The following is a 130,901-nucleotide window of genomic DNA, read 5'->3' as shown; positions in this document are numbered from 1 at the left end:
CAGTTCTTTCTTACTAGCATAGCATGTGAAGGATAGACTCTCACCATCCACTTTCGTCCCCCCATCTTGAGGCTCCTCAGCCAGCCCCACTGAATCCCACCATATCCTCAGGACTCCAGCAGCTCCATGCTAGTGCTCCAAGAGAAGGATGATGCCCTCTGCCACTACCTCCTTAGGGTGGCTCAACTTCTGCCACCTCCCTTGGAGCAGGTTTCCTTAATCCTGCTGTCTCCATCATCACCCAGGCAGGGAGCCAGGACTGCACCCCAGAAGGATGACGCTGAAACCATGACCCATCCCAGGGGTGGAGAGTCAGGCTGTGCTGGGGAGCTTGTGCCAGAGAGCAACTTCCAATACTATCCCCATCCTTGGCCTTGTCCCCATCCCATGTCCCAGTCCTGCAATGTCACAGCACAGAAGGACCTCACAGGAGCCACCAAAGGAGGGAAGAGTCTTTTCTAATCTAGGCAATTTTGTGATTCTGTAAAAAGCTCTGGTGAGGTGCAGTTGTTTCTGCCTGCTGTGGAGCTTTGCAGAAAGGAGAGCCAGGCCCAGAGCAGGTATTCAAATCAGCATTGTCAGCCCTGAGAAAACAAACCTGTGGGACCACAAAGGGATGGGGAAGAGCTGGAAAGAAGGATGGGAAGAGCCTATCCTGCATCAGCCGTGGCTCTAGCCCTCACACGGTCAAGGACTCATGTGATGGACCCACAGCACAGCATGGCTGGGGACTGGTATGGAGCAGGGTCTGTCCCTGATAGCATGACAGTGGCTGCGCTACTGTCCCTACTCACATCCCCTTGTCCCCAGGCAGAGGGCAGGGGACATGGTGTGCAGGGCCAGGGGGTTGGGTTCCTGTTCACACGCTCCCTGTGAGCAGGCAGTGGGTGATGGACAAGGCATGTCCCAGCCTCCACATGACAATAATCCCATCCTGCCAGCACTGCCGGCCCACCGATGGCATTTATCTCACTCCAGGGCTGACGTCACCTTCCAAGACCCCAGCCAAGGAGGCCTCGCTGCTCCTCATGGCTTTTCCCAGGGACAGGGGGCTTTGGGCCCCTCACCCCAGGCTGTAATCAGGTGGATTTATGGCCACAGCCGTGCTCCAGCATCCAGGGTACAGGAGAGCCAACGGGCCTTTATGGCTTTAATACACCTTTCTGACAGTGAAGTTTAAATGGCCTCATAAACCTCCCCGTCGCCCACCCCCAGCAGAAGGCAGTGGTTTATTAGGGCTGTAATTCTTCTGCTGGCATTTCATCAGTGTCCTTTTAATCTGCGCTTGGGGTTTTTATTTCTGTTTAATACCAGCAGCTGTAAATGCTGTCAGGGATGGTGTTGTGCAGGGATCCTCCAGAGGGAGACTGGGCACTAGGAGAGGGATAAAACGGAGCCAGGGTAGCTAGCTGGTGTCTGGGACCCATCGAGGGCTCACACCAGTGAAGAAGAGCCAAACTTTGCTGCTCCTGGGCCAAGCAGGCCCAGGCAGGATGCAGCCATAGTGCTAGGAAAACCTTTCCAGGGAACCTTGGGATTTCAGCAGTGGAGCTGGCCGGGAGCTAATCCTTTGTGCCAGGCTTTCCACTTTCATCTCATTAACTCCCGCTCTCTGTGCCGCTGCCCTCTTGGTTTTTCTGGCAGGGAGATAAGTCTCCGTGCTTGGTGCAGTGAAGCCTTCGCGCCTGCTCACCCCGATGCTCCTGGTCGCGCTGACGCTGGCAGGCAGCTTCCATCCAATTACAGTGGGGTGAAGCTCATTTTAATTGCATAGAGCAACTGGGATTACGCAGACTTTATCTCCTAATTCCCTCTTTATCTCTTAACTTCACACTCGCTGCTTGCATTGAAGGCAGGACAGCTTGTGCCAGCGTTTGCAATTTCTGAAGTAGCCTTTCCCTCCGTGCCACCTCCTCACCTAGCTGAGATTGGCCCCTAAGTGCCCCAAAATTCCAGATGTGGGGAACCCAATTTGTTCCTGAGAGCTGCGATGAGCTGTACTCCCAGAACATTGCCACAGCACCAGCTGAGCCTTCTGGGGCACCCATTGTGCCAGCTGCTTTGGGAGTAGGCAGACTGAAGCTCTCTGGGAGCAGCTGGGCTGGGCACAGCATGGGAAAAGGGCTTTTCCCCTTAACACCCCACAAGCTCCCAAGCAGCCTAGTGGGTGCTCAGCATCACTTCTGAGGCGGCCTCGGTGCTCAGGAGGTCCCTACAAGGGATGGAGAGGGTGTTTGCCCCCCCCAAAACACACTCTGGAGTGCAAGTCTCTCAGCCAGCTCCTTGAGGACTGTGCACTTAATTGGGATCAGTGCTGCCGTGGAGTTCTGGGGACTTGTCAGTGGAACCAAAAGATGTTTTGTAAGTTCTCCAGGTACAAATGGCACCCATGCATGCCTGTTTACCCTTACAAAGGCAGTACCATTGTCCATCCCTACAGCAGGAGCAGCACAGTGCCATGGTGCTCTGTCCTTCCCACCTTAATTTGCTCCCTCCCCTGAGACATCCCTTGGTGCCCAGGGCAAGGAGGTTTGGGCACCCAGCAACAGCCACTTCTGTGTGAGGACATGTCCACCCCGACCCAGAACAAGCTCTTGAGATAAGAAAATAGCCGGAGGCTGCCCCGGCCAGAGGCACTTGGTGGGGCCAGCCTGATAAGAAGCTGGCAGCTAGGCCCCCCCCTCTTCTTGCATAAATTTTTCCCTAGTGATTTGGTGTCCTCTGGCATCATGGAGAGCCAGGTGCCTGGCTCACCCATGCTGCAGGTGGGAAAACTGAGGCATCAGGGCAGGGGTCAGGTGCCTGGCTTAGCAAGCTCTGCATCAGCACAGCCGGGTGCTAATTAGCCACCATTAGCACACGCTAATTAATCTCATTCTGATGACCTACAATTCTGGAGTGTGAGAGCTGCTCCTCACCCTCTGTCATCGTTGTGTACAGCTCTGCCCATGCCATGGACAGTGGCAGCAGGGAGGAGGCAGACTGGGGAGCTACTGATGCCAGTGCCACCCAGCAGACGTGCTGCAGCTCTGCCCTGCACAGCAGCACGCTCCCAGCCTCCCCTCCCTGGGCATTGCCAACACAAGCCAGATACGGCAGATCAGGCATTTTAGGTACCTGGAGAGCCGTGCTAAACCTGTCAGATTTTACTGCAGGAGTGCCACAGCAGCCATCCCCTTGACCCCCAGATGGCTGCCCCCTACTCCCCCTCCACCCCGGGTGCTTCGGTGCAGAGGCTACAGTAGTGAAAGGGTGTCTCTTAATCCGGCAGCAGCTGCGGGCCCTGGCTTGCTTGTTCAAGGGATATGGCAGCTCGGTCAACAATTCCCCAGCCCGTTTTGGGGGGATTAGCAGCCCCCCGGGGAGGGAAGGGGCCCACATGAATATTGGAAGGGTGGGAACACAGACCCTTGGAAACAAAGCTGGCTGGGGAGGCAGTGGGAAACAGGCTCCCACTGTCCCAAACCGTCCACGAGGCAGGGGATGGGGGAGTTGGGGACCATCCCTGTCCCCATCCTGCTCTCACACCCCACAGTGTTGACAGGAGGGAGCTCTGGTTATCATCCCACACTGCCCCGGTGTGATAACCTTCTGCCAGTGCCAGGGCAGACAGCAGCCCCAGCCCACTCCCCCCTTGACCCCTCCCCCCATCCATCCCCATGTCCCTCCACCTGAAGCCATGAAGGGAGGTGAAACAGAAGTACCCAAATGCCCACAGCTGGGAGCTCACAGTAAACCATGGCAATTGTCTAATTAGTCCTCGTTTGTCACAGGGTGGCCAGCTGGGAGGAAATTTGGGCTGAAGTAGGCCGTGGGGTGCAAGGTCAGCCTGCCATGAGGGACGGAGGGAGATTTTTTTTTCAGCCTTTGCTGCCCTGGCCCCTGCAAAACACCCCGGAGTTCAAACTGGGAGAACCTGTCTTCTGTTCAAGCATCAGCTAGGGTCCCATGGGAAAGGTTTGCTTCGGTGGTCTCACATCCCATATTTCTTGTGTGCTCAGCACCCCTCCGTCCCCTTCTGTGCCCCTTTCTGGGCTCTGGTGTGAGAACCCTCCAGCTTGTCTTTGCTTAACATTTGAGGTTACCAGTGTGCATGGACCCAGTGAGCAGCCCCACAGTCCTCGGTGTTTGGTGAGCACCTTAGAGCCAAGCCCCAGGGGCCGAGCCTGCCCTGATCTTATCATCCCGGGAAACAGAACCCCTCTTCCAGGGCAGCTTCCCTCAAGAGCAGCGGGGTTCCCCGGGGTGGGTGTGTGCCCCTTGGGCCATGAAGGCAGGAAAAAACCAGGGCATGCACCCAGGGAGGCGTTCTCAGTGTTTGTGGTGCTAGGGGAACAAGTTCTCACGGGGGGGGCGTGTGTTCGGGTGTGTGTGTATGCGTAGCTGGGTGCTCCCGCGGGTTTCCCCCAGGGCCCCCTCACCCTGTTCCCTGCGGGTGCTGAGCAGGGGCCGCTTTTCTGCTCGGTTAGCCATGGCTGTGCCGGCACATAATGACATGGTAATTGCGAGCGGAGGCCTGGCCACACGCACTGCCCGGCTCACCGGCCAGCCCTTACCGCACCCGGGTTAGGCACTGCCCGGGGGGTCCCACTGTCTGCTCCCCTCACCCACCCGGGAGACCCCCGCATCCGACTCCATCGGGGGTATGCCTCAGTGGCAATGTAGGAGGGAAGCCCGCCCAGCAGGCTGCAGTCACCTCCTCGCCTGGGAGCTGGGAAACCTGTCCTTCCCTATGGTGTTTACATGGGTAAGAGGGGTCCTCCGCTGCTGCACATCGCATTTTCTGCTTGGTCACTTCCATCTGTGTCCCCGCATAATGATTTTTTCTGCTACATTAATTTAACACACTGCGGCGAGCCGAGGCGCTGGGACCCCGGGCTGCTTAATTGTGTCAAAGGAAACGAAAGGCTCCCGGCTCCCGCTTTCATCAGCGGACGGGGCTGCTGCGGGGTAGGTGTCCCTGCAGGGGGGTGGGAAGGGACTCAGGGTGGTCGTGGGGTCTGCAGGGAGGCGGTGGTTGAAGGGTGTGGGCTGTCACAGGGCTTAGCATGAGCCGCCCATCCCGAGGCAGGCAGCAGGTCCTGGCACGGGGCATCCATTGAGGGCTGCTGGGTGGGGGGTTCTGGGGATTCTGAAATACCCCTTCCAGAAAACCTCGGCACTACGGGGCATCCCACTTCATCCCTATGGATGCTGCAGAAGGATGGCAGTGGCATGTCCAGGTGGGGGCCCGATGAGTTGCCTGGAGCCAGCAGCCCCTGCACCCCAGGATGGTGGGAGCCAAAGGGTTAAGTGCTGTGTTTGTGTTCGCTGAATGCAGCAGGAGCCTAACAAGGCCCCCACAAATAGAGGTGAAGGGCTGCCCAGACGGGATGTGACAGCCCGATTTCAGGGCTGTCAGACCCGGCATGGTGGGCATTGAGCAGGGACATTCCTCCTCTATGCTCCCTGCTCCCCTGGCTCCCACGCTGGAGCTGCAGACAAAGGCAATGGGCAGCCCTTGCCTGCTGCGGTTCCACCATCTGGGGTGCCATGGGGCATCTGTGGGGCACTGCCAGACCCAGGGCTGGGCTCCGTGCCTGGCTTTGTCCCCCCTGCTCCCAGCTGAAGGGAAATGCCAGGAGTCCCCCTCACTCTCCTCACCAGTGGCCCCCACCATAAGTGGCCTCCAGTATTTGCAAACATTGTGGCTAGGGGCTGGGAAGGTCTCAGCCCACCCCAGCGGGTGCCTTTGTGCCGCACAGATCCCTGGGGACTCATTTCCATCCTGCCCGGGTGCTCGCCCTGCTCCTTTCAGCCCTGCTCCTTGCTTTGCCGGCGTGCTGGATGCCAGCAGAAGCAATGTCAAGCCCACAGCTGTGCCCCATCCCAGCACCTTTCTCATCCCTGGGGCTCACACCTGCATCAACGTGATGCTGTGCATGCTGCTGCTGAGCTGTCCTGGTCCCTCAAAACCCACCCAGGGTCTCTGTGTCCATGCATGCTTGCACAGGCGTGTGTGCACCGCTGTACATGAGCTGCCACGCTTACAGGCATAGATGCACCCACTCATGTACACCCACCACAGCTCCCTCGTCCCTTGCACACCCACCTGCCCCAAATCCAGCCATGCACACCCCACCCTGCACACTCACTGCCCTATCCTCAGGCTCCCACGGATTCCCCCCACCCCAGCTGAGCAGGGTACACTGGGCGAGCAGGTGGCTCTGCCCTGCTTGGCACAGCCAGTCCTCACAGCTCAAGGATGCCATGAGCAGCTCTGGCCTCCCCACAGCTCCCAGGCTCTCCCAGTGTACCCAGCTGTGGGATCACCCCATCCCCTCTGACACACATTGAGAGGCCACCGCAGCCACATCCCCCATCCAGTCACAAGGACTCAGCCCAGGGCAGCACGGCCGGATCTCAGGCAGCGTCGGTTGGCCATCACCGGTGGTTTATGGCTGTGCTCAACGCCCACAGATCGATGCCAAGCCCCATTTTATTTGCTTTTGGAGCGATAAAGGTGAATTAACCCAGCTGCACCTTTGCAACCGCTCTCCTTTGCTGCCAAGTGCAGGTTGGAGGGATGGGCAGGGGATACCAGGACCCTAAAATACAGTGCCTGCTCCTAACCATGAGGGGAGTGCCCGAGAGAGCTGGGGTTGCTCTTTTCTCGCGCTTTTTGTGGATGGTAAATCTCCTCGGGGGCCCCCGGCGGTGACCTCTTCCTGGGCGCAGCCGCTAAACCCTTTGTAATGGGATTTTGTGGCAGAACCGGCAAATTAGGGGCAAAGTGAATATGTTAAGCTGCTGGTTTCTTTCTGGTGAATTCCTCCTCCCTGGCCCACGCCAGCCAGAGCCCAAACAAAAGCGAGGAGCTCTGCTTTTATCTCCATCTCTTAGAAGTTGGAGCTGTACAGGACTGTGTCCTCTCCTCCAAAACGGACAAGCTGGGACAGGGATGGGGAGAGGGACAGGCAGAGCCTGGGGCTTTGGGAAAGGAGTGTGGAGGAAGTAGCTGGGAGTGAGTTGTGCCAAATGGATTGACTGTGGGGACAAATTTGGGGAAGGTGGGGGGAAAAAGGGCCCATCTCCAGGCCGGGGAGTTGTGGCACCGAGGGGTCTCCCTAGCATGGGACCCCTCAGCATTCAAGCCAGGGCACACCTCTGGGAGAGCAACTAAGATAGGGCAACAGCTGAGGCTGCCTTGGTATGGGGACAGTCCCCAGGTGATGCTGGGAGATGCAGTGGGAGAACCCTCCTCTGCTTCAGAGTTAATATTGTTCCAGTGCAAAGACTTCATTAACACGGGCAAATACAAGCCATAAATACTCATTAATTTCCCGTATCACTGATGACTTGAGAGCTGATGTGTCCCCACTCTACCTCATGTTCCCCAGCCATCCAGAGACCCTTTGCCAGCCCCATCCCTGGGGAGGGCAGGGGGTACTGGCTGCCCCTCAGCAGAGAGGAGAGGGCAGCACTCAGCTTGGGGCACCTCCCCTAGGCATAACTGTTCTGCCCAGCAGGTCTCCTTTTAGGAGGCTCTTGGCATCCACAAGCAGGAGAGAAACACATTGGGGCTGGGTAGGGATGGGAGGGAACTACTTCAGCACCCCAAAACTCCCCAGCTGCAGGCAGGGGACAGTGTGCTGCCCCCATAGCCCCCATAAGGGCCTGATTTATTGCTGTGAAGGACACCATTAAGGGAGCAGCTAGAATGGGGAGCACAGCTGCTGGAGCAGATCAGTGCCTGATTAATGTTGGGCAACTTGTTATATTGTCAGATAATTATCCCCAAACTGTATGACTTTTCTGCTAAGTGGCAGCGCCTAATTGCGTTTTTAATTACACCGCCATCACCACAGCCCCTCCATGCAGGAGGCAGGGATGCCAGGAGTAGGCCACGAGCTGGGCAGGGGGCCCAGGATGCCTTGCAAAGGGCATTTCGGGGGCATCCCACTCCCACAGAGCCCCCAAGGTGTGAGGCACCAGCTGCAGCATCACCAAGCCATGGCTGCTGCAGGCAGCATGGTTTAGGCATGACCCTGTTAGTGCTCACTAAGGTGGGAGGCACATGGGGTGCAGGAAAAGGGCAGTGAGGCAGGGTGTTCCTCCTTGCCTGCTGTGGTCTTTGAGGGCTTACCATTGCCTGTGGCCCCCTGGCCCCATCCGGCTGGGGCAGACCGGGCTCTGGCTTCCCCTGACAGGCAGGAGCAGGTCAGGGGTCAATGCATTTAAAATTCCTCCTAGCTCTTAAACTCTGGAGAGTGGCTAGGGAGGTGGGTGGGGGGCCATGGCTGCGTGGGGAGCACCCGCTGGCACCCCGGGCAGGCAGCACACGTGTGCAGGCAGGAATGTCTGTACACACACACGTGTGTGTGTGTGTCCTTATGTGTGTGCTTAGAGGGGGGTATGCGCTTGGAGGACCTTACATGAGTACACACAGGTGTATGCAGGAATGTACGTGCACATGGGTGAGTGTGGAACCTGTGTGCATGGCTGTGCACTTATGTGTATGCACTCACAGGGGACTGCAGGCCTGTCTGCAAGTGCACAAGTGTGTGCACACTTACACTCCTGCTAGTGTGTCCATCCCCACGTTTGTGTGCACACAGAGGTGTGTGCAGGTGTGTGCACACAGAGGTGCCCGTGGGCTGCCTGTGTGCCCAAGCACACAGACAAGCCTGTGTTTGTGCCTGTGAGTGCCTGTGGACGTCAGCACTGCATTTCAGGGTCTGTACATGAAGTGTGTCTCCGTGTGCAAATGTGCATGTATGGCTGCACACCCACGTGGGGTGTGGGGATGCCCCTGTGCACCCACCCAGTCAGATCTGGCACCTGGAGCGGTCGAGGTGGGTCCTGGCTCTAACCCCTCTGCCACCTCCCAGGAAGCCCTCCCTGGATGACCCTGAGTGAGGGGTGGACAATGGGGACAGGATCCCTGGGGATTCAGGTGCAGGAAGCACCTGTCAGTCATAGCATCCCTCTTCCCTGTCTTTTCCTGGGACAGTGATTGTGAGAGGGGGACAGCCTGGGACCCTCCCACCCTGTCACACACTGCAGTACCCCCTAGGGCCATGGGGACAGGGTACTGTGGCTGGGCAGCCCCTGACACCAAAGCCCTCCCCACCAGCAGGATGCTGGGCAGTACTAGGAGGAAATCCAGGCGTTATCGGGTGGCTGGCTGCATCCCTTGTCCCTATTGTGGCCTCTGGCCTGAAATTTCCTGGCATAGCTATCCCAAAAGTGTTATCCTGGGCTTTGCTTTCTCCACTAAGGAGTGGGGCCCAAGCCAGCAGGAGACACAGCTTCTCCATGACCTGCAGGAGTAAGGGAAGGGTGTGGATCAGGCCTCCCAGGTTCCCATCACACCAGCTGCGAAGAAGAATATTGAATTTTGATGGGAAAGGAGCCAGTCCTCAGTTTCCCACTTGGTGAAGGTCTGTGCCTCTTGCCAGCACAGGGTGCATGGAGTAGGGCGAGGATGGGGGCTTGAGGGGAAATAAGCCCCCTGAAAACATGTCCTGACCCCCGCCAGCCCCCTCGCCAGCCCCCTCACCAGCCCCTCTTATCTTCTTGGCATCCGGATGGGGTGTCACCAGAGAGGCCGAAATTTCAAGGAAAAAAAAATGTAAATAAAATCTGTGTCCCGCCTGTCACCGTTATCTCAGGAATCCGGAGCGCCTCGGCCCCTTCTCCCAGCCGTATTTCATCTCAGCCATCGCCGCTGGCCACAGACCAAAGTGTGACAATAGAGATGGAGAGAGGCTGTGACTCAGAGCCCGCCAGGACCCTGGGCTGCAGCCACCTTCCTACCCATGGTGCCCAGGGGGTCGTGGGATGGACAGTGGGGCTTGGTGCTTTGGACCCAGCCACTGGGACACCATGATGGGAACGCTTTTGGTCCCTGTTGCCCACCTGGTGTCCCTGTGGGCAGCAGGATGGTGGCTAGACCACTTCCCCTCCTTGCTCCAAGATCAGCTGCTAATGATGTCTCAGGACCTGCTCAAAAAGAGTGTAAATTATTCAGCTCCTCATCAGGGCAATTAAATTAACTCATCATTGTGGGCCATGAATATTTCAGGGGAGCAGAGACCAGGGGGGCAGGAGCCAGGAGGTGCAGCGAGCTTGTCCATTCTCAGCCTATGGGGGCCAGAGCAGGCAGAGAGAAGTGGCTGCGGATCTCCAAGCAGGGGGCTTGCAGATGGGTGCCTGGTAATCTGGGTCCCACACAGGCCCACCACCACCCTGTCTTCTGCAGTTATGTCCACTGGCCATGGAGGGAGGCCGGGTGCTGGCAGTCCCCAGGCAGCCCCTCCCTGCCCTGCTCACGGAGCACTTCATGCACCTCGTATCACCCCTTTTGTCGGGGGGAGGATCTGAGTGTTCATGGCAGTGCAAGGGGCTGCCTCCACCCCCGGGACCTCAAATCCCCCCTGCCCTCCCCTTGCCCTGGGCTGTGCAAGCCCCTGCCCGCTGCCCTCCCCAGGGCCTGCAGGGTATCCGTCAGGATTTCTCTTTCCTTTCTTCCTCGCACTGAACAATTAATAATTTATCCCGTAATAAAAGAGGAAACAGTTAATGAGATGAAAACAAGCCAGAAACATCTGCTGGGGCTGCTTTCATCGCCTCCCTGGGCCGCCTGCACAGGAAGCAGTGGGAGGGGGCCAGGGGCGCCAGCGGGGGCTGCAGCAGGAGGCCATCCCCCGCACCCAGCCTTCCTCACCTTGGCCCTGTCCTCTTCGGGGACCCCCTGGCTGCCCTGGCTTGGCACCCTCTTCCTGCTGCACCATCAAAGCCTGGCTGAGATGTGCTGGTCTTGGATCACAAGTAGTGCTCGGGTTCCTGCTGGGAGGATATCACCCCAAAATGGGCAGTGAAGCCCATTGACCTGGCACTGCATGGTGTCCCCAGAGATGTGTCTGGCTGCTAGAGGGGACAGGGTTGTTCCATCAATTCCCTTTGTCCCCAGCCCCCAGCCCCAGATGTTGTTCATTACTGGTGATTCAATTTCCAGCGAGTGGGGCTGCCCCAGGGTCCCAATGCTATCAGGGTGGCAATGCAACCCCAAACCCCCCTGAAGGGATGTGGGGGCACATGGGGACTGGACATGGCACCCTGCCAGCAAAGGGGGCTGCAGCACTGCCCCCTGGCTTGGTGCTTTGCTGGGATTTACAGGGCCCCAGAAAGAAGCTTGTTTTGAGACCATTTATTTCAGCAGCATGAGAGGAGAGGTGCGAGGGGATGCAGCCAGGATGTGTGTGGGGATGTGGGGTGCTGGGGAAGGGGTGGATGGGATGCGGGTGGGGATGAGAAGTGCTGGGGAAGGGGAGGGCAAGAGGAGGGAGAACAGAGACGTGGAAAGGGACAGGTAGTGAATGTGAAGGGGAAGGCAACAACACACAGCCAAGACCCAGCCTGGAGGGAAGAGCCTGCCCTGACCACTGGCTTGGACACAGACGACAACCATGGGGACCCCAAGAATGCTGGCAGGGTGTGGACAGGCCAGAATGCTGCAGGGATGGGGATGGGGTGAGGGTTTGGGCAAGGGAGAGCAGGGCTTGGGCAGGATGCTGCTGCTCACCTCTGCTTCCAATTTAGCTGATCCTTGCCCCAATCCCCACAGCTCTCTAATCTGTTTGTCTTCCAAAGCCATTAAGTTAATTCAGAGCCTGGAAAAATCTCTCAGCTCTAATCCCAGCCCACCCTCCAGCTCAGCTGGGTTCAGCTCAATGGGTCTGGCCAGAGTATGGCCAGGGGACAGCAGGCAGCTGCCAGATGCTGGCCATGCCCGGTGCAGAGCCCCTCATCATTGCAAAAGAGGAGGGACCAGGTCCTGCAGGCTCCCAGCCCCAACTCTGTCAGCCCCCACGTCCCTCCTGGGTGCCACTAAGGGCCCTTGTGGGGACAGACAGGTGTGATGACAGCTGGGAAGATGACCTATCCTTCCCACAGCCCGGAAAGGCACCTGGCCCAGCTCCAGAGAGGTGGCGTGGAAAAAACAACGTCAGCATCAGCCCAGAGGAATGTGGCTATCCCAGCCCATCCCAGCACAGGACAGGACTGGGACAGGGACAAGGCCCTTTGCTATGCATCACAACAGTATCGAGCAGGGTGATGGTGGGGGGTCTAAAAGCCCCCTTCCTTGCTCTACCCCTCCACAGGGCTGGTAGCAGCATCCCTAGGGTACAGCCATCTCCAGTCCCTGTGGGCAGGTGCCCCTTCATGCTCTGAGTGCAGAGAACATGACACTGGTGGCATCCCCTGTGCCAGCCACGGACACTAGTTGTGGTTTATTTCCCCAGAAGCTCATTTTTTCCACCTAGGGCCTCAGTAGAGGGGGAAGGGGCTAACCCCTTCCTGAGTCCCCCCAAGGCTCCTGCCATGGCTGTAGCCCCCATCTCTTGTCCCCTCCATCCTCCACCCTGCAGGGTATTGCTGGCAGCCCCTCAGAAGGACAGTGGTGGAAGGTGATGGGGAAGCTATCCAGACACGATGACACCCGCAGCTGCCCCCATGCTGGGGACCCTGGCATCCTGCTCCCCTCCCCCAGCCCCATCACCCTCCAACATCTCCTCAATCCTAGCCTGGGTAATTGGTGGCCTGGTGACAGACAGGCTCATTAACAGCTTAATTTCAGCTTTGTCTCTGCCTGCCCGACTCCCAGCCCAGGTGGGGACCAACTCAGCAGGGTGCAGGGATGGGCACCCCGAGGCCACCGCATCCCATTGCTGCACCCCAGAGGGGCACCTGCAGGGAGCTGAGGTATGCACGGGTCTGCAACAATGCCCAAATGGGCAGCACTGCCCTGGGTGGCCCAAGGCACCCCAACACCGAGGTGTATTGTGGGGACCCCATCCCTGGCCATGGGGGTGGTGCCAACTTGCCCCACAGCCTGGTGGGGAACTGCCACCGGGGCAATGCCACTGGGGCAATGCTACCAGGCCAGGTGCCCACAGGTGCCGGCGGCTGCCCACCCTCCTGGCCTCACCCCGCCTGTGTTTGCTCCCGTAACGGTGGCGGCGTTTCGGCTCTTTTGTGCCGGCACATAACAGGGGCAGCCGCCTCTGAAGCACCAGCCAGCGCCACGGACATGCCAAAACGGGCAGCGGGCAGGAGTACACGCGAGGGGGGTGGGCAAGGGGTGCAGGCAAGACGTATGGGTGGGAACGCAGGTAAGGGTGGGTGGCAAAGCAGGCAGTGTGTATGGACACGAGGTGCAGGCAGGTTTCCCAGCTGCATGGCTCCTCGTGTCCACACGGCAGCCCAGACGCCAGTCACCAGCAGCCCCTCACCAGGGCAATGCCCACAACAATGTCTCTGTTCCCCCTCTCCAACAGAGGCAGCCCACAAATGGCTGATGTTTGGCCCTCGAAGGCCATCCCGCTGGACGGAGGCCTGGCTGCCTTTCAAAGGAGCTTGTGTTGTATAATTTATCATCAGAAGATAACAGCCTTTGGGGGGGGGGGGGGGGGGGGAGAGGCTGCACCCTCACTCTGGGAGCCTGGCACTGTGGGTATCAGAGCTGCCAGGATCTACCGTGCTTAGGGTGTGGCACCTCCCCAGCCATGGTGGGACAGGGGTACCTTCCCCCAGGGGGCCTCATTTTGCACTGTGATGTTTTGTGGGGGTGTCCCAAGGTGGGGACAGAGATGGTGACACATCTTGCCATGCTTAAGGGGTACCATCTCCCCCTGACTCCAGGTATGCCTGCCCCAGTCACCCTAATGTGCAGAGACCTGAGGGGCTATGCCGTGACCAGAGTGAGGGGAGCCTGGGGTCAGCTTTTGGAGGGCTCTTCACGCCAGGAACTTTCTCCAGGAACCCACTCCAGGGTGACCCCCACAGCCTAGTGTGGCGGAGGTGGTCAGTGGGCATGAAGTGGCTCTGGGGAGGGCTGGTCTTGTGTGCACAGGGGCAGTGCCTGGCATCAGATCTGGGGAGGATTTGTTTAATCCCAGATAAAGAGGTGACACCAGGCACCTGGCTGGCAAACAGGCACTACCCCAGCAATGGCACCAACGGCAGTGCCAACCCCCCAGCACCTGCCAACGCTCCAACACCCACCCCAGGACCATCTGCTCACTGCCTGGCAGGACAAGGTTGGCATTAGCCAAGCATATATGTCCGTCTGGCTACCCACACACCCGTGGCACAGCATGGCATGGGGTCAGTAAGGCAGAGGGCACATGGGCAAAGCCAGGGCATATGGGGATGTAGTGCAGGGAAAAGCAAGGTGCCACATCCTCTGCCAAACTCAGGTGGATTTATGCCAGAGCCATCTCCCCCAACCTATCCTGGCCCATGGACTGCCTGGGTACAGAGCCAAGGAGGGGGCTTGGAGCCAAGGAGGAGGTTTGGCACTATGGCCTTGCCACACAGGCAGCGCTCAGGGCTTTGGGGCAAGCCAGGTTCCTGCTGCTACCCTGGCCCTGTGGCATCTGGGGTGCAGCTGGAAACCTGCCCTCCCCCTTCCCCACCAGTTGGCCCTACGGGTGGCTGTGTGCCCATGACCCCCGGGTGGGGCCGTGCCCGCCTGCACCCAGGGTCGGGGCTCAGGTGTGTCCTAGTCCCGCAAGGGCTGGGAGACAGACGGCATGGCTGGCTGGCAGGGCCATGGGCAGCAGCATCTCTGGGGGGCTGTCTCAACGGCTGGTGAGCACAGTTCTGACTGCCTGCTGGCCTGCATTAAGTGTGCCAGGTCTCAGCAGGAGGGGAAGGGAACAGTCGGGTGGGATAAGCCTTTTGTGTCACCCTGCAGTGGCCCTGAGAGCATCCAAGCAGGGGACACAGCCATGCCAAGGCCCCCAGCCTTAATTGTGCCATACCCATGAGCACAGTGTGGAGTGTGAGGGTGTGGGGAGGTGAGCTGCCAAAAGAGCCCCCCTCCAAAATACAGCCCTGGGCCCCACACCATCCTGGCCCAACCAGCCAGCCCCAGCCTGGTGGGTCACATCCATCCAGGATGGTATCCTGAGGATGCTGCAGAAGGCAACTGGTCATACTCCTGAGGCTGGCTGGGATAGGGGGTCCCCACTTACGGAACACCCCCGAGGTGCTCTGTCATGCTCAGTGTGCTGCTGCCACCCCCTGGCAATGTGCAGAGCCCTGGGTGCCTCATACACAGGGGTGCCCAGCCCCACACCTTCCACAGCAGGCAGGGGCATCCTGGAGTGCAGGACGCCAGGGAGGGTGCTGGGAGCTCATGATGGGGCTCCACACCAGGAGAGGGGCCTGGTCATGGCCCCTACACTTGAATCTCCTCCCCACGTCTGGGTAGGCAAAGTAGGGAGTGGGCACAGGGCTAGGCAGGGGGAGGGGTAGTCCACTCATATGATGATGATGAGCCAGAGTTATGTCCCAGCACATTAATGCTGTCTCCTCTGAGTGCCACCACTGCGAGATGACCCTGCCGTGAACTGCCTGCATGCTCACCTTCGTGGGCCACCAGCCCACCCCATCACAGGGGACACACGCTGCGGACAGGTCACACCTGCCTGGCTCCGGGTACCACAGACAACTCGTGACAGGCAGCTCAGTGCAGGCGCTGGGGGCACCTGGGCTCTAGATACCACCCGGGGCCACATCCTGCAGATCTCCAGGGATATCTTCAGGGTCGGCGCCTCAACTGAGCTGTCAGGCTCTCGGAGACAGCAGGGGCTATGTTCTCTCACAGCCACCTCACTACAGGCACAGATGTCCCTGCTTTGTGGTCCCCAGCGGGCTGCTGGCACATGCCAAACACATGGCCCACGCCACTCATCCTCCTCAGTCCCCATCAAACCTGTCGCTGCCATCTACCTCCATTCCAGTCCTCTCGGTGCCACGTCTAGGTAGGCACTCTCTGCCCAGGCAGTGCACAGGCTCCCCATTGCCACAGCTCGCACAAGCCAGGGAAAAATCGCTTACGGCAGGCTCGCGGTGGCATTCGGGGGCCGAGGAGGGGGTCAGTGCTGAACTCTCGACCCCGAGCCGGTAGCTCCCGACCAGATGCCAGGCGTGCGGGCACCCTGTGGCGCCCCAGTGTGTGAGCCGGTCCCTGCTGTGCCAGACTACCCACCCCCCCGCCATGCGCTCCCCTCACGGTTCATCGGCAGGCCACAGGTGATGGCCGTCGCGTGTCCCTCCCCCACGTCGTTGGCGTGGGAGGGGGAGAGCCGGCTTGGAAGGGGAGAGCCGGCGGGGGCTGCAGTTCCTCGGCCTTGGCTGAGTCTGGCAGCTCATCACACTAATGCCCAGCTGCAGCCGGAGGCCGGATGAAGCCCCTCTGCCTCACTCCTCGGGGCTGTCGGGGAGCCACAAAGCTCCCGTGGGGCAGCTCGGCCTTTCCTACGTGGGAGCCGGTGCCCGAAACAGCCCCGATGAGGGTACAGTCAACAGCCCTCTGCTGCGCGACCCCGCGCAGTGCCATCCGCGGCCTCGCAGCTCCCCCTGGCGGCAACTGTGGCTGGTGGGCACTAGGGCCGCGCGGAGTCCAGCCGACGGTCAGCAGCGGTGCGCAGGCGCCGGAGTAGCCCCGCCCAGCCCCCGGAGATACTTCCGTCCTGTGGCGGAAGTCACTGAACGTCATCGGTGGGCGCCAGGGCCGGAGCTGGACGCATAGCTGCCGCCATGGCGGGGATCCTCTTCGAGGATATCTTCGATGTGAAGGATATCGACCCCGAGGGCAAGAAGTTCGACCGTGGTGAGTGGAGCCCCGCGCCGCCTCTTCACTGGGCCTCAGCCCGGGCCTGCGCTACCCTTCCTCGGCGTCCGGTAGCTTTCCTCAGAGTGGCCTGTTCACCTCTGCCTCTCCCAGTTCCCTGTCTGCCCGTCCCCCTGGCGATGGTCCCAAGTGCCCCCTTTCTCTAGCCGTCATCTAGCACCGGCCTCGCCATATGTTGCCGCACCTGGTGCCCCCTACACACTCCCAAACGTTGTGCACCCCTTCCTCCCAAATAGCTCTGGTGCAAGCCTGCGGTGGGGTGGGGATAGTGGCCTGGCCTGGGACCCTGCTCCTGCCAAGCTCCTGGAACGGTTTCTCTGTCTTTGTCACGCATTCTGTTGCTCTTTGTAGTGTCCCGTCTGCATTGTGAGAGTGAGTCCTTCAAGATGGACCTTATCTTGGATGTGAATATCCAGATCTATCCCGTGGACCTTGGTAAGTTATTGGGCTGCTAATCTAGAGCATGCCGGGATGGAGTGAGGCTAGAGGGGTCCTTGGAGAAGGAAGACCAAGTTTGCTGCAAGCAAGGATTGAGCAGTCTCAGACTTTCTTGGGTGTCTATGCTGTCCCTAAGTTCAAAGAGGTAGTGGGCACTGTGTGCTGGGGCTGAGTTGAATTCTGGTCCACCTTGCTGTATTTATGCTTGTTTCCTGACACCCAGAGGTGCTGTCTAGTGCAACTGCCTCAGCTGGTGGCAACCAAGCTTTAAGGACCTTTTGAGGTGAAAGTTTATGGACTAAATATACTAACAAGATGAAAAAGAGACTTTTACCTTCAGAGAAGTGTAGAAGGGCTGGAACTGGTGCTGCAGAGTCTTGTGTACCTGCCCAGGGTTCAGACCTGGGTTCAGACCCAGAGTTCTGGGACTCTCCCTGCAAATCTTTTGCTGTATCCTATGAAAACAGCAGCAGTAGTGTCCTGGTGACTCTGGTCTCCAGCATTGATCATCCTGATGATCAGTGTCTTATGGTGAGACAGAGGATCCAGTGTCATCTGTTCCTCATTCCTTGCAATCCTGTTGGAGAACTAAGGAGGGGTAGGGTAGTTCTTGACCACTACCCCAGAATCTGTTGGGGCCACTGCTGCTCTGTCTGTGTGCCTTGCCTTCTGACTGCTCTTCTGCCCTCTCCTTCCAGGGGACAAGTTCCGCCTGGTCATTGCAAGCACCTTGTACGAAGATGGCACCTTAGATGATGGTGAATATAACCCCACAGATGACAGGCCATCCAGGTACAGGGGTCCACATGGGGTGGATGAGGAAAAAAGTGAAGTGCTGAGGGGTTGTGAGGTACCTTCTGCCAAAGGGTGCTCAGCTCCTGGAGGAGCACCCAGGTTTGGTGCTTCTTTGAACTCTTGGCATCCCATCGCAGGGCAGACCAATTCGAGTACGTGATGTATGGCAAAGTATACAGGATTGAAGGGGATGAGACTTCCACAGAGGCAGCCACGCGCCTGTGAGTGCCTGTCAGCAGGAGGGGGAGGCTCTCTGGCATGGGGGAGGCACCAGTATCTCATCCTGGGCCTCCCATGGGATTCCCCCCACTCACTGCTTCTCTCCTTCTGCTCCAGCTCTGCTTACGCATCCTACGGAGGGCTGCTCATGCGGCTGCAGGGAGATGCAAACAACCTGCATGGGTTTGAAGTGGACTCTCGAGTTTACTTGCTGATGAAGAAGCTGGCCTTCTAGGACACCGGCCCCTGTGGGCTGCCCCAGAGATGTTCTGCTGGCACAGAAAGGAGTAATCAGGAGCCCTGTGACCACAGATCCTGTTCCAGCACTCTTGCTTTCTGGCCTCTTCAGAGCTGGGAGAGGAAGGTGCAACCCCCCTCCTCATCCTGGCCTGTTCTGACTCCTGCTGGGATCTGCAGTCCCATCTCCTGCATGGAGAGAGCTGCCTGACAGCTGAGTGAACACCATGCTGGATGCTCTGTGGTCCTGCGTGCTGGGCATCTCCTCAGCCCTGCCTTCTGTGCTTCAAAAGCATGTGCAATCCCAGCTATGGTCCAGGACAGCTGTCTGCCTCAGGAATAGGAACCACTTTGTAAGGAACCATCCTGGGCTAGGTTTTGATTAAACTGGGATGTTTTTTCTATATCTGGCTCCACTGGCTGAGAGATGAGGTTGGCAGGGAGTGAGTACACCTGCGTGGGAGGCAAAGGGGGCTCACACCACTTCCCAAAGAACAGGCATTCCAAACTTGCTCTGGGTTTTCTCACGGTAGCTCCCATGCCTGGCAGCAGCCACCTGGCCTGCAGAGCTGGCGACTGCCGCAGGAGGGAGCTAGGTGCTAGGCAGAGACCTGCAGCAGGTCCCCAAGGGCCTGCCTCTTAGCGAGGCCCCTGAAGGTGTTCGGTTGCCCTGCTAGGGGCACAACAAGGGGGGAAGGATAATGCAAACAACCCTCTAGAAAAATACCTCTTTAATTGTAAAGCATTCACAGTAGAGGGGCCTGCCTGGGTGGGAGCAGGACTTGTGCCCCCTGGTACATGAGTGTTGCTGCTCTCTGCCTTCATGGCCTGCCCAGCTGTCAAAGGCTTGAGGAGAAGGAGCCAACCCTTTCCCTGCAGGCACTTTCCTGGGCACCAGAGCACAGCTCAGTGTCTGGCAGGGTTGCTCTGACCTGGGACCAGGGGTGAAGACTGTGCACAGCCTCACCTGGCCCCACAGTGGGGGTCTCTGCCACCCCCCTGGCCTTGCTTGCACAAGTCTTTGGCCAGGTCATAGAAGAAGAAGCGCAGCTTGCCCTGCACCAGCTTCCGGTAGGTGAGGAAGATGCTGGGGACGTGGGTCTGCTCCATGGTGCGTGGGGAGCAGCCTGGCTCTTGGGACCCTACCTGAAGGGCAAGAGTGGGACAAGGGGAGGTAACAAAGCTGTTGTGCCCAGCACACCTGGCACCTGTGCCACAGTGGCTTGGCTTATGAGGCAGTCTCACCTCCCAGCTGAAGGTCTGCAGGAGTAGGAAGAAGAAGTTGGCATGTTGGTAAAGCTGGTTCAGCTGCCTGGCCCCACATTCCTGTGTCACATGGCCCTGGGCCTCCACCACAGCGCCCACCACCAGTGCCAGGTCACAGAGGATCTCCTGCCGCTTGGTCTCGTTCTAGGGGAGCAGCCAGTGAGTGGGCTGACTCTCAAGTCCTGATTCATTCCTCTGCCCACCCTAGGTCTGGACAGGGTCCTCCAACCCCTGTGCCACCAGATGTGCCCTATCCACAGGTATCTCATTCAGTACTTTAGGTGCCTGTGCCAGCCCAAGCCTTCCCAGTCCTGCGGGCATCCTACTGCCCGCATTCTCCTCCCAGCCCCTCTCACCGATTTGGATTTCCACTGCTGGAGGCTGATGTCCACAGAAGGCAGCACTGCAGGACAGCTAAGTGTAGGCAGTGCCTGGCACTGGCCCTGGTGGGGAGGAAAGATAGTGAGGTGAGGGACTAGGAGCTGTGCCTATCCCTGGCCTTAGGTTTTGGCAGGGATTGTATGCTCACCATTCTTTTCTCCATGTCCTTGGCCTCCACGATGTACTTGTGGATGAGTCTGTTGTCACAGACCAGCCGTGTTGGGCTGGCATGGCTGTCTTCCACATGCAGGAGGAAGGATGTGAGGAGGAGCAGTCCTGGGGAACATGGGGTTACTTTGGGCAGCTCCAGCCCAGAGCCACACCTGTAGTAACGATCACTCAACCCAACCTGATGCTAGCCTTGCTAACTGCAGGAGGGGTACAGAGGGAGGTCTAGGGGGGCTGAGGAGGGCATGGTGCTGCCTTCCAGTCAGCCACCACAGGTGCTCTGTGCTCCCTAGGGGGAGCCAGGGTTTCTGTGCTGGTGGTGTGTGCTGAGGGGCCACATAGCCACATCTGTGCCAGGTTTTACAGCTCCACTGCAGGCAGGGAGCAGAGCAGGGCCAGCGCTCCCGATCTGTGCCAGGAGCAGCTCCGGCTGTCACGTGTGCTTTGGGGAATCCCTGCCTGGAGCATCCCGCAGCGGGAGTCTGCTCTGGCCAAAGGGCTTGCCTGGCGGCATTGCCGCTGCCCTTCCTGGCAACAGACATCTCCTCTGCAAAGGCCCTCTGTGCATCCTCCTGCCTTGCTGCCTGCCGTGGCGCTACACCTGATCCCCAAACCCTTTGGTGCAGCCTCTTTCCCTAGGCTGGGCATGGAGAGATGCTCAGCTGCTCTCGTTGTGTGCTGGTCGTGGCTAGGTCCAACCAAACCAGAGCCACCCCTGGGGTTTGCTGCCCACCTGTGGGGCTCATCTCTTGACGTGCCCATGTGGGGGGCCCTCTGGCTTTGTGGACGCAGTGCTTGCTGCCGACGCCGTGCCCCTTCCTGTGCACTCCCGTCCCCCCTTTTAGCCGTGCACTCACTGGTTAGCTCCATGCTCAGCTGGGGGCTTCGGCCCTGCATCTTCCACCCTGGGGCCAGCGGCTGCTCCCCGGCTCCCGTCCCCCTTCCATGGAGGGTAGCGGTGATGTGGGCTCCCCGTGAGCCCCCAGCCGGGACAGAGGGCCGGGAGCACCCCCGGGGCGGCACGGCGCGGCTCTCTGGCTCCGGCCCGGCTGCCCGGCCGAGGCAGCGCCGATTTCCTGTTGTGTCGCCGCTGACCTTCGAGCGAAATCGCAGCGGGGGCCCCGGGCCCGGGGGAGGCTTCCTGCCTCCGGCCGCTTCCTCCCTTGGCTCAGGGCGCGGGAAGGGCGTCCCCGGTCTGCTCACCTGCCCCCTGGCCTGAGCTCTCAGCTGCTGGGACCTGAGCGGTTAGCTCCTCGGCTGTGCCTGTCTAGGGGGTGACAGCGGCTCTGGAACCTGCAGAAGAGATGGCATTGGTGACTCTGACCATCAGCCCTGGCGGGGTCCTGCTTCTAGCTGTGACAGTCAGGCATGAAAGCTACCAAAAACCTTCACCTAGAGGTAGGCTCCAACCCCTGTGACCCTCATTCACAGGTGGACCTCATCCCTGGTCAACTTTACCCAGAACTGGAACCCAAGCACTATTACCCTCACCCAGTCTGGCTGGCATATGGTGCCCAGGGCTGCTTCACTGGTGTATTGGTTGGGAATGGCACAGATGAAGCACCCACAAACACCTCCTCCTTCCCCGGGATAGGAGAAGTACCAAGTGTCTCTCCAGCACCAGGCCCTGGCATGACCATCACACACCCCAGCAAAGTCAGCCTCCCCAGGGCACTCTGGCTGCTGAGGTAAGGCGTGCACACACCCACACCTGTGTATATATGCACGTGTGCCCTCCCCACGTGCACACACCTCCCATGTGCACCTCAGAGCGACGTGTGCACGCGCATGCTTCCTGCAGCACACATCAGGGTGCACGCTCAGATAACCCCTGGGGCTGAGCAGCCCCCCACACGCTTCCTCCTCACGCCCCTGTTCTTGCACGTTCTGGCACACTCCCTCCCCTGTCCCTGCGGCCGGCAGTTCCCGGCAGCGCCTGGCTGAGTGACAACAGTCAGAGTAAACACCTCAGGCCTGCTCAGCCTGCCCCGTGCCCTGTTCAGCCCCTGGCAGCCCACCTTGCAGGTCACAGGGTGCCTGGACATAGGGTCCAGCGGGTGTCACAGCTCAGGGGATGAAGCTGGCAGCCTGGCAGCTGATGAGGTTGGAGGCAGCAGGAGCTGTGAGCACTGGGGTCAAACACCACCAGTCTTCCTCTGCGTGGCTGTGTCCCGTCTCTGCGGACGTGACAAGCTGCAAATGCACCCACAAGCACCCTTGGCCCCTCTGCCAGCACTGGCCCCGTTCCCACCACCGGCCCCTTGCCAATGCCTGCTATGCTCCCACCATGCCTGGATCCTTTTTACTTCCTGGGTGCAAAACCATTGAAGATGTCAGGCTGGAGACCTCTGGTGCCCTGCACTCCCTTATTGACTTCATAATTAGGCAAAAGAACCTATCAGGTGAAAGCAGAGGGCAGCTGGAAGTTGGAGGTCTACTGGACCCCGCTGGGCACCAAGGCACCCCAAGGTACCTACAATAGTCCCTTCACTCCAAAATGCTCCTTTTCAGCTGTGTCAGAAAGTGGTGAGAAGAGCCTGTGATGGTGAGCAGCCAGGTATTACTCAACTGAAAAGGGCCATGGTTGGGGAGGCATAAGGGGGCATGATGTTTCCCCCAGCCCAAATCCGGGGATGCTGCATGCTGTGAAGGAAGAGGGTATGGGGGCAGTAAGGGAGTCTCAGGGACCCTGGAGGGGCTTGGGGCTCTGGCTGAGATGAGCAGGGCTCTGGCAGGAAGGGGGGGAGCATTGGGGCTGCACAGCTGGCCGGATCCTGGTGACAAGTTTCCCACCTTTCCTTACAGGGTGCAAAGTGCCAGGAATCCCACTGCGGGGGGCAGCCGTTCACACCCACTTCACCAAGGTGCTGAGGGCAGCTGGAGGTGCCAGGCAGTGGGGAGGGGAAGGGGGATAAGCGCGTGGATGGGTGGTACAGCTGTTGTCCCCATAGGCCACCCAGATGTGCTCAGTGGGCACCCCCAGGATGTCAGTGCAAGGCAGGGGGGCATGGGAAGCAAACCTGGGCTTCCAGGGACAGGGAGGGGGATCCCAGCCCCCTTTGAAGCCCCCATAAAAGGGTCCGGCATAAAGGGTGGAGAAAGTCAAAGGAACAAAGAGAGAGAGCAGCTAATCCTGGCGTGAGCAAACACCCGCGTTTGCTTAGGGCCCAGCTGGCTCCGGGGCCAGGGAAAGCAGAACAGCAGGGTTCTGGGGGTGCCAGGCAGCAGGGAATCCTCTGCCCAGGCTTGTCCCTGCCCCAAGCACAGGCAGCCTCTGGGAGCTGGATGGTCCCGGCCCCCTCTGGGCCTCTTTTTACATTTGCAAATTTCCAATAAACATCTGTGGGCAAATCCTGCTCCCCACATCCTCTGCACCCTGCACAGCTGCCCACAGCCTGACCCAGAAAAGCACCGTGCTGCTGCTGGGCAAAGGGGCTTGCAAGAGGCACCTTGGCTTGGATGCTGCGGTTTGGGCGGTGAAGGCTGGCAGGATTTTCACCACTGTTTCTGATTCCCAGCAGGCCACACTGTCCAGCACCCCAGCATAAAACCCTGGGTGCTGCCCAGAGGATGCCCAAGGGCAAACCCTCCAGCCTTGCACCAGGACACCTTATGCCAGTGATCCCACTGACATCTGAGGTCATCCCACCTCTTTCTCCATCCTGCTCTTTGGCCCAGCTCCCCACACCAAAAGCAGGGGCATGGGATATACCAAGAAGGGCATCTCATCCCTCTCTCTCCATCTGGCAGGGCGGTGAAAGGGTTAATGCCAGGCAGCCGAGCCGCAGGTGGGCGCAAGAATGAAATTCCTTCTCGCTGTCCTGCGAAGTCTGGGCACAAATATTTGCCTGCATGTCCGGTGTTGGGGAGGGGGGAGACCACCATCACTCTGGGAGCTTGCTAATCCCCATACCAAACACAGCCTCCCCATGTCCCACATGCCCCATGCCTTCCTCTTGCCAGGGTCACCCCACAAAGTCTTTAAGAAGGGGACATTTGGGGTCAGGGGACAACACCACCTTTGGGTGCTCCTATAAGCAGGGAGTTCTATGGAGTTGACAGGGCACTGAGAGCTGGCACAGTGATCCAGAGCATGGCCAGGAACTACTTGTCATGGTGAACAAGGCTGCTTTTGGGTCTCCATCCTGGTCCCTGAGCTGTGCCAGCCACAGCGGTCTGGGATGAAGGCAGGAGCCTCAGTCATCCTGCTACGCCAGCAATGAGTCCTCCATAATAAACTCCATGTGTCTGCAGATGGAAAGCAGCCACTTTTCCCCCGCTCCGTCACCCCACCAAGTCACATCCCCCTCTCTTACCTGTCACCCCCAAAACGCCCTCCATCCCCAGACCTCCCTGGCCTTTGTCTGGGGCTGCTCAGCCCTGCAAGCCGCCTACCAGTTGTGCAAATATTGCCGGAACGGCTGTAATCCCCGTGTCCAACGTGAATTATGAGATATTTCCACCCATTACGACAGCCCCCCCCCTCCCTGCCGCATGTGTGCGGGACCAGGGGGATTAGTCACAGGGCAAGCCGCACTCGGCACAAAGCTTCAGGGAGGCTGGTGGCTCCCCCTGTCCCCTGCCCCGTGCCAAGGCAGGGTGGTCAAGAGGGGCTTTTTTTTTGAAGAGAGGGTGTTCCTCCTGCACCTTCCCGGCTTTGGGCTCATGCCTGGCATGGGGGCAAGGAGGGGTTGTGGGGGCACCCAGGAGGCAGTGGGAGGCCATGGGAAGGGAGGCTACGGCATGCGGTTTTGCCTCAACCTCATCCCTGGGGAGTGAAGTCTCCTTTCTGTCGCCCCAGGCCTGACTCATTTTCAAAGCCAGGAACAGGCAGCAGTTAATGAGGCCAGACAATAGGGAGCTGTGTGGGGCAAGAGCGCTGGCATCAGTCAGTGCCTGCCACAACGCCTTCATGCCAGGCATGTCATGACCCTGATACCACGGTCCACCAGGACCCTCAGTGGGACCGTCACTGCCTGGCAGGGCATGTGCCCACAGAGCCACAGCAGCACTGCAGGCTGTTCTGGGTCATCCCACCCACGTTGCACCAGGACAGCACCCCACAGGGCCACCACCTCCCTGCCTAGGGATGAGCTGGGCAACCACTCCTGGTAGAGGTGCTGGAGGGGTGCAGATGTCAGACAGGGTGGCTGGGGATGCTGATGGACAGCTGACTCCATCCCAGTGCAGATCAAGCTGTGTGCAGTGGGCAGCCCCACTGGGGCTGTGCCTATACCAGACCTAGCTCCAGAGTGCCTCCGAACCACCTTTGTGCCGGGTGATGCCAGCACACATGTACAGGTGCTGGGAAATAGCTAGTGGGACTGGGACACTTTCCCAGCACAGACCCCAGCTGGCACCACCCCTTCTCCGTGAGCACAGGGACTCCTGAGGCTCTGGTAAGCTGTCTCCCTCACCTGGGGGTAACCCCTGGCATTTTCAGGGACAGCCAGGGTGGTGGATGGGGGATGCCCAGGCACAGCTGGGGCATTCCTTTCCTCCCTACTCATGTGTTTCCCCATCTCTCCTTCCTTTCCCTGGGAAAGGGGAAGGCGCTTCCCTCTTTGCTTCCCTGCTCCCACAGCCAAGCCAGGAGACTGTGACGAGCTCTGGGTTCCCAGAGCCAGCGCTGGATTCCTGGCACCAGCGGGGCGGCTGGGAGCCATTGCCTGCCTCCTCCCTGCTCAGCTCTGCTCGCATCCCACTGTCCTTCAGGGCCCCTGCTGTGCTACAGCAGGCATCACACCACGACACTGGCACAGCCACGTGAACTCCAGCTCTTCTCTGCCCGCCACACTGCTGGATCCTGGACCAGCAGGGACATCGGAGCAGAAGAGAGAGGACAGGTCAGTGGCAAGGGACATTGGGACAGAAGAGAGGGGACAGATCAGATCTGGGAACAGTGAGGAGGACAATGGGACTGGGGATGCCATGCTGCTGGGCATAGTCCCTGCTTAGAGAAATCCCTGTCAAGCAGCAGGCCGTAAGCACAGCCATGCCCAGGGATGCCAAGGGCCCTGGCAGTGTCCAAGCCGTGGTGATGTCAGCAGGCCATCCCTCCAGGGGAAGCCCAGCTGTTCCTTGCTGCCTTGCAACAGAGCCAGTTCCTGCCACAAGGCTAGACCCCAGCATGGCCATGCCCCTGATCTCACTGCCCTCCCTGGGAGAGCTGGCCACCAAGAACGGGATGAAGCAGCTGCAGGCAAGGCTGGGGATGGGTAGCTCCATGCAGTCTGACATTGGGGGCAAGGGGCAGTGGACTGCAGCCCCCCCCCCCCCCCCCAGCTGCTCACTGGGCTGCAGGGCAGCCCAAGAGGAGCTTTCTGGGGAGGTCGGGGCCTGTTGTGTTCCAGCTGTGCCGTGTTTCCCTAGCTACACCGCACAGCTGGCCGGGTGTTTGTACCGCCCGGAGTTGATTTTGGCAGCCCTGTGCTTCCCCCTCCTCTCCCCTCCCCACCCTCCTTCCCCTGTCCGGGCGCCTGCCGGCCACACACCCACTATCTGCCCCCCCATCGCCACCCTCGGTGGGAATGGCAAGACAGGGACATGGGTGGCACATGCTGATCCCCCTTCCCCCCCAGCCCCATCCCACAGTGCGTGCCTCAGTTTCCCCAGCTGGATGATGCTCTCCGCAGGCTTTTCTATGGTATCTGCTCACTGCCCACCGCTGCCATTCACTATCCCAGGCACATGCAGGTGAAGAGTGGGACCAGTGCTGGGTGCTGCTCTCTCAACCTCTTCCATAGCTGCCCACTCCCTTCCCCGGATAATGGAACCCAGCCATCCAGGATCCTGTACCACCACAGCCACTGTCTGGTGCGGGGCTGGGGTCCTGTTCATTAGCTTTTCTCTGCCCAGGGAGGGCAGTGGCTGGAGGGATTTGGGGATGTTAAGGGCACAAGTTGTGGGGTACATGTGATTTTGCAGTGTTCAGTGTAGATCTGGAGGGCTGCACATGTTTTGGGGGGCCATGTTCAGGGCTGCTGAGTGGATGGAGGATCTGTATGTGCTAAGAAGTAGGTCCATGGGATACAGGAGTCTGTGTGGATGGACAATGCCCTGCAGTGTCCTATGTCCTGGGGTGCCAAGTGACCTGGAAGGGGACTGAGTGAACAGTGAACTGAGTGAAGCCCAGGGCTGAAAATGGGCTGTGTGGATGGAGAGCCACCAGTATGCCTCATACCCTCGAGGTGCCCCATGCCAGTGAAGAGTATATGGATTAAGGAAGGAGGTATTTAAATGGGGTGCCCCACAAATGCCTTATTCCTAAGGACCTTATGGGGGGCAGACTTATTCCATGGGGCAAGCGTAGATGGGAGCATACCCAGGATGTCCAGTGCCCAAAACCACTCCAAGTTCTGTGGAGGAGCTGTGGATAGTGGTGGTGATGTCTCCACGGTGTTCTGTGTCCCAGTGGGTCTTGTGTGAATTGGGAGAGGTGAAGTCCCCAAAATGCCCAGCCTCTGGCTGTGCTCCATGCTCTGAGGAAGGGTATGTGGATGAAGGCTTCCCTCAGCTACCCTGTGTCCCGGGGCTGGAATGTCAGCGGGGATGGTCTGCATCCGGAGGTGCCCCGTGCCCAGGGGAAGAGGGGACAGTTGATGGGGGTGGTGTCCCGGGACACCTCAAGTCCGGGAATACCTTATGCCCAGCGGGGCAGCTGCGTGCCCCGGGAGTGCCTCAGGGACGGCCCGTGCCCGGTGGGACCGGAGCACCGGGGCGGGAGGCATCGGAGCGCGCCTGGCGAGCGTCCCGTGTCTGTGTCCCCGTCTCTCCCGACGTCCCGTTCCCCCCCCCACCCCCAGGCCGGCCGCTGCCTGCGCCTCATTAGCAGGGCCTTTGTTTGCACAGGGCTCACAGCTCCCGCTTGCCCATGCCGCCGCCTATAAAGCGGAGCCGGAGCCGACGGCCGGGCAGAGGCGGCGGCAGCGGCAGGCAGCAGCGGCCGGCCCCCCCTCCCCGCCCCCAGCCGCGGACGTCTGCCCGCCCCGGCCGGCCGGCACCATGCGCACCGCCCAGCTCCTGCTCCTCGCCCAGCTCCTGCTCCTCACCCAGCTCCTGCCCGGCCGCGCTGCCCGCCCCAAGCTGACCCTGCCCATCCGGCCCGACACGGACCCGCTGCCACCCGGGGGAGCGGCAGGTAGGAGACACCCACCCCTCTTCCTTCCCTTACGTTCCGGGCACCCCCTGTCCTATACAAGCCGCACCCTCACTTCGTGCATCCCGCTCTGTGCGCTGCCCTCCCTGCCGCCTGCAGCCCCGTCCTTGCACAGTACCCCTGCACCCCTTTTTTGTTGCCATCCGTCCCGGGATGACCGAGAGCGGGACTGGCAGCGGGAGGGGAGCGGCCGCTGTCCGGGTGTTCCTGTCCCGGCGGTGACCGGTGGTGGGTGGGGTTTGGGGGGGGGTCTCCACAGGCTGTGCCTTCGGGGGTCGCTTCTATGCCGTGGACGAGACTTGGCACCCGGACCTGGGGGAGCCCTTCGGGGTGATGCGCTGTGTTATCTGCCACTGCGAGCCCGTGAGTGTCCCCGCACTTCCCAGCCCCGAAACCCCTCCTTCCCTCGGGATCGCCCCTAGGATCCGGCCCTGCCAGGGAGAGGGTAGGCGGCGGCCCCTTAATTCCATAAACCCCCACTCGCGGCAAAGGGAAGCGGGATCTCTCCAGCCAGCCGGACACCTGGATGTCGTCCCCCTCCCCGCAGCAGTGGGGAGGAGAAGGGGGGTTTAAAGGATCAGGCTTCATTCCTCTTCCCCCTCCTCAGGGATGGCCCCCGGCTCTCTCCCTCCCTCCAAGCAGCCCCCCGAGGCCGGGGCTGGCGGAGCTGTGCACAGCTGGGCAGGGGGCTGGGGGGGGGGGGGGGGGGAATGGGGGGCTGGGCTTGGCAGCTGTACAGGCAGCTGGGGGCTGTGCAAGGTGTCTGGGGGGCTCTGGATGGGCTGGGATGGGGGCAGCCAGACCATGTCGGGGGAGCACACCTTAGCACGGTTTGGCACACCTTGGCATGGCTGTTCCGGGCTCTTTCCACCCTCCCACCCCACCCACCCCCGCAGCAGAGGAACCGCCGAGGCAAGCCAGCAGGGAAAGTGAACTGCAAGAACATGAAGCAGGACTGCCCTGTGCCCACCTGCCCCCGGCCCACACTGCTGCCTGGGCACTGCTGCCACACCTGCCCTAAAGGTGAGGTCCGTGGGTACCTCACTGCAGGGAGCCCCTCTGCACCCAGAGGGTCCCCCATGAGCACGGGAAAGGGAGCACTGTGCACACACCCTCCAAAACAGCTGCTAGCTTTCTTACAGAGATTGTTTGTGCCCTCTGGATACCTGGGAGGTGCTGGAAAGGAGAAAGCCCTGATGGGCAGAGCTGTCCCCAAATCACCCTGGGAGGGGTGCAGAGAGGGTGCACAGGGCTAAACACCCTGCCTGTCCATCTCCTGCTCCCAGAATGTTCCCCCCCATCCCGAGTGCAGAGCTCCACAATGATTCACAGGGCACATCTCACTTTGTCTAGGGAGATTTATTATTATTGCCCCCCACTCCAAGCTCTTGGGCACAAACAACCTGGTGCAATGCTCTTCCCCTATGCCCACCCCATTACCAGCTTTGCCAGGTCCCCCAGAGAAGAGCCTTGCACCCCCCTTCGACACCTTCGAGTACTTCCAGGACAAGGAGGACAACTTGGACAAGCCCTACAATGATCGCTCCTACCTCAGCTCTGAGGGGCTGGCCCGTGACGATGCCCGCACAGGTAAGCCATCCGTGTGGGCGGGCAGCAGTGCTGTGGGGTACCCCTGCATTCTCCCACCTCCACTGTCATCCCCTCCCCAGAGTTTGTGGCCTTGCTGACGAGTGGCCCAGAGCCGTGGCACCCTACATCCAGTGCTGTGGCCAAGGCTCGCTTCACCCTGCTGCGCTCCTACCTGCTCTTCTCCATCAGCTACGAGCAGTGAGTCCTATCCCCTGTCCTTTGCCCAGGCTGGCACAGCGGGCACCCTCTGGAAAATGGAAGGATGCAGGGGTGCTTGTTGCTTGGTTTCCCTTTCAACCTCTGCCCATAGCATCATAGCCTTGCATTGGGCAAGGCAAGAGTTTTAGGGGGGGTGGACAGTGTGCTGGGGGTCCAGCCCAGGCGAGCAGCCGGAATTTCGGCACACCCATGGTGACAGGCCAGCCTCACCCCTTCGCCTCTAGCTCTGGAGTGGGAACAAACGGGAACGACTCCAGGGCTCGACAGAGGACGTGGGCCCAGCAGGACAGAGGTGCCATGCTGCCTTGCAGATGCTGCCAGCAAGCACCACTGCCAGGGTCCCCCGTCCTCGCTCTGCACTTTCCAGATGCTCACCAGCGGCACAGCCTCTCCTCTCCCTTCTTTCTTCCCACTCCAGTTTCTTCTGTTCTTCCTTGCTTCCAGGCCCCTTTGCATAGTAAAGTGGTGACTAATTTCCAGCTCCGACCGGGAGAGCCAAACAGAGCCGAAAATGCTCCTAATTTACAGCTAGGCTCGAGAGCTCGTCCCAGCTGCCTTTCCCGGCAGGGATCCCCCTCCTGCTTGCTGCCAGTTTGGCACCACTCTGGGGCAGGAGAGCCCAAGGTACCTATGCCAAGCTGGCACCCAGCAGGATGGCAAAATTGGGCCAGCCCCAGCATGGGTGAGCAGAGCATGGTGCTTGACACCCAGGGGAGGGCATCATCCTTCTCTTTCCCACGCCAAATCGCTGGATGACCCTCCCTGTGCCCTCCTCAATGCACCCGTGTGCCCGGTGCTGAGCAAGGGTGTTACCAGGGCAGGAAGGTCTGGGCAGGGGCTCCTTTCTCACTTTCTGGGTGCCTGCAGGCTGGGACGGCCGAGCCGAGTGCGTTTCAGTGATCCTGAGGGCAATGTGCTGTTTGAACACCCCGTGCAGAAGAGTGCTGCCTCTGCAGATGGCATGGTGAGAGGGGCCCGGAGGGCAGGGGGACATAGCATCCCTTCTCTGCCTGCCTGGGTACATGGTGCTCCCAGCCCCTGCCCAGCCTTGTGCTTGCCTGCAGCTCTGTGGGATGTGGAGGACAGTGTCCAAGGCCAATGTCCAGCTGCTGCGGGGGGAGCAGCTCCGTGTGTCCCTTATCACCCGGGCGCAACCCTCTGGAGAGGTTCATGGGCACATCCTCAAGCACCGGGCACTCTTTGCAGGTAGGTCCAGCTTCTGCATGCCCACCCAGTTGGTGCCCACCAAGATGCCCCCTCATGCCCTCTCTCCCTGCACAGAGACATTTGGTGCCATCCTGACCTCATCGGACCCCACACACCTGGGTGCTGGGGGTATGGCCATGTTGACCCTGAGCGACACTGAGAACAACCTGCACTTCATTCTCATGGCCCGTGGGCTGCTGGAGCCTGGTGCTGAGGGTGAGGGGCCTGACGCTGCCCAGGGAGGCAGTGTGGGGCTGGGGCAGAGGGTTTAAGCACCTATGTGGCTTCTGATGTGTAGGGGTCAGCATGGATGGAGTCAGGGTGGGTGCATGGGCTGGGGTGCAGGGCTCAGAGTAGGTACAGGGGCTGTGTGTGGAATGAGTGGGGGTTCAGGCATGCATAGAGGTTGCTGCATAATCTGGAGTGTGCATGGGTTGGGTGATATGTGGTACCATGTGGGGGAATGTGGGGCCATATGCTGCTGGAGGCCATATGGGTTGTGAGGGTCGCTGCAGAAAGATGTGTTTGGAATGTGGGTTGTGTGAGGATTTGTGGGAATACATTGGAAACAGAGAGAGTCACAGTGTGTGCAGGAGTCCTGGCATGTAGCACAGGACAGGCAGGTGTTGAGAAAGTGGGAAATAAGGTGCAGGGGTGTGGGGGCATTGGGCACAGAGGGGTGGGTTTAGGAGAAAGAAGGACAGTGGTTACAAGCTCCCAGTTCTGCGGGTCCAACCCCCTCTGCCATCCCCAGAATCCCCCTGGGTCCCTCTGCGGGTCCGCATCCTGCACCAGGGCCAGACACTGCGGGAGGTCCATGCCAACATCACTGCAGAGGTAAAGCCAATTTCTTCCCCCCAGTGCCCCAGCAGCCACGGTGCCCGCCTCGCCAGGGCTGATCTGTGGCACCTTGCCCTCCTTGGCAGGACCCAGACTTTGCAGAGGTGCTGAGCGAGTTGTCTGTCCAGGAGCTGCAGTGGTTGGTGCAGGGGCAGCTCCGCATCGTGGCTGAGACGGAGGGCCGGCACGCGCGGCAGCTGGCAGGCACCATCACCACCCGCCGCAGCTGTGACAGTGAGCACAGGGCGGGCACCCCAGGGCACAGGGGCTATGCCTTCTCCTATGCCAACCTCATCCCTCCTCTGTGCTTTTCTCTCTGGGCTGAAGCCATCCAAAGCGTGCTGTGTGGAGCGGACGCCTTGCTGCCAACCAAGACGGGGGCTGTGGGCTCAGCCAAGCTGGCACTGCATGAAAATGGCACTCTGGAGTACCAGGTAAGCAGGGGACACCGCCCTTCCTTTGGGGGTCCCAGAAGGGTCTCTCCCCCTGGCACTGCCCCTTGGCATCTTCCTCACAGGTGCAAGTGGTGGGCACTGCCAGTGAGGTGGTGGGCATTACACTGGAGACCAAACCCCGACGGAAGAGCAAGAGGAATGTCCTGTTTGATATGACACCCAGCTACAAAGATGGGCTGGTGAGTGCCAGGTTACACTGGGAGGGAGTGGCAAAGGGATTTGGGGCATGTCCCCATCCCAACCTATGCAATCTCCTGCTGTTGGCAGGCCCAGGGCACCTGGCAGAGCCCCAGCGCCCGTGATGCCCATATGCTGCTGCAGAACGAGCTTTTCCTCAATGTGGCCACCAAGGACTGGGCAGAGGGGGAGCTGCGGGGTCAGGTTATCTCCCTGCCCTACAGCGGGCTGCTCACTCGCTACACAGGTACTTGGGGGGCACCAGGGGTGATGGCAGGAGTGATGTGGCAGCCCCCTGCCCACCACCTCCTGTGGCATCTTTCTGCGTGCAGAGATGCCTGTGGTGCTGGCGGGGCAGCTGGTGTCCCCTCCTGTGGGCAGCGGGGCTGGAGGGCACGCTTGGCTCTCACTGGATGAGCACTGCCACCTGCACTACGAGATCACAGTGGCAGGGCTGGGTCGCCCATCTGATGGCACTGTCAGTGCCCACCTCCACGGAGTGGCTGAGCTGGGCGAGATGGGTGCCCATCCCCACCAGCACAAGCGCCTGCTCAAGGGTTTCTACAGCACTGAGGTGAGATTGTCACCTACTTGGGGCACTGCACAGTGGGGAGCAGACCAGCCCTCATGCCCACCCTGGTGCCCCTCTCACCTTGGCAGGCTCAGGGAGTGGTGAAGGACCTGGATGCCGACCTGCTGCAGCACCTGGCCCAAGGCACTGCTTTCCTGCAAGTCAGCACCAAAGCTCACCCCCACGGGGAGATGCGGGGATGGGTAGGTCTCTGCCTGGGCAAGGCACCCCTACCCATCTGCAGTACTGCCTGGGGTCTCCAGCTGGGTTGCCCTGCCCAGAGTTGGGTGGGAAGGGGCACGGCACGGCATGGCATAGTCCTGGCAGTGAAACATGGTTTGTGCTGTGGTCATCAGTGGTTCCTTCATCAGTCCTGACCATGCAGGGCAGCTGATCATTGGCACGGGAAGTGGGGTATGCCAGTGGTGCCAACCCACCCGCTCTGTGCGCACATCCAGGTGCACATCCCCAACCGGTGCCACGCAGGAGGGACTCGCCTGTCTCCGGGGGAGGCCGAAGTCTCTGAGGGCACCAAGAGCAGGGATCTGGAGCAACTGAAGAAGGACCCAAACTCCTGCTTCTTTGAAGGCCAGCACCGGGCACATGGCACTCGCTGGGCACCTGACTATGACAAGAAATGCTCCATCTGCAGCTGCCAGGTACGGGCCAGGGGGGAAGAAGCTGGGGGGCAACACCTCTCATGGCAACCCCTTGTAACGAGCTCCTGTACATCCTGCCCCCAGAAGCGCACAGTGATCTGTGACCCCATCCTGTGCCAGCCCCTCAACTGTACCCACCAGGTGCATCCTGAGGATTTGTGCTGCCCCATCTGTGAAGGTATCTGGGAGCTGGGGAGGTCTTGGGTGGGGGGCTGGGCAGCAGCTGGGTTTCCCATGGATTAAAGGTGGCAGGTCCCTCTCTGAGCCTCTGCCCTGCTCCATGCCCTCCTTCTTCCCTGCAGAGAAGAAGACAGGGCAGGAGGATGTAAAGCTGGAGCGGGCACGGGACAGTAGCGAGGGTGAGTCTCAGTGAGCACAGGCTGAGGGGGTAGCTCTGCCTCTCTGGCCTCCCTGGCACCCTCTGGGGGCTGTGTCCACCTCTTCCTCCTCTCCCAGGCTGCTACTTTGATGGGGACAAGACCTGGCGAGGCTCTGGAACCCGCTGGCATCCTGTTGTGCCCCCATTTGGCCTCATCAAATGTGCCATTTGCACCTGCAAGGTAAGTGTGGGTCCTAGTCCCCTCCAGACCCCGGCCAGGCCTGTTGGCAGAGCTGCCCCTGCACCCATGGACACCCCCAAGATAATGGTCACTGTAGAAGAGGCTCAAACCAAGATGGGGGTCATATGCCTTGTGCTGACTGCTCCATGCCCCACATGAGCCCCCAATGCTCTCCACAGGGCACCACAGGTGAAGTGCACTGTGAGAAGGTGCAGTGCCCACGCCTCACCTGTGCCAACCCTGTGCGTGCCAGCCCCTCTGACTGCTGCAAAAAATGCCCAGGTACCTGAACCTACCCTCCTACCCTCCACTCTCCTAGCATCCCTGCCAAAGTCCTTGTACCTCCCCGTGCCACCGTCAGTGGGGTGCCCTTGCCCAGTGCATGCTTCCTCCCAGTGCCCTTTCCTGTAGCCCCAGAGAAGAGTGTCCCTGAGCTGGCCGACAGCATGCAGGCAGATGGGCCGCGAGCCTGCCGCTTCGGGCGCCGCTGGTACCTCAACAACGAGAGCTGGCACCCCTCTGTGCCACCCTTTGGAGAAATGAAGTGTATCCTGTGCTGGTGTGTGGTGAGTGTGACAGGCTGTGGGCAGGGGAGGCAAAAGAAAGCCCTGTGCCTGTTCTCAGTGCTTGGAGGGCAGCCCAGGGTACCATCCTGGGGACCCACTGCACCCTGAGGAGTACCCTCCAAACCCTCTTTCTGCCCTGTAGTCAGGGGAGACACACTGCCAGCGCCAGGAGTGCCCGCCAGCAGCTTGTGACAGCCCTACCAGGAAGGACAACCCCTGCTGTGCCAAGTGCCACTGTGAGTGCCAGTGCTCGTCTGTGGGCACTGCTCCCCCAGAATTGCCTCTGTGGCCCCTGAACCTCCCCATCTCTCCTGGGTGCTGAACCAGAGCAGCAACAAACCCAAGCACCTTCCTGACACCCACTATGTCCATCTCTCATCCCCACTTTCCCCTACCCTGCAGCCCCAGATGCCTCCTCAGATGTGCAGGAGAAGGTCCATGACAGCAGGGCGGAAGTGTGGAGCCGCTGAGCAGTGACCACTGCCTGGAGTGGTGTGAGACCAGGCAGACATAAGCAGGTCCTTGCCACTCATCGCCCCCATGCAGGGCTCGGGGCACAGAGGAGCATGGCAGGGTGCATGCAGCCAGGCATCCAGCCTGGGCACAGCCATGATGATGGAGCTGCCCTGCCCACTCATGCCAGTGAGCAGCAGCCAGGCTAACAGAGGCTGGAGCACCAACTGCCCTTCCTCTCTGCGTTCCCCCAGCTGGCAGGCACAGTGGGCATCATGGCCACCTTGTACATAGTGTAAAATCCCTCTGGCCCTCGTCTTGGCCAAGCTTGTCAAATAATTTATGGTGCCCACTGACAGGGGTCCCGATGTATTTATTAAAACCAGAGATATTGTCCACCCTGACGCCCTCCTCTTCCTAGCAGCAGCAGGCACAGGGCTGTGCCCCTGCATCCCACATCAGGCTCCCATGGGATTTGTGGAACCTGACCTTGCTGGATTTAGGGATGTGTGTGCTGGGGGGGTTGGGGCACACGAGGTCTGGGAGCCAGTGCTAGGCTGGAGGCACCCCAAGTGGGCTATGGGGTGGGGCTTGTAGGTTAGCAGTGTACAAGACTAGGGCAGAACCCGGTACCCGTGGCTGGGGCTACAATGCTAGCCTTGCCTGTGCCCATGGCAGGGGCTAAGGATGCAAAGCCTGGTGATAGTGCCCTCTGGCACAAGGACAGCAAGGCTCTGTCCCCAACACCTCTGCAGTGGCACAAAAAGCCCAGTCCAGGGCCACAAGCCAGCTGATACCCATGGAATTTCCTACCCACAGCAAGCTGAGTGCCTGTATCTGGGTGTGCCACCTGGCAACTCACACCAGTGCCAGTGCAGACCACAGCACACGCTTTGGGGCAGCACTCCCCCAGTCACTCCAGTACAGCCACCCTGGACTAAAACCTCACATGGCTCATGGGGCCCATGGAAGCTCCAGTGCTGCCACTTGATTTTTTTGTCCCCTACTATGAGGGACTGAGGCACCTCTGGAGACATCACTGTACTGTGCTAGGACAGCCACACTGGACTCTGTGGGGAGAGAACTGAGGCATGGTGGCACAACACCGCCAAAGTGGGACAGTGTTAGTCTATACTGAGGCTGCACCAGAGGCAGCACTGGACTACAGGAGGTCAGGGTAGGACAACAGGAAAATGGCACTGTGCCATCCCACACTGGTACAGAACCCTGAATGCTGAGCCAGGTGTCTTGCCCCACGTGTGCCCGTGGCCACATGAGTGTCTGCGCCAGCAGGGTAGCAGCACCCGCGGTGGCCTTGCAGTGTGCTGGTGGCCCAGAGCTGGGCACGCTGGTGGCAGCAGGCAGAGCGTGCGTCCTGGCACGGGGATGCCCCTCCGGATGAGTGTCCTGGCTACTGTGGGGGAGTGCCAGGAGCTTACAAGTGAGGAGGGAGCTCCGTGCCCAGGGACACAATGAGCAGGCAGCTTATTTTATCACTGCCCTGCCTCAAACCAGTTTCTGTCCGGCAATGAACCCTCCCAGCCTGGCACAGGGCATATCCCAGCCCCTAGTTTGGCCATCATCACCCACCATTGGAGGTGGTGCCCTCAAAGCAGAGGGTGGCACCCAGGCAGTGAGAACTAGCCCATTCCCCATCCCGCAACACCAGCCCGACAGTGGCACAGCTCCGTGTCTCCCTGCACCCTGTTCTTGCCACTAAGGTGCCCTGCAGTGCCCCAGGGAGAAGGGCGAGCTCAGCCCTGCCAGCTGCTCCTGAGCCAGACGGCCTGCCATGCTGGAGCACCTTGCCCAAGGATTGCTGGTGCCATGCTTTGCTCCTGTGCCCCTCTGAAGAGGGCTGAGCCACAGCTGCCCAGCAGGTTTGGCAGCGAAGAGCAGAACCCAGCTTCCTTCCCTGGGGCTGGCAGTCCAGGGATGCTGAGCAGCACCACGGTAAGGACCAAATCCCTGCCATCTTTGAGGTACCCCTGGCGAGTCCCCACTCTGCCGAGGTTCCCAGCCATCCATGGGCATCTGCAAATCTTGTGCCATCAATGCCAAGACCTCAGGCACTCTGGCTCCCCAGATCTGAACCCTAGCCTGTGGGCTTCTCGCCTGCGGTACTCTCATCGTCCTACTGCCCACTTCCCACCGGGGTGAAACCACGAGGAAACAGCGATCGGTGGCAGTGCCAGCTCCTTGTGCCCGTGGGAAGAAACAATGTGTCCTAATGGGAATTGTACCCGCGGGCACCCCGCGCCGGCTTTTACCCCCCCACGCTCGCACACACCGGCTGTCCACGGGTGCCGTCCTCAGCTGGGAAACGTAGGCGCAAAGCCCATGGGTGGGCAGAGCAGAGTTCCCCCAGCCCATCCGGGCACCCCCTTGCCCCTGCCCGGTGCTGGATGCTCGGCGCTGCCGGCAGAGGCGGAGCACGACCGGTCCCTCCCCTGGGCAGTGCCCCGGGCCCGCCCTGTACGGCCCGGGAGGAGCCGCCGCAGGCACCGGCACCGGCACGGCCAGGAGCGGCGGCACCGGCGGCACCATGGCCTCCGAGAGCGAGGCGCAGCGGGCGCTGCAGTATGAGCAGACCCTGGTGAGTGCGGCCGGTACCGGGCACCGGGGGGCACCGTGCACCGGAGGGACTCGGCTCACGGCGGGGCGCCTGGGGCAGATGGGCTGTTGTGGAGGGCTGCCTCGTTCAGGGTGGCGGTGCTGGTGAGCTCTGCGATGTCCAGTTTGGGGTGCCCATCTTCGGGCTGTGGCTGGGGATAACTCCCAGGACAGGCGTGTCATCCCATAGCGCCACCACCAGTGGAAGCGCTCAGCTGAGCCCCCGACTCCCTAGGGCAGTACTTTTGACCGTACGCCATTCCCCCCCAAACTCCTCACTACTTGGGCAATGATGCCCACACTGTGTGGGCTCCCAGAGGCACCGCATGGGCACCCGTCACGCCCTAGCCCTCTGCCCCCAAGATAGTGTATCTCCTCCGCCCGCAACCTTAGCCCCACGTTTACAGCTCCTTCCCTTCTGGGGCCTCCCCAGTGACACCTGGATGCCTGTCTGTTCCCTATGTCCTCCCTCCCCTATGCTGCCTAAGGCACTCAGACGTCCGGGCAAAGGTGCTTCCCCCTGGTTCCTGCCTGGGACGGTGCCTGGGGCAGTTCAGCAAGTGGGTACTTTGCCCTGGCATTCTAACAGGCAGTGCCGAGAAGGTGGGCAGGGAAGCAGGGGCTGATCCACTGCAGGTTACCCGTGCCCACGGCACCCCAAGTCTGCCAAGAGCTTGAGCTAGTTGCTGCAAGTGATGCCTGCCTGGCAGGGCTGAGCCGAGGAGCAGCTGGGGCCACAAGCAGGCGCCGTCAAATGTGAGCCGTGGGGGTGCTACTCCTCCCCTGCCCTGGCACTGGACTGCCCTCCTGGGTGCCGTATCCATGGTGGGTGGGTACAGAGGCCGGTCTGGCCAGGCACCACGGGGCGGAGGAGCCTGCGGGCAGTGCGTGAGGGGAAAGGCACGTTGGGCTGGCATCAGGGCAGCCTTGCATGGCGCCAGCAGACTTTGCCCTCCTTTCCTCCGGGCGGGGTAGCACCCATGCCCTGGGTGCCCTAAGGAACCCATCCCCATGGCCTCTGGCTGCAGCAAGGCTTGTGAAACCACCTGAGACTCCTGGGTGAGGCTGGGTGCGGGCTCCTGTCCCACAGCTTTACACCTGGCTTTTGGAAGCTGCCTGGGCACATGCTGGGCAGGAGGGGTGCCCAGCCCTCCACAGTGCATCCAAGCTACCACCAGCTCCTGCTACCACCTGCCAGGAGACTCAGGATCCAGCCAGAGCCTGTCACAGGCTGGTCTGAGCTAGACTGCCCTGAGGACAGCCCAAGGAACAGTTCTTCTTGCCCATGCCCACAACCAGGGCATCACAGCTGGGCTGCAGGGCTGTGCCTAGTTGTGCCCAAAGAGCCCTGTTTCCACCCTATGTCCTTAACCTCCCCGATAGATTTCACCAGTCCTGGGATGTCATAGCCATGGTACCACTGGGTGCTGGCACAACCCCACCCCTAAATATCTCCCCAGACAATGACATCCCTCCCTGTGGACCCCATGCTGTGCAAGTGCCCATGAAAAACCCCAGCCATGCTACCTGTACCAGGATGTATGCCAGCCCAGGTGCCCCCTGCATGCTAGGCTGCTGTGATGGGGAGCAAGGGGCCTTCAGGGGGCGGGAGTGGGATTAAGCTTGACAAACTTCCCTTGTTCCCTGCAGAGCCGCTCAGGGTGATTAGAGCCCAGCTAAGACGGGCAGCGTGACACACTCCACAGCCTCTGCTCTGCCTGCTGCCACCCCAGAGGAACCCCTGCCTTTAAACAACTGTGCCCTAAAATCATGGGTTTTGGGGAGAAGGTTGACTGGCATGGGCCATGTGGAGGTGGGCTCTGCTGCCAGGCAAGCTCAATGCAATGGGACAAGGTGGCACAGGGACAAGCAATGCCAGATGCCAGTACCCGCCCTAGGCACAACACCACCCGGGTGCAGCGGACATCATGGGCTGGCACTGCCCAGGGAGCTGTGGCACGGCCAGTGCCCTCAGTGCAGGAGCCCAGGACCAACATAGCAGCCTTGGCCCATGCCTGTGTCCCCGGCTGCCCCCCATCAGGCTCTTCCCCCATGCCCGCTCCCTGCCTGCCCAGCACTGTGATTGTTCAGCTGTTTTGTGGCGGAGGCCGGAGTCCCGGGGCTGTTTGTGTTTCAAAAGGCCTTTGTGGAAAAATAACCCGAGCGGGAGGAGGAGGAGGAGGAGAAGGAGGAGGAGGAGAAAGAGGAGGAGGAAGGAGAGCCCACCACTGGCCTTCACTGTGTCCTCACAGCCGTGCCAGGGCTGCAGACACACTGGCTGCACATCATGGGGCACCCCTGGGGTCCCATGTCCTGCCTGCAAGGTCGTGGCACGGGGCAGAGTGGTGACATAGGGTAGCACTGGGTGGCAGGTGGCAGTGGGCTGGCACCATCCCTTCACTCACATCACTGTTGTTGCAAGTGGGGCTGGCTAAAAACAAAGGGAGAGGGAACAAAATCCCACCCCACCCCCTCCTCTGCAAGCAGGCTGGACCTCCTGAAGCTGGACATCCCACTGGGTGTCCCAACAAACAGAGGGCAGCATGACAGCCCCTGGCACAGTCCCATGAGTTGGGTATGAAGCTGCTTCAGGTGGCTTTCAACCTGAGGGTGCTCTGATCCCAGCCAGGCTTGACCACAGGGCAACAGTGAGGCTGGGGGAGGAGGGGACTTGGCAGGTGGCCAGCACTCCCTGGGGTGCCGGCCAGTTTCGTCTTCCAGAGGAAACAAGCTTCACCCGAAGGGAGCCTTTGAACTCAGGGACCCATGCAGGGCCAGGGTCCTCCTCTGGCAGATGCCAGATCTGACCACCTGAGGTGGATGTGTCAGCTCCCTTCCTGCCCCCCAGCACACTTCCACAGGCCAAGGGGTTTCTGAGCCCACACTGAGCAGGAGTCTGGGGGGAAATCCATGCCAGGAGGGGCACCAGCAATGGAAATGAATGTGTCCCCCACTCCCTGCCTGCTTCTCCACCCTTCCTCCCACCACTGAACACAACCTGGTTATCAGACAGTGGAGAATCCACTCGGCGCCACTCTGGCTGCTTTCTACTCCCTGCCAAAGGGACCTGGGCAGGACTGATGCCCTGTGTGAAATGTACCTTCACACTGTGCCCATGGGGGACTAGCACATGCCACCAGGCTGAGGGGTGCATGCAGGACTCAGGTGTCCAGGGTGGGAATCTCTGCCAGCAGCCAGGGCTGGGCTGCCCACGTGCCATGCATGGTGCCCACCCATGGTGTTGCCCCTCCATCAAGCATCAACACAGACCGTGCTGAAGAGGGTGACTGTGCCCCAGCCACGTGCTGCATTGGCATGGCATGGCGGGTGGGCACTCCATTGGCATGGGGCTCACGTCGCTCCGACGTGGGAGCCTGGCAGGGCCCCTGCAGCCCTGAAGCCTCCCTTTGTGCCGGGCCAACCCCTGGCACTTGGCATTCAGGTCGTGCCGGAGGGAGTGAGGCGGAAACCAAGCAACCAAGTCCTTGGCAGTGCCCGCCAGCATGGGACAAATGCCCCCAGCTTGGTGGGGAGGACGGGCACAAAGAGCTCCTGGCCAGCACTAGGGGCACTGCAAGGGCCACCCCCCCACACCCAGGCCAGGCCACATGCCACATTCAGGCAGGAGGCACCCGAGGAAGAGGGGATGCCTCCTATGTGGGCACAAAGCCACTCACCACCTTGCTCCCCAGATTTCCTCCTCACAGCTCTGTGCCTGATGCTATGCCCCCTCTCCCCCGGACTGGGGATGTGCCCTGACCCTCATTGACCTCCTGCCTCCCTGCTGCTGGCAGAGACTGGCCAGCTCATGTCACTTGTAGCCTGCCAAGGCTACCTCCCGTGGGTCACCCCAGCCCTGCTCTTAGTGATGCTGAAGGGAGCTGCCTGCAGAGCACCAGCTCAACCCCAGTACCAGCCCTCAGAATCTGCTGGCCAGGCTGGCTGTGTTCCCAACTCCGGAGTTCCTTCCCCACCTTTTGCCAGCCTAACACAGTGCCTGGAGCACCTGGGCAGGGCCGGTGACTGGTACCACGCAGAGCTGGCTGCCTGTGCTTGGGTATTGGGTGAAACAATTGCCATTGATCCCCATGCACCTTTTCTGCCCAACCCCTTCCCATGTCCTGGATGGCAGCCAGGGACCCACAGAGCCATCAGGCATTCTTCCCCTGGGGGTGCCTGACACCGCCCAGTACCGGGAGGCCATGCCAGCATGCCCACTGCTCCCCTGCCTCAGTTTCCCCACTCGAGCTGGTGTGCCAGCCGGCCATGACAGCCCTGCCCACTCCTTTTCCCCCAGATGTATGGCCGCTACACGCAGGACCTGGGCACCTTCGCCAAGGATGAGGCAGCCCGGCTGCGGCTGCAGCAGAGACACGGAGAAGAGGACACCCCCCGGCCCCGCCGGCCCTCTGAGCTGCTGGAGTACACCCAGGGTCGCTGTGCCCCCTGCCGTGGTAAGGGCCACCAGGGATGGGGATGCTGGTGGGTGCAGCCTCACAGCAGCACCCAGTCTGGGCAAGGCTGCCCACCCTGCTACAGTGGCAGCGGGTAGGGTTTCTCTGGCTGTCATGGGACACTGGCGCCGAAGACAATGCCACCTGCCCGCCGGGCAGCAGGGACACAATGGCCCAAAATAGCCAGGCACGCCGTGGGGACTTGGGGCCCCCAGCCCCTCTGCCTGGGGCCGTGCCAGGGGGGCCGTGCTGGAGGGAGGTGCATGCCCAGTGGTGTCTTGTGCGGATTTGCACGGCTGGAGCCCACCATTCCTGCCCACTCGTGGCTATGGCATGGCTGTGAGGGTGCTCCTGCACTGGACGGTGGCCACAGGGCTGGGTCAGCGAGGCTGGTTGTGAGCACTTGCGTCCCTACCAGCCTGGCCCTGCTGCCTGAGTAGCCCATCCTTGGGGTGCCTGGCACTGAGCCTGCCCTTGTGCCTGCAGTCTGCGCCTTGCAGTGCCAGCGGTTCCTCATCTCCAAGGTGGGTGAGGACTGGGTCTTTCTCATCCTTCTGGGGCTGGTCATGGCACTGGTCAGCTGGGCCATGGACTTCGCCATTGCCACCTGTCTCCAAGGTAAGCGGGCACCAGTGGGGTCCCGGGGCCATGGCATGCCAGCATGGGGTGGTCATGCCACAGGGCCATGCCATGGTCCTCACTACCTGTGACCCATCTGGCTGGCTTTGCCCACAGCACAGAAATGGATGTATGGGGGCCTGGACACCAACGTGCTGCTGCAGTACCTGGCTTGGGTCACCTACCCCACTGTTCTCATCACCTTCTCAGCTGGCTTCACTCAGATCCTTGCCCCTCAGGCCGTGGGTAGGGCACTGGAGGGGCTGGCTACATCCTAATAGAGTGTTCCCTACCTGGGGCTGTGGGCTGGGAGTTGTCTGGATGTCCTCCGGAGCTATGGGGTCGGGGGTCCTGAAGGTCTTCCATGGGCTGTGGTCTGGTCTTCAGAGGGTCTCCTATGAGGTATGGGGTGGACAGCCGCCTAGGCTATAAGGTTGAGGGTCCTGCGGATCTTCCTAGAGATAAGAGTTTGTCTTCAGAGGATCTCCTAGGGGCTGTTGAATTGGAGTCTCACAAGGGGTATGAGCTGAGCTGTTCCTGCGTGGCCACGGGGCTGTTCCTGCTGACTGTGCTGTGGGCAGGGATGTTTCTGGGGGTCACATTGAGATGTAGAAGAGTCAAGGATTTCCCCCCAGAACTAAGGGGGGGGACTCCCCAGTGTATTCCCTCCGTGGCCTTGGGTCAAGACTGTCTCCTTGGTGTCAGGCTCAGGAATCCCCGAGATGAAGACCATCCTGAGGGGTGTTGTGCTGAAGGAGTACCTCACCTTCAAGACCTTTGTGGCCAAGGTCATCGGGCTGACATGCGCCCTGGGCAGTGGCATGCCCCTGGGCAAAGAGGTGAGAGCACTGCCTCGGGCAGGACAGACAGAAGGCCAAGGAGGGCACCATCCTCATCCCCACTATCCCCCCAGGGTCCCTTTGTCCACATCGCCAGCATGTGTGCAGCCCTGCTCAGCCGCTTCCTCTCCCTCTTTGGAGGCATCTATGAGGTGAGCAGGGCAGGCTGGCCCAGGGCTGGGGCTCTGCTTGTGCCCCCCAGCAGGTTTGGCAGTGCCTACGGGGAAGGGGGCAGTGCCCACTCACCCCCGGCTCGCCCACAGAACGAGGCGAGGAACATTGAAATGCTGGCGGCTGCCTGCGCCGTTGGTGTCGGCTGCTGCTTCGCTGCCCCAATTGGAGGTAGGGTCACCCTGGGCCCCCCAGCCTCCATAAACCTTCCACGTGGGCACTGGGGTCTGCCTGGTGGGGCAAGGAGGACCCCAGGTCAGCTGGCATGGGAGGAGGAAGGGAGGAGCGGGCACCTTCCCCCCCCCCAGGAGGTGTAACCTCTGCTTTCATCCTCTTCCCTGTCGCCTTGCACTCCAGGGAGCTCCTTGCTCCGGCCCCACTGAGCCCTTCCCGTAGGTTGGTGATGTGTCTAATTGCCTCGCTGCCCTCTGCCTGCTGCTCTGCCCCATCTGCCCATCCATACATCTGTGTGCACCCCACCCCAGTGCCACCCACCATGTTGTTGCTCATGTCCCTGTGCGACCCTCTTGCTCCCACTGACCATTTCTCCGCAGTGCCCGCTGCGGCCAGCTGGGAACCAGCCATGTGCTTTGAAAGGGAAGCCCTTGAACCATCCCATAGAGTGTCCTTGGGGCTGTCCAGAGTCTGCAGGCCATGCATGAGGGTGGGCTTGGGGCAAGAAGCATGCCAGGTGCCGGGGGCCCACCTGGGTTTTGCCGCCTCCCTCGTGCACTTCCCCCCCGGTGCCAGGCGTCCTCTTCAGCATTGAGGTCACCTCTACCTTCTTCGCTGTCCGCAACTACTGGCGTGGCTTCTTCGCTGCCACCTTCAGTGCCTTCATCTTCCGTGTCCTCGCCGTCTGGAACAAGGATGAAGGTACTTCTGGCAGGGTGGGAGGCCTGGGGACCCTTCTGCCCAGCCCTGCTGATCTCTACCACCCCCAGAGACGATCACTGCACTGTTCAAAACTCGCTTCCGCCTCGACTTCCCCTTCGACCTACAGGAGCTGCCCGCCTTTGCTGTCATTGGGTGAGTGCAGCCACCCCAGTGCCCATCCCATGACCCCAGGGGTGAAGCAGAGGTGCTGGTGGTGGCGGTGGCAGTGGTGGAAGCAGGACGTGTGTATGGTCACCCTTTGCCTCTGCCCAGGATCGCAAGTGGCTTCGGGGGTGCACTCTTCGTCTACCTCAACCGCAAGATCGTGCAGTTCATGCGCCGCCAGAAGACCATCAATCGCTTCCTCATGAAGAAGTAGGTATCCAGTGGTTCCCAGCAGTGGGGCTGTGGAGTCAGAGCTGCACCAGTCACCTGCTGCCCTGTGCCACCCCCAGGCGTCTGCTCTTTCCTGCCCTGGTGACACTGCTCATCTCCACGCTGACCTTCCCACCTGGCTTCGGACAGTTCATGGCTGGCCAGGTACCCACCGTGGGGTGGCACAATGGTCCCCACCCCAGCACCACCACCAACTCCACCTGACTCCTGTTCATCACCAGCTCACCCAGAAGGACACTCTGGTGACACTGTTCGACAATCAGACATGGGCCAAGCAGGGGCTCAGTGACGAGTTTGAATATTTGGGCATCCTGGAAGCCTGGCGTCACCCTCGCTCTAACGTCTTTGTCACCCTCGTTGTCTTCATCCTCATGAAGGTGAGTATCTCCTGCCTCCCCTAGCCCTGGAGTGCCACCAGACAATTCTGGGAAGGCGCTCCTGGATGCCACTGGATATGTGTTGGATGGTTGCTAGCAAGGTGGTACTGAGTGGCACTGTGTGGCTGCTCCCAGAGGCCACCAAGGCATTGGCTGATATTGCCAGCATGCCATCAAAGAGATCTTGGCTGGGATCCACCAAGGTGCTAGCAGGAGGTACTGGAGAGGTACCCCCAGGTGTCACCAGGGAGGTCTTGGCCAGGTGCCCTCAAGTACTACCAGGGAGGTCCTGGCTGGATGCCATCAGGCACCGCCAGGGAAGTTCTGGCAAGGTGCCCCCTGGGAAGAGTAGAGTGCCCATTTCTGCTCCACACAGCCAGCTGTGGGGCATAGCAGGGTTAGGAGGCAGGGCTGGGCCAGGGGTGGGTAATTAACAGGTGTCTGTGTCCCCTGTGCAGTTCTGGATGTCAGCCCTGGCCACCACCATCCCAGTGCCTTGTGGAGCCTTCATGCCTGTCTTTGTCATTGGTGAGTGTCTGTACCCTGCCTAGGCATGGTGGGAGAAGGGAGATGCTTGCCAGTGTACGCTCTCGTGAGTGTCCCCAGCTGTCCCCTTCCCTGGCAGTATTAGGGCAGAGGGGAGGGTGCAAGGCTGGGTCAGGTTCTGGGAAAGCCCCTACACCCAGTCTCAGCCCCTCTCTGTGGACAGGGGCAGCTTTTGGACGCCTGGTTGGAGAGAGCATGGCAGCCTGGTTCCCTGATGGCATCCACACCAACAGCAACACGTACCGCATAGTGCCAGGTGGCTACGCTGTGGTGGGTAAGCACCGAGCCAGCACAGACACACCATGGTGGGCATCGCTTGGAGATGCTCCAAAGGAGCTGGCAGGCTCCCCAGGGCTGAAGTGGTGTCACCAGGAACTTGAGGTGACACCACCAATGGGGATGTCCCCAGGAGGCCCCAAGGGTTCTGGGTGTAGTGAATGCCCTAGGGGTGGGGACCCAGCCCAGTGGGTAGCAGCTGACATATTTTCCATGGATTGGCACAGGGGCAGCCGCGCTGTCAGGAGCCGTCACCCACACAGTGTCCACAGCTGTGATCGTCTTCGAGCTGACAGGGCAGATCTCTCACATCCTGCCCGTCATGATCGCTGTGATCCTGGCCAACGCCGTGGCCCAGAGCCTCCAGCCATCCCTCTATGACAGCATCATCCGTATCAAGAAGCTGCCCTACCTCCCTGAGCTGGGCTGGGGCCACCACGAGTGAGTCTGTGTCCCCTGCTGTAACCCCAAATCCCCTGCATGCAGAAGGGGAGGGCTGGCATCACCATTTCCCTCCCGGCACAGGAAATACAACGTGCGGGTGGAGGACATCATGCTGCAGGACATCCACTACGTCACCCTCAACTGCAAATACCGGGACCTGCAGCACGTTCTGCAGAGCACCAAGATGAAAAGCCTGCCGCTGGTGGAGTCTGCTGGTGAGACGTGGGCAGGGGCTCTGCCGGCACCCATCCCAGCTGTGGCTGTGCCAGGGTGGCAAGGGTGGGATGGAGAAAGGGGTGTCAGGAGCCAACATGCCTCCCTGCCACCGGCAGAGTCCATGATCCTGCTGGGCTCCATCGAGCGGGCACAGGTAGGGGCTCTGCTCGGCCAGCAGCTCAGCCCCCAGCGCCGGCTCCTGGCCTTGCGGCACAAGGTGCTGGCTGAGGATGGACACCGGCCTTCCGACGCCAGCATTCGCTTCCAGGTGAGTGAGATGGCTGCCTCGGGGGATACCTGGCCATGCTGCCCCCCACCACCATCCCACCACTCCCCCTCCCCCCCGCTGCAGATCAGCACAGAGACCTCCTCGGGTGCCCCCACCCGTGTCTCCCCTCGCAAGCCCCTGAAGCCAGCACTGAAGCGGGTGCCCAGTGGCCCAGTCGAGAGCCTCACAAGTGAGTATGCACCCAGCCTCTCGGACCCCACTTGTGCCCCTCTGCTGACACTTACTCCCCATCTGCAGCTGGCACCACCGACCATGCTGGCATTGCCCTCAAGAACCTCTTCTGTGCCAACACCACCACAGAGCCCACCGAGGTGAGTGCCTGGCCCTACCTAGCCCTGCCCATCCCCACCTAGCCCATTCTGACATCCTTTCTCATCACTCCCATCCCTTTTCATCTCTTCACACTCCTTGCCCACTCCTGCTCACCTTTTCTCATTCCTGCCTATTCCTTTCCATTCTTTCTCATCCATGCCTCATCCTGCCCAGCCTTGCTCATACTTATCCCATCCTTTTCCATTCCTCCTCAACCATGCTTGCCTTGCCCTTCCCTTCCCTTCCCTTCCCTTCCCTTCCCTTCCCTTCCCTTCCCTTCCCTTCCCTTCCCTTCCCTTCCCTTCCCTCCCTTCCCTTCCCTTCCCTTCCCTTCCCTTCCCTTCCCTTCCCTTCCCTTCCCTTCCCTTCCCTTCCCTTCCCTTCCCTTCCCTTCCCTTCCCTTCCCTTCCCCTTCCCTTCCCCTTCCCTTCCCTTTCCCTTCCCTTCCCTTCCCTTCCCTTCCCTTCCCTTCCCTTCCCTTCCCTTCCCTTCCCTTCCCTTCCCTTCCCTTCCCTTCCCTTCCCTTCCCTTCCCCTTCCCCTTCCCCTTCCTTTCCCTTTCCCTTTCCCTTTCCCTTTCCCTTTCCCTTTCCCTTTCCCTTTCCCTTTCCCTTCCCCTGACATCACTGCCATGCCCTAACACCACTGTCTCTCCCCATGTGGTGCTAGGCCCAGGGCATGGCCTATCGCAAGGCCAAACGCGTCCGTATTTCCATTGTGGTAAGCTGCAGCCAATCACAGGCTGGGCACAGCCCCTCTCAGCTAATTGGAGCCCAGCATGGATTTTCTGCACCAATCAGGGGCCTGGCAAGATTCCCCTTGGCCACTCATGTTCAGCCTATGTGTGTGTGGCCAACCTCAGACTTCCTGATTCTGCTCAGCCAATCACTGTGTGCGTTCTCCCAATCTCAGTCTTTGGTGGCCAATCATACTGTGACCTGGAGGGCCTTGGCCAGCCACAGCCATGGGATTTTCCCCACTTTTCTCAGCCAATCATAGCACAAGCTGCATTCTGTCCAGCAATTACAAGCTGGGCTTGTCCAATCTTGGCCAATCACAGTGTGGCCTTTGTCCTCTCAACCAATCTTGTTACCTGACTGGTGCTCTACCCACGTTCTGCCTGCTCCCTGCCTGCATGTGCTGCCTTCACCCCTTCCAGGTGCTGCTGCCTGCCCCTCGCTGAACCCTGCACACTCCCTGCCCCTCTCTGCCACCAACCTGCCTGCCCTGCCAGCCTGCTCAAGTTCATGCATCTTTTGCAGGAGGAGATGGATCCAGGTGACAGGATGACCCCAGCAGAGGTGAGGATTGAGCAGGAGCAGGCAGGACTCTCCTGCCCACAGGGACCTGGAAGATCCCAAGAGGGTGCTGATGGATGACCTTAATGTACCCATAACAGTGGGTGTAGGGGTAGTGGTTTTCTTCCATCTTGTGAGGCACACACCCCCTCACCCTGCCCCATGGCATTCCCCCCATCAGATCCTGGAGTGGGAGGAACAGCAGCTGGACCAGCTGGTAGACTTCAGCAGCGCCAAGATTGACCCTGCACCCTTTCAGCTTGTGGAGCACACCTCGCTGCACAAGGTGAGACCTTGCTTCTTTGGACCTCAGACCAGTTTCCCCTCCAGGCCTCCAACTCAGCCTTTTCTCCCCACAGACCCACACTATCTTCTCGCTGCTGGGCCTGGATCACGCATACGTCACCAGCATCGGGCGCCTGGTGGGCATGGTGTCCCTCAAGGAGGTGAGAGGGGGCAGTGAGGTCAGAGGGCATGGTCCAGAGCCCCAGAGCCCCCAGTATATGGGTTTGGGGTTCCTGCAGCTGCGCAAGGCCATCGAGGGCTCGCTGACAGCCAAGGGGGTGAAGGTTCGCCCACCACTCGCCAGCTTCCGAGACAGCACCGCCAGCACCAGCGAGCCTGACACCACAGCCCTGCGCCAGCTCTGGGACCGCCACCAGCACCACGCCATGCCCCGCGAGGCCGGTCCCAGGGGTGATGAAGACAACAACACTCCCAAGGGCTAATGGGACAGGATGCCCCCCCCAGGTGCCACAGGGACCCTTGGCAGGTGACAGGGGATACTTGCTCTGTGCCCACCCATACCGGGCTCGGCTTAAGGGTGGGAACTCTCAATCCAGTGCCTCTGCCCCCTCCCTCTTCCAGGGGCTGGCCAGGTGTGCCCCAGCCTACCCTGACTTCCCTGTCAGCTCTTGGGGCTTCCCACTTCACTACCTCTTCCCACCTCGGCCCCTAGTGCCCTCTAGCACAGCCACCACCCTCACACCTGCTGCCTACAGGTGCCACAATGTCCCTGCTCAGGGTGGTATGAGCACATGGGTGGGCACTGCACTCCTCCTCAGCACCTTGTGGCTGGGAAGGGGGGGAGGGTGTCCTTCTGTCTCTCCATTTCACACCCCTCTCCATGTAAATACAGAGATTTTTATATTAATTTAATAAAAGGACTTTATAAACAGAGCAGGCACAGAGGGGCTGGAGGTGGGCAGAGGGCACAGCCAGCAGACACCAGCCAAGCCTCCACATAATGCTGGGGTTGGCATCGCTTGAGGCAAAAAGCCTTTTTTACCCAGTGCCAGCTCACAGCGTGGCCTCACTGCGGTACAGCAGCTGTGGGGACTCGCCAGGGCGAGAACCAACACGGCGCCGGGCAGTGATCACCAGTGTGCCACCCTCCGTGAGGGCACAGCTCACCGACAGCGGGTCCATGTCCTCAGGCAGCTGGCATTTGTGGGTGAAGGTGTCACAGATGGTGCCATCCTCAGCCACCTATCGGGAGGCAGCACATTCTGTTACCCCGGTGTTAGCAACGGGGCAGCTCCCAGCCACCACAGCTCCAGCAAGGGAAATCAAGAGGGCAGTGACTCAAAGGCCATTCCCAGCTTCCCTGCCAGCAGGGAGCAGCTTAAAGTTACCTCAGTCTTCCAGGGTGGGATAATTTCCAGCTAGCTCTGTGCCAGCCTGTTCCAAATTGCCTCACACCACAATGGGGCAGGAGTTCCCAATTACCCCATTCTCAGTGAGCACAGCTCCCAGTTACCCCGGTGCCATCAAGGGCAATTCCCAGTTACTATGGGGCAGGACTCCTATTACTCTATGATGTCTGGGGCAGGGGATTCTGCCTCCCTAGGGGGCCTCACCTTCTCAGCCCGGATGGCGACGTGGCAGTTGGAGGTGGTCACTACGATATCAGGGGGCTCGAACTGGCTGACGTCAGCTACCACCTGGTAGGTGTCACCCTGAGCACGCACCCAGGTGCCCAGGCTGCAGGGGTACATGGCACCTGGAGACCCTGCAACCATTGGGGGAATGATGGGAACAGGGGCATGGGGGCATGGCAGTCAGGGGCTAGGGCACTGAAGGGGGTGTGGAAAAGACTGGTGACACCAAGGAGGGCAGTTCAGGGTAGCAGTGGCTGTGGTGGATTGCAGGGAGAACTGGGAGCCCTAGGAATATGGGGGTTACTGAGTGGTCTGAGGTGGGAATCTAGGGGTAGCAGGAAGCACTGGGAGGTCTGGGGGCACTAGACAATTTGGGAACAGCAGAGAAATGGTGCAGGAGGCTGGAGACACAGGGGACAGCCAGAGAAGTCTATGGGGAGTGGGGTGGGCATTGGGATTACTGGAAGGTTCTTTGGGTGTACAAGGAAAGTGGCAGGCTGGCAGAGTACACTAAGGGATCTGGGGCACAGGGGATGCTGAGGACATAAGGGCAGCTAGAAAGATTTGGGGAGGTGGGAAAGAACATGGAGGGGTCTGGGACCACGAGGCTGAGAAGGGTTTGGAGAGAGGGAAGATGGAGGGACAGTGGGCCTGGGGAAGGCAGGGACACTGGGAGTACTGGGGAATTTTGGGGGAGGGCAGCCAAGAGGCACCACAGGCATAGTTGGGGCTCCCCTCCCAGCCCCCCCACTCTGCGTTGAGGGGATGCCATGCTGCACCCAGGCACAGGGCAGCTGGATAACCCTTGGTGGAACACCCTCTGGGGTAGCAGGGATCCCCCACCCCCTCCAGTCCCCAGTACCTGGGTACCCAAAGGCCTCGTGCGCCCGTGCCCCGAAGGGCCCACGCCGCAGGTCACCCTCGAAGCAAGGCTCTCCGTGCCCTTGGCCGTAGGCACGGTACGTGGAGGCTGAGCCAAGAGAGGCCATGGTGCCTGCTGCTCGTGCTCCCCAAAGACTCAGCCGCGGGCAGGGGGCCGGCCGACTGTCACCACTGCCACCACGATGCCCATAATTAGGCACCCCGGCCCCAGGAATGTGAGATAAGGGTTGAAGCCTCACCGTCACCCTGCGGGGCCATGAAAGGGGACGTGCTGCTGCGACCCACCTCAGCTCTCCAAGGAGGAGGAGGAGGTGCCCCCACCTGCAAGAAGAGGGGCCCCGCATAGTGCTCACACAATGGACTTTATTGGAGACCTGGCAGGATGGAGGAGCAGGGGTGCCAGGGTGTGGGCACCCCATGGGTACCCCACTGCAGCGGGGTGGGGGAGCTCAGGCACATGCATACCCACTCCCAGGTGTGCTCTCACACACACACACGCAGAGCAAAGCTCCCCCCACCCCTCCGCGGGCACCTCGGGTTCCCCAGCCCATCCCAGTGCCATGGGGAGAGTCCACTGTCCCCAGAAAGGTATTGGTGGTGAGTGGCAGGGAGCCTATCAGGGGTGGCCTGATGCCCCCTGAATCCCCCTCACAGCTTAGCCATGCAGGGAGATGGGATCCAGCCCCACACCAGGCACCCTACAGCAGAGAAAGGGGAACAGATCCTGTACTCAGTGGGGGTTGATGGGGGGTACTGGAGCAGTGCAGGAGCACGGGTTTAGAGGGTGCTGTGGGCACCTCGAGGGGTGGGGTCTGGCAGGCTGTGGCTGGGCTGGGCAAGGAGCAGCATGCAGCTGGCAAGTAGCCCCAAGAGAACACATGCCATGCAGGAAGGGGGGGCATAAGCATTGGCAAAAACTGGCATTCCTCCCACAAACGACGTGCCCAGAACTCTGGCACAGCCCTATGGAGCCCCCGAGCCAGGGTGCTACTCCCAGCCAGGATGGGGGGCTGGTCGCCCTTCATGTAGGCACTTGGTTCCCTGCTAGGGGTGAGTGACTCAGGGACAGAGGCATCAGTTCCGCCACCTCTCCCCTCTCTCCACCCCGTGTTGCCCAGCGGCAGACTTGGGGGACCCTGGTTGGACTTAGTCCCCTGACACAGGGCTGGCTTGGGACTGTTGTTGCTGGTGGCCCAAAGTCCCCAGTCTGGGGGCCTGTGGCCACTCGGCCCCCACTCCACAGTCCCCCTGTATCAGCCCCACACAAGTACAAAAGTATAGAAAGCCCTGGCACCATGGCACATCCACAGCGCCCCCCTCCCACCCCCAAACCCCCTGGCACCCCCAACTGCCCCATGCCCTGAGGCAGCAGTTCACAGTTTAAAACTCGGTCCAATAAAAGCCATCTGGGGAAAGAGGAGAAAAGCCCCCCTGCTCCCCTAATGCCCCCCACCCTGAGCAGAGGGTGCTGGGCATGGGGTGGGGGCACCCACAAGATGCTCAGAGAGGTTTAGCCATGCCAATGGCAGGGGGGGGGACACACACCCATGCCCAGAAGGGGAGCCCAGGGCAGTTTGAGGGGGGAACATGCGAAAAACCAGCCCCATAGATTCAGTCCCATTGATTTTAGGGGGCACATCTGGGCATCAGGGTGGGGGTCAGACCCCCCCAAGCCCTTCCCTATGCCCCTTCCCCGCTTTCATGCAAAAATCCAGGAGGGCAACAATGTGGCCAAGCGGGGCTTGAGCATGGTGGGGGCATACTGGCTGGGGGGGCTGTATTGGCCTCCCCAGCCCCCACCCCGTGCCCAGATAATGAGGGGGAGCAGCGGCAGCGCCCATCCCTTGCCCAGCAGGGAATCCAGCCGGAGGGCAGCAGTGGCAGGGCTGGACCCCTGTCAGGAGATGCAGGGCACCCCAGTGGGGCATCAGGGCTCTTCGGCCTCCTCCTCTTCCTCCAGCGATGCCACCCCAGAAGACGCAACATCAGAGACTTTCCGTCGGAGTGGGAAGTCCTTGCTCAGCACCACCTCATCCTCAGCGGGTGAGAGGCAGGCTTCGGCATAGGACACGGAGTAGAGGGAGTCCTGGCACCGGAGCCGTGCCAGGCCCCGCAAGGCACTTTGGCTGGCCGGGGGGGGCAACTTGGGCAACAGCAGGTCCTCGCCCCCAAAGGTGCCCAGCAGTTTGGCAGTGAGTTCAGAGGGGGACACCATCTCCAGGCTGCAGAGGCTGGAGCAGAGGGTTTCAGGAGAGAGGGTGTGCGAGGAGTCACTCTCGGGTTCACAGGAACCATGCCGCACACCCAGCTGGCACAGGTGGCCCTGCAGCAGGTCTCGGAGCAGTGCGCTGGCAGGCACCGTGCTGGGCAGCTCTGCAGGAAAATGGGATGCCTGGTGTCAGTCCAAGGCTGATGGCATTGGGGCTTGCCAGCTGCCCCTCACTCTGTATGCCCCAGGTTGGGAGCAGTGGGATGGGAGCAGCACTGTGCTCCCTTTGCCCAAAGTGCTGCGTGTGTGGCACTGGTGATCATCAAAGGAAAAGTAAAATGCACTCTGGCACCAGAGACGGTGTCATACCGAAGCTCTTTCCCATCTCTGACACAGGCATTGCTTGCCATAGTGTCAGGCATGGGCACCCTCCCATAAAGGGGTGACCAAGCACCAGGCAGCCTGCTCCGTCAAATCTTGGCACCAGCAAGAGGATTCTGACACCAGGGCAGGTGCCCGATCCCTGTGGCACTCACCAGTGGGCTGGGAGCTCTCCGTGGAGGGCATGAAGTCCTCGTCGTAAGACTCATCATTTGAATCGTCCCCATCCACTGAGGACCAGGCTCTCAGCTTGGCCTCGGCGATGGCAAACTGCTCTGCCACTCCTGGCGTGGGACAGGCGTGGGTCACTAGCGCACTGAAAGGTGTCCCCAGAATCCCCCTGCCCAGCACCTCTGTACCCATGGTGATGTAGCATGCATGCATGCATGGATGGATGGCCAAATCATAGAATCATAGGGTTGGGGTTGGAAGGGACCTGAAGGATCACCTAGTTCCAACCCCCCTGTCGTGGGCAGGGAAACCTCACACTAGATCAGGTTGCTCAAAGCCACATCCAGCCTGGCCTTAAAAACCTCTAGGGATGAGACTTCCACCACCTCCCTGGGTAACCTCTTCCAGTGCCTCACCACCCTCATGGTGAAGAACATCCAATCTGAATCTATCCATTTCTATTTTTGTTCCATTCCCCCTAGTCCTATCATTGCCTGACACCCCAAATAGTCCCTCACCAGCTTTCTTATAGGCCCCCTTAAGATACTGGAAGGCCACAGTAAGGTCTCCTCCTCTTCTCCAGACTGGATGAATGAATGGATAAATGGATGGAAACAACCTTCTCTGCCACCCCTGCCCTCAGTCATAGCGGAGGAGTGTGGCTGCCAGCCATGAACCACAGAGTGCCCACCAGCAGCAAAGCGTGCCTCCTGCTCGCCCTCACTCAGGTGGCAGTAGGAGCTGAAGGCGCTCTCCAGGGCAGTGGGCGACTCCACTGGTTTGCACCAGCCCTTCCACTCGATGAGGTGGGCGACCCGGCCCTGTGCCATGGCTGTCGGCTTTGTCACATGCTCCTTCACCACCTGTGAGATGCCTGCAAAACACACCCCCGCCATGAGCACCCCCTGGGCAGCCTAAGACCCCTCCACAGAGCCCACACACCCCCACCCACACACTCCCATGCCCTCCTCTCAGGTGCCACCACGAACTCCATGGGACATCTTGAGCATCCAAAACCCCAGAGTGCCCTCCCCACAATGCCCAGCTCCCTCACCCAGAGGAGAGTTCCCCCCCACACACTTCCCTGATTGCCTCTGCCAGGCTCCCCCACACCGAGCGGTTACCGTGCAGCGAGGAGCGGGCCAGGGCAGCAATCTCCTGGATTGTCAGCGCGCGCCGCGATTTGGGCAGCATCTCGACAGTGTCCTCAACATTGACCTGCAGGAGCAGGCAGAGGCATCACAGCCTTCAGCCCCCCTGTCCATCCCCTGCCACGCCCCCACACCCCATGCCCCAGGAGGGATCTTAGGGCATCTGTGCACACTCACACATTACAGGCACACATGTGTGCGGAGAGATGGCAACAGCCATTCCGCCATACAGGGCGCTGGGCAGGCACACAGCCATGCCCACGTGCACTCTGCCTCGCTGGCAGAACAGGTGCACACACCTGCACACAGAGCTGCTCAGCACACACTCACCTGCCCACATAACAACATGCACACACACACAGGTGCTCGTGCACACACACCGGCCATACACACACGTACTGCAGGCAGGGTCTTCCTGACACCCATACTGCAGGCAGAGTCTTCCTCACACATGCTGCAGGCAAGGTCTTCCTCACACACATGTTGTAAGCAGGGTCTTCCTCACACACATGCTGCAAGCAGAGTCTTCCTCACACATGCTGCAGGCAAGGTCTTCCTCACACATGCTGAAGGCAAGGTCTTCCTCACACACGTGTTGTAGGTAGGGTCTTCCTCACACACATGCTGCAGGCAAGGTCTTCCTCACACATGCTGAAGGCAAGGTCTTCCTCACACACGTTGCAGGTAGGGTCTTCCTCACACACATGCTTCAGGCAGAGTCTTCCTTACATACATGCTGCAGGAGGAGTCTTCCTCACCGTGTACACACAGGATACTCCTACACACGTGCACACTTGCTGTACACACTCCGTGTGTGCACACACACTCACCACACACCTGCAACGGTCACAAACCTGCATGCATACCCTGTGCTAGTTGGTGGCACCAAGTGTATTGTCCCCCAGCTTGTGTGCACGCACACGTGCATGCAAGGCCACCACAGCTGGGCTCCAGAACCTGCCGTGCCATAACACTCTGCAGCGTGCCCCCATTGCCCATCTGGGCTACACCAGGCCCGAAGCCCACGGCCACGGGGGAAGTGATGTGGGATTTGGAGACGCGCAACAAATTGCATTGCCATGGCAACGAGGCACCGTGGACTGATTTCTCCCAGGATACAGCCCTGCTCATGGCTGACGTCAGAGCAGCCCCAGAGCTGGCTGCGAGCTGGCAGGACCAGGCGGGCAGCAGAGCCCTGCACAGCCCCAGCCAACGCTGGTGCCCCACTATGGAGGGTGGGCACATGGGCACAGCGGTACCTGGAGGAAGTCCTGGCTGTCGAAGGAGGCCTGGTGCACCAAGCGGGGCAGCGGGCGGGCAGCACTCAGCGGTGACAGAGCTTTCACCTCCTTCCACTCCACGCACAGCGTCGTGTCCACAGCCACTGTAGGAAGAGCCTAGGAGATGTCAGCACTCTCATCCCCCTGGCAGCCCCCTCAGCTCCCCCCCACCCGGGGGTAGCAGCTTCTTGCCCTGTCTGAGATTAGACACAACTCATCGTGGGGACACTCTGGAGCAGCCGGGTGCTGCGGCATGGGTGACTCACGCCTGGGCAACTCTTCCACCTGTGTCAGCGGTAACGCACAGCCCCAGCCTGGCACCAGGGACTGGGTGCCCATCCTGGCTTGGCAGCTATTTTGAGAGTGGTGGGGGCAGGTGGACTAGGTTAGTGGGGAGTAGACTGGGACAGGCACTGCCTGCATGTAGGTATGTGGCGCTGGGCCATGCTCTGGGGGACTGGCACTCCTTCACCATCTCAAAAACCTCCCTCCCCACTTCTCCATCTCTGGGGCAGGAAGAAAATAAGTAAAAAAGGATAGGGGCAATAAAAGCACCAGCAGCCATCCTCCACCCCAGCAGCCTGACCTGCTAGCACATCCCAAACAGATGACTCCCCACCCCCTTGGACTCTGACTCCCAAGCACTCTGGCCGGTGAGGGTCCTCTCCACTGCAGCTCCCAAGCCATGCCAGCCCCTGAGGTGCCAGGGCAGGATGTCCCCAAGAAGCCTTACTCCCTAGGCACCAAGGTGGGCCCAGCTGACATGGTAAAGTGAGATATGGGGCAGCCAAGCACTGATTCCCCAAACCTCTCTCTGGGGGTAGCCTCTGACTCCTCAAGAAACTGCTAATAGCATCACCCCTAGCTGTGGACAGGCACACCCCATAGTGACATCCTGGCATTGACATCCCCACCCCTGTAGCAACAACATCCCCAGAGCACCCCCATCGTATCTGCACCACCCCCAGCGTATCTGCACCACCCCCAGCACTGCCTGAGCCCTCACCAGGCCCAGCCCCCAAAACAGCCCTGGATCATAGCTGCAGCCCCCCCCATCATCCTCATCCCTCCTGCAGCACCCTCAAGGCATATGCAGCACCCCCACGGCACCTAATTGGCACCTTCAACACCCTCCTACAAGCCTCCATAGCTCCTCCAACAACCCCTCAAGCACTTCTACCTCGTTTCACAGCATCCCCATACCCTCCCACAGCTCTCTGACCAGCACCCCAGTCCCACACCACCTTCCCAGTCCCCTGCACCACCCACCTACTCTTCCAAAGCTGCACCCCCAGCCCCTCCCACCCCCTGCCCATCTTCACTTCCCATATCTTCCCCATACCTCTTGGGCCATGCAGCTGCCCCAGCATAGCACCCACAAGCCCCAAACCCCCACCTGCCTATAGCCCCCATTCCTCTATACATGCCTGAGCCTCCAGAGCTCCTCAAGCTCCCTGTATTCTCCTTTGCTATCTTTAGGCACCTTAACCCTCTGTGCCCACCTTCCTATTTCCATACTTCACCATATCCCCAGCCCCCATAGCCTCAGTAAACACCCCTATACACACAGCCCCAAGACCTCCTCAGCTCCCCCATAGCCGCCCCCATCTTCCACAGCCCTCAAAGTCCCCAATACCTTAATTGCACCACCCATCTCCCCCTCCAGCAGCCTCCCCACAGCCCCCACATCCCCCGTTCCCAGAACCCTCTACTGCCCCCGAGCCTAAACCCCTCTACGGACCCCAAACCCCCCAAGACCGCCCTTCCCCGGCCGCTCACCCACCGATGGTGGTTTTGGAGCCGATGCAGCCCATGCTCCCGGGGGGGGCCCGGTGCGGGCACTACCGTCGGCTCCGCGCAGCCCCCATCGCCCCCCGACCGCATGGGCGGCCCCAGGCAGCGGCCGCGCACCACCGGAGGCTGTTACCGGGTCGGGCCGCGATACCGGAGCCCCGAGTGGTGCCTGCGTCGGGCCGGAGACCAGCACGTCCAGAGACGTCACTGCTGAAGGAGGAAGAGGAGGGAGAGGGGAAGGCGGGAGAGGGGAGGGAGATGGGGAGGAAGAGGAGGAGGATGGAGAGACCGAGGGAGGAGAAGGAAAGCTGGGGAAGAGGAGGGCATGGGGAATGAAGGATGAGGGAGGAAGGAAGAGGAGGCTGGGTGAGAGGGAGGCTAGGAGGAAGGAGACAGAAGGGGGGTGAAGGCAGATGGGGAGGATGAAGAAAGAGGGGGACTGAAGGAAAAGGGAGATGGAGAAGGGGCGGGGGGATGTGTGAAGAGAGGAAGGTTGGAGGCAGAGGAGGGGGCTGAAGAGCAGAGGAAGGCCGGTCACCGCGGAGAGCGCCGTGCCAGCACCGCGGACAGCGCCGCCCCGCCCCGCCCCGCCCGGCCAGGGCCCCCCAACTGCGAGCCCCGGTCGAGACAAGGAACCCTCAGCTGCGTGGCAACCCTAGCACTGCCCACGAAAGGGGATCCATTCCGCCCTGCACCGAGGGGCTGCTGGTATGAACGGGGCACATAGTCCCTGGCAGAGGGCTGGGGGTCCTGCCTCGCTGTGGCTGGGTTTGGGGCAGGGGGGTGCAGGCTTTGGGACATCACATCTGACAGCACCACAGCGACCTCCGCTGCAGGAGATACAGCCCAGCAGTGATGCCAGGCTGCTGGGTTAACTCGCAGCCAGAGCTCTGTTCATTCTGAAACCTAATGATGGCAATTAATGCTGCAGCACCCTTCCCTAGCACAAAGGAGCACAGGAGGGCACTGTCAGGGTGCCACCCCACTCCTGGGCAAGCAGAGCACCCCAGGGGCCTCCCTCTTTACTCACTCACTCCCAGGCAGGGGTGGGGGAGAGCCCTGGCCTGTATCCCACACAAACATACACAGGCCCTGCCGGCCTTTCCCTGCCAACCACTTCCCAGCATTAGTGGTGTCAGGGCTGCAGCTCAGACAGATCAGCCTCTAATCTAAGGAACAGCCTCCAGTTAATTATTCTATACCCTCTGGGCCATGGCCAGGGTGACTCAGCATGAGGCAGCCCAACACAAAGACCAGTCCCCCTTGATGTGGTCCAGCCTCTCTTCTCAGATAAGACACCCCACCAGAGACCCCCACGTAGGGCCATAGGCAGCCTAAGGTGGGCACAGATCCAGCCCTCGTCCCAGCCCCAGGGTGGGCAAGGGGGCACGTACCAACTTGCCTTGAGGTACCAGGGCAGGCTGGCCCCCTGCCCGGGCTCAAGGCTGGCACACCCCCATGCCAGCCCAGGCACAAGAGACATGGGACAGGGTGGGCGGCAACAGCGGCACACGGGGGCGTTATTTAGCAATGTTCTTTTATTTCCAGTTTTAAGGTGAAAAGATGCCTTTAAATCTTCAATTAAATACTCCATAAAGAAAAAAAAAAAAAAAGGCAAAAAAAATTATTTACAAATTCACGTGACCAGTAATTGAATCCTTGCTTTAATAATTACACGTGCGGCTCGTCACATCCGGCGCTCTATAAATACAGGGGACGCGGATGGGGGGGGGGCCGCCCCGTTGCTTGCCCAATTGTGGCCTTAAACATTTGGAAAGGAGGATGGGAGGGGACCTTTGGGAGGGGATTGGTGGTGGGGACAGCCTGGCCCAGAGAGAAGGGGTCACCCCTCCTCTCCTCCCCTCCTCTCTTCCCCAGCATCCTCTCCCCAGGTGTCAAGAGCAGGAGCTGGGGTGGGAAAAGATTTATATTTAAAATAAAAAACCAGGGGGGGAAAGGGGGGTAAGGGGGGTGTCCAGGCAGTGATGGAGGAACAGAGAGGACAGGGGAGAGGAAGAAATCACGCTCCTGACCCCAAACCAAATTTAATAAGTTTATATATATATAATCTCTCTATATTTCAACAAGAAGTGGGGAGGAGGAAGAAGAGGGGGGGAAAGGGGGAGATAACATCCCCATCCTGTCCCCTCTCCCCATGACATGAGTCTGGGGGTGCTCTGACCCACTCCTGAAGACCTGGTGTGCCTGCGCTGGGAGGGAGGGGAAGACGGCAACAGCCGTCTCCATCAGCATCCATTTATTATCATCATGACAAACTATTACAGGCCTCTCAAACAGAACCGGGACAGAAAAGAGAGAGAGTGGAAGAGAACCGAAAAGAGGGAGGCCTGTGGCGGGCACAGAAGTCCCTTGGCCCTAGCATCAGCAAGTCCGGAAGGGGGGCCAGGAGTGGGAGAGGATGGAGTCACTCCCCCGGGTGCCTCGCTCTCTCTCTCCCCACTTCCTCCTCCTCCTCACAGCTGTTCAGTTGTTGTCCGACTCATCCTCTGCTTCCCGAAGCCAGGTGAAAAAGGCTGTCACTGATTTGAGAGCCACCCCTTTGCCCTGCTGCTCAGATGGGTCCTTGCTGGACTCCCACTTGTAGAAAGCCTCTTCCTTGATGACGTCCTCATCATAAAGGGCATCAAAGAACATCCGCAGCAGGTCTAGGTAAGGGGGAACAAAGGGGTACTCTGCTAATCCCCAGCCACCAGCCACCCTGGCTCAGGTGGGGATGCACCTGCCACCCCCTCTTCAGCCTACCCATCCCACAACACTCACTGGGAGGCTGGTCCAACTTCAACACCAATGCTTGCAGGGCATAGAGTGCTTGGAGCTCCTTCTGTTCGTCCCGCAGGTACTTCTGCAGCAGCTTGGCCTGGTTGCGGATGACCATGGCATCCACGCGGTACGGGTTCTCAACTGTGGGAGATGGGATGTAAGAGGGGAGGCACCGTGAGCTGGGGGACCCCTTCCCATCTCACCCTGGTACTCACAGATGATGGCTGAGTGGCACACAGATGTCATCAGGGCCCTGATAAACGTGTTGGATGAGACCTGCTGCTCACTCAGGTTGGCCTAGAGGAGGGAAGGTTGAGCGGTTGTGAAGTCAGGAGGACGCTGAGGAGTTCCTGGGCCCACAGGTGCTGTGCCCACACACTCACCTCAATCCAGTCATGTATTCTTTGGTTGTTTGGGTTCTCCTTCAGCAGTTTATCCATTTGCTTGCACAGCTCCTCTGAGGTTAGCTCCTTGTGGCTCGGCATGTCCGAGCTGTCCCCCATTGTGTACTCCAATTTCTGGGAGGAGTGGGCAGAGACGTTAAAAGCAGCACAGGGGAACGCCATGCTCCTGGCAGCAGGACCCCCCCTAGGTCCACCTGCTACAGCTTGGCTCTGCCTTGCTACCACTGGGCTCCCACCTGGTCTGTGACAAATTTGTTGACATCCTGGTCTTCGGGCAGGAATTCCTTCCAGCTCAGACCTCCGTCCCGCCACAGCTTGCCTACGGTCTTCTGGCTCTGCAGGACAGACAGACAGCATCAGCACTGCATGCCTTCTATCTCCAGAGACAGGGATACTGTGGCTTGGCCATGCCATCTCCACAACCCAGGCACTGCTAGAGATCATAGAATCACAGCATGTTTTGCACTGGAAGGAACCTTAAGTAACATCTGGTTCCAATCCCCCTGCCATGGGCAGGGACATCTTCCACCAGCTCCATCCAATTTGGTCTTGAATATTTCCAAGGAATGGGCATCCACAACTTTCCTGGGCAACCCATTCCAGTGTCTCATCACCATCACAGTAAAGAATTTCTTCCTTATCTTTAATCTAAATCTACTCTCTTTTTAGTTTAAAACCATTACATTGTGTCCTGTTGCAACAAGCCCTTGGTTAAGAAATCTGTTGCCATCTTTCCTGTAGGCTCCCTTTAAGTACTGGAAAGCTGCTATAAAGTCTCCCTGGAAACTTTGCTTCTCTGTGCTAAACAACCCCAACTCTTCCACAGCCTGTTCTCATAGGGAAGGTGCTCCAGCCTCCTGACCATCTTTTACAGCCCTCCTCTGGTGCTGCTTGAGCAGTTCCATGCCCTTACACTGGGACCCCAGTACTGAACACAGTAATCCAGGTGGGGCCCCACCAGAGCAGAGAAGGATGTCCCCTGCCACCCCCTCTGGTGGCAGAAGGGTTCAATCCCTGCATTGTCCCAAACAAGTTGCCAGTTCCCCAAGGCAGCAGCCAGCAGCTATGCATGCCCCATGCACTTACCATGCTCTTGCACAGCAAGCCCAGCACCTCAACCAGCAGCGTGGTGGCCTTCCCAATGGGCACCAGAGGCTTTGTTATCTCTCTGTGGGGCACAACAGCACTGGTTGAACTATCTGCCCCCAGGAACCTCCCTGGGACTCCACAGCAGCCCCACAGAGGGGCATAGCCCCCACCTGAACAGCTCCTCCATGGGGATGCCTTCCTCTTGCAGAATGGGGGTGATGAGCTCAGCCAGGTACAGCCATATGTGCGGGATGTCGATTTCCATGTCTTCTGCAATCTCCAGGATCTCCCTCAGCCTGCAGAGCAGAGTAGGGCCATTGGGATCCAGCAGCTCCCATGCTCTCAGTGGCAAGGGACCTCAGGAAGTCTCAGTGATAAGCCCTGGTGTCAAGGCAGCTCAGGGACCAGGTGGCCCCAGCCCCTCACCCTTTGTAGTACTGCTCCTTGGAGAGCGTGCCTGCCTTCACCAGCTGGCATAGCAAGATCCCCATGTGCTCACGGGTGATGGTGCTCCTCTCCAGCGTGGACTCAATGCCATTCTGCACGAAGATGTAGAGCAACGAGGGGCTGCCCAGCTCCTGCACACACTGCAGGGCCTCCTGCAGCGAAAAGAGGAGGTCAGTACAGTCCCACGGCCAGCCCCACTTCTTCATCCAGGCACTATTAACACCCTGCCCAACTGCCCAGGGAAGCGGATGGTGTGTTACAGGGGACATATGGTGCTGTGCCCGGCTGGCTCCCTCCTCTCACCTTCATGTCATTGATATGCAGATACTCCTCTATGATGGCCTTGGATTTCTTCTCCAGCTCCTCTTCTGACAGTGCAGGCTTGGGGGATGCTGTGGGAGCTGCTGGCTCTTGCTTAACTGCAAGAGAGAGCAAGGGTGAGGCACTGCCTGGGAGAGGCAGAGCCCCAGGCTGCAGCCAGACCCCCAGGACACCACTCCTCCCCAGCTCACCGGTATCTCGGCTCCTGTCGCGTTCCTCTGTCATACTAGCAGCCTTGCGCACGGCCTCAGGGCCACTCTGCTTCTCTCGTTCTCGGCTCCTGTCTTCCGTCTCTTTGCTGAAGCTCCTCTTGGTGAGGGCAGACCTGTTCCTGTCTGCTCGCTCCCCCCGGTCAGGGCGCTCCAAGCGGTCACTGCCCTTCTCTAAACGTGATTCCCGGTCTCCTCTGTCCCCAGCCTTCTCTGATCTGTCACGGCTGGAGCTGCTCCTGGGTGGGAGGAGGACAGACACGAAGTCAAGAACCCATCACCACTCTCCCTGACCACAGATGGCAGAGCTCTGTAAGGCAAAGCTGTCCCACTCTCCAGTGATCTCTTCTTGCATGTGACCATCCTCAGAGGAAAACACTTAACCCTGTTTCTCCCCTGTTCCAGCTCGTGCCCTTTACTTTCACTCTGTGTCTTGGCATGGCTCAGCAGACTCCGGCCAAGCACAGCCTGCTGCAGACTGTAGTGAGATCACACTTTGATTCCCACTTCTCCTCAGCAAACCCAATTGGACTTGGTGCTCCAATATCCAAAGAACTCCCTCCAGTCCATCAAATGTCCATCTGGTCTTGGAACCTTCTTTAATGCAAGGACTCAGACAACGAGGTCCCCTGAAATCCAGTCTTGCCACAGGGCAATTATTCCAGCCCAGGTGCCATAGGTTTGCCTATGCACTGACTGACCACTGCCCATTTCAGGGCGTTCCTCCCTCAACTGCAGACCCACACACCAAAGCAGGGATGGCCTCTCACCTCTGCACCACACGGCGGGACTCCATGCTCTCAGCTGGCGTCGACTGCTGGAGTGCTGAGAAGCGATTCAAGGTGCTTGTGGCTGGTCGCCCTGAATCAGATGCTGGGTGTGAAAAGAGGCGAGTCTCAGTGTTCAGCACCTCCCCGGTACATGACTCAGCAGGGAAATGGTCCCCTGCTCCCATCCTGTCCAACAGCACCTGGCCAGTCTGACCCTGCCTACCTGAATCTGCAGGCTTTGTGCCAGATCCTCCACTGCTACCTTTTCCCCAGCTCAGTCGCCCGCCTGGTGCAAAAAGCTGGTTGTTGGAGTCAATGGATCCAGGCTGCAGGTGGAGAGACAGAGTCAGTGCTGAACCCTACACCAAGGTGGAATCCAGGCCAGGCAGCCAGCTCAGCCACCCACACTGTATCCTCAGCCTCACCTTGGTGATCTTTGTTAACCGGCTCGTGTCAATGGGTCGGTTGCCCTTACTGATGGGCACTGTGTTCCAGCCATCATCTGCAACTAGGCTCCCACGTCCACCTGGACATGATGGGGAGAGACAAGGTGCAGTTTGGCTTCAGTGCCCAGCAGTAGCAACCCACCCCTAGCAGCCTCAGGTGCCCCCAAGCTCAAGGACTCACTGCTGGAGGATGGCCCAGGGGGTCCTCTCCTTTTGTCCTTTGACATGAGCTGCTGCACTTTAATGTGTTCCCGATGCTCCTCCATTTCTGCTTCCTTGTGGATCTGGTCGATGGTTTTGGGGCCCTGGTCTCCTCGCCGTGGTACCCAACTATTCTGCAGTGGGCAAGAAAGAAAAAAGGGCACTGAGCTGGCTGGAGAGCTGAAGCAGAGACATTCACCTTTCCCAGCCAACCCACCCTCAAAGCCTCAGGCCAGCCTCCTGCCTTGGCCATCACAGCTCCCTGTGTGCTGTGGCAGCTTTTGGCACAAAAGGACTCAGTTTCCAGAGCCCTCCTGCATTAAACAGCTGCCAGTTACTGTGTGCCCACTACCACTACCATTGCTAGCCAAGGGTTGGGAGCTAGCATGGTGTCTCTGGGGCTGGCCATATCTCACATCGAAACCTCTACCTTTCGGGAAATTAATATACTGTTAGCACTCAGAGGACACAGCCAGCAACTCCATGGGACCAAGCAGGGGACAGATGACAATGCCCAGGCACTAGCAGGCCACGTGACTTACCCGTCTGAGGTCAATCACATCCTGCAGCATGAAACGGATTCGGGATGATGTCTTCTTCTCTTTGATGATCTTCTCCATCTGATTGAAGTACTGGTCCATTCTAGGCTACAGAGGAACAGAGTCACAGTCACATCCCTCCCAAAAGGCAAGGGCAGGGCAAGGCAAGGCAGAGCAGAGCAAGGAGTACCTTGGCCTTCTCGAAATCCAAGTCTTTGCCAATGGTGGTAAGCAGGCGGCAAAGGCACTCAAGAGACTCCTCATCGTGGTTTTTGAGCAGCTTCACCACACAGTCATGCATGATGGCTTCTGTCAGCATCTTCAGTTTGAAGAGTTCTCCAATGAACTTGATGTTGCCCAGGGATCGCCGGCGGGCCTTGTCCCGCGCCTCCTCCAGCTCATCCTTCATGCGCGCCTTCTCCTCGGGCTATGGAGGGGGTGAGGGGCACAGCAGGGCAGCTCAGAGCCTAAAGCTGCTCTAAAGACACCCACACCAGCCCTCAGTAACAGCCTCCCACCCCAACTTACGGCACTAGCATCATCCATCTCCTTCTGCCGCTTCTCAAAGATCTCATCATCGTCCTTGTCCTTCTCAAACTCCTTCTGGCAGCGGTTGAGCAGCAGTTTGCGGAAGTTCACAGTCACTGTGGGCTTGTCTGTTGTGGGCACTTTGAGCTGCAGGGTGAGCAAGAAGCATGAGTCATGTCTCTCCCAAAATCTGGTCAGCTAAGATCCAGGCACTCCTCAAAACAGGGAAACACCGCCCTACACCCTTGCGATGCCCTGCTCTGGACTTGGATCTCCAATCCATACAGCCCAGTTTCCACACCATGTACAGAAGGGCCTGCACCCTGCTGAGCTCAGTCAAGGCCCCCAAGTAGATTCCTGCCAACTCAGCAGGAGACTTCCCCAGGTCCTGCTCACCCCCATAAGGCAACGGCACATGTTAGCATAGGCAACAGAGAAGTTTGGCTCCGAGATGGCCTTCTCAAAGACGAGGTCGATGACACCCTTGAGCCGCTCCTCCGTGTCAATGGACAGCTCCATCACCTGCTTCATCAGCTGCTGGAACATCTGGGGTGTCAGCTTGTTGAGGATGCTGCGGACACGGCGGAGCAGTTCCTGAGAGGATAGCAGAGTCAGCAGGAGCCAAGCACATACTCCCCTGCCCTCATACCACCCACCTGTCCCAGCTCTAACCTGTGTCTTAATGTTCTCAGGATCCTCCTCCTCGGAGGCACGCTTGCTGCTGGGTTTCCAGGCCTTCTCGGCCTTGTTTAGCTTGACATCCTCATTGAGGGACACAGCAGCAATGATTTTGCGGGGTTCCTTCCTCTGGCTCTGCTGGGAGCGGCGGGGACCCAACCCTGAGGGCTGACATGGTGAGAAAAAGACTCAACTCTTCGCTCTGTGACCAGCCAGGCCAGTTCCCAGAGTGTTTCCAACCGCCTGCTCAGATCCTCAGCTCCATCACAGACATCAGTGGCCCAGACACAGCAGCTCAAAAGCTTGATCATCACAGAGGCGGAGGGGTACGGCATGGGTGGAGTAACCAGATACTCACCAGGCCCCGGTTGCCCATGACAGGCCGGCCAAGGTTGGCAAAGGAAGGAGTGAAGTCAGGACTGCAGTTCATGCCACTGAGGCGGATGGGGTCTAGTGCCCGCAGTGGGGTCTTGTTGGCCTGCAAAGGTACACAGGGCTGAGGATGCCCGGGGGCAGAGGAGCGGGACGGATCCATCCCCCAGCCTCAGTGCCGGGACAAGGAACTGGAAAGAAGGCCCAGAGGTGCTTCCATACACCAACCCCAGACTCAAGGCTCATTGCAGATGCTGCAACAGAACCCTAAGAACCAGCAGATGAATTCCTGCCCTGCCTTGACATGGCACAGAGAAGCCAGATTCCCACCTGGGTACCACCCATGCTCCCCCAATTTCCAGGGTCGCACCGACCTTGTCCAACACCACATCTGTGATCTGGGGCAGCCCCTCAGGTTTCTGCATGCTTGCAAAAATGAACTGGAAGCCCAGCAGGAACTCCCGATCATATCGTTTCTTCTCCTCAGGGTTCAGTGGCTTCCATTGCTCTGAAGTGGAGAGGAAGAGAGAGATCCTGATGTGGCCTGTCCAATAGCCTCCAACGCAAGCTATAGCAGGTCTGGACCCACCCAGGCACTAGCAAGGTGGAATGTAGAAAATCACAGTGCTTGTTCCAGCTCGGTACACCACAATCATGGTTCTGCTTGGTTAGACAGAAAGCCCAATGTCACCCTGCCTCCTGCCAAGGCCCTTGGCCCTGAGGCCTCTATCCCCCATCCCACGCCAGACTTAGGGACAAAATGGGAGGGCAGTGTGAGGTTTAGGACAGCTGGACCATACCACCTCCACCCTTCCTACCACCCAGGTCTGGAGGCAGTGTGGCTCCCAGTAGAGACCTGAGCCAAGGCATGGCTAACCTTCCTTGTAACGGTACTTCTGGTCAGCAGTCTTGCCCTTCTCTGGGGCCAGCTTGTCCTCCTTCTCCTCCCACGTCTCCTCTGACTCCTCCTGTGGATGGGCAGGGGCCACATCCTCCACTTCACAAGCAGGGGCAGACGCTGGAGGCTTGTTCTCCACCTCTGAGGCACTGTCGCTGATCTGAGACTGCATCAGGAAGGACAGGGACAGCAGTCACCCCTCAAGCCAAGTCCTGCCCCCTCCACCTCAGACCCAGGTGTCCACCTGCTTCCTCAGATCCTCATTACCATCATGGAGCATCAGTGGCGCAGACACAATGTCATAAAGCAGAATACATCACAGGAGGAGACGGGACACAGGGTGACCCCCAGACACCCTTGGACACTCACCTCTTTAAAGGCATCCAGCAAATCGCCTACTGCCTCTTTCTTGTTCAGCTCCTTCATCCTTCGTTTCTTCTTTGGCACCGACACAGCGACTGGGAGGACAGGCAGTGAAGTGAAATGAAAGAACCCTCCCAGTCCCCAACACACCTCAGCATCAGCTCAGGGGCCACCAGCAATACCCCAGTAACACCAGGCAAGCTTCACGATGGGGCCACAAGAAACCATAGAGATGTGCCATGCCAGCACAGCCCTTGTCCCCAAACACACTGCGTACCCACCCAGGCATCTGCAGCCCTGCAGATCATACACACAGCCTACCAAAGCTGCCCCTGCCCCCCAAGCATACACCCCAGAATACATCCCATATAGACACACCTCACACCTCTCCCCATCTGGTCACTGCAGCCCAAATTACCCTGTGCCTCTCCAAAGTGCTCCACACCTCTTCCCTAGTATAGTGCTCCCCATCCTTCTCAGAGGATCCCCGCAGACACCAGCATCCCTCTGCACAGCAACTCTTAACGGGACACCCCCAAACACATCTCTGCTCCCATACATGTTCCCCTGTCACCACTATACACCACCCCACACAAAGGTGGCTCCCAGAAGTAGGTCTGTCCCTGAGTTACCCTCCTATAGCCCCTCTGTATCCCTGCACAGGGTGCTCTGTATGAATGCATTCTATGTACTCCCCTCCCTTATCCTCCGACCAGCACCCCTACCTAACCCTCACCCTCGTGTGCAGGGTGCTTCAAAAAGAAGGAAAAGCAAACAAAACCCAATATATCTTCCCTTCAGCACATCCTCAGGACACTCCAACTATACCAAATGCCCCATACAGCTAAAGCTCTGCATCTCTCCTGCCATCCCTCCACTTGCTGCTCCTCCCTGTGCCTCCACATAGCTAGGGACAGTCCTCACCTACAACTCAAATACCCCTGCCCCACACCCCCACAGAAGGCACCACACAGAACGCACTTCCCTCAGAGGACCCCACAAGCTGAACATATGCCCCCTGCTCCTGCCTACAGATGCGTTCTGCAGACATCTCCCCTACCACAGGAGCCACGGCCCCAGCGACCCAGCACCCTGCACCCAGGTCTCCTGGCTTGTGTAACCCCACCCCTTCTTCAGTACTCTCCCTGTACTCCATGCCAAGTACCACACCTGGTGACCCTCTCCCCATCATCCGACACCCACCCTACTGCCCCACACTCCCCGGCCCCAACCTTGCGCAGTCGCCTCTGAGGTCTGCGAAGGGGCAGGGGTCGGGCTCAAGCTCCGCTCCTGGGCCTCACAGGGGCCTTCGCTCTCCTCCTCCTCCTCCTCCTCCTCTGCTGGCAGGGAGGCAGGGGTGCCAGGCTGGGCTGGTTCCTCAGGCTCCGAGATGGGGGTGACATCTGACTCAGGCTGCTCCTCACTCGGCTCCGCTTTCCTGGTGCCCTCCACTCCATTGGGCAGGGACAGCTCCTCAGGCTGGGCAATGGGAGAGTCCAGGGTGGGCACGGGCACCGGTGCAGGCACCGGCTGGCACACGGGCACCTCAGGGACCGGCTCAAGCGCCTCTTCTAAGACCCCGTTGGCCTCGGTGGCAGGCTCAGCAGGAAGCTCGGGGCAGGGCTCTTCCCGGGGTGGTGGTGGGCTGGGGGAGGTGGGTTTGGCGGGCGCTTCGGAGGCCTGTGGTACAACGGGTGGTGGCGACGGCACGGCCGGCACCAGGGGCACGGCTGGCATGGAGGGGACAATGGGCACCAGTGGCACCTCAGGGGGCACAGGTGCCTGTGGGGCTGGCTCTGGGAGGGAAATGGCAACTTCTTCCTCCTCCTCCACAGCCACCGTGTCCATGACAGGCGTGGGTATGAGGGGCAACTCCACAGGTCCTGGCACTGTAGTGATGGCGCTAAACGTCTTGTGCGGGTCGGGCGGCGCCTCGCCCAGCTCCACTTTAGTGTCCACATCCACGGGGGGTTCCACTGCCATCACTGTCACTTCTGAAAGCACCACAGGCTCCACCTCGGGGATGAGGGGAGGGGGAGGTGAGGGGGATGTCGACTTGCTGGGCTCCAGGGAGACAGGCTTGCTCACCACCAGTGCGGGCTTCGGGCGGTCATCTGCAAGGCACACAGCATTAATAGGCAGTTCTCCAATCCCCTGCTCACCATACATCCTCCCCCTGATCCCTTTGTCTGTAGGAGGAGTGCCAACCACAGCACAAATGGGCAGCAGAGACAATGGGGGTCCTCCAGTGTCTAGGGGACAGCTGGAGCGAGCAGATAGCCCTCAAGAATTCTTCTGGGCCCAACACGGGGACAGTAGTCCCCAGGTACATAGAGAACGCATCTGACCCCACAAGCCCCAGGTGAACCAAGGAACAGCAGTACTGGCATCTTGTACCCTGCAATGGCAACACAGAGACCCTGGCATTAGCCATGCCAGTTGGCACACTCGCCCCCCAGTGCAGGCACTTACCGGGTCGGACAATAACAGCTACATGGGGGGTCTCTCCATTGGCCTGGGGCTCTAAACCACTTCCAGCCTAGTGGGGGCAAAGAGAGAGTTCAACAGGGCCCTGTGCACATCCCATTGCCCCAGCCAGGGAGGCAGAAGGTCCCCATACCTGTGGAGGGGTGGGGGTGGATGAGGTCCTTGCTCCAGACATGATTTCTTCAGTGATGTCTTTGCCTCCTTGGTTGGGGTCTCGTATCCGGATCTGTCCAAAGGTCAGGGCACAGAGGGGGAGTTGTCAGCACGGCGGGGAACACAGTACACAGGCCACTCTCTTTCCCTAGGCCAAACACTCCTAGGACGCCCCCTTCCCCAAGGACAGAGATGAGAGGCTCATTCAGCACTGTGTCTACTCTGGCTACATACAGTTCAAGGACCAGCAGGTGCCACCTCCCTCCCACAGGGAACAGCACCTCCCAGACACCAACCTGTCCCAATGCTCACCAAGAAGGGACAGAGTGGGGCAGGGAGAGTCTTGCAAGCCATCGTGCCAGGCAGTTAGAGACAGTGTCCTGTCTCCAGGCCAGCACCCATCTCTAGGGGTCAGGAGATCTCAAGGCATAACCACAGTGGCACAAGGCAGCAGCGACCACCCTCCTGCCTCAGGCATAGCACAGAGGAACAGCCTTAGCATGCCAAAGTCACATTGAGCTCCATCTCACAAAAGGCACAGTCCATACACCCACAGGTTCACTACCCCGTGCCTGCAGGAGCTGCAGGATGTCCTGATGGGGAGCGAGTGAGGGGTGCATGCAGATCTGGGATCTCAGTGTCAGGGGACAGTGCAGCCAAGGGTCTTGCTCTCCCCACTCCTAAGCATGATCTGCTCCCAGGGCAGCGAGCAGAAGACACAGGGTACCAAGGCCCCTCTGTGAGGAAGCGTCAGCACCTCCCACCCTGCAATTTGGGGCCATGACAGCAGCCGCCTGGCTCCCCACTATAAATAGGCCCCACACAAGGCCTCCAAGCAGTAGCATCTCCGGGAGCAGACAGCAGTTGGCAGCCGCGGCGCGGCACACACACACACACACAGAGCCCTCTCCTCCCCCCACGCCATGACTCAGCACAATGCTGCTCGCTGGGACAGCCAAGGTCGCGGCACAACCCAGTCCCCTTGCCAAGCCCCCCAGCCAGAGGGTAGCATGGCTGTGTGCCAGCCTTCTTTCCTGCTGTACCACAGCCAGTCCCACACACCATGGGCACCCAGGGCTGGCACCAACCCCTCTTGCACACAAGCCCTGCACACACAGCTGGAGGCAGATGGCTCCTTACCGTCTTGCGTTCTCGTTTTGGGGGTATCGGCGGCTGCTGGCTCACAATGACCTGAGCAGTAGGGACCCCCGCTGGAAACTGCTGCACCCCCTGTGCTGGGTAATAAGCACCCGCTGGAGGAGAGGAGAGAGCGTCAGACTGGTCAACTCAGGTCCTCTGAGCTCGTTCTGGGGTCCCTCTGATTCCCCCAAAAACAGGGGTCTGTCAGGAGCCTGGGGAGCCCGTGCTGCTCTGCAGCAAACCCCCATCGCATCCAGCCCAGATCTTCCCAACTCGCCTGACTGGCCTGACCAAATTCCTTCCCCATGAAGCAGAGCGTCCCCGCACCACCCCCACGCCCAGCCACGGCCCTGCAGGCACCCGCCATGCCCACCAGCTCCACACCACTGATGGCCTTGCTGGGACATTCTGCCATGCCCAATATGGGCGTCCCTGCTCCACAGGCAGCTGCCTTTCCCTTGGTGTTTCTTATCTCTCCCCACAGCCAGCACCAGCCTCAGGGCGGCACCAGCCAGCCCTGTCCGCACCCTCCATTCACACCCAGGTCGAGGGGTTCCAGCTTCCTGAGCCCCTGGCAAACCCAGCCCAAAGGAGGGAGCTGTGCAGGGGCCAGAGGCAGAGCTGGATCCCACCCAGTGCTGGCACAGACCTCAACTCCTCCCAGGGCATCCCCAAGCATCACCTCCAGAGCAGTACCACAAGGACATGTAAAGGACTGGACAGGCACAGCTGGGACCTAGGCCCTTCTGGCTCCAATGCCTTCCTGGCTGCACTGAGCCCGGAACTTGTCCAAGGTGCTCTGGGGACTACCTGGTCTCTGAGCCAGAGAATCCTCTGTATGCCCAGAGCAGACAGGGTCACCAAATAGACCTTATCTCAGACAGGCACAGGGAGATGGAGGGAGACCCCAAGTGACCCAGCCCTGGGGACTAGGACGGTCAGCCTGGGACATGACCTGCCAGGCCACCCACAGTCTTATGGGCAAGACGCATGCTGCTGCCAGCTCCTCTGGGAACAGCTGCAGTCCCAAAGCAGAGGTTGGGAGCAAACTTATCCCAGGACCCTGCAGAGACACTGTGGGGATGCCCCAGCACTGGGCACAAAGAAGCAGCTGTGCCTTGGCCCGAGCACTGGAGACAGTCTCTGTCAGGGGCCACCTCCCTCCTCTGAGGGGCCAGCTGGGCCCCGAGACAAGAGGGAGGGAGAACAGGCACGTACCTGGCTCAGGAAAAGCCCATCTCTGCCCTGATTACGCCTTGCTGCAACGCTGGGGCTGGGCTGGAGGCCTCAGCTCACATTTCTGTGTCTGCCAGGCTTCCCGGGACCAACCAAGTCTAAATATAGTCACAGCCTGGGTGGCCACATGCAAGTCAGGGGGAAGAACAGGGGGCTGCCCACATCATAGCTCCCCAGCACCAGGAGAGGGCAGGCACAGAGCATCCCAGTGCCCCCAGCTCAGCTCCTTGGGGAGCGGGGAGCTGAAGGGGGATCAGCAAACAAAACTGCTCACCACCTTGACAGTGAGAGACGGGCAGCAGGGGATAAAGTCTGCCCTGGACATTGGCCAGGGAAGTTAAACATTAAATGGCCCCAATTTGGAAAAGGGTGGGGGTGGCTGGACCAGTGGGACACAATGCACAGCCCTCAGCACTGCTGGGAGACAGGCAACATCCCCTGCACCCCAAAATAACAGAGTCACAGAGACAACCCCAGCAAACTGGCAGAGGGGTCTTCAGGAAGACCAAGAGAGCAGAAAAACAGGGGAGTGCTGAGGCTGAAGAGCACTGGAGAGCAAAGCAACCCCCCAGACTGTACCGTAAGTCCCAAACTCTGTGGGGCTGGCTCCAGGGTAAAAACTAGGGGCACCAGGCTGGACCGGGTACTGTTGGGTTGGGACAACGTACGTGGAGCGACCCTACAATGGGGGAGAAGAAGAGAGGTCAGTTACTGATGCTGTGGGGCACAGATAGATGCCCAGGTCACTGACATACTCCCAGAGCTGCCTGTGAACCAGCTGAGCACCAGGGCAAGGAGGAGAATGCAGGCAAAGAAGGCACCAGGTGCCTCAGGGGCCTGCCAGGGAGGGTGACCAGTGCTGCCTGCTGTTTCTCCACAGAGCCAAGCAACACCCAGTTCTAATCAGTGGGTGCCCAGAGAGCCTGGGGAACCCTGTCTGCCCTCCCAAAAGAGACTTGGGCTACAAACCCAGGCAACAACCCCCCCACCGGTAACCACCCCAGCCCCCTCCTGTGGCATCCAGGGCACGGCCCTCACCTGTCCAGGAATGTAATAGGCTCCTTGGGAAGGTGTGTAGGATATCTGGGAGGGTATCATCATCACCTGGGAAGCAGCCGGATACACATGGGCAGGAGGGCCGGGCCGGGCCGTTGTGTTACTCGGCACACGGGACGCGCTGGCGGGAGGCTGCGCCCTGTTCTGGTAGAAATGCTTGGGGAGAGATGGGGCACAGTGTCAGGCAGAGCACCAGCACGCTGACCCAGCACCAACACACCCAGGGTGGGACACCCCCATCCTGCCCACACCAGGAAGAGCAGCCTAGCTGTGGACGTCAGCCTGGGCACAAGGAGTAGCTCCATGGGGAGGATGGAAGGACACCCCACCACCCCCCGGGAGGACACTCAGCCCCCCACCCCAGCACTGTCCTGTCTCCACACACCTTGGGGACCACCTGGGTCCACCCGACCCAGCTCATGCCTGGTGTGGGCCCCCTCCCGATGGGGGCCGGCAGCTCCAGTGCCCAGAGCCGGCCACGGCCGAGTTGCATGTGGTGGCGGCAGGTCCCAGCGTGCTCTGCGCTGGTTCCTGGAGCTCGCATGGAATGCTGGGACCTGTAGTCCCGTCGTGCCCAGCCACACAGCAAACCAACAGCCAGCCGGGCTGGAGTCACCTATTCCACCCTGGCCCGTGTGCTTCATCCCAACCCAGCTTTTCCACTGGGCAGGCACATCCCTGAGAGCGGCAGTTCAAGTCCAGCAGCGAGTGGGCAAGAAAGGGTCCACGCACACACCCCGGAGCAAGGAGAAAGCTTTACCTGAAGAGACCTGAATCCTCCCTGTTAGCAAGCGTACGCATATGGAGGGAAAAGGGGAAAGAGAGACAGGAGTTACCCGCACTTGGGACAGGGATTGGGTGCAGGATAGATGGCACAGGAGCATAGAGAATACCGTGGAGCCCTTCGCCTGGGCTCCCACACCTGCCAAGGTCCCCTGTAGGGACCTCTAAGGGGCAGGGAAAGGGTTTGAGGGGCTCCCAACTGGCACAGCTAAGGATGTCACCAGATCCGTCCCCAGCAACTCCTCCACACAAGAGGGTTGACGGCGGTCTAGAGCCTTGCACAGCACCACAAGACCTTGAGAGATCCCCGCTAAGTAGTTAGGAATGGAAGGACAAGGAGTGGCACAGACAAAAGCAGCAGCCTCAGCTGGGGTTAGCACAGGCACAGCCACATGCTGCAGGCTCCATGCAAGGAGGAAACTGGGGAAGACACTGCAAGGAAACTCCCCAACAGAGTTGAGTGGGTGTCCCCTACTTTCCTCAGGCTAGCCCATCCCCCAGCCTTAGGGTCCCCATGTGTTTCCCAGCCCCTTCATGCCCAAGGTGGGTGTTCCTGTGCAGCGTCAGAGCAGGGTGCTTGGCATGCAGGACTGGGGAGGCGGGTTAGTACCTGCTGGTGAATAGCCCGAGGCCCTGCTGGAAACTGAGAGGAGAAGGAGGTTTGGGGCAGGGGAGGAAGGAGAGAAAAGCAGTCACTCGGTGGGCATCCCTGGCTGGAGGCATCTGCACCCCCACCCCAGAGGTGGGAAGTCCCTGGACAGTAGTCTTGGTCTGGATCGTGGTTGTGCTCCCCCTCACAGACTCATGCCAGCCCCAAGGGGCACCACAGGGCTCCTTGCACTCCTAGGCACCACAGCATTGGAGGCTGCTCAGCCAGGAGGTAGAAAGCTGCTAGATCCACCCCATCACCCCCTCCAAAAGGGAACAAAGCCCTTACCTGGCGTGGCTGAGAAGGCGTATTCATTTGTGAGGTCGGTGCCGGGTTAAAAACCACAGGTGCCGTCTGACCGGGTGGGAAGGTCGGCTGGAGGGAGGTACAGAGGGAAGGAGATGGTACCACTGCCCCTGGAATGAACCAGGGATGCAAACTGGGTGTTCACCCCCCTCCAACCCGAAGAGGCCAGTTACCTGCGGCAGTCCAGGAGAAGGGGCAGGGTGTGGGGCTGTTGGGGCTCCTCCTGTGGGCTGTGGAGCTTTGTTCATTTCATGGGGTTGTGCATAAGGATCCCCTTGCTATCTGTGTGGGCAGGGACAGCAGGCATAAGCCAGAGGTCAGTACCACCCTGGGCATCTATCTCCTGTCCATGTCAGCCCCAAAACCAGGGCTTCTTCAGCCCTTTAGCATAAAGCCAGATACCAGCCATGCCCCAGAGACTGCATCATGCCAGGGCACAGACCCCAAGCCAACCCCTCCTGGCTCATGGGGGCACAGGGACAGGGTGGGCACCACTATGACATGCATCCTGAGCAAGTTCCCATGCCTTGCAGAACAAATCCCCCCCACTGTACTCTAAACCCAGCTGTACACACCAGCAGGACCAAACCCCCTTGAGGTGACATCACAGAACCCAGCCAGACACCCCAAACAAGCAGGCATCAGTGCCCGTGACCTGCTGCCAGCACCCAGGCCACCACTAACTCCAGGGGGCAGGGTGGGCCGGCAGCACCTCAGCGTCAGTTGTGCCCGGTCTCCACCCCGGCTGACCTACTAAGCGCTTCCCCTGGCCGGCCAAACCTGTTCCTGCCAGTGGTGCCGGGTTCCCGGCACACACCACAAACGCCTACCAAGGAGGGCAGGGAACAGCTCCTGCATGCCCCCTCCGACACTGCCGATGCTCCTGCCCAGAAGATGCTGAAGCCCCTCAACACTGTCACCACCCCCAGGCAGCCTGAGCACCTTCCTGGCTGTGTCCTGGGGAGTGACTTGGCACAGCGTTGCTCTCCCCGCCCCAGTGCAAAGGCCACTGGGGGAGAAAGAAGAGGAGATGCCCCCCCCAGCCTTGCAGCCTGCCGGGGGTTCTCTGCACCCCATGGCACCTGGTGAGCCCACTGTCGGCAGGAGCACTACAGGGAAAAGCTGCAGTGCCTCCTGTAATCTGACGCCTGGCCGCATCAGCCCTGCTTCAAGGCACTGCCAGGCACATCCCACGGACATGGGGCCTCACTGGCATCCCTGGGGGCCACAGGTGCCCTGACCAGTCCCCCTGCCCCAGGGTTGTACCCTGGCATAGGGAGAGTGCCAACCCAACATGGGGGTCCCCCAGCCACAACCTCAGTAGAGATGGGTCCTGCTGGGGTTTCAGAAGATGGCAAAGACTGGGCTCCATCCCCTCGGTGTTCCCCCCAGCACCCTGCACATCGGGGAACTGAGAGTCCAGTACAGGCAGGCTGGTAGGGGCTACCTGGTACACTCACTCTGCACAACCCTGGGACAGGGCAGCCTGGGCCATCTTAGCTCGGCCTTGGCACTAATCTCCCCAGAAAAGAGAAGGGGGAGGGTGTCACACAGGGGATGGGGACACCCGGAGATAGACCCGGCCTCCCCACTACCAGTAAAAGCGGAGGTGGGAAGGATACTCACCCCCCCGCGGGAAAAATCTGGGCCGGCTGAGCGGGCCTGCAGAGACCGTTCATCCGACTGACTTGGAAAGAGAAGGGAAGGGGAAAGAAAGATCAGCCCGGGGGCGGGTGGAGGCCAGACCGAGCCCCGCGCTGCCCCCTCCCCGGCCGGCCCAGCGGTGCCCAGGGTGCAGTCCTGTCCTGGGGGAAGAGGGGATCGCCGCCGCAAGGTTTTCAATAGGAGGAGCCTCCGCAGCCGCTGCCTCCCCCGCGCCGGGAAAGGCCAGGCCCACGGCCTGCATTGGGCCCGCAGCCGAGGCGGGGTGTCCCTGCCGAAGGCCGGGCCCTGGTGGGGCACGGGACAAACAGGCCCAGTCCGAACAGGGCTCCGAGGGACTAAAAGGGTACCTGACGGGGGGTACCCGGCGGCGGGGCCAGGCCAGGCCAGACCGCGGCGCCGGCCCGGGAGGAACTGGCCCAGCCAGGCCCGAGCCTGGCCTCGCCCCCAGGCCGAGGCGGCGGCCCAGCCGGCTGGCGCTGGCGGCTCCGTCCTGGGACTGGCATGCAGGCCCAAGGCGCCGGCACCATCTTGGCGGCGGGTGGGGAAGGCCGTAGGGGGAGACTCCGCGGGGAGGCGGCCGGGGCGGCATCCGGCGGCCCCACTGCCCCCCCTAAACAGCACAAACACACTATTCCCCCCTCCCCCCCCCCTCCTGCGGCGGCCTCTGCCAAGGACACGTGTCACTGCCGGCCGCCGCCATGGCCCGCGGCCCCACCGGCACCGGCACGGACGAGTGGGGCGGGGGCGACGGGGCACGCACCACGTGCGGCAGCAGTGGGCCTAGGCGGGCGCGGAGGCAGGAGCACGTGCGCCGCGGCGGCGGAGCGCACACCGACCGGCACGTGGGGGCACGGAGCCGACTAGCGCCGCGCTGGACCACCGGGGCGGCAGAGCCGGGCCGGGCCCAGCCCATCGGGTAGCGGAACTGAAGCAGGGCAAGGGAGGGTGCCGGCGACGGGGCGGCGCCCACGTGGTGGTGGCGGCGCGACGGGACCCGGCGGCGCGAAGTCTGGAAAATGGGGGGGGGACGTGAGGCGGCCCGCGGCCCGGTACCGGTACCCCCCTCCCCATCCCTCCACCCGCCCCCCCGCGGCGCGCGCCCGCCCCGCCCCCGCCCGTTACCTTCAGTCTCCTTCAGCGCGCGCGGCCCGACGCAGCCGCAGCGCAGCGCAGCACGACCATTTCCGGAGCCGCGCCGCGCGCAGGGGCGGGGCCGGGCCGAGCCGCCGCCGCCGCGGGGGGAGGGGCGCGCGGGGGGCGGGGCGCCGCGCCTGAGGCCGCTGTGGGCAACCGTCCCGCGGCACGTGACGCCGGCGCCGCGCCCCGGCCGCCGCTGTCACGTGCAGAGAGGCAGGGCTCTGCGGGGAACGCCCCCGCCCCGCGCGATGGCCACGCCCAAGGCTCTAGTACTACCCGTGCCGCAGCACGTGCAGCGCCGCCGCAACTGGCTCGCACGCGAGACCTGCACGCTCCCGTGACCCAGCATCACCCCGACCTGCACCCACCCAAGACACAGCAACTACCCAACCCACCACCCACGTGGGACCCAGCATCTACCCACCCTGCACCCACACGAGATCTGCATCCACCCCCAGATCCAGCATCTCCCCGACCTGTAACCACCCATGACCTGGCACCCCCAGCAACCAGCACCCATGTGGGGCACAGCATTACCCTGACCCACACCCACCCAGTATCTATCCAGCATCACCACACACACAGCCCCATCTGGGGACCAGCACCCATCCAGGACCTGTATTCATTACCACCTGCTTCCACTCAGGGCTCACACCTCTCTGGCATCACTTACCTAGGATCCACCCAGAACCTCACACCAATGCAGGACATGGTCCCTGCCCAGCACCCCACAAGACTTTGCTCATACCCTGCACCCATCCCACCCTCAACACAGCACCCCCCAAGTAAGCACAAGACCCTGCACCCACCCAGCCATAGCATCCCACACCCATTCAGACCCAGCCACCCCCCTAAGGCAGGGCAGGATGCAGACAGTGCCAGTTCTGGGAACAGGACAGGAGTTTTCCTCTTTCTTAAAAATACTTTTCCCCCCCTAGGCCCCTACCCCAAGACCACATTTAACCTGATGCCAGCTCTGGAGCAGCACCAAATGCCAGCAGAGCTTTGTGCACCTACAAGAGGGGCAGCTGAAGCTTGGGAGCCCCACCCAAGACCCACATGGTGCCAGTGCTGCAGGGAGAGGAACTGCATGGCTCAGGACAGGGAAGGGTGGGAACCAGACCCACGGGGTACCAGGTAGACCTGTGGCACCCCAGGACTCTCTGTTCACCCCATTTCTCAGGGTCTGCCCTGTGCCCAGCCAGGCCCCAGCAGCAAGCACCCTTGAGCGGATCAGAGCACAGCCGCCAGCACCAACACAAGGAGGGTACAGCATCACTAGAGTCTCTGCATACTTTATTTCCTTGACTCTCAGTAACAAAACCAATAAACTAAGCTTTTTTTCCCTCCCTCCCAAACCCCCCAGGCCCCTCTTCAGCTCAAACATCATAGTTGGGGTTCTTGCGGAGGATCACAAATCCCTCGAGGATGGGCGTCACTGGCACATGTTCTTCTGTGGCCAGCTCTGCCCGTTCTCCATGTGCCAGCAGCACTGGTGTTGTGTGAGTCTGGAAACCAGTGATGGTTTTGGGCTTGCCCGCCTGGCCCACCACATCCACAGCCTACAAGACAGGAGAAACATAAATGCCGGGGACACACAGGGACACTAAAGCAGCTCAGGCCCAGCTCTGGTTGCCCCTTACCTGTCCCACCCGAACTGACACAGGCAGAGGTCGCAGCTCCTCATCAAAGGTGACCAGCATGCGGGGCTGCATGGCAGCAACGAGGCCATAGAGAACATAGTGGGACTTGCCTAAGATAACTGGAGGAGAAACAGGAGTAAAGGCATGAGTGGTGCCCATCCCAAGGGGCAGAGGGGTGCCAGAGAGGCGAAACCCACAGCACTCACTGTTGCGCACATCCAAGAAGGACACAAGGACAGTCAGCAGACCGGCCACAGCCACCTGGCTCATGAGCTGGCGATCACTGTGGTAGGGGCAGAGAGTGAGTGTCCCCTTGCCCAGGTGGGTCAGACCCTGGTGTGACAGAGAAAAGGCAAAGACATGAGAGAGCAGTAGGTTAACACCTAGGACCCTCCACCAGCTTTGCCCTGAAAGGAGGGTGGCATCTCTAGGACACCACTCCCCTCCCACATCCAGGGCAGGGACCCCAACCTGCCCTTTCCTTGCCACATGTGCAGCATCATCACCTGGGCTAACCGCACCATGAAGAGGTTGTTGGGGTCCTTGGCATGGTACTGGGCAAGCTGACGCAGCATGGCTGCCAGCCGGGCATTGTTGGTACCTGGAGAAGAGGGGGTGCAGGCAGAGAGTCGGGTACATGGCTCAAGTCTCCCACCTTCCCCTGCATGAGCCCCAGACTGAGCTGCGGCCCAGGCTTACCACTGCCCACCATGCCCATAGCAAAGATGGAGTTGTAGGAGACCTCAGGGTCAGCATCATGGGAGAATTTGCTGAGGGTGTCCAGGATGTTGAGCCGTGGATTGGAGACTGAGATAAGGGCCAAGGCCAGGGGCACAGCACGGCGGAGGGTGGGCTCCCCATACCGCAGCTGCACAGAAGAGAAGTGGCTGTCAGACTCAGCTCACCGAGGACAGCAAGGTCTACAGAGGCGTGAAGCAAGACCCAGTCTCTATTCCCAGGTCCCTCCCCAGCTCTGTACTGTCACCGTGTCACTCACCAGGTGGCCAAATGTGCGCAGGGCCATCTCAGCACCAATCTCCTCACCCATGGCAATGAGTGCAATCCCCAGCACTGCTACGCCCTGCAAGGACATGGGCACTCAACACCAGGCAGGGAGCACCCAGCCTAAAGCCCAAGTTCTCACAGACCCTCCACCCACCCTGGGCCCAGGGGTACACAGAGAGGTAGGGTTGTGGCTGGGGGCTCTGATGATCCAGGTCTGATGATCCCCTCAAAGCCAACTCCCACCTCAGGGACATAGGTCCCAACCTGCATTTCCCCACCTGGTGAGCCCCCATGTCAGCTGAGCTCTCTTTCTTCTCTTTCTCTTTCTTGTCCTTTTTGTCCTTGTCCTCCTCTTTCTCCTTGGAGTCAAAGTGCTCACTGCAGATGTGCAGGAGCTGTTGCACCTTCAGGACATTCCCTGAGCCTGGGGGGGGAAAGCAGAGGACCAGGGTCGGCAGGCAGAGGGTTCATGATCTGCTCCTGCCTCCCTCACCTTCATCAGCCCAACTCACCTGCATAGGCACAGATGTCCACCAGTGTGTTGGCAAAGCTGCGGAATGGCTCTGACACCACCTCCAGTGCTGCCAAGATGGCCTCAATTGCCTCTCCCTTCCCTGCCCAGGAAGGTGTGGTAGTTAGAGGATATCAGTGGACGGAGGATCATTTGCACCAGGGGATGTTTAGGCTAGGTATTAGGAAATACTTCTTCACTGAAAGGGTTATTGAACATTGGAATGGTCTGGCCAGGGCAGTGGTGGAGTCACCGTCTCTGGGGGTGTTCAAGCAGCGTGTGGACCTGGTGCTTAGGGACATGATTTAGAGTTGACCCTTCAGTGGTTGAAGGTTGGGACTGGGTGATCTTCAAGGGCTCTTCCAACCAGATACATTCTGTGATTCTGTGACATAGCACTTTGGGACACGGTTTAATGGCCATGGTGGACTTAGGCTGATGGTAGAACTCAGCGATCTTAAAGGTCTTTTCTAACTGAAACAATCCTATGATCTATGGTGTTCCCAGCCCCCTGTGCCCCAAGCCATGAGCTGCTTGGTACTGCCCAGTCCTACCCAAGTGGTTCAAGCCCAGGCCAAGAGGCAGCCACCGGGCATATGTGTCCTTCAGCTCTGTCTCAGACTTTTCCATGATGGTCTGAAGGATGGTTGAGGTGACATCACCATTGCAAGAGCCCACTGATATCATGCCACAGGCCAGGGCAGTCACACCAGCCACCTGATGAAGGAGGGAAGGAGACATGTTGTACACAGGGACCCTGCAGAGTGAGCTGTTTCACAGCTCAGGGCCAAGTGTGCAGAGCGATGGGTGCCCAACCTGAAAGAGCACTGGGCACCCTTGGTCCCTCCTTCGTGCAGAAATTTGGGCTGCTGGGAGACCTGACGCCTTCCCACCCTCCCCATCCACCGCAATTCCACCATGGGAGCACCTCAGACAGGGAAAACAGGGTTTCAGCCTCTTCTAGCACTACACAGCACTGAGCAGGAACACATAGCCTTGCTCTTGAAGACCACACTGGCTGCAGGACAGCTCCTGTATTCCCAGGAGCTGCTGGGGACTGGGTGGGGAAGAAAGAAACCCCAGGTAAACTCTGCCTCACTACCTACCTCCATGCTGGACTTGGAGTCTCCCATCACAGGCAGCAGCAAAGTCAGGACATCCTCACGGTTGGAGCCTGCGTATGCCAGCCCCAGCCTGCAGAGAGTTCAGTGGAGGATAAAGGGGGAAGTGGCACCACCTTACACAGCAAGGGGAGGCTGGGGCCAAACTCTTACCCAAAAATGGCTCCGATCCTCATGGTGTTGCTGTTATGCAGGACATAGTCGGACAGGAGGGCCAGGGCAGGGTCACACTCATTCCTCACTCCTGAGTTGACAATGCCACAGGCCAGGAGGGCCCCTGACTGCAAGGCAGAGGTACCATCAGGTACGGGCCACACCACAGATAAAGCTCCTTACTAGCTAGTGACTAATGTCAATCCACATGTTACATCCACTGCTTGGGATGGGCAAGTTGGCACCAAGTAGTAACAAGTGAGCAATGCCACTCTGGATCCAGTTGAGCAGCCTAAAGCTTGTAGCTCTGTGACAAGACAATCCCCAAAGGTACCTCAGAGTGGTCCCCAGGAGCTCTCTGACTTGCTGTGAGCTGCTCAGAAAGTTGCAACACAAAGCATCTGACCCCTTTCCAGGCAGGAGCTGAGCCATACAGTGGAACAAGGTGAGGTCAAACCATTCCCCAAGCCCAGTGCACACCCAGCCTGCAACAGGGCTGCCCCATGCAGCCACAGAGCCTGCACTGGGATGGCTGCCACCAACCTTAATGTAATCCTCTGAGGAGTACAGGTACTTGTCAATCTGTGTGAGCCCCCCGTCCACGTCCCACAGCAGGATCGTGCCCAGAGAGGCTGCAGCACTCAGCATCCCTGTAGTTCCAGAGAAGAAGAGCCTACATTAGCCCTGAATTATGTGACCTGCCTGAGGTAGGTGGTGGCCAGAGACACAGGGCAGCCCAATGGCAGCTATGCAGAAGGGACTGCTGAAGGACAGGGACAGGACAGCAATCTCAAGCCTAGGGACACCTCCAGCCCCTGCCCAACTGACTCCCTCACCATGGTCCTTGTTCTTGTACAACCATTTATTGCCATCATCAGTCAGCAGCTTGTCCTGTCCAAATGCAGCATTCACAAAGCCGTTCACAAAGGAGGAAGCCAAATTCATCCGGGCTGAGTCCACTTGGGAACCGCTGCCCCCAAATCCTGGGGAATGATTTCAGGGTAAGTCAGGCAGCAAGAGAAGTCCTACCAGCCCTCCGCTGCACAGCCATCCCACATCACAGGGGTACAAGGACCAGTCCCACCATCAGCAGGAAGGAAAAGCCCAAAAGCACAGCAGGGAGCCCAGCCTGCTCCATGCCAGATCAAAGACTGCAGACAGGTCATCTGCCCACCTCAGGACATAGAGCCGCCTGCCCCGTCCCAGAGATGCCTTGCAGCCCCAGAACACCCTGCAGGCGGGGATTACAGAGGATACAACTCAAGCCCTTACGGTTATTTTCCAGGTGCGTTTTGTAAATATCATCCGGTACTTTGGGCTCCATGATGTCCAGCTGCAGAGACAAGGGAGAAGGGGGTTACCACCCAGTCAGCACACCCCAGAGCAGCTGCCCTAAAATAGCAGTCTCTCCAGGAGGAGCCTGTCCAAGCCTGTGGGGATGAAAGATCTGTTCCCAGATCTTGCCACAGGACCCAGCACCCAGGGCATCCTCAGCTGAAGGCAGCTCAGAGCTCTTTTCCCAGCTGAGACACCCACCTCTCTGGCCAAGGCTAGGAAATTGCTGTTGAGCTGGACATTGGACATTATCTCAGTCAGGTCCTCATACTCCTCCACATCCTCATTCAGCTCCAGGAAGACCCCATGGCGACCCAGCATAAAGGCCATCTGCTTCTGGACAACTCTGCACAGAGGGCAGATGTTTCAGAAGCACCCAGAATCCAGTCAAGCCCACCATAAACACATTCACCAAATGGTGAGCAAATCTGCCCTGCTCTAGAAGCACACAAGAGCGACCTGCTCTTGCCCACTCTGACTTCAGGGACACAAGCCTTAGCCCAAACCCAAAGATAACCTCCAGTGGTGGCAGGATCTGACCCAACTCTTCCCAGATGGGGAGCTGTACCCCTTCACTACAGGCAAAGACCCCAGAGGGTGGGGAACGATTCTCTGCTTACACATCTTTGCAGGAAGTGAAGATGTCCTCCACCAGCTCCACATCATTGAGCATCAAAGCCAGGCGCAGGGCTTCAGGGTAGCGGTTGAATTTGCGGAAGATTCCCAGGGCACAGCGCAGGAGAGCAGAGTTCTCAGGCTCCGGGACATAGCTTACACAGCTTTAAGGAGACAGATATGAAGGTGATGACCACCTCTGGGACCAGGACCCCTCCAGTGTCTCACCAGCTGAGCCCACTCACCTGGTCAGGTAGAGGCACACTTTGGAGTAGGCATTGTCATCAATGTACTTCTCCAGCATGTCCATCTGCTCAATCTCCATGAGCAGGTCACAGGCCTCATGCTCTGCATTGTGGGCCATGTTGTAGGGGACAATCTCCTTGACCAGTGTGAGAAGCGTGTCCCTCTGAGCCTTGTCAGCCTCATCAATCTCCTGCCACTCTTTGGCTACCTCCCCTGCCAAGTGCCTGAAGGGACAATGGGAGATCACTGCCACAGAAACCAGCTTCACTCAGCCCCAAGGATGGGGAGCAGCTGCTGACAGTTAGCTGGGACTGTATACTGTTTACAAGGGCTCCACATTCCTGTAAGAAGTTATGGGGAATAAGCCCAGAGAAAGAATAGGGTCACGAGCAAAGATTACAGAGGTCACAGCAGGTCTCTGCAGCTGGCAAATCACTGTGGAGAAAGGATGAGGTGACACATGTGCAGGTGTGACACAAGCAGCTAAGCAGAAGCCTAGCAAGTTAGGACAACTCTCAGACAGACCAGAGCTGAAGCACTCAGGGGAATCCCCCTGAAACCTTGTCCTTCCCCAAGCCCAAGTGCTAGCCAGGCTTACCTGACATATTCATGCCCCCAAGATGCCAGCTCCTCCTGGGAGCCCACCAGCCGATACTTCAGACACTCACGCTCCCCACTCATGGTCATGGCCAAGACAGAAATAATGTCTGCTGCAAAGCGCTGGTGAAAGAATGTGGAGGTCAACACACACCAGGCACGGGGAAGCAGAGGTACCCAGGGACATGACACCCTCCCTGCACCACAAGCCATCATGGGCAGGAAAAACATTGTCCTGGCACATTATAATCCAACAGAGCAAGTCACAGAGGCTGACATTAGACCATGGTGTCTGGATGGCTCTGCAACCACTTCCCCAGCATCACATCTCAACCACGTGGGTTGGTGAGGCAAAGAATCTTTACCTTATTCTCTCCTGGAGCCATGCTCTCATAGATCTCCTTCAGCTTGCCATAATGAGGCCGTAGAAACTTGAGGGGTTTGGGAACAGAGGTCATAGACGTGGTGGAAGAACGGATCTGCCTCCGCAGCTCCTCCAAGGCTGGGCGGTAGAGAGACGTATCTTTCTCCTGCAGAGGCAAGATGCCTGTCACAGGGCAGAGGACTGGTTCCTGTGCCATCACCTCGTCAGCTCCCCTCAAACACTGACAACGCTTTGAGCAGAGCAGCCCCCTTGCTGCTCCCTGGGCTCCCTCCTTCAGCCCAAGCACTGGGGTACAGCAGAGGAAAATGCCACCCACACAGGAGAAAGGCAGAGGTGCCTCAGACACAGGTCAGAGAAGCAGCAAGGATGGAGGACAGAGCACAGCAGACAAAAACGGGTCCCACTCAAGGTGAAACACTCTCCAGTTCTACTGCGTGAGGAACAACCAGAAGTAAGGGATGGATGGACTTAAGTTCAGAGGCTCCACTGCTCTGCTCCTCCACAGTTCCTTGCTGAGAGGTCTAGCACACTTACCCCCAGGCGCTCCACCAGCATCTCCAGCTCATCCTGCAGCTGCTTGTCTTCCTCTGACTGCCAAAATGCACCAGAAAAAGCACACTTAAAGGCAGCCAGCACAGATAACCCCAGCGTGACAGGTGTGGAGGTGTCACCCCAAGCAGTACAGGGACCGGGACACAATGACCCCCCTTCTTCAGGACCTGTACTGTCCCTGTACTGATGGGATTCAATGCCCCTATTACCAGGGATGCCCTCCCCAAAGAAACAGGGGCAAGAAGCACCCATCTTGTTGTCCCTATGGAAAGGGGCATGGTGGAGACCATAGCCTCCTACCCAGAGAAAGTCCCTTTGCAGCCCACCCCATGGGACCCTAAGTACCGATACCACCCCTATGCTGAAAGAGGGGACCCCTTCACAGTCCCCACTGACATACATGCACCTCAATTACATATCGGCTCTCCTCACCCCGTTCCAGCGACATCGCAGCCTGGAGCCCCCTGCCCCTCCGCACACCCCTTCCGCTAGGGCTGGGAGCCTCCAGCTGCGTCATGCAGGCACCGCCGTGATGTCACGGCCTCCCTCTGAAGGAAGCCTCAGAGACGTCAGGCACCTCCCGCCGGAGGGAGCCCCCGATGACGTCACAGGCGCTCCCGAAGAGGTACCGGTCGCCCCCGTGACGTGCGATGACGTCCCGTCCCGTCCCACCGGTGACGCGGGCCCAGCCGGGCCGTGACTCAGCTGCGGCCCGCGGCGCGGCGGCACTTACCAGCTCCTGCTCCTTCTCAGGACCCGTGGACGGCTCCCGGCGGTCCCGGCCCCAAGGTGGCGTGGGCTTCTCGTCGCCACCCGACCCGGGGCCGCCTTGCACTCGGCTCTGCCCGCCACCACCGCCTGCATCCATGGCCCCTCCGCCGCTCGCCCGCCGCTCTGCGCCTGCGCGACACCCACCACCAATCGCCGCCCGGTGCCGCCGTGACGACGACGACGCCGCGCGCCGGGGGGCGGGGCGGGGCGGGGGGCGGGGCAACTCCACGTGTCGCAGCGGCGAGAATCGGCCGCGGGTAGGATTACGGTCCGTCCCGGGGCTCCACCGCTCCTGGAGATCGCTGACACCTGGGCACCCGGAACTCCGTCACCACAGCACAAGGCACCAGTGCCTCCGGAGCCGGGAAAAGGAGCCAGGGCAAGCGAGCTCAGTGGAGCCCCGACACACCGCGGACACCCATGGGTACCCCCGTGCCATCCACCTGTGTGCAACATACACCCACCCCCGTCCCACGCACATGTGTCACTCTGTGCCCCCGGCTCCGCTGTTCCAGCGGGTGGCACGGCCTCGCCCGGGCACCCCGAGGAGCACCCCAGGCTGTGCCTGCTGGGGAAGCACGCGGCAGTGGATGTGGGGCCAGGCGTCCCCTCACCGATGTTTTCCGAGTCATAACTTATGTACACCTGGGCACCCACCCACACAGCATCTATGCACCCTGCACCCCGCAGGGCAGAGGGGACCCTAGCCGGTACCTGCACCCGGACGTCCCTGCACCGTCCGGCAGCACCCTGAGCACTGGGTGGGTGACCTATGGTGACACTGTCCCGGATAGGTAGTCACATAGGGTTGGGGTGGGAGGGGAAGATGTGCACACAGCCATGACTTCCCCCTTGCTCACCACTGCAGCGGTGACCGTGGCTGTGCGCATCTATGTGCGACCATGTCACAGTATGCGCGTTGGCAGGGGTCCGCAGGCGACCTCGAGGCGCCTTAGGATACTGGGGCAGGTGTCAGTCACTGTGTGTGTGTCCACCTGAGTGTGTGCCCGAGTACCAGCGCGGGTGCCGGCACCCGGAGGCAACGCACATCCCCGGGTGCTGAAGCCCAGTGCCGGTACATGTGCATCAGCGTCATGCGTGAGCCCCAGCGCTGCTCCCGGTACCGGTTCGTTGGTAGTCTGTTAGTGCCACTGTACATCATTCGCTGACGAAGGTGTTGGTGCCGATGTAGGAGCCGGTGACGGTGCTGGTGCGGCTACCTGCGTAGGTGCCGGTGGGGGTGCGGGTGGCGGTATTAGCGCAGGTAGCGGTGTAGGTAGGTGCCAGTGCGGGTTTCATCCCGCGCACACGGCGGTCACCTTGGCGGCGGGCCCGGGGCGAGCGGAGCAGTGCGCCTGGGCTGAGCACCGGTGTCCCTGCTCCAGCCACCCCCCAGGGCGCCGGACCCAGCCGCTCCCCCGCTCGATGTCTGCGGGCCGCGCCCCGCTGGTATCAGCCCCTGCGGCTCCATTCCTGCCTGAGTCTTGATACCGGTGCCAGTCCCGCCGGCGGCGCGGCGCTCGGTGCGGGCCATGGCGGTGGCGGAGGCAGGCGGCGCTGCGGCGGCGGCGGTGGGGGCCCGACGCGGCCCGGGCGGGGAGCGGAGCTAGGCGGGAGGCAGCCCGGGATGGCCAGGATGAACGTGGCCCTCCAGGAGCTCGGACACGCCGTGAGTGCCCGGGGCAGCTGCGGAGCAGGGCGGGGGCAATGGGCAGTGAGAGGGGCAGGAGGAGGCTGGTGACGAGAGGCACCGGCAAAAAGGAAAAGGTGGGACACGGGGCTGAAGACAGCTCGAGGGCTGTCAAGGAGCTGGAAGGGCTGGGAGGCTGCGTGAGAAGGGGTTGGGGACCTGGGGGGATCCGGAGGGTGAGAGTCTGGGGGCTCCTGGCAGCTGCGTGGGGCCAGGGAAGCTCTGTGGCTGGAAGATCTCTGTCCTCCACAGTGAGGGCGAGAAGCAGGAGGAAGGATCCTCCCAAATCCCTGCCTGGCATTGGGCAGAGGAAGTGGGGTGGTTTGGAGATGGCCCCACAGACCGTGCTCCATCAAGGCATGAAGCCAGCTTGCGGGTACAGTGATACTGTTCATAGGTGCCCCTAAAGGCAGCAGTCCTGGAGAGAACAGGAGGGCCTGTCCCCATGGGTCTCAGCCCCATGGAGGTGTCAGGAGGAGCTCCAGGACCAGGTCCTTCCTCCTTCTGCATCAAGGGTGCCAGGAGGTGCTGAGAAAGGGGTTCTGACAGATGGTGCTTGGGACCATCCCAGAGTGGAGAGGAGCATGTTGGAGGAGCCAAGGTGGTGGGGGTGCCTGTCTGGATGAGCTCCCACAGGGTACAAAGCCATCCCTCCTGATTCCAGCAGCTCCCAGGAACCGACTCTGGTGAAGGGTTCCTGCCAACTATCAGTCCCAGCCTCACACCCTTCCACCATGACAATCCTTGGCTAAGTCTCCCCGTGCCCCACTGGGATGGCAGTGAGCAGAGCTGGACATGGGGCATTGTGCTGCTTCATCTCTTGTCCTGCCCTGGCATCTTTCTAGCCCCTGACACAAGCCCTGCAGGCAGGCCCAGGGCATCACTTTAGTTTGCCACACAGATGGGAGGGTGAGCCCCAACCCACCCAGGCATTAGCTCTGAAGCCTAAGGATGGCTCTCAACCAGCAGCATTGCTGATTATCTTTTACCAAAGACTCCAGCTTTTTCCTCCAGCTCATCCCCCCACGCCAAAGCTGCTGGCTCAGCTCCACCACCTCCCTCTTGGCTGAGTCTCTGACAGCCCTGATGGCTGGGTTCCCTGCCAGGCTGCCCTGCAAGGACAGGAGAGAGGGGGTCCTGCCCTGCCAGCTGGCAGCAAGTGCCATAAGTGCTCCTTCTGCCCCTGCACAGACTTGGCCCTGTGCCTTGGGTACCCTAGGGGGCAGGATAGGGCAGGAGGGACTTCCAGATGTTTCGGACTGGTGCACATCTGCATGGAAAGTTCCAGGCGGGGGAGGAGGGGTGAGGCAGCAGCAGTAGGCAACTGTTGCCTGGCAACGAGGACCACATCTCCGTTGTGATGTGGCACCTGTCGGCACAGCTGATGCCACGGCTGCCATGGCGACGCAGAGGGATGCTCTGGTGTGAGCCCCTGATCCCCACACTAGCAGCTCTCCCTGTGCTACTCAGGGCCACTCGGGGCTGAGGACAACCCCTGGGGAAGGCCCAAGGACACTGAGGGGGCTCAGGGGCTGCCTCGGCATCGCTGTGCACCTGCTGAGCAGGCACTGACCCTCACTGTAAGAGCCAGAGGACATGGCAGGGCAGGGGGCAGTCAATGCCATGCCCCCCATCCCAGACTACTCCCTCTCTTGGCAGATGCCTGAATACAAGCGTGCCACGCTGCAGGATGACGAGGGGCTGGAGCCAGCCGGGGATGGCAACACCTCTCCTGACAGTGTGGAGGTGAGGTCTGCCCCTGCCCATCCACCCTTCCCCTCTCCATCCTCCACAGCCCCCTCCTTGCCCTCAGACAGGGCCTGCCCACAGCTGAGTGGGCAGTAGGAGCAGGGCTGGGAGCCAAGGCAGCTCTGGCTGTCCCCAGGGATGTGCTGGGAAGCAGCCAAAATGCGGCAAAGTGTGCCCAGGCCATCATCCTTCCTTGCAGCTCAGTGGCGGGGGACCACCAGCACCCACTGCTGGCTCACTGGGCCTAGTGCCCTGGTCCCCAGCAAGCCAGACAGTGGGGAGCAGTAGGGGAGGGAAGAGGGAACAGCGAGGTTTGGTCCACAGTGGTGTGATGGCAGGTCCCTGCTCCTGCCCAGGTGGGGTTTCGGAAGGGCCCAGGGCCGCTGCTGAGCCGCCTGGCCTCACACAGCCAGCTGGAGCTGGTGCTCTGTGCCATCGCACTCTCCCTGGCCCTGCTGCTTGGCATCGCTGTTGTCGCCTTGGCCATCCAGTACCGCAGAGGTAGGGAGGGGCCCTGCAGCCCTCACACCCCAACACCTGTTGGGGACGCAACATAACAGGAAGGGATGGGTCAGCATGGGGCTGCTGCTCTGGGTGCTCTGCCCATCCCAGAGTGCAGGCAGGGCTTGGCCCCGCTTTGTGCCTCAGTTTCCCTGGTGCACGCACACAGCCATGGACATGCCCTCCCTGCCAGATCCCTCCCACAGCACATGCCTGACGGATGCCTGCGTCCGGGTGGCAAGCAAGATTCTGGAGGCTCTGGATGTGGAGACGGACCCATGCCAGGACTTCTACCAATATTCCTGTGGGGGATGGATCAAGAGGAACCCCCTGCCCAATGGGCGCTCCAAGTGGAGCACCTTCAACAGCATCTGGGACCAGAACCAGGCCATCATGAAACATCTGCTAGGTAGGCTTTGGAGTTTCATGGCTACTGGGGATGTGATCTCCGGGTGTAGGCAGCCGGAGTCGCAGTGTCCCCAAGGCTGACCCGCAGCATCTTGCAGAGAACACCACCTTCAACTCCAGCAGTGAGGCAGAACGGAAAACACAGCGGTACTACCTGTCCTGCCTCAAGGAGCAAAGGATAGAGGAGCTGGGCTCCCAGCCCCTCATGGAGCTCATCGACAAGGTGAGGGGCCATCCACACATGAGCTGAGCTGTTAGGGCTCAGCTCAGCATGTCTCCCACTCGGCTCCCCAGATCTGGGGAGGGGACACCCCTTGGGGATGGACCCCATCCCTCCTTGAGGCACCAGGTCCATCTGCCAGCAGGTTGGGGGGTGGAATGTCACTGGATCCTGGAACCAGACCAGCTTCATGGAGGTACTCAAGATGGTATCAGGCACATACCGGGCGACCCCCTTCTTCACAGTGTATGTGGGTGCAGACTCCAAGAGCTCCAACAGCAATGTCATTCAGGTTGGCACCTTAGCACCCAGAGGCAGCAGAGACCAGAACAGGCACCAGGATGACCGTGTTGCCCCTCTCTCCATGCAGGTGGACCAGTCAGGACTTTTCCTCCCATCTCGGGATTACTACCTGAACAAGACTGCCAACGAGAGGGTGAGACTGGATGCCAAGCATGCTGCCAGCAGCAGTCAGGGAAACCCACCACAATGGGGTGCAAGCAGCACTGGGGGGCACCTGGCAACTGTGTTCTGCCCACTGGGTGGCACAGTGCCCAGACAGCAGATTGGAACCCCCCAGGAAGGTAGGGTGAGCTGTAGCTTGGCATCCCACCAGGTCCTTGCAGCATACCTGGACTACATGGTGGAGCTGGGCACACTGCTGGGGGGGGCCCCAGAGCCCACCCGCCTCCAGATGCAGCAGGTGCTGGACTTCGAAACCCAGCTGGCCAACATCACCGTGCCCCAGGCTGAGCGGCGGGATGATGAGAAGATCTACCACAAGATGAGCATTGCTGAGCTGCAGGTGGGCACAGCCTGGGGAGAGGTGAGGTTGTCCAGTGGGACACTGAGAAGTCTGTGCGTGCTGCTGCCCTCCCCTCCCCAAGACATTCCAGACAGCCCCATCTGTTCTGGGACATGTGCTGGGATGCTCATCCCCTTGGTTGTTTAGATTTGAGGGAAGCTGCCACCCTGCATGGAGGGGGTCACCAGGTCCCCTCCTTGTCTTGCAGCATTGAGAGTGGTGGGGAGCCACGGGACAGGTGTTTGGAGACAGAGAAGGCATCTGGGGTAGTGAGGGACCTTGGGACCTTCCTGGGGAGCACAGCTCCTGCCTCAGGGAACCCCCCAGTTCCAGACAGGATGTGGCAGAACCATGTCAATCACCCCAGTGCCACATCTTTGTGTCCCTTCCAGGCCCTGGCCCCTGCCATCGACTGGTTGGATTACCTGTCCTACTCCCTGGCCCCGCTGGAGCTGGTGGACACGGAACCTGTGGTGGTGTATGGAGATATTTACCTCCAGCAGGTCTCTGACCTCATCAATGGCACTGACAGGAGGTGAGGTGCCTGTGAGCACCTGGTCATGCCCCATTTTGGGCTGCCCCCATAGTGGGGACATGTTTTGGGCTTGCCAGTGGCTTGGAGACTGGGACGTCCCAATGCATCATGGTGAGCCACAATACCTCTCTGCCTACACAGCATCCTAAACAACTACCTGATCTGGAATCTGGTGCAGAAGACAGCCTCCAGCCTGGACCAGCGCTTTGAGACAGCCCAGGAGAAGCTGCTGGAGACTCTCTATGGCACCAGGAAGGTAACAGTGGCCTCAGAACCAGTCCCCTCCACCCCCAGCCTGGAAGCAGACAGGTCCACCGATGCCCTTGGGATGCCCTTGGGATGCTGAGCCTCAGATGCTGCAGAGAGAACTTAGGGATCACCTTTTGGGAGCAAGGTTTAGCTGCTGGGCAGGGGGCAGATCTGGGCTGAGGGAAGGGAGGGGAGCAGGAAAGGGAGATGGTGGTCTCACAGACATCCCTTCTCACTTCCACAGTCTTGCACACCCCGCTGGCAAACCTGCATCTCCAACACAGATGACACGCTGGGCTTCGCCCTGGGCTCCCTCTTCGTCAAAGCCACCTTTGACCGGGACAGCAAAGCCATTGTGAGGACTCTTCTGACCCTGTCGTCTTCCCATCATCACCCACTGAACCCTTCCTATGCCCCTTAAACCCCAGGGCTGGAAGGCAGGGAGCAGAGCAATGGGCCCCTCAACCCCAGAGAGGTCGCATCCTGCCCACCCTGTCCCTGCCCAAGAGGGCTGCATGGTGCAAGGGAGGCTTCATTCCCACTCCTGCCAGGCTGAGGAGATGATTAGCGAGATCCGGGCAGCCTTCGAGGTGTCCCTGGACCAGCTGGACTGGATGGACGAAAAGACCAGGCAGGCTGCAAAGGAGAAGGTGACCTCAGGGAGAGCAGTGGGTGAGAGACCTCCCCCCGTCCCAGTAAGCTCACCCAGTCTCACTGCTGGGGTCTCTCCCCATGCAGGCTGATGCCATCTATGACATGATCGGCTTCCCTGACTTCATCCTGGACAACAAGGAGCTGGATGATGTCTACGATGGGGTAGGGGGGCACTCAGCTTGTGGGGAGGGTGTCTGGTCCCTGCTCACACCAAGCCCTAGGAGGCTGCATGGTAAGGCAATGTCCCTGTTTGGGGGACCTGTTTGAGATGGGTGTTACATGGAGCTACTCTGGTGCTGAGCACATTCCGGCCAGGATAGGGGGAATGACCCCAGGGAACTCCTCCTCATCTCTCCTCTTCCTCACCAGTATGAGGTCTCAGAGGACTCCTTCTTCCAGAACATGCTCAACTTCTACAACTTCTCTGCCAAAGTGATGGCTGACCAGCTCCGGAAACCCCCCAACCGAGACCAGTAAGGGAGAGGGTGTAGGGTGGGCAGAAGGATGTGTCTCACCTGTCTCCTGTCCCACCTTCCACACCAGCATGGTGTCACAGCACTGTCCCAGTATGGTGTTGCAGCGCTGTCCCAGTATGGTGTTGCAGCACTGTCCCAGTATGGTGCCACAGCACTGTCCCAGCATGGCCTGGGTGCCACTTGGGGGAAGCTCCCACTGAGGGGTAGCACAGCACTGTAGGTCACCAGTGGTGACTCTGCCTCGCCCCTGGGATGGTGTCCCTTGGTCATGGGGCAGGGACAGCAGTGCCAGCCCCGAACAGGGCAGGGGACCCATGGTGGGAGACAGCACAAGAGGGTGCCTGGGTGGGGTGGAGAGGGAACATATCCCTGCTTGTCCCCTGCCCCACCTCCCTGCCCCAGGTGGAGCATGACCCCGCAGACCGTCAATGCCTACTACCTGCCCACCAAGAATGGGATCGTCTTCCCTGCCGGCATCCTGCAGGCCCCCTTCTACGCCCGCAACCACCCCAAGTGAGCCTGACACAGGGATGAGGGGCATCTCCTGGGGGCTTGGAAGGGTGTAGCTGGATCAGAGCCAGCACTTCAAGGAGCTCACCACAGTCATAAAACAAAGCCCTGGTGGGCTTGATGGTCCCTTAAGGGAGCCAAGACAGCCTGTAAAATCCTGTGGGGCCATCAGTGTCCCCAGCAAGACTCATTCTCACCTAGCTGCCAGCTGGAACAGAGTCTTGCCAGGTGCCCCAGACACAGAAGGGATGCCCAGGCTATGGAGAGGATGCCCAGGACATGGGCAGGCTGCAACAGCATCTTCTCCCTGCACTTACCTGTCTCTCCCCTGTGGTCCCACAGAGCCCTTAATTTTGGTGGCATTGGCGTGGTGATGGGACATGAGCTGACCCACGCATTCGATGATCAAGGTGAGAGCCTACAGACAGCACTAGCCCTGACCCCCTGCACCTTCCTGCCCCCACCCCAGCCCTTGGCATGGGGAGGGGTGCTGTGGGAGCATGGGGGTTCTGCTTTGCCATCCATCACATCATGCATGCTCATGCCCCTCCTGGCCGCCCCCCCTTCTATCGTCCTGTCTCCCCAGGTGGCACCTGCTGATAGCTCCCCCTGGCTTCTCTGTGCAGCTTTCGCTCCATCTGCTTGGTGAGGACACAGTGTCTGCAGCCTTGGTCCCCTCTGCATCCTCCTCCCTGTGGGGCAGAGGATGGGTCCCTCTCACATCCACTCTGCTTTGCACCTTCACCACAGCCCTGGACCTGCGATGGGGTCAATGGGGGAATTTGGGGTGACAAATTCAGCTCAGGACAGCAGGGATGCACTGGGGATGGCTGGGGATCCAGGCACATGGCTGAGCTGAAAGCCTGCTTGGAGCAGGAGCTGAGGGACACCATCTCTCTTGGGCATAAGCCCAAGGCACAAGGTCCCTTGGTGTCCTCTGGTGCTGTTCCCACCACACCCCATCCTGCTTCAGGACCTCCTGCAGCAGGGGGTCTGCAGGGGGCTGGCATTCCCTGACCCCAGCCTATCCCATGACTCGGTTCCACAGGCCGGGAGTACGACAAAGAGGGCAACCTGCGGCCATGGTGGCAGAACTCTTCCCTGGAGGCCTTCAAGAACCGGACAGCCTGCATGACGGAACAGTATGGCCGCTACACCGTCCACCGTGAGAAGGTCAATGGCAGGCAGACACTGGGCGAGAACATCGCAGACAACGGTGGGCTTAAAGCAGCCTACAACGTAAGTGTTGCTGACCCAAGGGCACGTGGACCCCCATGCCTATCTGTCCCTTCCTGGGGCTTCAGGGCACCTCTCCCACAGGCATACAAGTCCTGGCTGCAGAAGAATGGGGAGGAGAAACGCCTGCCAGCCCTGGGGCTCACTAACCACCAGCTCTTCTTTGTGGGCTTTGCACAGGTAGGGTGGAGTGGAATGGTGTGTTCCCCATCCCTCCCTGGCCCCTCAGAGCCATTCCACGGCCTCCCAGTTCCTGAGCCTGCTCTTGCTCTGATAGGTGTGGTGTTCTGTCCGGACACCCGAGAGCTCCCATGAAGGGCTAGTGACCGACCCCCACAGCCCCGACAAGTACCGTGTCATTGGCACCCTCAGCAACTCCCGGGACTTTGTTGAACATTTTGGCTGCCCCCTGGGTTCTCCCATGAACCCTGGCAAGCACTGTGAGGTGTGGTAGTGACGGGAAGGGTGCTGGGGACAGAAGAGACAATGCTTTACTGTGCCTCCCCTGCCCCCAGCCTTCACTGGCTGCCAGAGCTGGCTCACAGAGAGAGAGCAGGGCCACCTCCCGGGTCACCTTCTGTCACCGTTTCCCCCTGTGCACACACCACACACCTCTGCCACCCTCCACAGCACCCATGGCCCCACACCGGGTACCCACCGTAGCCCCCATCCACAGCCTGGGGGACACCACGGCCAGCAGAGAAGCCGTAGCAACCCCAAAACGCAGCTCTGCCCCATAACCTTGACGTGCTACCGATGGGCACAGCTCAGCACCCCTACCCTGGCCAGGCAGGTCAGTAGAGTCCTGGGAGTGCACTAGGGGCGTGCTCCAACGCACTCCTGCTCCCTGAACTGCTGGATGCAAGCTGGGGGCCACCAGGCTCCGCCCTTCCCTCTCCCCTTCCCAGTCCGGCTTGGCTTCCCTATCCACCTCTGCAGGGACCAGTGGGCGGCGGCGGGGACTCTGGTGCCTTCAGCTGTGGGTGGCTGTCGCTGAATTTATTTAACGATTAAAAGCAGTTTCCACTTATTTTGGCGGCTCCGGGTGCTTTCACAGTGTCAGGGTGGGGGCAGACCTGTGATCTGGAGCAAGGGGCGACTCAAAAGCCGGGGGATGTGTAGAGGGTAAGACATGCCGAGGGACAGGAGCAGGAGGTGAGAAATCCCGAGGGAGCAAGGGCGGGGAGCGGGAGATGAGATGTCTTGAGGGACAGAGGGAGGGGAGCAGATGGTCAGGGAAGGAGAACGGCAGCCGCAGGGTCAAGGCGCATCCCTCGCAGGCCAGAGCCGGAGGGGATAGCTCATCCTCAGTCAGAGTGCCAGTGTGGCTCAGGTTGAGGCTGGGGCGACCAGAAGGCAGGATCCGGGCTGGGACAGCTCTGCAGCCCCGGCTCAGGGGATGGCGGGGCCCGCGCTGCCCGCCAGGCAGGAGTGACGGAACAACTGACCCCACCCTGCCCTGGGGACAGGCCGTGGCCGAGTTCCCTCCACAGAGAGCCTGGGGCCCGGCCAAGCCCTCTGTCCACAGTGAGCCCTGAGCACTTTTCCGGGGTCCTCAATCACCTTCAGCCACGTCCTGGGGTGCTCAACCACCTCCACCCCTCACTGCGCCCTGTGGCCAGAGGGCGGCTCGCAAAGGCCACCGGGCGCTGTAGTGCAGGCAGCAACGGGCGCAATGCCCGACGGGAACTGTAGTTCGGCGCGGGGGACGCCGCCAGTTGTAGTCCCGGACACCGCTAACCTCACCACTGTGTCGCGGGGCCAGACTCCATTTCCCAGCAGCCAGCGCGGCGAGGCCAGGGTCCGGGCCTGGGCGCTCGGGTCTCGAGGGGCACCGGGGACAGAGAGGGGAGGCTGGCGTGAGCGGCGGGACCGGGTGCGGCTGGGGGCTGGGCCCCGGTTGGAGGTGCCAGGCCTAGGCGGGACCCTCGGTGCAGGGCCCGGTCTGGGTCACAAGTGCTGGGCCTCGGCCCGACTCTGGGTGCAGGGCACCATGGGTGTTGGGTCGTGATAGGGCTGCCGGGCTGAGCAGCTGAAGCTGAACTGTACGCGGCCCGGGCGACAGGCAAGCCTGGCCCTAGGGCGGCAGTGGCGTGGGGACTGGGGGTCTGTGGAGTAACCCTGCCGTGCAGGGACAAAGCCAATGGGACATCTACGTTCTGGGGACAGGGGCAGTGCCTGCCCCTAGGCTGTGCCTGCCCCTAGGCTGGTACGACTCTGTCCTGCAGCCGGCATGCTCACCTTGCAGGCGTGCTGCCTGAGCCTGAGATGATGGATGCGCCACCCATCACGCCTGGGGAGCTGCTGTGTCTGGGCACCAGCCTCGCCTTCTCCGGCTTCTTCTACTATCTGTACAGGAAGAAAGCCAAAGTCATGGCACGTATACAGGTAGCCTTGTCCCTTGTGTTGTACCTCAGATGCTCTGTCTCCTTCCCACTGCCCTGCACTGCCTGTCTCAGAACCTTTGATTTGATTGCACCTCTACTGATGTTACAACACCCAGGACCAAGCAGGTCACATCCTTCCAGAGGATCCTTCCACATCCTTCCAGAGCTATGCATGACCCACCCTCTGCCTGTCAGCCTATCAGTTCCTGCCTATGTTTATACTCAGTCGCTGCTCTTCCAGGAGGCCCCAAAGCTCCAGGTTGATGATGATTTACCAGCACTGGTATCTGCAGCTGATGGGAGGTGCCTGCCTTATGTTGCCCTGGAAGGTAAGGACATTTTTCAGTCACACACCAGGGACAGAGTCGGGGCTCTCTTCCTTTGCCCATGATGCATCTCTTGGTCCTTAGGCATAGTGCTGCCAGCCAAGGCTGTGCTGACCAGCCATTACCATGAAGGGCTGCAGGGTGTGATCCAGAAACTGCTTGTGAAAGAGCATCGGCTGATCTGGAACAGCTTGGCCCGGACCTGGTGAGTGATGGGAGGGGACAGCAGGGGTGGGCTTGCACTGGTAGGTCCAAACCCCCATCCTCTGGTGCCACTTGAGAGGTGGAAAGTGACTCAGTTAAAGGCCCTAGTCCCTACCCTCAGGTTAGCCTTAGGAACTCTGTGCTGTCTGTATCCCAGTGCTGCACTTTCCACTTGCAGGAGCGAGAGCGAGCGGGTGCTGTCAGAGCAGGTCTACACTGTCCCCTTCTTGCTGGCCTCAGCAGACACTGAGGCAGTGACACAAGTGAGCGTGGAGAGCCCACTCCGAGCTGTCTGTCTGCCACTGGAGACAGTGTATGAGCGGTTCCAGCAGCCAGTCCATGGCTTCCGTGACCTGCTGGGCCAGTACTTGAGTGGGGAGAAGCCCAAGGGCATCCTGGAGACAGAGGAGATGCTGAGGGTAGGGGCTGGGCTGACAGGCATTGGGGAGCTGGCCCTGCACCTCGATGGCTCCCTGCACCTTGAGCCACCAGCCCAGGTGGGTGAGTATTTCCTGTGCCTGGGCGACTGGCAGACAGTGCTGGCGGAGCTGGAGTCAGCCAGTGGGCTCTGGAAGGGGGCGGCCATGCTGTGTGCTGCAGCAGGCCTGGCCATCCTCCTGCATGCCCTATGCCGTGCCTACCGCCGTGCCCGCCTCAAGCAGCAGCGTGAGGACAAGGAGCCGGACGATGAGGAAGCTGGGGACGGGGGGCTCGAGGACTTCTGCGTTATCTGCCTGACCCAGCCCCGTGAATGTGTCCTCTTGAGCTGTGGCCACATCTGCTGCTGCTTCCGCTGCTTCCAGGCCTTGCCTGCCCGCCTCTGCCCCATCTGCCGCGGACCCATTGAGCGTGTGGTGCCCCTCTACCAGGCCTGAAAGCACCTAGAGGGCACCCAAAGAGGGCAGCACAAACTAAACCAAGCCCAGAGCCTGCAGAAATCTCAGCTGTTTTGTCATGTGCAGCTGTGTGGTTCATGTTGGCAGGGAAGGGTCCTGATGTGCCCCTCCATCTGTTTTTGGGAGCGGGAGGGAGTTATAACTCCCTCACCCTTCCATCCTCTGCCAGAGTGACCCCATCTGAAAATGAAGGCTTGAGGGAAACATACTGAATGCTGGAGCCGAGAAGCTGAGTACTGTGCCCCACACTGAGGCATTCCTTTGGCTGGTGGCTGTTTGACCTTTTCCTGGACCCAGCCCCTTGTCAAAGCCACGTGGGACTTTTACCCTGTTTTGCTTTTCCAATGCATAGCTTTATGGGAAGTATGGCTGGGACAAGACCAGAGCTGGTGGGACACAGTGGGCATGGTGGGGTGATAGAGATGCAACCTCTTCCCAAGCCACTGTGGTGCCACACCTTGGTGCCACTCTTGTCCTCCCTCTACAATTCATGTGCCTACAGCTACTGTCTAGACCACATTGGGGCACATAGGTGCTGGTGGGAATGAAGTGTGCCCTTTCACCAGTTGCTCTGCCAGCTGGGAAGGGGGATGAGCATCCCTCTCTGCAGGGTCCCCACCCTCCTCCCAGAGCAAGAAGACAGCACTGGGGTGTCCTGGAGCCTGCCTGCACCTCTGGCCCCAGCTGCACCCAGCTCTCCTGCCTGGACTGGGAGTGGCATGCAGTGGTGTGTGAGTGATAAAGCCAAGAAGCCAAGCTCAGCCTTGCCTCTTGCTTTGTGCCATGAAGTGCAGGCATGGGAAAATGTGCCAGGAGCTGAGTCTCCTCAGGGAATCAGCCCAAGGGCACAGTCACTGGTGGTGGGTGGTGGGCAGGGGACCCCTGTCTGGGGTGCACCTCCTCAGATTACAGCTTGAGGGGGCAGGGGGTGCAGAAACAGGACTGTTTCCAAGGCAGTCCTGCTCCTCTGGTCTCCATGGCAATCGCTCCCCTGGACTGCTCCCCATCACTGCCTGGCTGCAGTTGCCCAGGCAACCCATGGGCTCTCCTGGCTCCTGCAGCTTTGGGGCACACAGGATTTGGAGGAGGGGGGTAGGCAGTGCTGGCAGGCCATTGGCAGCCAGACAGCAGTGTTGGAGTCAGGGTGGGGATGGTATGCTCCCTTGCCAGGGCAGCAGCTCCCATTGATGTCATTTTGGGACTGAGGGCTTGCTTTGGGCAAAGGTGCTGCTGTGGTGGTGCCCTCAGGGCCCACAGACAGCTGTAACGCCCCAGAGAAACCTCTGGGGATCCACATGCATTTTTGTGGTGTGGGAGGGTCCTTTTCTCCAGTCTTGCAGCATGGCTTCTTCCACTTGCTAGCATGGTGACTGCCTCGCCACAGAGTGAGCAATGGGGCCCAGGTGTTCCCCCCCCCTGGAACTGGGCATCCCCCCGCAGCAGGAGGGATTTCGGGAAGGAGATAAATACCAGATGGGAGAGGGCTGGGCTGCCAGGAACACACTCCCCATGTGCCAAAAGCTGCTGGCACGAGTGGGTGCGTGGGCCGGGGAGGGCGGGGAGGTGCCTGTGCTCCTGCAGACTGCTCGTCTCGTTCCCCAGGGCCTGGCAGCCAGCTGGGGACAAGGAGAGGGACCTGCAGCCACCTGCACCCCTCTGTCCCCGTGGATGCCAAGGGTCCCCTGGGCAGGGAACATCCTTGGTTGTGGAAGCACATGGGAAGGGTGCCAGTGCATGCACCCCTACTGCCAACCCATGCTGGGGCATGACCCTAGCCTGTCTCCCCACACCTCCTTCTCAGGTCACTGTTGCCTCTGGGAAGGCCAGCAGTTCAATGGTGGTCTGGGCACACAGACCCCATTAAGCAACCCTGCCTAGCATCACTGGGTGGCATCGTGACTCAACTGCTCAGCTCACCACCAGCCAGAACCTCCCTGTGCCAAAACACTAGGCACAGGGTCTGCCCAGACTTGTCGCAGCACACGTGCCCCCAGATGAACCCGCTGTCCCTCACCAGTGATTTTTGATCAGAAGCAGGAGAGTGGTCAGCTTACAGAGTCTTGCCCAACTTCTCTCTGCAACCACCAAGGGCCCAGAAGCAACCCAGGTATCCTGCCAGCTGCCACCCACCACTCAGGGCCCATGTGGGTGCCAGTCCCTGGCCCCCTCCCCAACCCCCAGGGCTACCAGTTTGCTCCTGCCTCCCTCCCTGTCTGTTGTCATGGTGACCAAAGATGTAGTGACAGACAAGGATGAGGCCTCACACCCCAGCAGGGCTGTTCATCCACCCAGCTTTCCACCCCGACCAAGCTCAGGCAGGAAATCCCCTGTGAAGTCCCTTGCCTGGAACCTTTGCCAGTCCTCTGCACTGAGCCATGGGTAGATGTTTGGAGAGGGTGGCAGTGCCATCAGCAAGTCCTCTGTGAGGCCCCCTGGGCCACAGGTGCCACCACCACGGAGCAGAAGTGCCATCTCACGTTTGTTGGCAGGGCTGGAAGCAGCACAGATGGAGGCACCCATGCCAGCCTACAGGCATGCCTCTGCAGCCCCCTGCCCTGGGCGATGGCACTGATAGGATCTCAGGTGTGCAGCAGAGAAAGCTCCAGCTCTGGTGGCTGATGCCTTCTGCCTCCACCAAGCCCCATGGCATCCAGCCACTGTCTGCCAGGCCACCAACTCTGTCCCTGCCAGGACTTGAGGACCACCAAGGTGCTCCTACCCAGCCCAGCTCACAGCATGCGGGGGTGCCTACAGGGCCTGGGCAAGACATGCCCCACCACAACTGCTTGCACATGCACAGAACATTTCTCCACTGTAAAACCACCTGAAGCATCAGTGACTTCAGGGAAACCCCTCAGCTCCATTACAGCACCCAGAGCCAGCACCCAAGTAACCCACCAAGGGTGCAGAGCTCAGGGGCAGCATCCAGCTGTGGGGCTGCATCACAACAGATGCTGGTGGGCTCCTGGAGCATCGCCCAGCACTATTTTCCCTCACCAACCCCACTGTGGCTATGAGGCTAGCAGCCCAGCCCTGGAACCACCCCAGGGGAGTCATGGTAGGGCTCCAGCTCTTGCATCACCTGCAAGGTGACCCAGCTCAGAGCCTGTGGCCTAGGTTCAAGGAGCTAGGGCAAGAACTGCCTGCCTCCCACTCCCACAGCCCGTTCATCCCACTGGAGCTGGCCTTGTATTGGACAAAAGGCCACGAAGGATTTAAGAAAAGAGATTACATGGTTGCCAAAAGGTACATAACAAAAGTGGGACGAGAGCCAGGGGAAGGAGGGCATGTGGTCTGGCTCACCATGGGAGAATGACAGCTGCACTGGCAGGGGATGAGGCTGAGGTCCATCCTACACCCCCCCTGCCCTCCACCCCATTCAGATCCCTGGTACCCACCTCTGGATACACGACCAGCAGCGTTCTTAGGGAGCCAAAGACTCCCAAGGAAATGCAGTACCCAGAGCCATATGCTGCCTTGTCCCACCTACAGGCCAACTGTGCTAGCACAAATCCAGTCCTGCTCCTGCCTGGGCTGGGCAGAGGGTCCCTCCCAACCCCCTAACCCTAGCCTCACAGCCCTCCCCTCCTCCCCATATGCTAGCCAAGCAGCTCTCCTTGGATGCAAGGCACTGTACAGACACAGGTATGGGATAAGTGGGGTCATTCCCAGGGTGACCCCTTTCAAGCCTCTCCCCAGGAACCTGCCAGGCTGGAAACCCTCCTGGAGTGCAGCATCAGCCCTGCTCACATCCCACACAGCCCATCTGCTTCTCTTTTTCTCTCTCACCCCCAGCCCTACTCATGCCACGGCCTGCCTGTCCCTGCCCACGGGCAGTGGCATGTGGGCTTGGCAATGAGAAAAACAGGCCACATCTCAGCGTGGGCCTCTTGCCTATTTTCCTGGGCATTTTTTACAAGAGCAGAAGCCATTGCATGAAAAAGTTCAAACTGATTCCCCAGCAAAGGTAGGAATAAAGCCATTGCCTTTCTGGGAGCATGGGCACCGCTGTAATGTCCATGCTCTGGAGGACAGCAAGGATCAGTGTTCTACAGAGCTGGGCATGAAAAGAAAGGCATGGCTGAGCCTTCCCAAAATAGAAGTACCTGCTCTGCTCTCTCATCGACCAGCCCAGCCAATGCTCTTATGGAGCACCTTTCAACAGGATCTCAGGCCATGAAGATGCTGGCATGGAGGAATGGACCATAGGGCTATCTGTAAAACCCCACTCTTGCCTCCTCAAGGCAGGTTCTCATGCAGCTGCTATAGGGCTGGCAAACATCATTTCCATGCAGGGCTCTAAGGGCTTTGCTGTAACACAGCACAACTGAATAGTGGGGCCTGGATGCACAAAGGCAGCAGGAACAGGGCTAACAGTTCATGATAGGGTGGTCCTTTTCAACAAGCTGTCACCACCATTATCATCATCATCACCACTCCCAGAGGCCAGAGCTATACCCACAACTCAGGCAAGAAGCAACTATCCCAGCCTGAGTTTAAGCAGCAGCCTCAGGTGACTGGGATGAGGGATCCCAGGTGAGGCTGCTCAGGGGCAACAATGCCAATTAGTACAATCACTGTCCTGCCATCAGGAACAGGCCTAAGTGGGTCCAGAGCAGGAGTGTGCAGAGGGGACACAAATGGTGCTCTGAGGCAGCACTCGGGCCACTCTGATAGGTCTCTTCTTGCTGACCCATGGTGGCTCCCCGTGGGGGATGGTCCTTGCTCTGGTCCACAGAGGGAAGGGCCAAACCATATGGCAAGAGGCATCCAGGGGCACAGTCCCCATTCCTATGGACACCTGCATAATCACACCTGTGTGCTCTCTGTGATTCTGCACATACATGCTATGGGCACACATGCACAAACACATGCACATGGGGGTCCAAGGAGGGGAAAGGACCAGTGTGATCTCAAGGGGGGATCTTAGCTCTGGGGGAGGCTGAGGGAGGAGGTGCCTGGATGGACTACTGGGCAACTAGGGGGCTGGGGACAGCTTGCCTGGGGAGACCTCAGGTGGGAGTTCTGGGGAATTTGAGTCTGCTGGGCTGCAGGAGGCTGGGAGCTGGGTGGGGCAATTCTTGGGGGACAGATGAGGAACCAGAGCAGGGTGCTGAGGTCTGTTTGACATCACCTCGGTGCACTGGGGGAGGCCCCCTCTGTGCCTGGTGGTCCTCGGCTGTCTGACCTGGGGTACCCGGCGGTGCCCAGGGCTCCTTGCTCCACAGGGACGCTCCGTGTTTTGGGGACACCCCCGAGTTGGGGCAAGCACCCCGGCAAGGCTGAGTTGGGGTGAAAGCCATGCTGCGCTGAGGACGAGGCAGGGGCTGGAGCGTCGGGAGGGGATCCCCCCCGTCCTAACGAAACGGAGACCGGCCATCACCCGCCACGGTCCCTGTCCCGGCCGTGCCGGGCCGCGGCGCTCCGGAGCCGCCCCCCGCCGGGGGGGGTCCCCGCTCCCCCCGGATGCATGACTTCATCCTTCCGCCCGGGTTTCCTCCCCGCCGCCGCTGCCGCCGCCGCAGACCGGCTCCCGGCTCGGCTCGGCTCGGCGCGGCGCGGCTCGGCCCGCTCGGCCCCCGCCATGTCGCAGGTGCTGCCCTACGGCGAGGACAAGGTGGGTCGCTACGGCGCCGAGCCCGAGGCGGGGGAGCTGCCCTTCAGCTGTCGCCTGCAGGATACCAACGCCTTCTTCGGGGGCAACCAGAGCAAGCGGCCCCCCAAGCTGGGACAGATCGGCCGCGCCAAGAGAGGTACCGCCCGCCACCATCCCCACCCCCGCCGCCTCAGCCCCATGGCATCCCCGGGGACCCCCTGCATCTGCCCCGTAGCATCCCCGGCATCCCTGTCACCGGTTCCCGCATCCCCTGCGCTAGCCCACGGCATCCCGGGGACCTCCGGATTCTGTCTTTGCATCATCGACTCTACCCCGGGTCCCTCAGATCTGCCCTGCAGCATCACCGGCACTGGCCCCTGCATCCCCAGTACCACCTCACAGCATCCCTGGGACCCTCCATTCTGCCCTTGCATCCCCGGCATTCCCGGCACTGGCCATTGCATCCATGGCACCTCCGACATCGTCTCACAGCATCCCAGGGACCCCTGATTCTGCCTTTGTATCCCTGGCTCTGCCCCACAGCATTCCTGAGACTCCTGGCTCTGCCGTTGTACCTACGGCACTGCCCCACAGCATCCCCAGTGCTACCGGCACTGGTTCTTACATCCCTAGCACTGCCCCACAGCATCCTTGGGACTCCTAGCTCTGCCTTGCGTCTCCCGCACTGCCCCCTGGAACCCGTGACACTGCTCCCCAGTATCCCCAACACTGCTCCTCTAGCGTCCCCAGAATCTCCAGCTCTGCCCCACATCATCCCTGACACTGCCCTCTGGCATCCTTGGGACCTCCAGCTTTGTGACTAGCACTCGGCATTGCCCCAGAATCGCAGTCCCCCCAGTCCCCAGCTCCAGACACCAGTGCTGTTCCCCTGGTGCTGTCCCTGACTCCATGCACACTGGAACTGCACCCCTGGGGCTGAGCCTGGGACTATCCCCAAGCATCCTGGGAGCTGCCTTCTGGCACCTCTGTGAGTATCCCCGAGGCCCTCTGGAACTTCTCCTTGGCACCCTTGGGATTGCTCCTAAATTCCCCCAGACTGCCCCCCCCCCCCCTCCCCATCCCTATAAACCAGCCCTTCCAGCAGCACCAGAACAGCCCCCCAGACTCATAATCCTCTCTCCTTCCACATTGCTGCCTGATGCAGAGACCCCCATCAGCAGCTACCAGCAACGCTGATCAACAAACATCCCCCTCTCACTTTCCCCCCGACCCCAGTTTACTGTGTCCCCCCCCCACTCCAGGACTCCATGAACCTGTGTTGTTTCCCCTGTTTTACTTTCTGCCGCAGAGACCCCCCATTATCACCTTCCATGCTTCCATCAGGAACTAAATAAATGCCCCCTCCCTACCCTGCTGTCCCCACCCTCATCTCTCACCATCGGTCTTTGCTGATACCTTGGGGACCCCCAAGAATGGACCCCCCCCTTTCCTGCAGTCCCCACCCTACCACCTTGGGGGACTTCCATAGGCAAACCCTCTTTCTTGAGTTGCAGGGGCAAAAGCAGGGATTGGAATCCCCCAGCACAAATACACCTCAGCCCCGAGAGGTAATGAGCCTCTGCCTGCTCCACTGCCCCCCCCGTTTTTGCGGTGGTGGTGGCTGAGTTCTCCCAGGGGTGCTGAGGGGCCAGTTCTGCCTCAGTGGTGATGGGAGGTGTCTGGCTGTTCTCCCAGTGATATTGGTGATGGAGGGGGATCCTGGTCGATCCACCCTCAGGGTGGTGATGAGGGGGTTGGTGGGGGTGGTGTTGCTGGGGAGGGGGAATGTCTTCTCCGAGGGTGATGGCGATCGGGGAGGATCTGCCCAGCCGGTGATATTGACTGGGGGAGGTGTTGTCTGTGTAGCCCCCTAATGGTGATGCTGATGGGGGTCTGTCCAGCTTCCCACTGGTGCTGCTGATGGGGGGTGAGCTGCCCAGCGGGTGATGCTGAGCGGGGGGTGGGGGGAACTGTCCAGTTCCCCCCCGGCGATGCCGGTGGTGCTGACAGGGGTCTGGCTGCCACCCCCGCCGCGCTAGCGGTGGCCACCCCCCCTCCCCGCTGGGTCATTACCCATTCCAGTCCTGTTGCTCTCATCAGCGCCTGCCGCAGAGAGGAGGGGGGGGTCCTTCCTGGTCTATTCCTGCCCCCTCCTCTTCCCAAACCACCCATCTAGACTCTGGCTGCAGGGAGGATGCTGCTCCTACCCACTCTGGGCAGGGGAGCCGGGGCGATCCCCTCTCCTCATCCCCATCGCACCATCTGAACCCCTTCGCCCTGCTTCCCAGCATCGGGAGGGGGCAGATCTAGGGGCTGTGAGAGGGGTGCCAGCCGGTGGGGGAAGGGCAGCTGAGTGCGAGTCTCCTCGCCCACGCACCCCCCCGCCTTGTCCCCGCAGTGGTGATCGAGGATGACCGGATAGACGAGGTGCTCAAGGGCATGACGGAGAAGTCGCCGCCGGGGGTGTAAGCCGGGCCCCCCCCTGCCGCTGCCAGGACCCGCAGGCCGTGCCCTGCTCCCAGACCGCCCGGCCCTGCATGCTGGCTGGACCGCCGACCAGGACGGGGGGGGACACATGCCCGTGTCCCCCCCAACCCCGGCCCGGGGGGGGGCTCTGCAGCCACCACCACCCCCCCCCCCCGAGCCATGCACTTTACCCCTCCGCCACCCCCGGGGCTGGGACGACCCACCGAGACCCCCAACCCCGGGCAAAGACCCCCATCCTCTCCAGGGAGGGGGGTACTCCATCCTCCTTGGCGGGGGGGGTCCCCGAATCCCGGGCCGGATTCGGCCCCACGAGCAAGGGGGGGAAGCGCTGCTGTCCAGAGACATTTTTTGCTCCATCGTTTTTTGCATGAGCTTGGTGGCCCGGGCACCCGGTCCTGGGGCCGAGGGTCAGCCCCACCACTCCGGCACGCTTCTTTTTAAACAGAAACTCCTCATATTTGTATTTTTATATCCGAATCTTTGTTAAAAACGATCTGCTGACGTTGAGATGTCGAAGTAACTGCATCGAGAAAACAAACAAACAAAAATGGTTCATATTTTTTTCCATAAGAAAAAAAAAGACAAAAAAAGAAGAAAAAACCGAGAGGCGGGGGGAGGCAAGAGGGGGGTGGTGAGAGTGATGAAGGAGCACAAGGAAAGCCAAAGGTGTGGGGAGGGAAGCGAGGACCCCCGGCCTGACCCCCTTCACGGGCCCCGCCGGAGGATTCGGCAGCACCATCGGCCGCTGCAGCCCTGCCCCCGGCAGCCTGGGGGCAGAGCCCACCGGCGCCAGCAGTGGATGCCGGGGGACGGGGGGGAAATGGGGTGGTCCCGGTGCTGCCCCACACTCAAGATTGGTGAGGCTGGGGCGGGAGTAGGGAGGACAGGGACCAGCCTGAGTTGTTGTTTTTAATTTTGTACTTTAATTTAATTTTATTTTTTAAGCTTCTCGGGGGGGTCAGACGTGCATGAGAAACTTGTCATCTTTTTCAATAACCTATAAGTGGCATTTACGGAGACAACAACGCAAAAAAAAGAAAAAACACAACAACAACAAAAAACCAGGAAAAAAATATACTTGTGTCATGATGTTCTACGAATGATCCATTGTAAATTTAAATGCCATTTTTCACTGTACTGGTGAACAAAATGCAATGAATAAAATACATTCATGTACTGAGGTGAGGCCAGCAGCCTGTTCCCTTCTGTCCCTCCCGGGTGGCAGCTGTTTTTTGGGGTGCCTGTGAGATGGGATGGCATGGCAGGGGGGGCAGAGGGCTGACCCTGGGAGTCCTTCGCTGACTTGCAGCACGGGGGGGAGCTACCGGCTGACCCACTTACGCCTTTCGCCAGAAATAGCAGCCCAGTGCCTGGCGCCTCGTCGGTATGTCACCGCCAGCCCTCTGAGGAGAGGTCTCTTTCATGTTCCCCCCTCCAGAGGGGCTTGGTGCCCAAACAGTCCCTGGGGACCCCCCCAGTGGCACCCGTGTACTTGCCACGTCGGTACACAGTGACACGCTTGTCACTGTGCTGCTGGCTCCAGGCACAAGGTGGACACGGGCTGAGGGTGTGCGGCATGCTGAGGTTGTCACCACAGCAAAGAGCAGAGATGGGAGAGGACATGGGCAGATAGGCCACCCCTGCCTGAACGCATGCTCCGATGTGCCCCCAGCCCCACGCTGGCACATCCCAACCCAGACACTCCCTTACCACCCAGCTGGGGCTGGGGGGGTGCCAAGGACACAGTGCCCTTGCACACCCCCACAAGCCAAGGAGGCTGGTCCAGAGGTCCTGGTGCAGGATGGGGGTGAGGGTGACAGCAAGCACCTGCCTCCCACACTCAGTGCCAGCATGCCTCATCCTGCCCATAGCCCAGCTGCCTGTGATGAAGTGAACAGTGGGATGGGGGAGGGCAGGGAGCCTCTCCCAGCAAGATGGATGGGTGGAATTAAACCTGATTTGGCTTCATTACTGGCCACAAAAGCCCAGAGCCCTGGCTGCTCTCCAGACAGGCAAGAGAAGAGCCCAGCATTGCCCACTGCCCCCCTTTTTTCTCCCATTACTTCCACCACTGGTCACCTTGAGTGGAGGGATGCGCTGGTTCCCCGTCCCTGACATGTGAGGGTGGAGCAGCTTAAGGCTTTATTGGGTGGGGAGAGGCTGGCAAAGTCCTTGTGGGTTACAGTTGGATGGCAAAGAGATAGTCCTCATCATCGTCCAGGGGTGCAGGGGTTGGTGGCGGGGCAGCGGGGAGGGGAGGCTGGTGCAGCCGGCGCCCCAGGGCCACATCAGAGAGGTCCAGAGGCTGCCCTTTGTGCATGATGTAGAGGTAGTAGTGGAAGGTGCCGGTGTCCCCGTCCCCACAGGTGACGTGGTGCAGGGACCAGCCGAAGGCCTCCTGGGCGTAGTGGGGTTTGCGGAAGTGGGGCTGGGCAAAGGTGATAGAGAGGAAGCGGCCCTCTGGGCGCAGCACCCGGCTCACCTGTGGTGGGAGAACCCCCAGAATAGGGTGGGGTGAACACCGTGAGGCTCGAGTCCTCTGGCAGGGATGGCCCCAGCCTCAAGGATCCCCATCACAATCTGCCAAATATCCTCCTCCCCAGCCTCTCCTATCACACTCCCAAATCCACTGTCCTAATCTTGCCCCTCCAGAGACACCCACCTTGGTTCTCACATGTCCCCAGACCACCTTCAGCCTAGTGGCAATGAGGAACAGGAGGTCCTTATGCAGCACCTCTACCCGCACCCCAAAACTCCTCTCCCTAATCTTAAGCAAACAGCAGAGACCCAATTCTGGTGCTGGGCAAACCTTTCACTATCCTGGGCACAGGGACCCCAGCCCCCCAAAGCAGCACAGGACCCCAATCTCACCCACCCATTCCCAGATCACCCAGTGTGAACCCCTCCCACCCTCCACTCAGCGTCCAAGGTAGGGGAGGATGGATGGGAAAGGACTTGACCCTTTTAATCACCATTTTCTCCCCAGTGGAACTAAGCCCCCACTAACAGGATGGAAAAGAACATCAATTTTCTTGCGTGGCTTTATCCAACCTCAAAAGGCTTTTATGGCCAGCACTCACACGCTTGGCATGCAAAGGCAGTGCCTGGGGTGGGAGGGCGGGTGGCCAGCCCCCCAGCCTGGCCCCCCACTGGGGACATCCCCAGACTGCTCCCTCCCAACAAGGGCAGAGAGCAGCTGTGGCAGAGAAGGCTGCTGGGGGCCAAAGTGGGGGATTCCCGAGCTCTGGCTTAATCCTGCTGGGAAGCCCCACAGCTCAGCACTGGCTGGGGCTAGGGTTGGAGAAAAAACAGGCAGCCTGCGTGTGTCCCCTCCCTGCTGCGGTAGTGGCTTTTAAACCAAACATCAGTGGTTTTGGCCAAGAACAGAGGAAAGCAGGCCCCTGCATCCCCCCGCCTCTGAGTATCCAGCTCATTGTGCCTTCTACAAAGCGCTGATGCATCCATCCTGGGAAGACCCTAGTTGAGGAGCATGGCAGGGGGTGTTCCCAGGGGTGACAACAGGCAGGGATCTCCGGCTGGAGCCACACAAGACATCCTGCATCCCTGCATCCCGTCCCTCATTAGTGGAGCACTAATGGCCGTTGCTTAGAGACGGGTGCAGGAAACCTTCCTGTCTGCCAGCCGCTGCGTGGGGGGTGTGGGGGTGTGAGTGGAGCTGCTCTCTGCTTTTGCGTGTCCCCCCACTGCCCCTGGATCAGTGGAACAAGGGTGTCCCGGGGGCATCCTCGCAGGCAGGGCTGATTTTCATGTCCTTACGCAACCCCTTGCCCCAAGGAGTGCAAGACAGAGTCTGTGAAAATCATGGACCACCCTCCATGAGAAGGGGGAGTAGGAATAAGCACAGAAGTTCCAGCCCAAGCCAGACCTCTCCAAAGGGACAAGGAAAGTGGAGCCTCTCTGGGGACAAGGATGGTGCAGACCGACCACAGGCAGAGGCTGGTGCCCAGCAACACGGGGGAGGAGGGGGCAGGGATTGAGCAGGGGATTAAAAAAGGGTAAAAAAAAAAAAAAGGGAAAAGAACTAAATCCTCACTGTTTGGCCAAATGACAAGGACAGGCAGCAGTGCTGGCAGGGTAGGGCAGGGCACAGATGATGAGGACAGCCTCACTGTCCCCAGCACCCGGGGTCCCACTTCCCTCCTGGGCTTAGAGGGCAAAGCTTAGGGGGACAAGAGAGGATGGAGGATGGACAATAGCCACAAGCACCCTCCCAGCACCCCATGCCCATACCAAGGGTGGTGGGCAGGCACAGCAATTAATTATCCTCACAATTATTCCTGCGGGGCAGCAGAAGGGCTGCCAGGACCCGCACCGGGGCAGGTTCAATCCGGTCTCTGCCTCCCTCACCACCAATTAATTGCCACAGCCAATTAATGGGAGCCCTGGAGGTATCACCCGTCCCCGTGGCAACGCAAAGGCCCTGTCAATGCTGACGAGAGTTGCCATGGCAACCGTGGTCTGGATGATGGGGACACCAGCTAAGAAGATCGAAGCTGGGGCAGGGAGTAGGAGAGAGCCTGTCAGAGTTCTGTTGTCATCACCTTGCTCTGGGCAGGCAGGGCCACTTTGATGAGCCCCCCCCAAAATCCCTCCTCCCCTGCCCCCTCCATGCACCCTTGGGTGCCCCTACAGCCACCCACACCCAGATGGGGTGCACTTTTACTGCCATCCCTTTATACTTAGAGTGCAAATAAAAAGGGTGGTCACCCCGCACTCCAGCAGGACCTAGGGTGCACTTGCTCCATTCACCTCCTTGGAAAGGAGATGGAGTGGGAGACAGGGAGGACTCCTGCATTTGCCATGGGTGCTGGGAACCCCCTGGGCGCCCCATTGTAGGGTAGCAGGGAGGGCAGCATTGGTTGGGTGGGGAGAAGAGGGATGGGCTGGGGCATCCCTACAGAAGCAGGGTGACGAAGGGACATTCTGTCCCTTCACCCTCCCCAGACGGGGACGTTCACTCTCCACCTTTCCCTCCCCCCATACCTCAGCTAGCACCCGGTGCATCGCAGCAACTGCCTGTGGTGAGACATTCCAAGGGTCAGTCTCCTCCACCATGAGCACGTCGAGGGTGCCCTTCTCCAGCACAACGTCGAAGGTGGCATCGGGGAAGGCGAGGGCACGGATGTCCATGACAGCCCAGCGCAGGCCGGGGCAGCAGTGGGCGTAGCGGGCACGCATGGCTGCGATGCAGGCAGGGGAGAAGTCGATGCTGGTGACGTCGGTGTAGCCCAGCTCGTGCAGGTCATGGCTTAGGGCACTGTTGCCACAGCCTGCGTGGGGATACAGCTCAGACTGGGATTGGGGTACCCATGGCAAGGGCTGCCTGCATGCCAACCCTGCACCCTCAGACCCAGGGTAGGGGGAGGATAGACCAGGGCAGACAGAGAGGGAGCAGCAACCTTCCCACTAATTAGAGAGTGCTGGGCTAGTTCTTGATTTCCCCAAAGTGAGTGTTTTGGGGTTCTGCAGGACAACGGGGTTGAGGGCAGTCCCAGCATGCCCGGTTCCCCCATCCAGGTGGGATGCATAGGTGGCCATGGGCATGCTGGAGGCCAAGAAGAGGTGGGGGGGTCCCCATAGTGTCACAGGGCAAGGGCCAGGTGTGTCTCCTGAGTGCCTGTGGTGAGGCTGGAGACAGTGCCAAATTAGGGCAGCATGGGGCATTTGACATGGAGTTAACCGTGAGGGACAGAGAGATGAATGGAGAGAGCGACAGAGAGATGGAGGGCCAAGGGCAGCTGTCGCAGGGGACCGGCATCCTGCCCCGCCGACCTCCGCAGGACACAGCCTCCCGCGATGCGGCGGGAACGGGGCGCTCCCTCTCCCTTCTCTCGCTGCTCCACCAGTTCCCGGGGGTATCCCGGGCCTTGGGAGCGGATTTGGGGGCTATTAAGCGCAGCTGGCGGCGGCTGATCCGGTAACAGGATCGGTGATTACACCCGACTAATCCCGCCCGCTCGGCGGCGGATCAGACCGCAGGTGGGATTACGGGGCGGTTACACCGGCTCCTGGCCTCCCCCTGCGAGAGCAGGGCTACCCCCCCGCCCTCGGTGCGTCCCGGTGCCGCACCGCCCCCTCGCGGCCGATGCCACGGCAGCCACTGGCGGGACCCCAAGAGCCCCGCCCGCCCATCTACCGGGCACGTACCGAGGACGAGGATACGGTCACCGGGGCGCAGCTCGGCCTCCAGCTGCGGGAGGAACCGCGAGAGCCCTCCCAGCCACTCGCGGGGCTCGGCGCCCTCCTGCTGGTACAACGCGTCCCAGAAGCGGCGCTGTCCGTAGCGCCGGTTGGCGGCGGGCGCGCGCCGCCGCTCCATGCCCGGCGGCGTGGGGGGAGCACCGGGCGCCACGCGCCGCCTCACCACTCCCACGTGCGACTTCCGGCCCCGGTGGTTGCGCCGCCCTAAACGCTCCGTCCGGAAACACGGAGCGGAACGGAGCGGGCAGGGCCCGGCCATGGCGGCGGGTAGGGGGGCGGCGGCGCTGCGGCGAGTCTGGCGGGACCGGCGAGCGGTGCTGCTGGAGCCCAGCTACACCCCGCTGGTGGCCGCCTGCCTCTGCCTGGCTGAGGGCGGCGTCAACCTCTGGGTCATCCGCAGGGTCCCCTGTGAGTGCCTGGGCCCGTCCAGGCCCGGTGGAGGAGGGCTGGGGTCCCTGCCGGGGGGTGGCGGACCTGACCCGCGGCAGCGGGAACGGGGTCCTTCGGGCAGGGACAGCTTTTCTCCGGTCTGAGGGGTTCCCCTTGGAGCAGCGGGGGTGGGCAGGGTGACAGGGCGGCCTCCAATCCGTCTGGGTGACAGCATCCCGGGCCAGGGGAGTGGGGACAGGGGCGGCCTGGGGGCCCTGGATGAAGGCCTGAGGCTTAGCTGACCGCGAGGCGGCGGGGGCTGGAAGTGGGGAAGCCCTCCTGGCAGTGCCCTCCTTGCCCCACCTGACCCCCGGCCACCTCTGCAGACACCGAGATTGACTGGAAGGCCTACATGGAGGAGGTTGAAGGGTTTGCCAACGGGACCCTCGATTACATCCAGCTGAAGGGTGGCACCGGGCCACTAGTGTGAGTGATGGAGAAGGCTGAGCTCCCCACGGGCTCCTGGGAGGGGTCCCAGAGGGCAGCAAGGCCTGGCCCAGCCGTTTACTTCCGTCTCTCCACAGCTACCCTGCCGGCTTTGTCTACATCTTCCTGGGCCTATATTATGCCACAGGCCGTGGCACCAACATCCGCCTGGCACAGTACCTCTTCACTGCGCTCTACCTTCTCAACCTCCTCCTTGTCTTCCGCATCTACTGGCGAACCAACAAGGTAGCCTAGAGCCTGGGTCCTTACCCTCTGCCTCATGGTGTCTCCTGCTCTGTGTAGTCCTCATGTGGGAAAAAACAGGTTGGGCGGGAGGTCAGGGTTGGGGTAATGAGGTTTGGAGGGGCTCAGTGCGAGGAAGGGGTCCAGGACAGGCTGCTGACTGCCTTCATGTCTCTCTGTCCCCTGCCAAGGTCCCCCCGTATGTTTTTTTCTTCATGTGCTGTGCTTCCTACCGCATCCACTCCATCTTTGTCCTGCGGCTCTTTAATGACCCTGTTGCCATGGCCATCCTCTTCCTTGCTATCAACCTCTTCCTGGAGGAGCACTGGTCCTGGGGCTGCCTCCTCTTCAGGTGAGGGTCTGAGGGCAGAGGCTGCTCTCCAATGGCATGCTGCATACATGGGTGAGCTTGGCCCTGGGGAGGAGGCTGTGCTTGGCCTGGGGGATTGCTGGGTACCCATGTTGGGGGCTGTAGCTGTAATGTGGCTTCCTGCTCAGCCTGGCTGTGTCTGTGAAGATGAACATCCTGCTCTTCGCACCTGGACTTCTCTTCCTCCTCCTCCAACAGTTCGGTCTCCTGGGCTGCATCCCCAAGCTCTGCATCTGTGCCCTGCTTCAGGTGAGTCCTTTCTTGGATCAACTACAGAGGAAGGGTGGCAGGCCCATCCGTACGGGGTTGTGGGATGCCTGCATCACAGCATCATGCCTGGCTGTCCTGGGGGACAGAGACCTCTGGGTGGAGGCACCAGAATCTGAGTTGGCCCCACATGACAAGCTGGATGGGGTCCCCATCTTTGCCTGACTGCGCCCTGTGGTGCTGGGGTTCTCAGGAGGTGGCAAGGGTCTTATGACTGCTGAAAAGGTGCCGGTGTGTTTCTGGCAGGTGGTTCTGGGGCTGCCTTTCCTCCTGGTGAACCCTGTGGGGTATCTGACTCGCTCCTTTGACCTGGGCCGCCAGTTTCAGTTCAAATGGACTGTGAACTGGCGCTTCCTCCCAGAAGAGGTTTTCCAGAGTCGGGTTTTCCATGCCATGCTGCTCCTGACTCACCTGGCTGGCCTGGGGCTCTTTGCACTGCACCGGTGGCACAGGTAAGACACAAGGTTCCCCATGCATGCTGGTTCCCATTAGCCCCCATGGTGCAGAATGTGGAAACATGAGTCCACATCTCTGCTGCCTTTGTAACACTGCAGTTCTGGGGTTGCAGGTGGGAGTGGGGGTGAGTTACTGTTCTGTTTTGGGAAGCACACTGTCCAGGCATTGTGGCTCACAGGGGAAGGCAGAGATGGTAACAACTTCTGGCAATTGAGATCTGTGTTTGTGCTTGCCCCTCAGGCCCAAAGAAAGCATCCTGGCCCTGCTGAAGGATCCTGCTAAAAGGAAACCTGCATCCCGTCCCTTGACAGTCAACAATATCCTTTGGCAGGGTGGGCAGCAAGGATGGGGGAAGAAGGCAGGGTGGACTTTGGGCTCAGCATCCTCAGGCTCCCAGTCCTGCGATGCCATCCAGACTAGCCTGTCCCCGGGGTAAGGAGCTATCCTGTATAGCTGGGGACCTTTTGCAAGATTGCAGCTCCAGCCTTCTGTGTTTGTCCCCTTAACACCAGTGCACAGATCGTTTTCATCCTCTTCTCCTCCAACTTCTTGGGTGTCTGCTGCAGCCGCTCCCTGCACTACCAGTTCTATGTCTGGTACTTCCACACGCTGCCCTACTTACTCTGGTGCACCCCTACCACCAAGCTTGCTCACATGCCCAAGTATGTGCTACCAGGTGGGAGTCCTGTCTGCTGGGGGCTCTATGGAGCAAGTGAGGAGGATGCATGTCCTCTCTGATGCTGATCCTAAGCTTTGTCCCCCGCAGGGTGCTGCTACTTGGTGTGATCGAGCTCTGCTGGAACACTTACCCCTCCACGGCCTGCAGCTCTCTCTCCCTCCACATCTGCCATGGACTCATCCTGCTCCAGCTCTGGTATGGCACAGCAGTAATGCACACCCCTTTGCCAAGCAGAAGGTCTGAAGCCATCTCCAAGAAGGCCCAGTGAGAGTGGCTAGATGGATGATGGAAACTGGCCCCTGGGACTGACCCTTCTTCCTGCTCTTTCCCCATCTGGCTCCCAAGCTGCCACTCACCATCCCAGGAGGGCTGTGAGCCCTGGAACTGTGCAGTGAAGGCAGCGTGGGGACCCCTGACACTCAGGACTTCCCCAATAAAGGGAGGCTTTATGCGCCCTTCCTTGGCCACAACATCCTCATGTCATGACAGCACTGGGACAGCCATGGCTCGGCCTGCCTCACCTGCAGGGAGGCAGAGGCTGTAGGACCAAACTTCCCAGCTCTGGCTGAGCGCTGCCCAGGGCAGGGGAGCAGCCCCTGCAGTAAGACAGAGGATCTTGGAAACCACTTTGCTTCAAGGTCTGAATGGCCTTGATGCAGCCCAGAGATTCCTCTAGCTTGGCTTGTCCTAGTCCTCTGCTCCCTCCCACACGACATGGCTGGGACGGGGGTGACCCCGACCTGTACAGGGCTCTGGAGAGCCCCAGCGTAGCCTGGATGGGGCTGACAGCTCCCTTCCTGTAACACAGACGCCTGCACAGGCAGTGTGGAGCCAGGCATCTTTATTGGCCCCTCCAGCGGCCATCAGACATTGCTGGGGTTGTAGCACAGCATGTTCAGCTGGATGTTCTCGTTCCAGTGACGCAGCAGCAGGAACAAGTGCCTGGCTGCCCCTTTGAGGCAGCCCACGTCCACCCCTTCGGGCAGCCGCTGCGCTTGCAGCCACGCGTCCGCCTTGGCTGCCACCAGCTCCCACTCCTCAAAGAAGCCAGCACAGCGATGCTCGAGCCATGCTAAGGCCACTGCTGTGGCCCAGCTGGCACTCTCCAGGTCCTCTGGCCCCACATCCTGCCAGCTTACGCTAGCCTCAGAGGGGGCAGCTGAGTGGGGGCCGGTGTCAGACTCAGAGCCGTGCCCGCTGTCTGCCTGTGCCCACACAGCTGCACTTGGCACCTCAGAGCAAGTGTTGCAGGACAGCGGTGAGCCAGGCTGCGGGGCTGCAGCAGACTCCTCACCCTCCTCGCTGCCAGGCCCTGCCTCAGGGCTGCTCCTGGGCCCTGGGGATGTTGGGCTGAGGCTGGCTCGATGGGAGGCATAGGGCGAGGCCCGACACAGGCGGTCCAGGGGGATCTGCACCACTTCAGAGAAGCTCTCAGTGAGCTGGAATGGGCCCTGGGCTTGCTGCAGTTGCACCTGCAGTGATTGGGGCAGGTGACTAGGGGAGTCAGGCAGGGGCACAGACCCATCATGGCCCTCAGCACTCTGGTGTGGGCTACAGGAGTGTGCCTAGGGTACAGGGACTGCCCAAAAGCCAGCAAAGGCCCCCAGGGGCTGAGCCAGGCACCCACTGCCTTTGCATCCTCAACTGGGTGCTGCTGCAGGGCATCGCCTGCTCGGCTCCCCCACCCCAGTGGGGATGGGGACAAGGTCCTCACCAGTGGAAGGTAGTCATGGCTGGCATGGTTGCTGGAGCTCTTATTCTCCTGGCTGAGGCACTGTGGACGTGATACCAGGCTGGGCCCCCTGCGCCTGCTGAGGCTGTTAAACCTATGGGACACAGGGAAGCTAACGGGGGTGGGAGCTGATTCCCAGCCTGCTGCAGGGAAGTGGCTGGAGCACCAAAACCCCGTGTTTATGCCACAGGGGACATAAGGACCCAAGAAGTGGCACTGTCCTCTTTCCCTACAACATGCCAATTCTTGGCATTCCCCCACAACATGCAGCCTTACCTGGAGCCAGCAATGCTCTCTGTGGATTTCTGGGAGCCCATGGAGGTGACAGAGGGGCTGTTTGGAGGTCCTGCAAGAGAGGAAAGCTGAGCAGGGGGCCACGATGCACCCAGAGGTGTGTCCTGTTCCCCAGCATCTGTGAGGGTGGCTTAGCCCACGTGGTCTGGACAGCGAGGGCAAGTATAGGTATGGCAGATGCACCAGCTCTTGGTCCCCCACCATCCAGCCCTTGTCCCCCTCCAGCTGGGACGCACCGTTTGAGCAGTTTTGCCTTTCCGAGCCATAGGTAGGTGAGGAGACACTGGCCAGAGACCCAAGGGTCTCGCCTCGCTCTGCAAAAGACCCAGAGCTCCTTCCAGGGACTGCTGTGCTGCTCCCCACTCCTCCCTCATCCATGTTTCCCTCCCCAGCGTGAAGCAGATGTCTCTCCCTGGGCATCCACAGTGCTCCAGCTGGGACCAGCCTCATGCAGCCTAGTGCTCAGGCAGGTCCCTGGGGAGCATAAGCCGGTGTAAGGACCCAGGTTGGTACCTGCAGCAACAGGACTCTCATCCTGCTCCTCTGCATTCTGCTGTTGGTCCAGACCTGGTGAGGAGCCCCTGTGGTGCCAGCTCCCTGCTGTGGTGGCCTGTGGCTGGCTGGGAGAGGCGGCTGCAAGGGACAGTGCCACCTCAGCCCTCCATCACCTTGCTGCCCCCTCCCCAGCACACCAGGCCCCCCCACTGCCGTACCTGTGCCCCACACCTCAGGGGCTGTGGGTAGAGCTGCCTTTGTGGCACCATCCACGGGCACCAGGCGGGTGTAGAGAGAAGGCACATTGCAGGCTTTGCTGGTTTGCATGGCTTTCAGGCGAAACCGGCGGGCAAAACCTACCCAGAGCGAGGTGGTTGGAGGTGGAAGGACACTGGGGCTGTGCTGGGGAGAAGGGGGGCATGCAGCAGCACCCACCCTGCTGCAGCTTAGCTTCCCGCTGTGCTGCGTTCTCGTTGTCCTGGATCACGGAGCGTGCTGCCAGGTGGTGCAAGGCCTTGTCCCAGCCCTTGGCCGCCCGCCGCGGGGGGTCCTCCCTGCCTGGCTGCTCCCGGGGTTGCAGCAGTGACTCCAGCGAGGCTGTCACTTCCCAGGACACTGGCTTGCCGGCCTGCAGGGCGTGGATCACCACTTGGCAGCGCAGAGGCAGGCTGGCATCACCTGTGCTGGGCTCCCCTGGCTCAGGTACTGGCTCAGCACTGAAGAGGTAGGAGGGCTCCACCAGCATGTCCCAGTCCAGATGGGTGGGTGAGAGGAGGTTATCTGAGCAATGGCAAGACATGGGCTTAGCAGCTGAGGGGCACCTGTTGTATTCCTCACCATCCTCATCCCATTGGAGCCAGCACTCACTCAATTCCACTGCACTGGGCTGCAGTGTGTGTGCCTGTGGTCCCAGCTCATCCAGTCGCCCCTCCAGGGACTGGTTCTGCTTCTGTGACACCTTCTCCAAGGCCAGGCGGAGCCTGTGAGCATCCAGCTCTCCGTGTGGTGAGGAAAAGCTGCGGCTGGCCAGGGCAGTGCATGCCAGCGCCTTCTTCTGCCTCGCCAGCTCCTCTGTGCTCAAGGCCACCATCACCTGTGGTGGCAGGGAGGCTGACAGCAAGCCCAGCAAAGGCACCAGCACAGACTATGCCAAGCCATGATGGGGCATCTGCAGCCACAGCAGCCATTGGCCAGAGCCACTGGCTGCTGTCCAGCCCTGCAGCACTGCAGACTGGCAGTTGGGAGCCTCCCAGGGCGACTGGCAATGCTCGCCAGGCTCCTTATACATGTGGGAAGGATGGCAGCACTGAGACAGGAGTTTGCAAACATCCCTGGGGCCTGACTCAGCCTGATGCTGAGGCAGGAGGAGTTGGCAGAGATTGCAATGTGTATGGGAGGGGGCTTAGTTCAGTGGCTTAGGCTGAATGATGCTATGGTGGGCTGTAGTCTCCAGCACAGTTATGTCCTCGCACTGAGGTGCTTCACCTAAACATTATTGCTTGGCAGAGACATCCATGCTGCCTCTCGCCTGGGCAGCTGGGGGCGAGGGGAGGATCATTTACACTGTGGGGAAATCACTTACGCTTGACATTTCAGCAGCAAAGGCCACCAGCTGTGCTGTTGTACCAGGAAGGAGCAGAAGTGTGTCCTGGAGCTGGGGGAGAGCTGGCCTCACCGAGCCTTGGGGCCAGCATCCCTGGAGCTGCCTCTCCCCATCCGAGTGACCTGGCTGTTTTTTAAGCCCTGGTATGAAGCAGCAGGGATGCAGCCCATTGCTAATCAAGTATTGGGCGGTGTTGGCTGAGGGCCCAAGGAACCAGGCAGGAGCTCAGCCAGCCCATCCCCACACCAGCTTGGCAGGTTCATTACCTGATGCCAGCCCACTTGCTTTCTGCAGCATCAACAAGGATCTGAGCTGGCTAGAGGCTGACTACCAGCCCAGGGAACTGGGCAATCAGCTATTTGCCCCTGTTCCAGTAGGGCAAAACTACCCAAGGAGGCTCCTTGCAGCATCCACAGCTGTTCCTTGCTCAATTCAGGTGTGTCCCCTGCACAGTGCTCCCGTTTCCATCAGGGTGGCCAAATGTCCAGGCACAAGGTGACAGCGAGACTCCAGCTAAGCTGGGAGCAACCCTGCCATGCGTGAGCCCTTGCACCTCACTGGTGTCCTTACCTTGGCACCAGATGGGGCAGAGGGCAGTGGAGCGGATTTGGTGGAGGACTCGCAGAGGGAAAGGTGCTTCTGGCCCTGCTGGGAGGTGGCATCAGTGCTGGGAGCTGAGGAGCCAACCTCAGGGGCCACGTCGCGGGAGCCAGTGGACTCACTGCTGGTGGAGCTGTGGGAGAGCAGTCCCCGGCTGCGGTCGGTGCTGACTGAGCAGTGTGTCAGGACATACTGCTCCTGGATGTAGGAGGGCTGGTAAATCCGCTTCCAGATGTCTCCTGCAGAAACGGGATCCGTACCTGCCCGGCGAGCACGCCCCCATCAGCCATGGCTCCCATGCCTGCCCCCCGCCCCAGCTTCGGCTCCACTCACTCTGTTCTGATGTCTCCGTGCCTATGATAGAGAGGTCCAGGGAGGTGTCCCCAGATCCCACGGTGCTGCGGGGTTGCCGGTGACTCTCCCCAGGAGTATGCACCTCCTCCTGGGAGAGGAATGCTGAGCCCTGGAAGCCCTGGCATGCCCCTTCCTGGCCCTGGCAGAGAAAAGGCACTGCTGTCAACACCCCTGGCATGGAGAGAAGCCGGTGGCACCAGAAACGTGTCATCCTCGCCATGCCACAGCAGTGCCAGTCATACCGGTGGGCGCCTGTTGCGGAAGCGGGCAATGCTGTAGAGGACACAGTAGCTGATGAGGCGGTCCCCGGGGTAGAGGGCTGGGAGCTCAGTGGGTGAGAGCAGAGCCTCCATGCTGTCAGGGACGTACCAGTCGATGGTTATGTCGCTGATGGCTGGTTCAATTGCCTTCTTCAGGGACTTGATCAGCTGGGGTGGGGAGAAGAGTTGGTCATTGTTGGACAACACAGTGTCTGTGTGCCACCTGTGCCCGCCATCCCTGCCCAGGCATTACCTTGGGCTGCAGTCTCTCTGCTGGGCTCAGGAACTCAGCACGGCCCCGGGTCACCTTGGCCATGCTCTTCAGCAGCCGCCGGCACACCTGTGGGCCCATGCCAAAGCTGAAGCACCTGCAAGAGAGTCAGGTGATGAAAAGTCATGGCTGAGCTGCTTCCAGTGGCTGAGCAGCCCAGTGGTGAGTCCTGTATCAGGATGATGGCCAGAGATGCCACCCTGGCTGCATGATAGGGTATCCCAGGAAAAGCTGAGCTTGTGGGGTTGGGGCACATGATGGGTGAAGGGCACCCTCAGGGCTGATGAAGGTGAGATTTGAAGCTGCAGAAAGAAAATCATAGAATCGCAGAATAGTTTATGTTGTAAAAGACCTTCGTGACCACAGAGTCCAACTGTTAACACAGTACAGCCAAGCCCACCACTAAACCACATCCCTAAGCACCACATCTACACTGAGAAACTGGTGGAACAGAGGACATGGAGCCCCCAGGTGCCCCTGATGCAGTGCTGTTGCCATACCTGACAGTGCTGGCCTGCCTGCGCAGCAGGCGGAGAATCCTGCCCATGTTGCCTGCTGCTGCGTTGGTGAAAAGGAAGAGCTGGCGGGGGTAGCCATGGTGGAGGGGCTGCATCAGCACCCAGCCCAGAGCTGCCAGCAGGTTGGTGCTGCCCACATCTGCCTGCAGCCCGCCGAGGTGCTCGCAGGCTCGCCGCAGCGTCTCCTGCCCACAAGGACAGCTGACCTCACAGCAGATTCCCAGCTACCAGCCCCATTCCCACACCAGGGCACTGGGAGTGGGGACAGAGAGCAGCTAGGAAGGGACTTTGCTCAGTGGCACTCACATTGCTGCAGAGGCGGCTGGACGGGAAGAGTGGTTTGATGTCGGTGCTGAAGCTGGCAACGTTGAGCAGCGTCCCCAATGGGAGGCTCTTCAGAGCCAGGAGCAAAGCCTCCTGGGGTGACAGCGGGGACCGGGGAGGGCTGCTAAGGACCGGCCACCCAGGGAGCATCCCTGGCCCTGTGGCCGTGCCTCACCTTGACCTTGTTAAGTTCCGGGCCATCCATGGTGCTGCTACGATCAACAAGGAAGAGGACCTCACGGGTGATGCTCTGCAGGTCCCCGGGGCCACCCTCTGTCTCCGGGCAGAAGTTCAGCATCAGCACGGGGTTCTGGAAGATGTCTTTGTGGAAACGCTTCTGCACAAAAGCCACCTGCAAGCCAGGCAGGGCAGGGGTTTTCTCACTAACTCCAGCCCATGCTGAAGTCTTCCTCAACTCCATCCCATCACCTTCCGCTTTCCTCTTCCTCCTCCCCCACTTGGAGCTGGTGGTGGCTTTTCCCTGTCACCTGTCTCTCGCCACTGCCATCCTTCCTGGCAATCCGCATGTAATCCCGGCGGCTCCGGATGTGGGCTTCATACTCAGGGTATGTCATGATGCCATCCTCTATCACCAGGTGGGGGTGGTGGGGCTCTGGGGGGCACACGGGGGGTTTGGAGCCACCCTGTGCCACAAAGAGCTGGGGAATGCTCTGGATGCTTTTGGGGTGGTGCCCAACCTCCCCAAAACTGCCAAGGGCTCTGTCCGTCCTCACCGCAGGGGTAGAGGATGATCTCCAGGTCCCTGTCATAGCAGTGGGGCTCAGCCAAGGTGACACAGGTGGTGGTGGCAGAGCTGGCCCAGGGGTCAGCGTCGGCTCGCAGGGCGTGTGATGGGCTCTCCAGTCCTGTGGAGAGGAGGAGGTGACAGGGCAACCTCTCATGGCCCCCAGCTCACCAAGCTCCATGAGCCGGTTGTGGACCCAGCACCATGGCAGTGGCTGCTTCCTGCCAGCTATAATGGGATTAACTGGGTAGGCATCCAAGAGTGTTTCCCCACCAACCCACATCCCATCCTTACCTGTCATCTCCCCATCCATCAGGGAAGGAGACTGCTGACCCAGAGCTTCCCAAAGTCACACGTGGGGTAACTTTGGCAGGGGGCGGGGTATGGTCCCAGCCCGAGAGGGTGGGAGAGGGAAAGGGCTTCTTCATGTGTAGGAAATACAAGAGTATGACAGGGGAAGAAGACTCATGTTCTAGGAGCATTCAGAGACTTTGGGGACACCATCCTGAGGTAATATCGTCCAACCAACAAACACCACCTGAGCCACCCCCCTACCTGCCAGCAAGCAGGGGCCCTTCACCAGCAGCTCGAAGGCAAACTCATAAGGAAAAGGGTTGCAGGGCTGTCCCTGAAAGATGTCCACACTCTCCCCACGCACTGCAGGCTCCACGGGTTGGCTCCGGGCACCTGGCCCCCTAAAACAGCTGGTGGGGCTGCAAGGGGAGAGGTGGTGATGGCTCCTGCTCCTCTCCTCACTCACCCAACATCAGCATCTCCCCCCGAGCCCCTGCTTCCCCCCGAATAACAGAGACTGAGGAAGCCATGAAAATCACCATAGGGCCAACCTGTCGTCACACAAGCTTGCCGGCTCGCTCTCAGGGACAGCAGGGACGTGGGGCGTGAGGACAGGGGGCAGGAGGAGGCGCAGAGACCCGTCAGGCAGCGTGACCAGCTCCTGTGCCGTGCTCAGAGTGACAGCCAGGCTCTCCGATGGGCACAGCATGCCTGTGACGATGATGAAGGTGGAGCGCTCTGCATCTTCATCCAGGACAAGGTGGCCTGAGCAGGAGAAAGTTGGGAGGAGGGGTGTCGGTGGGGTATGTAAAGCTGGGGAGCAGGACCATTAATTGCACCGATTACTCTCAAGGGGAACAACAGAGTGCAGGTGTAAGGTTGGCCACGCAAAGGGATTGGTGAAGTCCCAGAAGAAGCAGAGGGAGGAGAAGAGGGAGGCTGAGATTTCCAGCCCTGCAGGGGCTCTTGGCCTCTTGTAGCCTCCACACTTCATCCCTGCTTGTTGTGAGCCTCCCAGCCAAGGGGACCCAACAGCATCACCCATGCCATGGCACTTACCACTGGCACAGCGGTGTGGCCGGCTGAGGCTGTGGCCAACCTGGAGGCAGCAATCCCGCACACGGTGCCGGTTCTGGACCTGGAACGTCACCCGCCGGCTGCCCGCCACTGCCTCAAAGCCAGCCACCACCTCCGACTCCTCCAGTGGGTAGATGAAGATGCCTGTGGGTGGGAGAGAGCCTTGAGGCAGATCCTGGCACAGACACTGCCGTGGCACAGTACAGTCCATGGCAGCACCACTAGGAGCCTGTCTGACTTGCAGGGCAATTGAGGCGTGTGGGAGTGGGATGACGTGCAGGAGGGACCCTGAGCCTCACCAGCCAGGAGGAGGGCAGGATGAGATCCCCCTCCTGATCAGCGATGGGGATGTTTTTGCTCAGCCTCACTCTGCTCCCACCCGCAGGGCAATGCTGTGTGTCAGCCATGCCCTCACCACCACTGGTCTCTGCCTTTGCTCCCCAAACTGAGCAAGGTTTGGAGGCTGCGACACTGGTGGGCTGGAGCCAGAGATGACCTCCAGCATTGATGATTTTAGGAGGACATGCAGGCAGCATGGGTCCTTGCCAGCCCTGATAGCTCCTCCTTACCTTCCACAGGCTCCTCATGAGGGTTGGTGTACACAAGATGAGCAGTGATGCTCAAGGAGTACCCGTTGGCACAAGCCTTCACCCTGGAGCTCTTCAAGGGCAGAGCTTCCCAAGAGGAGAGAGTGTAGAGTCCTGGCATAGTCCCTCAGCTGTGGGCAGCTGCAGCAAAGGGGAGGCAGGTGGTGGGTGCTTGAGGGCAGAGTCTGCCACGAAGGGGCTTGGGCACACAAGCCACTTCCAACAGACCAGTCTGTAAGGGAGGAACAGGTCCCTAGCCCCTCCTGTCCACAACAAACATGGACTTGGATCCGGTTCTGCTCAGACACCAGCCCACCTGTGAATTGGGTCTGGAGACACAGGAACCTACAGAGAGCTTTTTCACCTCATAGGCAAACAAACCTGGCTGCTGGGCAGGAAAGTGACTTTTCCCAGGGGCAGCAGCAGATATGTGCAAGCTTCAAGCCCTGACAGACAAGCAGGTGCTCTTGGACAGGCCAGACAATAGCCAGCCACATGCAGCCCAGTTTTCAGCCACCCCACAGCAGCTCAGTGGCTTCAGAGCCTCCCTCGACCACCTCCTGCACTGGAAGGAGAGGAATGTCTGCTGCTCCCATCTCCACCCACCCACAGAGGTTACCAGGGTGATTTGATTAAAAAAAAAAAAAAAAAAGTGAGAAACCCACGGTGTAACTAGGGCACAACAGCAAGCAGTGTTTGCTGTGGGTTAAATAATTAACAAGGTCAGCACTGCACTGAAGAGCAGCACTAAGGGACGAAGGGGAAGGCACTGCAGGGGGGGGAGCCCAGCCCAAGGGACGATGCTCTCTGTCTCTGGGTGAGCAATGCTCTGCTCAGAGATGGATGTTTCTGGCATCCCCCTCTTCAGCAGCAGCTGCGGGAAGTGGCTGGGGATGCCTTCCAGCCAGGGCGCCAACTCACTCCATACTACTCTTCCTGTTGAAGAAAACACTTGGGAACAGCATCCCAAATGACTGCCTGGAGCTAGGGCACCTCTCTATCACTCCACCCTGTGCCTTCAAATGTTCATGGAAAAATTCCAGTTAGGCTTAGCGCTGCCTCCATGGATAGCATGCATGGGTCCTGCTCCAGGCAAGGGTCTGCTGCTCCACACTGTATCCCCTACCTGTCCCAAGCACCTGCAACCCAACTGCAATGAGGTCCCTGCATCAGGCCATGTGCCACTGCTTCAGCATGCAACATGCCCAGGGCAAGGACAAAGCCAGGTACAAGTGAACCATCTGGATCCCCCACTTCAGTGGCCTTCAGCCCAGGAACCGCTTGTACAACCATCAGTAATGGGAGGCTCAGAGTGCCCTCAGCACATGGTCACAGGTTGCCTCTCCTAGAGCATCCTTGAAAGCTGAGCAGAGCTACATCCTCGGACGTAGTGCCAGAGCTGAGCCCATGGCTGGCACAAAGCAGGGGAGCCCCTGAGAAGCACAGAAATGCAATACCAACGTGGCTGCATCCCAGGAAAATCACAGTTACACCAAAAGGAAGCTGTTTACCTGCTCAGTCAGCATCACGGGGTTATAATGGCAAGTCCTGGCCAACCAATTACCCCCTTGACATTGCTAACCTTCTACCCTGTGTGCAGGATGCTAAGCCCCCCAGAGTGCTCTTCCAGCACACAAAGTGACACCGGATACCTGCACAGCCCAGTTTTCCCCCGCAGCAGCCATGCCACCATCATCAGCCAGGTCTTGACCTGACCACAGAATCTAGCCAGGCTCAAGGACTCCCCCAGCCCAGCCACATCAAGCCGTTAAAGATGGATTGTACCCCAAAACCCTTCCATTTGTTCCCAAGGCAGACGGCTTAATGCTCAGCAACGCACCTGCTATCTGCTGTGCCGCCCATTGGCCAGGGCACTGCCAGCTTGTTTACCAGGGACTTACTGGAGAAGCTGTCCTGGCTGCTTTTTATCATTTCTCTTTACATTTACACTCACAGAGTAAACAGGTCCCATCTGGCCCTGCCACGCTTCGTGCTGGCTGCTCTAAGCCCTGTGGTAATGAATAAAACCAGACTCGATGGTCCTTGCACTACCCTCTTCATCCTCTTTTCCCCTGGGGCAGCAAATTGTCCCCAGGTGCCAATGTGGCACCACCAACAGGTCCCTGGGCCCCCTCTCCATCCCGAGCATGGTCATCAGTGCCTCTGCAGCCCACTCCTCTTCCTCCCTTCCCACTGGTTTGCTGCAGGAGCTGGTTTAACCAGCAGTATCCCCTGATATGGAGGGCACCACAGCAAGAGTAGGACTGGAGCTGGCTCTCTGAGATGCCCTCAATGAAAGCAAGAAGGAGCTAACTATTCTCTAGGTCAGAATAACTTAAAAGTTTCTCTTCTCACTTGTGGGCAGGTTGAGTTTTCCAGCAAAGCTGCTACAGTCAGCCAGGTGCCTGAGCCCAGTGGACCCTCCTTAGCTGCCAGCAAAATTACCAGTTTCACCTGCTGCAGCAACATCCACCCACATTGGGATGCAGTGTGGTCCCAGGGAAGGATGAGACCAGCCCCAGCACAGGTAAACCCAACAGAAATTTCCACTGGTGACAGATACACAGGCTGGTATGAGAGGACAGAAAGAGAGGGAGCCCAAGCCTCTGTGTGACTGTTTCTCCTGCTTGCCCATATTGCTCCCTGCTTTTCTAGCCTGCCCTCCTTGTTGGTCAGCCCTACACTGCTATTCTGGGACAGGGCCAGAAAGCAAGATCTGTCCCAACTTCTGGAGCAAGGAGGAGCCCACAGATGCAGAAAGTGATGGCACTGCTGCCCACAGCATGCCACTTTGCAGAGAGCCCAAAGAGGAGGAAAAGACGAGCAGCTGCAGGCAAAGGGAACAGAGTGAAGGGCTGTCCCCAGCCTGAGCCTGCAGCCTGGGGTGCTGTTCCCTGCCTGGCACTGCTGCTTCATCTGCTGGGAAGTCAAAACGGAGCAGAGCCCTCTGCACACACACAGACATGCATGCGTGCATGCACACACACCCCGGCACACAAACTGCATCCAGGACTACC

The 130,901-nt window shown here is 60.0% G+C and overlaps 14 protein-coding genes and 2 non-coding genes across 21 annotated transcripts; 7 read left to right on the top strand and 9 right to left on the bottom strand.

Moving 5' to 3' along the window:
* The first annotated feature begins 16,593 nt into the window (after positions 1 to 16,593).
* Positions 16,594 to 18,758, top strand: POLR2H (RNA polymerase II, I and III subunit H). Of its 2 annotated transcripts, XM_054385987.1 has the most exons (5): positions 16,594 to 16,666; positions 17,039 to 17,122; positions 17,824 to 17,917; positions 18,058 to 18,141; positions 18,257 to 18,758. In XM_054385987.1, exons 1-5 carry the CDS (start codon positions 16,594 to 16,596, stop codon positions 18,372 to 18,374), a joined length of 453 nt encoding a protein of 150 aa, XP_054241962.1. In that variant the 3' UTR covers positions 18,375 to 18,758. The 2 variants fall into 2 exon arrangements, with proteins under 2 accessions (XP_054241962.1, XP_054241963.1); XM_054385988.1 differs by lacking the exon at positions 18,058 to 18,141.
* Positions 18,710 to 20,705, bottom strand: THPO (thrombopoietin). The gene is made up of 7 exons (XM_054385749.1): positions 20,651 to 20,705; positions 20,172 to 20,299; positions 19,999 to 20,085; positions 19,622 to 19,786; positions 19,344 to 19,522; positions 18,905 to 18,968; positions 18,710 to 18,829 (listed from the first exon to the last, which is right to left on the bottom strand). Exons 1-7 carry the CDS (start codon positions 20,703 to 20,705, stop codon positions 18,710 to 18,712), a joined length of 798 nt encoding a protein of 265 aa, XP_054241724.1.
* A 7,490-nt stretch (positions 20,706 to 28,195) lies between these two features.
* CHRD (chordin) lies at positions 28,196 to 35,662 on the top strand. Its single transcript, XM_054386052.1, has 23 exons — positions 28,196 to 28,331; positions 28,609 to 28,712; positions 29,246 to 29,372; positions 29,793 to 29,939; positions 30,020 to 30,137; positions 31,026 to 31,122; positions 31,223 to 31,364; positions 31,440 to 31,580; positions 32,119 to 32,201; positions 32,291 to 32,438; positions 32,532 to 32,638; positions 32,722 to 32,838; positions 32,927 to 33,083; positions 33,169 to 33,410; positions 33,497 to 33,610; positions 33,866 to 34,066; positions 34,151 to 34,244; positions 34,369 to 34,425; positions 34,523 to 34,626; positions 34,806 to 34,908; positions 35,038 to 35,192; positions 35,335 to 35,428; positions 35,595 to 35,662. The coding sequence occupies exons 1-23, from the start codon at positions 28,196 to 28,198 to the stop codon at positions 35,660 to 35,662; spliced, it is 2,856 nt and encodes a 951-aa protein (XP_054242027.1).
* Positions 35,663 to 37,865: 2,203 nt separating this feature from the next.
* CLCN2 (chloride voltage-gated channel 2) lies at positions 37,866 to 50,097 on the top strand. Its single transcript, XM_054385748.1, is given in 25 exon segments — positions 37,866 to 38,164; positions 38,166 to 38,241; positions 42,556 to 42,712; positions 43,199 to 43,330; positions 43,448 to 43,576; positions 44,036 to 44,169; positions 44,244 to 44,321; positions 44,433 to 44,511; positions 45,091 to 45,216; positions 45,285 to 45,369; positions 45,490 to 45,591; positions 45,672 to 45,756; positions 45,834 to 45,989; positions 46,448 to 46,517; positions 46,699 to 46,809; positions 47,039 to 47,252; positions 47,337 to 47,470; positions 47,588 to 47,739; positions 47,824 to 47,929; positions 47,998 to 48,071; positions 48,741 to 48,791; positions 49,334 to 49,372; positions 49,551 to 49,655; positions 49,729 to 49,815; positions 49,894 to 50,097. Coding segments are annotated over 25 exon segments (2,985 nt in total).
* Positions 50,098 to 50,668: 571 nt separating this feature from the next.
* LOC128970495 (heat shock protein beta-7-like) lies at positions 50,669 to 52,238 on the bottom strand. Its single transcript, XM_054385722.1, has 3 exons — positions 52,112 to 52,238; positions 51,229 to 51,380; positions 50,669 to 50,857 (listed from the first exon to the last, which is right to left on the bottom strand). The coding sequence occupies exons 1-3, from the start codon at positions 52,236 to 52,238 to the stop codon at positions 50,669 to 50,671; spliced, it is 468 nt and encodes a 155-aa protein (XP_054241697.1).
* Positions 52,239 to 54,058: 1,820 nt separating this feature from the next.
* On the bottom strand, positions 54,059 to 59,207 carry FAM131A (family with sequence similarity 131 member A). Its single transcript, XM_054386242.1, is given in 7 exon segments — positions 54,059 to 54,504; positions 54,877 to 55,005; positions 55,584 to 55,766; positions 56,017 to 56,110; positions 57,303 to 57,427; positions 59,107 to 59,150; positions 59,152 to 59,207. Coding segments are annotated over 7 exon segments (1,077 nt in total).
* Positions 59,208 to 60,714: 1,507 nt separating this feature from the next.
* Positions 60,715 to 78,634, bottom strand: EIF4G1 (eukaryotic translation initiation factor 4 gamma 1). Its single transcript, XM_054386056.1, has 34 exons — positions 78,600 to 78,634; positions 77,147 to 77,255; positions 76,956 to 77,042; positions 76,629 to 76,661; positions 75,996 to 76,016; positions 75,218 to 75,391; positions 74,759 to 74,858; positions 72,944 to 73,056; positions 71,784 to 71,876; positions 71,636 to 71,702; positions 70,396 to 71,277; positions 69,170 to 69,258; positions 68,780 to 68,966; positions 68,277 to 68,410; positions 67,889 to 68,026; positions 67,525 to 67,698; positions 67,249 to 67,446; positions 66,853 to 66,999; positions 66,515 to 66,751; positions 66,328 to 66,432; positions 65,769 to 65,919; positions 65,564 to 65,664; positions 65,362 to 65,464; positions 65,139 to 65,241; positions 64,351 to 64,607; positions 64,142 to 64,257; positions 63,818 to 63,990; positions 63,562 to 63,687; positions 63,389 to 63,470; positions 62,539 to 62,637; positions 62,282 to 62,416; positions 62,114 to 62,195; positions 61,899 to 62,039; positions 60,715 to 61,783 (listed from the first exon to the last, which is right to left on the bottom strand). The coding sequence occupies exons 2-34, from the start codon at positions 77,219 to 77,221 to the stop codon at positions 61,602 to 61,604; spliced, it is 4,905 nt and encodes a 1,634-aa protein (XP_054242031.1). The 5' UTR covers positions 77,222 to 77,255; positions 78,600 to 78,634; the 3' UTR covers positions 60,715 to 61,601.
* LOC128970999 (small nucleolar RNA SNORD66) lies at positions 67,774 to 67,849 on the bottom strand. The gene has a single exon (XR_008489232.1). It is a non-coding gene; the product is annotated as a small nucleolar RNA SNORD66 (small nucleolar RNA).
* LOC128970997 (small nucleolar RNA SNORD66) lies at positions 69,049 to 69,125 on the bottom strand. Its single transcript, XR_008489231.1, has one exon. It is a non-coding gene; the product is annotated as a small nucleolar RNA SNORD66 (small nucleolar RNA).
* Positions 78,635 to 81,126: 2,492 nt separating the features above from the next.
* On the bottom strand, positions 81,127 to 88,759 carry PSMD2 (proteasome 26S subunit ubiquitin receptor, non-ATPase 2). 2 transcript variants are annotated; one of them, XM_054386262.1, is made up of 21 exons: positions 88,672 to 88,759; positions 87,921 to 87,977; positions 87,367 to 87,531; positions 87,003 to 87,124; positions 86,404 to 86,628; positions 86,164 to 86,322; positions 85,745 to 85,889; positions 85,481 to 85,541; positions 85,045 to 85,191; positions 84,752 to 84,858; positions 84,209 to 84,336; positions 84,041 to 84,128; positions 83,489 to 83,651; positions 82,936 to 83,037; positions 82,702 to 82,847; positions 82,416 to 82,499; positions 82,118 to 82,286; positions 81,925 to 82,019; positions 81,625 to 81,751; positions 81,419 to 81,537; positions 81,127 to 81,337 (listed from the first exon to the last, which is right to left on the bottom strand). In XM_054386262.1, the coding sequence occupies exons 2-21, from the start codon at positions 87,939 to 87,941 to the stop codon at positions 81,155 to 81,157; spliced, it is 2,556 nt and encodes an 851-aa protein (XP_054242237.1). In that variant the 5' UTR covers positions 87,942 to 87,977; positions 88,672 to 88,759; the 3' UTR covers positions 81,127 to 81,154. The 2 variants fall into 2 exon arrangements, with proteins under 2 accessions (XP_054242237.1, XP_054242238.1); XM_054386263.1 differs by lacking the exons at positions 87,921 to 87,977; positions 88,672 to 88,759 and having other exon boundaries at positions 87,367 to 87,775.
* A 1,577-nt stretch (positions 88,760 to 90,336) lies between these two features.
* Positions 90,337 to 98,196, top strand: ECE2 (endothelin converting enzyme 2). 4 transcript variants are annotated; one of them, XM_054386272.1, is made up of 20 exons: positions 90,337 to 90,378; positions 91,556 to 91,558; positions 92,059 to 92,145; positions 92,505 to 92,649; positions 92,843 to 93,058; positions 93,156 to 93,280; positions 93,423 to 93,569; positions 93,648 to 93,713; positions 93,894 to 94,082; positions 94,475 to 94,617; positions 94,759 to 94,873; positions 95,111 to 95,221; positions 95,418 to 95,516; positions 95,605 to 95,682; positions 95,890 to 95,993; positions 96,399 to 96,509; positions 96,849 to 96,916; positions 97,555 to 97,745; positions 97,827 to 97,922; positions 98,020 to 98,196. In XM_054386272.1, exons 1-20 carry the CDS (start codon positions 90,337 to 90,339, stop codon positions 98,194 to 98,196), a joined length of 2,313 nt encoding a protein of 770 aa, XP_054242247.1. The 4 variants fall into 4 exon arrangements, with proteins under 4 accessions (XP_054242247.1, XP_054242248.1, XP_054242249.1 ...); XM_054386273.1 differs by lacking the exon at positions 91,556 to 91,558; XM_054386274.1 differs by lacking the exon at positions 91,556 to 91,558 and having other exon boundaries at positions 90,346 to 90,384.
* A 1,221-nt stretch (positions 98,197 to 99,417) lies between these two features.
* On the top strand, positions 99,418 to 101,539 carry LOC128970518 (mitochondrial ubiquitin ligase activator of nfkb 1-A-like). Its single transcript, XM_054385747.1, has 5 exons — positions 99,418 to 99,661; positions 99,991 to 100,130; positions 100,371 to 100,458; positions 100,540 to 100,660; positions 100,838 to 101,539. Exons 1-5 carry the CDS (start codon positions 99,418 to 99,420, stop codon positions 101,532 to 101,534), a joined length of 1,290 nt encoding a protein of 429 aa, XP_054241722.1. The 3' UTR covers positions 101,535 to 101,539.
* Positions 101,540 to 107,139: 5,600 nt separating this feature from the next.
* Positions 107,140 to 109,620, top strand: CAMK2N2 (calcium/calmodulin dependent protein kinase II inhibitor 2). The gene is made up of 2 exons (XM_054386248.1): positions 107,140 to 107,308; positions 109,550 to 109,620. The coding sequence occupies exons 1-2, from the start codon at positions 107,140 to 107,142 to the stop codon at positions 109,618 to 109,620; spliced, it is 240 nt and encodes a 79-aa protein (XP_054242223.1).
* A 2,197-nt stretch (positions 109,621 to 111,817) lies between these two features.
* Positions 111,818 to 115,978, bottom strand: EEF1AKMT4 (EEF1A lysine methyltransferase 4). Its single transcript, XM_054386259.1, has 3 exons — positions 115,807 to 115,978; positions 114,643 to 114,929; positions 111,818 to 112,120 (listed from the first exon to the last, which is right to left on the bottom strand). The coding sequence occupies exons 1-3, from the start codon at positions 115,976 to 115,978 to the stop codon at positions 111,818 to 111,820; spliced, it is 762 nt and encodes a 253-aa protein (XP_054242234.1).
* A 139-nt stretch (positions 115,979 to 116,117) lies between these two features.
* On the top strand, positions 116,118 to 119,157 carry ALG3 (ALG3 alpha-1,3- mannosyltransferase). Its single transcript, XM_054386050.1, has 9 exons — positions 116,118 to 116,268; positions 116,616 to 116,715; positions 116,814 to 116,961; positions 117,150 to 117,310; positions 117,457 to 117,577; positions 117,842 to 118,047; positions 118,292 to 118,368; positions 118,569 to 118,713; positions 118,818 to 119,157. Exons 1-9 carry the CDS (start codon positions 116,118 to 116,120, stop codon positions 118,996 to 118,998), a joined length of 1,290 nt encoding a protein of 429 aa, XP_054242025.1. The 3' UTR covers positions 118,999 to 119,157.
* Positions 119,158 to 119,593: 436 nt separating this feature from the next.
* Positions 119,594 to 128,005, bottom strand: VWA5B2 (von Willebrand factor A domain containing 5B2). Its single transcript, XM_054386013.1, has 21 exons — positions 127,867 to 128,005; positions 127,280 to 127,441; positions 126,760 to 126,985; positions 126,482 to 126,639; positions 125,916 to 126,047; positions 125,670 to 125,794; positions 125,357 to 125,533; positions 125,164 to 125,274; positions 124,840 to 125,042; positions 124,322 to 124,436; positions 124,051 to 124,236; positions 123,788 to 123,947; positions 123,425 to 123,714; positions 122,119 to 122,344; positions 121,687 to 122,031; positions 121,470 to 121,607; positions 121,270 to 121,389; positions 120,993 to 121,070; positions 120,739 to 120,808; positions 120,445 to 120,556; positions 119,594 to 120,202 (listed from the first exon to the last, which is right to left on the bottom strand). The coding sequence occupies exons 1-21, from the start codon at positions 128,003 to 128,005 to the stop codon at positions 119,594 to 119,596; spliced, it is 3,882 nt and encodes a 1,293-aa protein (XP_054241988.1).
* Positions 128,006 to 130,901: the final 2,896 nt, after the last annotated feature.

This window comes from Indicator indicator, chromosome 13 (assembly GCF_027791375.1).
Source record: "Indicator indicator isolate 239-I01 chromosome 13, UM_Iind_1.1, whole genome shotgun sequence".
NCBI lineage: Eukaryota > Metazoa > Chordata > Aves > Piciformes > Indicatoridae > Indicator > Indicator indicator.
Note: the sequence above shows the minus strand (reverse complement) of the source record. Positions and strands in the feature narration are given on the sequence as shown.

What these genes read in the sequence shown, in the direction of transcription:
- POLR2H (XM_054385987.1), top strand. Translation starts at nt 16,594, where the DNA reads ATGGCGGGGATCCTCTTCGAGGATATCTTCGATGTGAAGGATATCGAC. An exon ending in GGGCAAGAAGTTCGACCGTG is followed by an intron (nt 16,667 to 17,038) that starts GTGAGTGGAGCC and finishes TGCTCTTTGTAG; the next exon opens with TGTCCCGTCTGCATTGTGAG. An exon ending in ACAGAGGCAGCCACGCGCCT is followed by an intron (nt 18,142 to 18,256) that starts GTGAGTGCCTGT and finishes CTTCTGCTCCAG; the next exon opens with CTCTGCTTACGCATCCTACG.
- THPO (XM_054385749.1), bottom strand. Translation starts at nt 20,705, where the DNA reads ATGCCGCCAGGCAAGCCCTTTGGCCAGAGCAGACTCCCGCTGCGGGAT. An exon ending in CCCGCTGCGGGATGCTCCAG is followed by an intron (nt 20,300 to 20,650) that starts GCAGGGATTCCC and finishes CATGTTCCCCAG; the next exon opens with GACTGCTCCTCCTCACATCC. An exon ending in TGCCAGGCATGGGAGCTACC is followed by an intron (nt 18,830 to 18,904) that starts GTGAGAAAACCC and finishes CCTCCCACGCAG; the next exon opens with GTGTACTCACTCCCTGCCAA.
- CHRD (XM_054386052.1), top strand. Translation starts at nt 28,196, where the DNA reads ATGCGCACCGCCCAGCTCCTGCTCCTCGCCCAGCTCCTGCTCCTCACC. An exon ending in TTATCTGCCACTGCGAGCCC is followed by an intron (nt 28,713 to 29,245) that starts GTGAGTGTCCCC and finishes CCACCCCCGCAG; the next exon opens with CAGAGGAACCGCCGAGGCAA. An exon ending in GTGCCATTTGCACCTGCAAG is followed by an intron (nt 34,627 to 34,805) that starts GTAAGTGTGGGT and finishes TGCTCTCCACAG; the next exon opens with GGCACCACAGGTGAAGTGCA.
- LOC128970495 (XM_054385722.1), bottom strand. Translation starts at nt 52,238, where the DNA reads ATGGCCTCTCTTGGCTCAGCCTCCACGTACCGTGCCTACGGCCAAGGG. An exon ending in CGAGGCCTTTGGGTACCCAG is followed by an intron (nt 51,381 to 52,111) that starts GTACTGGGGACT and finishes CAATGGTTGCAG; the next exon opens with GGTCTCCAGGTGCCATGTAC. An exon ending in TCGCCATCCGGGCTGAGAAG is followed by an intron (nt 50,858 to 51,228) that starts GTGAGGCCCCCT and finishes GCCTCCCGATAG; the next exon opens with GTGGCTGAGGATGGCACCAT.
- EIF4G1 (XM_054386056.1), bottom strand. Translation starts at nt 77,221, where the DNA reads ATGAACAAAGCTCCACAGCCCACAGGAGGAGCCCCAACAGCCCCACAC. An exon ending in CCTATTACATTCCTGGACAG is followed by an intron (nt 74,859 to 75,217) that starts GTGAGGGCCGTG and finishes CCCCCATTGTAG; the next exon opens with GGTCGCTCCACGTACGTTGT. An exon ending in GCTTGCTGTGCAAGAGCATG is followed by an intron (nt 62,638 to 63,388) that starts GTAAGTGCATGG and finishes TCTGTCCTGCAG; the next exon opens with AGCCAGAAGACCGTAGGCAA.
- PSMD2 (XM_054386263.1), bottom strand. Translation starts at nt 87,582, where the DNA reads ATGGCACAGGAACCAGTCCTCTGCCCTGTGACAGGCATCTTGCCTCTG. An exon ending in ACTCCAAGTCCAGCATGGAG is followed by an intron (nt 83,652 to 84,040) that starts GTAGGTAGTGAG and finishes CTCCTTCATCAG; the next exon opens with GTGGCTGGTGTGACTGCCCT. An exon ending in TGTCAGTTCGGGTGGGACAG is followed by an intron (nt 81,338 to 81,418) that starts GTAAGGGGCAAC and finishes CCTGTCTTGTAG; the next exon opens with GCTGTGGATGTGGTGGGCCA.
- ECE2 (XM_054386272.1), top strand. Translation starts at nt 90,337, where the DNA reads ATGGCCAGGATGAACGTGGCCCTCCAGGAGCTCGGACACGCC. An exon ending in TCATGGAGCTCATCGACAAG is followed by an intron (nt 93,281 to 93,422) that starts GTGAGGGGCCAT and finishes ATCTGCCAGCAG; the next exon opens with GTTGGGGGGTGGAATGTCAC. An exon ending in ACAAGACTGCCAACGAGAGG is followed by an intron (nt 93,714 to 93,893) that starts GTGAGACTGGAT and finishes GCATCCCACCAG; the next exon opens with GTCCTTGCAGCATACCTGGA.
- LOC128970518 (XM_054385747.1), top strand. Translation starts at nt 99,418, where the DNA reads ATGCCCGACGGGAACTGTAGTTCGGCGCGGGGGACGCCGCCAGTTGTA. An exon ending in GTTGGAGGTGCCAGGCCTAG is followed by an intron (nt 99,662 to 99,990) that starts GCGGGACCCTCG and finishes CTCACCTTGCAG; the next exon opens with GCGTGCTGCCTGAGCCTGAG. An exon ending in GCCTTATGTTGCCCTGGAAG is followed by an intron (nt 100,459 to 100,539) that starts GTAAGGACATTT and finishes CTTGGTCCTTAG; the next exon opens with GCATAGTGCTGCCAGCCAAG.
- CAMK2N2 (XM_054386248.1), top strand. Translation starts at nt 107,140, where the DNA reads ATGTCGCAGGTGCTGCCCTACGGCGAGGACAAGGTGGGTCGCTACGGC. An exon ending in GATCGGCCGCGCCAAGAGAG is followed by an intron (nt 107,309 to 109,549) that starts GTACCGCCCGCC and finishes TTGTCCCCGCAG; the next exon opens with TGGTGATCGAGGATGACCGG.
- EEF1AKMT4 (XM_054386259.1), bottom strand. Translation starts at nt 115,978, where the DNA reads ATGGAGCGGCGGCGCGCGCCCGCCGCCAACCGGCGCTACGGACAGCGC. An exon ending in TGACCGTATCCTCGTCCTCG is followed by an intron (nt 114,930 to 115,806) that starts GTACGTGCCCGG and finishes ATCCCCACGCAG; the next exon opens with GCTGTGGCAACAGTGCCCTA. An exon ending in TGCACCGGGTGCTAGCTGAG is followed by an intron (nt 112,121 to 114,642) that starts GTATGGGGGGAG and finishes CTCCCACCACAG; the next exon opens with GTGAGCCGGGTGCTGCGCCC.
- ALG3 (XM_054386050.1), top strand. Translation starts at nt 116,118, where the DNA reads ATGGCGGCGGGTAGGGGGGCGGCGGCGCTGCGGCGAGTCTGGCGGGAC. An exon ending in TCTACTGGCGAACCAACAAG is followed by an intron (nt 116,962 to 117,149) that starts GTAGCCTAGAGC and finishes TCCCCTGCCAAG; the next exon opens with GTCCCCCCGTATGTTTTTTT. An exon ending in AAGCTTGCTCACATGCCCAA is followed by an intron (nt 118,714 to 118,817) that starts GTATGTGCTACC and finishes TGTCCCCCGCAG; the next exon opens with GGTGCTGCTACTTGGTGTGA.
- VWA5B2 (XM_054386013.1), bottom strand. Translation starts at nt 128,005, where the DNA reads ATGCCAGGACTCTACACTCTCTCCTCTTGGGAAGCTCTGCCCTTGAAG. An exon ending in TCATGAGGAGCCTGTGGAAG is followed by an intron (nt 127,442 to 127,866) that starts GTAAGGAGGAGC and finishes TCCCACCCACAG; the next exon opens with GCATCTTCATCTACCCACTG. An exon ending in CCCTGAGGTGTGGGGCACAG is followed by an intron (nt 121,390 to 121,469) that starts GTACGGCAGTGG and finishes TGTCCCTTGCAG; the next exon opens with CCGCCTCTCCCAGCCAGCCA.